This window comes from Trachinotus anak, unplaced genomic scaffold (genome assembly GCF_046630095.1).
Source record: "Trachinotus anak isolate AG129_WGS33_773 ecotype Australia unplaced genomic scaffold, CSIRO_AGI_Tana_v1 ptg000032l, whole genome shotgun sequence".
In the NCBI taxonomy this organism is placed as follows: domain Eukaryota; kingdom Metazoa; phylum Chordata; class Actinopteri; order Carangiformes; family Carangidae; genus Trachinotus; species Trachinotus anak.
The window spans coordinates 28,609,040-28,753,218 of record NW_027273883.1 but is presented as its reverse complement, the minus strand read 5'-3'; the positions used below and the strand labels follow the sequence as shown (position 1 = coordinate 28,753,218).

Below are 144,179 nucleotides of genomic sequence, written 5' to 3'. Positions count from 1 at the left end.
ACTCCAGCTCCCACACTAACCTCCAGATTAGCTGGTGGCGTTAGTGTGGTGATATTCCAGTCTACTGCAGTGGTGGTGGCAGTGCATGGGGTCACTGCATCCGGCCTCTGCAGCGAGGAAAAGCCACTAACCTCGGCTGCTGGAGCCCCTTGGCAGACCGCTGTGGTGCCAGCATGCATGGAAGTGAGCCAGGGAAGAGTGGCTGCAGAGGCCGATACCAACTGCGATGCCTGGGAGGAAAGCGATCTGGCCTCTAGGACGGCAAGACTGGAGGATCGTAGATGGGAAATCTGCTTGGCCTGGGCAGTAGCCACTGAAATGAAGCTTTCAATCAGCTCATCCTTTTTCTGGAGCTCTGACTTTAGGTGATGAAGATCGTCCTTTAACTGTGACTATATGTGTTTGCAGTCCATACATACAGCCATTTTAGCTGAGTTTTGTTCAGAGTAACTCATAACTGTAATATGGTGAAGTTTTCCGTAGCAGTACCCTCCACTCCAAAATACTGCCACTGCGGGTTTGTGGTGATGAAAATACTATCCAGTTAAAAGTGATAATTATGAGAGTCAAGATCTAATGTATAACATTAGAAAGTGGCTTAAAACTGGATAAAAGTCAATTCAAGATAATGTTTTCAGAGAATTTTGGAGAGACTACCTAGTGGGAACCTCCAACGCATGCGCGTACCTATTTTCGTACCAGGGCTGGCCGTTACTCTGACAGAGCAGTAATATCCAAACAAAGATGTCTATTAGCTAGTTGGGAAGATAACTCTTTAAAAATGTGTTTTGAAGTTGGATTTAAATACACCGCCAGCAGACTGAATACTTAACAGAGGACTGGTCTAAGACAAGGTACAAGCGCAGCTGAAGCTCAGTCACTGTGCTGGTGGTTGGTGCAAACAGTAACATAAATAGACTTAGGGTAAAATAAGAGTAGAATTTACAAGTTAAAAATTAAAATACGATTAAAATAAAATTAAGATAAAAAATATACAACAAAGATGTGGGATATTTGCAATAATGATATATAACCTGTATAGATATTAACTATAGGGGGGCAGGGGGGATCGGGGGGATCAGTGACAGTGGGGCTCTCTAGCCTTGTTGATAAGGCTGATAGCAGACGGGAAGAAGCTTCACCTTCTCAGCAGAGTGGAGCATACGCTACAGTCTGCTTTTGTCCTTCTCAGTGTCAGCAGCGTACCAGATGGTGATGGAGGAGGTGAGGATGGACTTGATGATGGAGGTGTAGAAGTTCACCATCATTGTCCTTGGCAGGTTGAACTTCTTCAGCTGCCTCAAGAAGCACATCCTCTGCTGGGCTTTCTTGATGAGGGAGCTGATGTTCAGCTCCCAATTGAGATCCTGTGTGATGGTGGTTCCCAAGAAGCGGAAATGCTCCATGGTGGCCACGGGGGAGTCGTGGGTGGGGCTGGGTTTTTCCTGAAGTCCACTATCATCTCCACTGTCTTCAGAGTGTTAAGCTCTAGGTTGTTCTGCCTGCACCAGGTCACCAGACGGTCAGTCTCCCACCTGTAGGCAGACTCATTGCAATCAGAGATGAGTCCAATGAGTGCTGCCTCCTGTCAGACAGGAAGTCGGTGATCCACCTGCAGGTGGAGTCAGGAACACTCAGCTGGGAGAGCTTGTCCTGCAGCAGAGCTGGGATGATGGTGTTGAAGGCAGAGCTGAAGTCCACAAACAGGATCCTGGCATAGGTCCCTGAGGAGTCTAGGTGCTGGAGGATGAAGTGGAGAGCCATGTTGACGGCGTCGTCTACAGACCTGTTGGCTCTGTAGGCGAACTGCAGGGGGTCCAGTGGGTCAGTGATGGATTTGAGATGGGACAGGACAAGGCGCTCAAATGATTTCATGACCACAGAGATCAGGGCAATGGGTCTGTAGTCATTTAGTCCTGTGGGCCTTGGTTTTTTGGGGACAGGGATGATGGCAGAGGATTTGAAGCAGGCTGGCACGTGGAAGGTCTCCAGTGAGGTGTTGAAGATGTCCGTGAACACCGGAGACAGCTGATCAGCACAGTGCTTCAGGGATGATGGAGAGACAGAGTCAGGACCGGCTGCTTTGAGGGGTTCTGCTTCTTAAAAAGCCTGTTGACATCTCTCTCCAGGATAGAGAGAGACATTCTTTGGTAGGGGAAGAGGAGGGGGGTGCTGATGTGGCTAGTTGTGGAGGTGCCAGGGCCCCTGCTGAAGTGGGGGAGGAGAAGATGGTGGTCTGGAGTTGGTGGCTGGACTCACGGGGGTTGGTGTCAGGCCTGTCCCATTGTCTTTCAAAGCGGCAGTAGAACTCATTCAGATCGTTGGCCAGGCGGAAGTCGTTAATGGAGTGGGGGGGTTTAGGTTTGTAGTTAGTGATCTGTCTGAGCCCTTTCCAGACAGAAGCAGAGTCGTTGACTGAGAACTGGAGCTGAAGTTTTTCAGAGTACAGTCATTTAGCTTCTCTCACTGCCTTGCTAAACCTGTACTTGGACTCTTTAAACCTGTCCATGTCCCCACTCCTGAAAGCTTCCTGCTTTTGCCTCCTGAGCTGACTAAGCTTAGCTGTGAACCAGGGTTTGTCATTGTTATAACTCACCTTGGTACATGATGGGATACAGCAGTCCTCACAGAAGCTGATGTATGATGTCACAGTCTCTGTGAACTCATCCAGACTGTTGGAAGCAGTCCTGAACACTTCCCAGTTAGTGCAGTCCAAACATGCCCGTAGATCCTCTATGGCTTCACTGCTCCACTGCTTCGATGTCCTCACAACAGGTTTACACAGTTTTAGTTTCTGCCTGTATGTGGGAATCAGGTGGACCATGACATGGTCAGAGTGGCCCAGTGCAGCCCGGGGGATGGCGTGATAAGCACCACTGATTGTGGTGTAACAGTGGTCCAGAGTGTTCCCCTCTCTGGTCAGGCAATTAACAAACTGTCTGTATTTGGGCAGTTCGTGGTTGAGGTTACCTTTGTTAAAGTCACCAAGGACAATAACTAAGGAGTCTGGGTTGGTCCGCTCCACACACAGTATCTGGTCGGCGAGTGCCCGCTGTGCCTCCTGCACATTGGCCTGTGGTGGGATGTAAACACTGACCAGAATGAATGAAGCGAACTCACGGGGGGAGTAGAAGGGCCTGCAGTTTATGATGAAAGTTTCCAGGTCAGGAGAACAGTGCTGCAGGATCACTGTCACGTCTTTGCACCAGCCGCTGTTAGCATAAAAACAGATTCCTCCACCTTTCGTTTTGCCGGACAGCTCTGTGTCGCGATCCGCTCTGAAGAGTTGGAAGCCGGCCAGCTCCGGTGCAGAGTCCGGAATCGATCCACACAGCCACGTCTCTGTGAAGCACAGGACGGAAGATGAAGAAAAATCTCTGTTCTTCTGCACCAGTAGCTGAAGTTCATCCAGTTTGTTGGGCAGTGAACGCACATTGGAGAGAAATATACCTGGGAGCGGTGTGCGAAGTCCACGCTGGCGGAGACGCACAAGCGCACCGGCACGTTTTCCTCTCCTCCGGCGTTTCACTGCGAGAGCAAAGGTCAGTGCACCTTTGACCAAAATGTCCAAAAATTCCACAGGTGAATCGAGAAAGGTGGGAAAAAAATCCACTGGAGTTGTTTCTCTGATGTTAATGAGCTCTTCTCTGGTGAAAGAGCTCCGGAAACCAAGGCAGAAAACTGAATTTACAAAGAAAATAAGGCAAAGAGTGTGCACCAACACACCGAGGCAGCCATCCACGGGATCCAAAGAAAAAGCCTAGGGAATCGCCTATACACTGCAACAGCGGTGGGGTGGTAAACCAGATGGGCATTTACCAAACAAACATTTAGTCCTCATTCTGAAAGACTTTTACCTTGTGAAAGTAAAACGTGTTGTTTGAAAGCACCTCCAGTAACGCATGTATGAGGCTTATCCAAGTTTGTTTTTGAACGTAGTGTGATCACCTGGTACTAGTGCACCAAGCAGCACTACATCTCTTGCAGAGTGAATGAGACAGTCTTCTCTGTAACTTACGTGCATTTTGTACCATGTGGACAAGAATGAGTTGCAGCCTCATTGCTGAATTTGTTTGTAAAAACAGAATTGCACAAAGCACAAAATTAATTGTAGAATTGTGAGCCGATGAGAAAACTGAAGTTTCCTGGGTCAGTCAGCTGTTTCTCTAGGAGGCAGCCTTGACCTTAGAGGATCATGTGTGGGCTGGAAGGGAGTGCGAACACCTCAGGTTTTTTCTTTTGTATAAGCATGCTCCTCTTCTTCCTTTGCCTCTGGTCTCAAAGGAGAGGTCAGGGTTATGGTCAGGGTCACCCTCCTTGATTTTTTTTCATACTTTGAAGCACGATGAAAGTGTCATCCCATCAAAGCACAGATTAACTACTCTATAGTGTGTGTGTGTGTGTGTGTGTGTGTGTGTGTGTGTGTGTGTGTGTGTGTGTGGTTTCTCCCATGCTCTGGCCTTGCCTCACTTTGCTTGGCACTCATGAATACACATAAGTAACGGTTCATATTTGAGAAGTCAGTAGTTCAAAACAGTAATCGTGTTTCTGAATTTGAACTCACTCCACCTCTCTTTGACAATTTCACCGATGTTGCCTCTTGTAGAGTGAGCTCGGTTGCAGTTACTTGCTGACATTCAACTGTGGAGCTTGGCCTCAGGGTGTCTTCATCAGACCTACAGGCTGCTGACATTCCATTTTAATCTTAAAGCAGTCATATACCTTTCACATACCTTTGAGGCCAAATTTTTCCTCTATCCATATCATTGGCAGAGCTTTAATATGATTACTACTATCAAACTTTTATTATTCTGTCTTTAACATGCAGAGTCAATTCTTTTCTTTTTTAAAAGTAATTCTTTATGAAACTTTACTGACTTAAATCTAATTTGAGGTTGGCCTTTCTCTTGAAATTGTGGACAACAAAACAGGTAAACCCTGATACAGGTTGGGAACTGGGAGGCGTGGAGGCCCGGGCAGTCAGGGGCTGAGGTGTTGGCAGGGCTCTAAACTGTGACCAAAATGGTAGGGTATGTGACAATATTTTTTTAGTGTGCAAAAAGTGCAGGTGCAGACAGGGAGATAGGCACTGAGCTAATTCAGATGCCATGGTTGCAGTACAAGGGCAATGCTATGTTGTGTGCATAATGTAAGCAATGTGGTCTGTCTATTGAAACTCTTAAATTGTACAATGACGGTGAAACACACAAAACCTGCCAGGACCGGTGCATCACCTGAAACACTGAGGCTCTACCTATAACACTTATAACACTACCTATAACATTGGTTACATTGGGCCAAGGCCAAAGTCTGAACATCAGAGCACAGTTTGTCTGCATTACAATAGTCCTTGTTCTCAGCTAATGTAGACAGATAGACAGATATACTTAATTAATCCCTAGGGGAAATTCAAAATAGCTCACAATTGTATTCAGTTAATATTTTAGTCCGTGACATGAGCCACTGCCTTTGGCTGAAATGAGCTTCCCGAGGAAAAAGAGCCGGCTCTGCCCCTTCTTGTAGATGGCATCTGTGCTCAGGGAGTAGTCCAGTTTATTGTCCAAGTGCACACCTAGGTATTTATAAGTGTACACCACCTCAATATCTCCCTCCAACATGGTGTGTTGATCTGTTCATCTGATAAATGATCTGTTTAAGTTATGATCATTAATTCCTGTATAACATTACAACTACAACAGCTAGTGGTGCTATGAGAACAGCTGCCACTAGAACCTGTGAGTAAAATAAACAGGTGAAATTCAATAGTTGTTGTGGGGTCATTTCATTAATCCAGAGAATTTATACTTTGTTACAGTTGCTGGACTTTGAATATGACCTTGGGAGTGTTGAGAATAACAAGCCTCAGATTCTACATTGTTTAACCAGGGTTAATCATCCAAAACATATTGTGTTGTGTTGTAAAACTATTTCATATAAATTGTTTGACCTTGATGATGGAATCATATTCTGACACCTACTACCATTTTAGGCTACATAATGTTTTCATAAATATGATTTCAAATATGAAACGGCCCTTCTAACTTCCTGTCCTGATCCACCCGGTATAAACTGTTCTTGGGGAATTCCTGGTTTTCATAGCACCTCAGTCTAACTGATCAAGACTACTGCAGGATGCTGTTTCTTGACTTGGTGAAGACGTTAGGTGGTGTAAAAATGCAGGAAATCTGATTTCAGTTGGCTCCCCCTCCTCACAAATCCCGATCTGCTTGAACTCCAAACAGAGGCTATAGTCCAAGCAAGCGGGACTGCAAGGGAGATGGGGAGTACTTAATGAAATACAAAATCCCCAGACAGGACTTTTTTCGTTATTTACAGATAAGACATTATATAGTACACAGCACGACCTTAGTTGGTAACCCTGACATATCTCCACTTGAGAAGGTGTTGTTTGGAACAGTTAGGAAGTTGACTATTAGTCTACTTTATGGAGCTATGTGTGCTGTTCCATCCATGGCTTTGCAAGAGCTCAGAGGAAAGTGGGAGAAAGACCTGTCTGTCACAATCAACGCTGCTGAGTGGGAAAATATATGGACCTATGCTAAATCAATCTCAGTTTGTAATCGTGTTAAATCAGTACAGCTTAAGATTTTGCATAGAATGCCTATATCCCCTAATCGCAGACATAAGTTCAACCCTAGTTTGTCTCCACTGTTTCTTAAATGTAAAACTGAAGTTGGCACTTTAACTCATTGTCTTTGGTCATGCCATAAACTGCAGAAATATTGGTCTAATGTCTTAACAGAAATTGAAAAGATACTGGGACTAAAGCTGGGGATGGACCCATTGTGTCTTATATTAGGCTTACCTGCTAAAGGTGTAAGGTTAACAAATCAAAGACTGTTCTGTATTCTTACATTCGCAGCTAGAAAGAATATTCTATTGCAGTGGATTAGTGATAAGGAAACCAAATGTTAAGGGATGGCACAAAGTGCTGTTTGATTTAGTGCCTTTGGAATACTTGACCTGCGCATTACATTCAAACTCAAGCCAATTTTATAGAGTTTGGGAACCTTATTTGAATTACTTAGAAGACAATGTATCTTCCATTCTGTTGCAGGGATTCCCTGGAAGGTCATAATAATGAGATCTCCTTTTATTTACTTGTTTATGTATTTATTTTTTTTATTATTATTTTTTTTAATTATTATTATTATTTTTTATTTTTTTTACTCACTTTATTAATATGGATACTGTTTGTGTGTAACTGAGTCACTGTTTGTTGCTTGAGCGTTGTTGTATTGAAGTTTTGTGTTTGCTTGTTTGTGTTGAAAAAGGAAAAATTAATAAACACATTTAAAAAAAAAAAAAACGGTTATAGAATGAGTTCACTGGCTCGCTCACGGTAGCGAGGCTGTGCAGTGACACCAAAGTGTACAGATGCTACAGCTTAGTTCTGGACACCTAAGATAACAAAAGAACAATAGCAAGTTCTACTTAAGTAGAGCAACATGGAATGTGCCGATACTAGCGGCTAATGTTCATTAAACAACAAAACAACAGTAAACCATAAGAACAACGAATAATGGTAATCACCAAACAAACAACAGCGGTCCTGATTCAATTTACATCAGAGAGTTCGATCACTGATAATAAATGGCACCTTAACTAATTCTCTGCCCAGATACAAGCCTCTTACTTTGAGTTGAGGTGTGGAGATCCGCCATTGCGGCTTCCATGCAGTCCTGAAAGCCGGTGGGGCCGTTATCTCGTTCTTCTTCGTTGGCTGTTCTTCGATGCAATGGAAGAAACAGCAGAGTCGATTTGGTGGAGGGAAAAATGTGGTCCGTTTCCTCCGATGGAAGATCCTTTGTCCTTCTGCAGGCAAGTTAAAGATCAGCGGACTTGAAGCGGCTGTCTCCTTTGGTTCTGGTACATTCAGCAAATGTATACAGTCTGTTGGCTTGTCCAGCAAGTTGAAGACTTGAGGCCTACGACAAAATGTCCAAACGTTTGTGGGGTGCTTCCTTTCAGCGATCAGAGTCACAGCTGGGGATCTCTGCTGAGAATGCCTGGCCTCGGCCAATGCCGGTGCTGAGTTTCCCATCAAACTCTGATTCACAAATAGATGTGAATTGTGGGGGTGGTCGTGGCTCCGTTGTTCAAACGGTCGACCAACTTTGGCTCAGGCTTTTGGAGGGACATGTAGTCTTCTCCATTGTTCTTTTCAGGATGCATGGTTTGAGACTCAGGCTTTTGGAGGGGCATGTAGGCCTCTCCTTTGTTCCTTTCAGGATGCATGGTTTGAGATTCCAACAAGACAATGAGGGTGAGAATAGCATCTGCTTTCAGCTTAGTCTTGGTCCTGACTAACTTGTCTGCCTCAAATTGTAACTGCAGAGTGTCTTGAGTTTACTTCTACGCAACATCTTTTTTTTGTTGTTAACCTTTTTAGTGATGGTAAGATTGCTTATGCTGACCTGAGCTAACCATTTTTTCCTCCTCCCCATGTCAGCTAGTAAACCATACAGTTGATCCTTTTTCTGACTGCCTGCAACATTGTAAATAAATGTATTCATTGTCCATTAATTACCAAAAACTCCTTAAAAATGTAAGTTTTCAAATTGCCCGCTTGCTATCTGTAGGTATGAATCATGCATTCTGATTGAGAATTTTGGACCTTCACTTCCGCAACTCTTGCTTTCCATGGCTCTGGGCCAGCCCAGTGTCATTTTAAAAGACGAACAAATGGGCTGCTGTGTGTTCTTTATAGGCCAGTTGCTGGCAATTTTGTTTTAATAAACCAAATGCCCTGTATGCCAGACTACCAGTTCTGCCCTTTTGGAGATACAGAGGTTAAGACATCCACAGGTTTCCTATGCATGGCAATGCTATTGGATCAACCAGGCAAGTAGGGAGGAAATGATAAGGGAGGGTAAGTGAGTGTATTAAAACATTGGTTTGGGCTCTCTTTTGACTGTGAACAGATGGAGTGGCAAGTGCTATTCAGACAAGCTGACACATTGTGAATATTCAGTAGGACTGACAATGCTGTGATGTGGCAAAGCCTATTTTTCTTGTTACCTTGTAAGGCTGTGACTCAACCTCACACCCTCCACCCCATTGGCCCTTTCTCTGAGGCCTGGATGGTATGGCTCTGAGTGAATTAATGAATGAAGGCAGCTCATGTAATGAGGATGCCAGAGCAAGTTAAGGCTCCAGCCCGATCCTGGTAAGTAGCAGTGAGAGCGGCAGTCTCACTTAGAGTGAGGGAGCTCAGGAGAGGGAGGGAGGAGAGTTTGCAAGGATAAAGGCTGATGCTTGCAAACGACGCATGTGTGCAAATTAAATTCCTAACAACAAAGGGTTCAGTGGAGCACAGAATATACACTCCTGATCAAAATCGTAAAACCCGTCAAAAAATTGCAAGAATTTGCATTTTGCACTATTGGAGTAGTCGAGTGGTTAGGACACGTACTATGTTGAGCATAGACGTTCTTGGCAGGCAGTCACTGGTTCGACTCCCGATCGGTCTGACTCTTTCCTGCATGTCATTACCCTCTCTCTACCCCCTTTCCTGTCAGTCTCCACTTGCCTATAATAAAGGCATAAAAAGCCCAAAAAAAAGTTCTAAGTAGCTTCACAATGCTAAAAGAAGAAATGGGAGCAAGAGACAAAAAAGTTTGAACAGGCAATTTATTGAAAACATCAATTATAATTACAATTACTCATGCTGACTGCAGCCCAATAACCATCAGACAGCATCTGCGAGGGGAGAACTTCAAAAACAAAAAACGTCTTCAAAGGCCACGTCTCCTTCAACGTCACAAAATTGCCTGTTTTGACTTTGCAAGGGAGCACCAAACATGGGACATTGAAAGGTGGAAGAAAGTTTTAATCTCTGACAAGAAAAAATGTCAAGAAAAACAGTCCTGATGGCTTCCAATGTTACTAGCATGACAAGGAGATCCCACCTGAGATGTTTTCTACGCAGCATCCCTCATGACTGAGGGCCCTCGTCTGTGTGGTAATGACTGGGTTTTTCAGTGCTGCAGTTGACAATGCCCGCCTGACAGAGGACTTCTTCCAGGAGAATAACGTCACTCTTTTTGACCATCCTGCATGTTCCCCTGATCTAAATCCGATTTAGAAATTTGGGGATGGATGGCAAGGGAAGTTTACAAAAATGGACATCAGTTCCAGACAGTGGATGCCCTTCGTGAAGCCATCTTCAACACTTGGAGCAACATTCCCACTTGCCTCCTGGAAACACTTGCATCAAGCATGCCTAAACGAATGCTTGAAGTTATCAACAAGAATGGTGGAGCTACTCATTACTGAGTCCTTTTTTGACACTTTGATTTCTGTTTTGAGGGGGTTTTCTGGTTTTTTTGAGCTATGGTCTTAAACTTTTGATCAGCTGATGAACAGTCTATTTCAGGTAAATTGTTGTTTTCAATAAATTACCTGCTCAAACTTTTTTGTCTCTTGCTCCCATTTCTTCTTTTAGCATTGTGAAGCTCCACTTAGAACCTTCTTAAGATCCAATAGTGCAAAATGCAAATTCTTTCAATTTTTTGACTGGTCTTAAGATTTTGATCAGGACTGTATCTATGTTCAGACCAGAGCTGAACACTTCATTCTGCTAGGACCTCTTGAAGTAATATGACTTTTAGAAAACTAGGTAATATGTATTGAGTTTGAGAGCTCATTTTCAAGGGAGTACATAATACACACTGAAAACTTTTTTAAAAAACATTGCAATATGCATAAGAACAGTAATCTACATTAGAATGTAACAAGTTACTATACACCAACCAAGATATTAATGAGGAACACTTGCATAATAATGCAATTATCCAATCAGCTAATTATGTGGCAGCAGTGTAATGCATAAAATTATGCAGATACAAATCAGGAGCTTAAGTTATTGTTCACACCAAACATCAGAAAGGGGAAAAATGTAATCTCTGAGATTTTGACAGTGGCATGATTGTTGGTGCCAGACAGAGATGGTTTGAGACATAGACTGTAAATAAAAATGGAACTAGACTCTGGGTCTGAAAAGTGAAGCCAATGCGGGAGTGCCTTGAACCTGAATTCTATCTAATGACAACTCCACTGGTTGCAAAAAGAAGTCCAATTGTATTGAACTCTATGGGGTAATGGCCCTACGTCTTACTTAATTTATTACTTCAGTAAAGGTTTTACTAAAGATTGTATGGCCTCAATCACTAGTTTAAAGTCTTTTTCAATATGACATGATGTTTATTTTTTAAATTATGCTTCCATGTGATTGACAGATTGTACCACACACAGTGACCTGCCTAACAATCAGGATGGAGTACAGAGCAGGTCGGATCCACCCCTCACTCCTCCTCAGCTCCACCCACTGATCCAAATATGGTTTCTTCTGGTTTCAAAAAACCAAGATGGTGACAGCCAAATTGCCAACTCGAGGCTTCAAAACGGCTCACAGAAAGGCTACTCAGATAACCACTCCTTATAAATGTTGGAAGCAGAAAAGCTTCTCAGAAAGCAACTGTTATCAGAAAATGAATGATTATGAGCTGACAGCAGTTCAGTGGATTTTACTGTCTCAGACTCTTTAACTTAACTTTACTTTTAGCCAGAACAAAACAATATTTCACAAGAAATAAAAACAGATATTACACGAAAGTTAGAAAAATAAAGATATTTTTGTTTGGCAACGATACTGTTGTATTAGGTCCTGTTGGCCTTGTTTCCTTGTGTTCTCCACTGTTTTCCCTTCCGTCTTGTGTGTGTTTGTCCTTAGTTTGTTTCCTGTGTCTGTTTGTGAATGTGTCTATGTAGCTCTGTGTCCTAGTTGTTACTGTTCCTGTCAATTCTCCTTTTGTGTCCCAGTTCCAGTCTTCAGTCCTGTTGCCAGCCACACTCAGCCCTGTTTTTGTCTGCTCCTTGAATCAACCAGAACCCTCACCCACTCTCAGATATTCTGGTGAACTGCCCTGCTCCAGCTCAGTCACCAGCTCCCACTCCTGCTGTTGCTTCAGTCCTGCCCCTCGTTTCCACCTACTCTACATGGACCCTGGTTCAACCCCTCTCATCCATCTGTTTCCAACCCAGAACCCCCATGAAAAACCTTTAAAATGTGGTTTTTATGAAGTATTTTTGTGAATTTCACCATCTCTGTGTCATCTGCTTTGTGGGTCCAATTACTGAACCAACCTGTCAGTTTTCCACTCTTATTGCTGCTTGCTCTGTCTCACCTTCTCACAGACAAACCCAGTTCCTGAACCAGCCTCGTACCTACCCCCTCCGCAGGACTCCTATACGCCACATACCCTGATTCCTTCTCTGGGGACCTGGTTAAACACCGGGGATTCCTTCTTCAATGTGACATGGTGTTTCAACAGCCACTCACTTTTGTTTCTGACCAGTCCAAGGTACAAATATGTTTCAGGTTTGCTTAAAGTGAGAGCATTCGCATGGGCTGGAGCCAATATACTCCCACAGACAGGCAACATTAAAGTTTTTGATCACCCTAATCATTCTGGTAAAGTTTGGCAGACTACTTGATGGATTTTTGGACATTAGCAGCAGATGCTAATTGGGACAGGGGAGAGTTACAGGGAGTTTTCATTAATAGATTGAATGAAAATTTAAAGGAAGAACTGGTACATGATACCTTACTTATCTCGTTGGATATTAGGCTTGACAACCGCCTTCGTGAGCATCGCCTGGAGAGGGCTACTCACACTCATTCTCCCTGACCTGCAAACCCTCCTCTGGACAGAAAGCTGGATAACCCCACTTCAACCATTAGATTCTCTGTTCATTCTCTGTTCAGACTAATGAACACAGGTGCGTGTCTGTATTGTGGTTAGCTCGGCCATTTGATTGCCTCTTGCTAGATTCGACCAAAAGACAAGGCTTATCAGTAGCCCTGGTGCCACTCTGCCTTCAACCCGCCTCTATAAGCTCTCTCTTTCCAAACTAGACCTCAGGAATGCTGATCACTTCGTCAGGATAAAGGAAATTGATCAGTGGAAGAAGGTTTTGACTATCTGGTCCTATATTCAAAATGGTCACACTAATGCTCCTGCTGTCTTCCAGGCCCTAGTGAACAATGTGCTACAGGATTTCCTGGAACGGTTCGTTTTTGTGCATTTGAATGACATTCTTCCAAGAACCTCTCTGACAATGTCTACCATGTTTGCCAGTAATGCTTTTAATTTAGAATTGGAGTTGCACTTGTCAAAGGGCATTACCCCTGATTGAAGAGGAAATAAGTTATCTATTAATAAATTAAATTAATCAGTTCAATATCAGAAGCAGTGATTTCTATATTTCATTGATCTCTGATCTCTACTTCAAAGAAACACACAGGACAATGACTGGGTTAAATTGTTTATTACTAATTACTAACTAATAACTAGCAGAGGTGAAATGCAATGAATGAGTGACATTAATGAGTAATAACCATGATAATGTAACTGCAGCAGATGACCCCTATTTCTATGAGCATAGCTGGTGTTGACAAGAGGAGTTGGGCGATGGGGGAAGAGAGTGAGCTTGGTGCAGCACATTTATTATTATTAATTATTATTAGTTACAGAGTATTTCTAATTAAAATTGTTAGCTAAATGTTTATTTTGACATCAACCCAGTCAGGAGCAGTGGATGGGGTTGTCTACTTTGAGTTGTGCTGTGCAGTAATCTTTGGCTGGGCCCAAGCAGCTGATGTTGCAGGTGGGAATCTTAACAGTGGACTCCGGGGTGATCTTCCCAGAGATGGTGTTTGTCATCCATAACATAGTACAGTCATCCACAGTATTAGGATCCAGCTGTTATATCCTGGTCATGTGTTATGGGGTAGGGGGTGGGGGCTTGACAGTCATTGCCTCCCATTACACTTTTACCTCTTTTTCTTTCAATCAAATTAGGTTATAACTTTGGTATAAATTTGAATTATTAAATTAAATTTTATGCACGGGTGTTACATATCCATCTTACACTATGGTCCATTCAACAAGTTGACAGCCTACTCTAAATTACACTACCATTAGAGGAATGGAGTATAGGATCAAGACTCATAACAGGCTAATAATAAACAGAGTACATTCACTAAACAGAAAAGTAACAATTTTTACAGTACTAATAAATGAATAAGAATAAAATAACAAATCTTAATAATAAAATAGTACACCAAAGGTTATTTAATTGTCTGATCCCAGGAGGATACAGGGTCAGGAGTGGTTCCTAGACAGCAGTATTGTCACACAGTGGATATTTACCTCAGAACACTTTCATCTCAGGTCGTCTTCAAGGTAGAAAAAATGGATTGTGGACTAAATACCATGAAATTATTTCCTTAATAATAATAAGTGGGTTACATAGTGATTATACATTTAATTCAGTTATATTTCAGTCATGCTTTGGAAAGTGTGGAATAGTGGTCCATATTGGAATGTGGAGTGATTCTGTGATTCTTCTTGAGACTTTAAGTGTGAGAGTCAAGTGTAGGGTTTGCTTTTTGATTATTTCTGAAATGTGCAAGTGAAATCCAAGTGAACCATCAACCACTACACCTATTTCCGTTTCCATCTTCAACTGAATAATTAACTATGTTATCAACTGATTTCCCAATGTGTAAATGTGGATCTAAGAGCAGACCACAGCAATCTCCCAGAACAAGATCCAGTACCATCACAATGGCAGACATCCAAGTGAGAGTGGCAGGCATGAAGAGCTGGACAGCACCAGGCCCTTACGTGATCCACGCCTACTGGCTAAAGAAACTAACTGCACTCCATGAACGCCTAGCAGCACAAATGAACCAGCTGCTGATAGATGGGACCCACCCAGAGTGGTTGACCCAAGGACGGACAGTCCTGATCATGAAGGATCCTCAGGAGGGAGCAATTCCATCCAACTACTGGCTAATAACCTGCCTCTGCACAACACAGAAGCTCCTGTCAGGCATCATAAGATGGGGAGGCACATGGCTCAACACATGAGCACAGCCCAAAAAGGATTTGGTAGTAATACCAGGGGAGCCAAGCATCAGCTACTCGTCAATAGAGCAGTCAGTTGAGACTGCAAGACTAGGCAGACCAACCTGTGCACCGCCTGGATTGACTACAAGAAAGCCTATGACTCAATGCCACACATATGCTGGAATGCTTGGAAATGTATAACATCAACAGGATAGTAAGAGCCTTAATCAAGAACTCAATTGGGCTATGGAAAACAACTCTAGAGGCTAACTCAAAGCCAATTGCACAAGTCACTATCAGGTGTGGCATATATCAAGGTGATGCGCAATCCTTGTTGCTGTTCTGCGTAGTCCTGAAACCCCTCAGCCAGATCATCACAAAGAGTGCCTATGGATACCAGTTTCGAAGTGGAACAACTGTCAGTCATCTCCTCTACATGGATGACATCGAACTGTATGCCAGGAATGAGCAAGACACTGATCCACATCACCAGGGTCTACAGCAGCAACATTGGAATGTCATTCGGACTAGATAAATATGGTCGGATGGTATCAAAGAGAGGGAAGATGGTCAGAACCGGGGGGGTGAACTATCAGAAGGCAACATTGCAGATGTTCAGGACAGCCACAAATGCCTTGGGGTCCCTCAGAACCATCATGAGGAGGCCACAAGGAAGTCAGCCACAGCTAAATACCTACACAGAGTAGTGCAGATCCTGAAAAGCCAGCTGAATGGGACGAACAAAATCCGAACCATCAATACATATGCCCTGCCAGTCATCAGATAATCTGCTGGTATAACAACCTGGCCAAAGGAGGAGATAGTGGCCACCAATATGAAGACGGTCAGGAAGCTCCTCACAATGTATGGTAGGTTTCACCCCACTCCAGCACCCTGAGACTGTACACTAAGCAGAACGAGGTAGGCCGAGGACTAGTGAGCGTAAGGACCACTGTCCAGGATGAAACAACTAAGATCCAGGAGTACATCAGAAAGATAACCCCCAAAGATGAACTGCTTAGTGAATACCTCTGGCAGCAGAAACCTGAGGATGAGGAGGATGAACCATCATGGAGGGACAAACCCCTACATAGCATGTACCACTGACAAATAGAAGAAGTGGCTGATATCAAGAAATCCTACCAGTGGCCGGAGAAAGCTGGGCTGAAAGACAGTACAGGCGCACTATCATGCTGGCAGCAACACGCACTCAGTACAAGATCAATAGAGGCCAGGGTCTACCACACCAGACAGGACCCCAAGTGCAGGCTGTGCACAAATGCCCCTGAGACAGTTCAGCACATAACAGCAGGGTGTATGATGCAGGCAGGAACAGCATACATGGAGCATCATAACCAAGTGGCTGGCACAGTGCACAGAAATATCTGCACTGAGTATGGACTGGAAGTCCCAGTGACAAAATGCAATCCCAAGCGACAGCAACATCAAAGAAGAAGGAACACAAGAAGTTTGAAAAAAAAAAAAATAAATAAATATATATATATATATATATATATGTATATATATATATATATATATAGGGCTGTTAATGTTAACGCTCATGATTAATCTGGAAACCTTAAATACATTTTTGCTGATGTGAGGACAGAGGCTAGTATTGCGACAGGATCAAGCTGTGTTAAACAAACTACATTGGCAGATTTCAGTCAGGGCAAGTCTGTCAACAAAGTGACAGTAGCTAAGCTAACCAAGCCAGCTAACAAGGCTGTTCAAGATGTTTTTCCTTTAATCAACACCTCTATATCAAGTCTGATTAACTTATCTTCATCAACAGGTTATGTCCTGCAGGCTTTTAAAGTTGCAGTAATTAAACCTCTACTCAAAAAGCCTACTCTTGATCCAGATGTTTTAGCCAATTATAGAACTATATCCAACCTCCCCTGTATTTCCAAAATCCTTGAGAGGGTTGTTTCAAACCAGATATGTGATTATTTGCACAGGAATGGTATGAAGATTTTCAGTCAGGTTTTAGAGTCCATCATAGCACAGAAAAAAATCTGGTTAAGGTTACCAATGATCTCCTCATAGCCTCAGACAATGGATTTGTCTCTATAATTGTCCTACTAGATCTTAGTGCCGCATTTGACACCATCGATCATAAGATTTTATTACAGAGACTAGAACATATGGTCGGCATTAAAGGAACCACACTAAGCTGGTTTAAGTCTTATTTGTCAGATAGATTCCAGTTTGTTCATGTTAATAATGATTCTTCTATCAACACTAAAGTCAGTCATGGAGTTCCACAAGGTTCTGTGCTAGGACCAGTACTTTTCACTCAATATATGTTTCCGCTAGAAAATATTATTAGGAAGCACCAGATAAATATCCATTGTTATGCAGATGACACCCAGCTGTACTTATCCATGAAGCCAGGTGAGACTAACCAGGTGGCCCAGTTTCAGGTGTGTCTTAAGGACATAAAAACCTGGATGACCAGTAATTTTTTACTTTTAAATTCAGACAAAATTGAAGTTATTGTAATTGGCCCAAAACACCTCAGAGATATACTATGTGATAATATACATGCTTCTGGATGACATCACCCTGGCCTCCAGTCCTACAGTCAGAAACCTTGGTGTCATTTTTGACCAGGACTTGTCCTTAACTTTACATATAAACAACTCTCTAGGACAGCCTTCTTCAACATTGCAAAAATCAGATCCATTCTGTGTCTAAAGGATGCTGAAAAACTAGTTCATGCATTTGTTACCTTAAGACTGGACTACTGTAATTCTTTATTGTCATTCAGTAAAAAGCCTCCAATTGATCCAAAATGCTGCAGCACGAGTAGTGACAGGAACTAGGACGCGAGATCACATCTCTCCTGTGTTAGCATCTCTGCATTGGCCCCCTGTAAAATCCAGGATAGAATTTAAAATCCTCCTCACCTACAAAGCTATAAATGGTCAGGCACCATCATACCTTAAAGAGCTTATAGATCCCTATTTTCCAAATAGGACACTTCACTCTCTAAACACAGGTCTACTTGTGGTCTCCAGAGTTTCTAAGAGCAGAATGGGGGGCAGAGCCTTCAGCTATCGGGCTCTTCTCCTGTGGAACCAGCTCTTTTTTTTCCTCTCCCATAGTTTGTGCTTCTCCTCTCTCTCCCTCTCTCTGTCCTCATTCTGCAGGTATCTCTGTTTCTGGAGCCGTGGGATCCAGATGTACCACTACTCATCTTTACTACTAACCACTGTTATCTGTCATTATTATTGATAACACCATTACCTATACAGCTGTTCCTGCCCTCTCTCTCTCTCTTTTCTCCTCTCTCATCCCCCCACCCCCTCTTTCTCCTCTTAAACCCAATCGGTCGAGGCAGACGGCCGCCCACCCTGAGCCCGGTTCTTTTGGAGATTTCTTCCTGTTAAAAGGGAGTTTTTCCTCCCCCCTGTCGCCAAGCGCTTGCTCTTTGTGGGAACTGTAAAGTGCCTTGAGATAATGTATATTATGATTTGAACTGAATTGAATTACTGGGACTTTTGCTTGGCAGGTTAAGATACACAGTTCTAATTCAGAAACCATTAAAACTAAGCCAAGCTGTTATAATAAAGTTAAAAAAAACACTCTAATTCCACTCTGAATGGACTTTTTTATTCCAACTCCACACATGTATTTGCTTAACCTATATGTTAAGATGTCTATCTGAAGTTATTACGATTTCTAATTTCATTTCATATACGGAAATATAACATAAAATTTTAATATACAGTTAATATACAGTATTTAAGCAAATAAACTTGCAAATGTAAATTAAATATATATTTTTAACATACATGCTTGGGAAATTATATACCCTACCCCTATAATTTATGTACATGTACAAATTCTACTATGGGTATTTCACACTTGTTATGAACTTATATCCAGAGGACATATATATGTGATTATAATATATCCCCTGACATATATGGCAGCATCAATTTTGATATAGTAATAAATGTAATATATGTAATAAATGACATATGTATGTCATATATATTACATTTCCATAAGGGCCACCATGTTTCCAGGAGGTTGAAATAGGACAGGATATAGGATAAAACAGGATAAAAAAAAAATATGACCGATGAGAACATTAAGGCTTTTACATTAACAAATTCCAGAACTGTTGTCAGTTTTCTGCTGGAAATGAGAACTATAGTGTTGGTGTTCATATGTAAAAAATGATCTGCCAGAAGTAGGAGGCCAAATAAACTGTGAGTGCCACAATGAGGAGTTGTTTGAATGGATCAAAATGATCACAAACCACCTCTGATTTTGTGTCATAACATGTGAGGTAAGTATGACGAATCTGAAAAAGAAGTGGATCTCATTTGTTGGGATCTCATGCAATGTGCTGAGACCAGAACAATAGAGGGGCCTGCATGTTTAACCCAGAAGCCTGAATTAATCATCAATCAAGAGCAGACCCTTTTCACAGAACCAACAATGCTGAATTAGCCGTGAACTTGTTTTTGGGTGTACTGTTGAATTTTCGTCCTAGAGTTGTCCACATACAGTTTAAATTCTGACCTTGCATCGTGTTTTCAGTTGGTGAAAATTAACCAGGATGGTGACCTCTGTTTACTCTAGAGGTGTTAATAATTGCTTGAATATAATGTTTAAAGCCCAATTAAAATGTGCATATAACTAATGTTAAGGTACCAACGTTATTTTTGTGTTTCTGGAACACGCGATTCAGTTGAAGTGTACTGCATTAGTGTATTGTTCTCATATTGTGCTCCATTAACGCACGTTAAAATGTCAATTTGGATGTTATGAAAGTTCGGGTTAACTTAACCTTAACGTAATTTAATGTGGTTAACGTGTAGACTGCAAATGATGCTGACTGGAACAACAGAAGCCAGTACTACATTTTCTGATCAGATCCTCAGTTCACAAACAGCAGATTGTAGCAATAGCATTCACTGGATCTGTCCTTTTTATTTGACCCGATATTCTTATTACTGGAAAATCAAATATGCTACCCGAGAGATTATGTCACCGTGAAGTCAAATGTTAATTGTGATGTGTTGTAATAAAGACTTTTATATAACATAACATAACTTTTATATAACATATGTCTTCATACTTAGGTCCCTGTATGTGTGTCTGTAATTGTCCTGTGTTATTACCGATATTTTTCTTTTTACCTCTGCAGAAGAAATTCTGTTTGCACAAAAAGCACAGTTAGAATCTCGATCTATCTTCTAATCTATTTAGAAGTTCTGTTCATTCACTCTGATCATCACAATATTAGTACATAACATGTAGCAGTTCATTCATTTAATACTGTAAGTGCACAGTAGTCCTCAACTGAAGTAGACATTTATGCAGTTATTCTCACAGCTGGTTTATGTATGTGATAAACTGTGATCCATCATGTCTGAACTAAAGTCTTTTACTGTAATTTGAAAGGTATCCACACTGAAAACTGAAGGACCACTGCCAACAAAAGGAGGACCTCATGTATGGAGCACAGTATTTGTTTCCATTCATCTGGTTGTGGAGAAAGGAGGCTGCATGGACAACATCCTTAGTTCTCAAATCGATGGTGACGATGATGCCAGAAAACTACTTCCAGTTCAGGTGCCTCTGATGGAAAGACAGACCAGTTCTGTTGAAGTTTGTTTAATTTTCTTTGTCCTTAGTGTTATTCTAGTCTTACTCTAGTCACCACTTTCACAAATGAAAGTATTTCCCAATTTGACATTTAAAGAATCTTCACTAGACAACAGCTGGCACTGTCCAACCAGAAGTGCAACCAGGAGCAAAATGCAACTCCTTCAGAAATGTTAGCCTTACAAAATCTTTGTACTTAAGATTTGACAGTGAGATTTCAGAACAGTCAAGTTAAGAAAGTAGTGAAGAAATTTATATTTTATGTCCTTTTATGGTTTTTCTTTGGTATAGTGAAGTACAGTTTATGTACATTAGTTTTACTCATATCTGCTGTTACTGTCATTGAAATGTGTTTAATGTGTTTTTCTAATTTGTGATTGTAGTTTTGTTTATGGAATTTTAAATAAACCTACACTGAGAGCAGTTCTATTAACTACAGAAGTATTGCCTGGGTTTTCCAGATTTACTATACACCTTGTGATGAATTTAAGAGTACAGTTTGGTGAATGAGTGTTCAGTGTCATTGAAATTGATCATTGATAGTACATAAGTAGTACCAAAGTACATAAAACACATGGAAAGCACAAACTAAAATGTCTGGCTTTTGATCCTTCATTGTCAATGTTCTAGGACAATTAACATTTGATCAATTTTTGTATCATATATGTTGTTTATTGAAGCTGACATAGAAACAGCCTTCTAATTACAAATTCTGGCAAAATCTCCATCAGTGCGTTGTTGTACAATCTGTGCATGTTGCTATTATCAAAATTTATACCAGATATAGTTCATACCATAAAACCATCAACAAACAAACAGACCAAGAGATTCATAAATACTCTATTGCACCTTTAAAAATCATCAATTTCAACAATATCATTAACCATCAACAACACTGGAAAAGTATGTAAAAAAAAATGTACTCAATTCAGAAACTTTTATAAAAAATAAAATACTTTTGTGGATCAAGGTAAAGGTGAACTGTATAAAGTTTGCATAATGAATTGTTCAATCGCTCATTTTTTGTAACAAGTAGTAGAGGTGTTAGATAGCTCTTCTGCTTCAGACCACCCCAGCCAAACCAATGGATGGAGACACCATCATCACCTTGGATGTTCCCCGTGGTATCTGTAGCTCCCTGGGCTCCACGCTGGACGTAGCTGTCCCCAGCAATCCAGACCTTGGCCAGATGGAAAGAAACATTGTAATAGTGAGATATGTATGATATTATAGCAGAATAAAGGTAATATAAGAAGCACTATTATCAGATGAACTCCGCACAGTTATCTGAAAATACAATACTCCCTCCAGCTAGTTGTAAATACTGTAAAACTGTTTTACAATAACTAATATAATAGAAACTAATACTGACTTCAGTGGCATTGAGTGGGTGTAGATGCAATAATCAATCCAACCAAACAGTGATGTTACATATTCTGAAAGAGAGAAAGAATAATTCCAACAGATGTTTTGACACCCATTTTTAACAATGAAATTAACAAAAAACTAAAAACACTGAACCACACTTAATATTAACATACACGTGACAATTGATTGCACAGAATAAACATTATTCTGTGGTGTAAATGAGCGCCACAAAAACAGCTTCTTCCCGTCTGCTATCAGCCTTATCAACAAGGCTAGAGAGCCCCACTGTCACTGAGCCCCCCGATCCCCAATTGCACCACCCACCAGCAGAAATTCCTTGTATGTGGAACATACTTGGTAATAAAACTGATTCTGATTCTGATTCTGATTCTGATTCTGATACCCACGAGGAACAGAGTCAGCATCCATGGCTCCTCCCCAGCTCTGCTGTTTTCCAGCACCTGCAGAAGATAGTGCTTGACAAGCAGCTCCTGAAGAAATTGGAGCAAACCACACTGCAAAACTGAGTCGCATACAACCCTGGCCCTGCACAAAGGCGTAAAAAAACCACACAAAGCACTGTCTGTTGCCAAACATTTGAGTAGATTTGCATCCTCACAGTCCCATAACTGAGGAAGAGCAGAAAGAACAACAATAAATACGTTAAAGTGACCAACTGATGAAATGATTCATACAGCGTTCCTATGCAAAATCCATTACCGTCCATGATCATATACCAGAAAGTTTTCAAATTCTTATTCTTATTCTTAAAATTATTAAATTAACAATTAAATTCTATTATTTTGTATTTCAGAACTATTTTCTCTTGCTTGACAACACGTAAAATGAACATTCTGACTTGATAAAGATCTAAGTAGGAATAAAAAGTGTCATCATTAAACTTTTGTGACTTTGATAAGTGTGCAGGCACCCTTTCTATGTTCTTTTCATACATTTAGTACAACCACGTTTCCACTGTTTTGTATTCATGCGGTCTCAAATTACTGAGTTCATAAACTAGTTGTTTGTTGCCACAAAAGTTATAACAATGTTCCCTTTTTATTTTATGTGTTTATATTTGTCATGTTTGTTGATGAGAGTGGAAAAGCATAAAAGTGATTAAGAGGCAGAATATCAAGTTAACATGACTTACTGCTTCATGATCTATTCTATATTACTTATATATTACAAAATGGTAAATCATTTCTTTCAGATTTCACAATACTTCTATGAAGTATTGATGAGCTCACTCAAAAGTTACTAAGGATGATCCCGGCTCAGTGTCTAAATATCCAACATCTTCATACTTCAACAAAGTATTGAGCAAAGGCTGTGAATACTTGTGTACATGTTATATTTTTGTTTTTTATTTTTTATAAATTTGCAAAAGTTCCAAGCAAACCTTTTTTGCTTTGTCATTATGGGGTATTGTGTGTAGAATTTTGAGGTAAAAAATGAATTAAATCCATTTTGGAATAAGGCTGTAACATAACAAAATGTGGAAAAAGTGAAGCGCTGTGAATAATTTCCGGATGCACTGTACATAAACCATTTATGGAAACAGTGTTTACACTGTATGTCATCATGTTCCTGTCTCATCCAACACCATATAGCGTGTATTTGTTTTATTTACCACGTATTCACCAGAGGCTACAGCTAGCTTGACTTACCTGCTATAAATTGGGCGCTCCAGTTTCAACCTGGATTACTCTCTGTGACAGCCACCTCCAACACAACCGATTCCTGGCATAATATGCTGAATGACCATGGGTGATCATGCAGTATGTGGTCCAGACCAGCTTCCTGACAGCAGAGTGATTCTGTCACAGTGGGTGCACAAAACACCAGGTGGTGTTGCCGACTCGCTCCTCACCCCGAACTCTGTGACCTCTTCCACCCTTACCGGTACTACTGCATCGTTCCCATGCCGTATTGGCACAAATGCGTAAGCAAATATCACTGACTCCACAGACCTTTGGAGTTCGTCCTGCTCAATTTTCACACTACAGTGTCTTCTACCAGGTTCAGTAATGTTTCACTGTCTTCACAGGCCAACTTCACCAGTAGGCAATGGCGTCATTCCAAAAGGAGACACGCTAGCTAAATAGCTAGGTAGAAATTACATAAATAAATTTATCATATCTGTGGTTTTAACAACTTTTGAAATTAATATTTTTGTCAAGCATAATTTGGCAGTACCAGTGCCAAAACATGCATGATTCATGTCTCCTATTGAAGTCGCCAATTAACCTAACATGCGTGTCTTTTGACTGTGGGAGGAACCAGAGTAACCAGATGGAAACCACACCGACATGGGGAGAACATGCAAACTGCAAACAGGTTTGGGGTTTGAATCCAGAACCTGCTTGCTGTGAGGTAACAGTGCTAACCACTGCACCACCATGCCATCTGTTAGAGAAAGTGAAATCTGGCAATTTGAAAAAACTTTGACACATCCTTAGTCTTTGCGGGGTTGAATGTTTTCAATTGTAACTGCGTGTGTGTATTGAATATTTATTGATATATATTGAACATTACAGTTTGTGAGCCAAAAAACATAGAGGGTTAAATCAAACCATATGAATTCAGGAATATGGTTTTTCAGTGTGTAATATTTCAGTGGTACTTAAAGTTTGATATGAGGTATTCAGTAGTGTTTATTCACATGCTGATAAGATAATATATGCTATTATGGTATCATCCATAGATGCTTTATTGTTTAATCAGTCACCTTTTAGAGGTTTTAACAGTATTCTAAAAGGTCTTCTGGCTTTGCAGAGGACCAATATTTCTGTTACAAGGCACCAGTTGAACTTCCAGTTGATGATGTTTTCTGGAGTCGTATCAATACTGGTCTGATACTGAACAGGGTGAGAAGCAACGCAGAGGTTACAGCCAGTAACCTCGCTGTCAGGACAGAACTGCTGCAGATGTTGCACTCACTGAACACTAGTTAGGGGCCATTTAGCAGCAGTTGACCTGCTGCTCTAAACTGGTGACCTGACACAGCACTCATGCTGTGGCCACATATGTCTATCCAGGCAAACACACGGCTGTGTGTGTGCACACACATACCAAAGACATGCACATCAGCTGCTTGTACCTTCTTCACTCTCTCTTTTTACATCCCTTCACAGTCATGAAACATGTTCTCACATACAGCTTGTTACCAAATCACCTGGTTTTGTAAAAATTTTATTGGATAAAATCTCAAAGCGCAACACTTATTTAAGATAAACTACATAATTTGACACTGAATTTACATAAGAATGTATTGATGGTCCTTTTTTAATAAACAATTGGTTTACGAAAGATTTTAGGTGACGCATTCAAGACAATACTGTTAGATAATGGGATTGTACATAGTAAATGTACTCCCTTTACAAACTGAAAGAAAGAAAACTAAGATAGCAGATACATTCATGACATGATCCTCATTACTTTAGAAATAAAACACATTTTCAGCATCTTTGTGTAGGCAAAATACAAATTAAAGAACATATTTAAAACAATTCCAGCTTTTCTTTTTGGCACTACAAGCCGAACATTTGTAGATACGTTATATAGTTCCTTTTAAAATGTACTAAACAGGGACAAATACAAACAGAAAGCTGTCACTTAAAAAAAATGCTATTCATTAAGTACAAATAAAGATGACAGCAAAATACTGACTTTAAATGACACAGAATTCACAATAAACAACATGACACATGCATTTAATAATACAGTGATGGGGGGGTGTGTTCAGGCAGCAACATAGACAAAAGGAAAACACCTTGGCCATTCAGTATCTCCACAATACCAATGTATTTATTCTACAGTTTATCCTCTGCAAACACACGCTCCACTACAGTTTGATAAGTTCTGTCTTAGATAAACTGAAGGTAAACTGATATTAAACTTATTTTTCCTAAGAAATCAATGAATATTTACCTTGGCATTCATTTTAATATGTCTACTCGTGGTCCAATTTGTAACTGCCCAAAAGAAAAAAATATCTGTATACTGGGCAGCATCACTGTATTTTGATTGGTGCAATATCTATGTAGATCGTCACAGGACTAAGAAGTATCCATCCTGTGTTAATTTGTTTTAATTGCGTGATATAACCCCGCAAATTCCACAGAAAAATAAAAACACTTGACCTTAAGTGTCTTCAATTCTTGCTATGGCCCTGAGAGGACACTAAAATAGTTTATATCACTTCAAGCCCAGCAGCCTAACAGTCAGTTTTGCCCTCACGGCATAACTGGTCTGGTCATTTGCAGTCATCACATCTGGACCCCTGAGAGAGACAGCTCATGCTGGATTAAAACCCTCTTCAATATACTGCAGGACAAACACAGCAGTGAGTATGCATAAGCTGCCACTGACTCAGCAGGAATGTCTTGAGCCCTGTTCAGACCTGGTATTAACAAGAGTCTTCAGTGATTTGATCACAAGTAGCCTGTTCAGAGTGCTATGGAGGGGTTGACTGAATCAATGCACTGCCAACAGCTATACAATGAAATAAGGGTTTATCCATTAGAAATAGTAAAATATTTTTGGTTCATTATGAAACTGTGGCGGGAATAGTTAGACTGTGGCAGGGGACATCAGTAGAGTAGGCGGTCCTTCAATGTGGCCCAGGATGCATTTGTGTTCACACTGCTAAGAGAATGTGGCCACATGTGGCCCAGACCACCTCCAAATGTGGTCTGAGTGATTGGATCTCAAATGCGTCCTGGGTGCGTTCACACTTGTGATTGGATCACTCAGGACGGATGTTAATACCAGGTCTGAACAGGGCCTCATTCCTGTTGAATGGGTGAACAAATGGTAATGTGTAGTGGGAATCGGTGGTTAAGTTATCAGGCTAGGCTAACTAGGCTGACTAGTTTTGAACCCTCTTAAATATTGAATATTTTTAAGGAAAAGGCAGGTTAAGTCACTAATGGTCAAAGGCTACTATGGGCCTGAGGCAAGTGAAGAAAAACTACTGGTGATCCAAATTCCTATTTTTTTTATGGCTTAAGTGCAGGTGAAAAAAGGTTTTGCCAGGATAATCTTTCAGAAGTTCCTTATTTTTTTCGTCTGGAAAACGGATGAAAAAAAGTTTTGCCAGGTGAAAAGGAAAAAAAAAAAAAGTTTTACAAGGATCATTTTGCAACGTTTTTCTGTCATCTGTGAAACTAGGATCATTTTCTAAGTAATTTTTTTATTTTATTCCGTGAAAACAGCTAAAAAAAGTTATAATTTCAGCCACTCTAAACAGGACTAAAAGCATTCATCTTTCCTTTCAAGTGGTTTTCAAGTTCTCCAGCATTTGAGAAATTTGTTTTATTTGGTTAAACAAGGACAAAGACCAATAACTGTTGAAATAGGGAGATGGACACAGAAAAGACTGAAAAAATAAATGAAAGTCTTAAAACATAAAATTGAGGGAAACACAAAATTATTCTACCAGTGTGCTTGTATGCGGGCCTGATGCGGGCCCACATCTGCACTGTGAACCATGTGATAAGAATATGAGTTTGAGTAATTGCATGTTTGAAACTGAACAATTCTGACTCAGCTGCCATATGGAAATCTCCTTAAATGGAATAAATATTTGACATTCAGTAAGCTTGCATGAATGTTTTTATTGTGATTATTAGCCTGTGTTTTAAGTTCATTTTATACTTTTTTTTTTTTTGCTTAAATAAGTGTATGCATGAAAATAGTCAAATTTAAGGATTTGCATAAATAACCAGATTCCAGTTTCAATTAAAAAAAAAAGAAGTTCTGGTACAGATATGAGTGGAGGCCCAGAACCTCCGTTAAGTCTGTTCTGTCTCTACTGCAGGTCATTAAAAAGAAACTGAATTTCCTTTTTGTCCAAAGCAGTGTCTGTGGAGGTGGAAATGTTCCATGACTCTGCAGACCTTCCCAGTAGCAGGAACTGATACGATGTTTAGGCCATAGTGTACCCATAGCTCCCACAATGCAGAGCTACCAACAGCCGGTCTCTCAGGATCTCCTGACTTGGGTATTCTGGTAGTTTCAGCATGTTGATACTGCAGATAGGAAAGGAAACAAAAGGGCAGACATGGTGAATACTGTGTACCATTATGATTATGATGACTCATATCTAGTCAATGGAGGAGTGCCAATATTATTTACCTGATGCACATTCTGCCATGCAGAGATCTTTCCCTGTTTTCAAAAAGTGCCATCATTGTACAAGAATGCCACTAACTCTTACCAACAAAACTGAAGAGACATACTGCCCTCTAGTGCTCAGTAATATTCAGCAACTGTCCCTCTGTTTTAGTTGTAGAGTCATGATTGTTGTGTCTACAAGTCTGTTTATCTTAAACAGTGTTGAGGGGAAAGAGCTTAGTTTCTTTTAGTAAGGAACAAGCCTATGGAGCACTGCTGAGCATCCTTGCCAGCACACTAGATGTATGGCACTGAGAAAGGGCTGTAAGACCATTTAAGTTTCATCTAACTGTGAGCAGTTTACGATCAAGTCAAGACCAAGTCCATTGCATCCAATAATCCAATAATCCATCCTGTATTACTGTTGTTCATAGTGAGAGTCAAGTGTGATAGATAATCACTCAGTATAGCCCTCTTGATTTAGAAGTTTAAAATGTGATAGAAAGGGGAAATACCTTGTATTGTAGTCTAATCAAATTCTGTATATGCATATGAACTGATCTAGCTGAGAGGGTGAAAGATACATTTTCCCTTAGGAGTACAAATTGAGGCGTTTACATGTAATCATGCCTAAATGTTGCATTTTTTGCTAAAATTGGGATCGCAACTCTGAACAAAAACATTTGAGGTAACTGTGCTAGATAATCATTCAGTATAGTCCTTTGGATTTAGAAGTTTAAAATGTGATAGAAAGGGGAAATTCCTCTCACTGTAGTCTAATCAAATAATGTGTATGCAGAACAGAATCAACTAATCTAACTCAGAGGGTGAAAATTTAATTTTCCTCCAGGAGTACAAATTGAGGCGTTTTATAGGTCAACTTGCCTTAATGTTGCATTATTTGCTAAAATTGGGATTGCAACTCTGAGCAAAAAATATTTCAGACAAAATATTCAACAATACAGATCCCATAGTTTCCTATAATTTCCCTGAACAAAATTGGTCAACTCGAAAAAGTCATCTGAACTTGGTTGAGGATAAAGACTATAATAAAGACTGTAACGAGACAAATTTCAACACACCCAAATAACCATAACAAGTCAAGTATAATAGAATAAACGTCAAAAAGAGGTTCTAGATCAAGACCAGGCTTGCATAATACAGTTTTGAGTAGAACTAAGTCAACAGAAAGAGACTGACAGAGAAATACAGTGATTACCAGGTACTAGAGGTAGGCAGTAGGTTGGAAGTGTATGGCACTGCAGCAATGGTGAACTTTTGTAAACCGCTGCCACCCATCAGGTAAGCAAAGCCACCATGAGGAACCCTGGAACTGATAGAGAGGGATACCTTATTACAATAGACATTCACACATTTTTGTTTTATTAACTATAGTGTAAATCCACCAAACAAACCTTCCAGTGACAAACTGAAGCAAAAGAACCCGTTCCTCCTGGGTCAGGCTCTTCACCACCGCCCAGAACCACTGCAAAACATGCAGACATTTTATATTCAGACTGATACATTTTAGAATTCAGTTTAAAAAATTAAGCAATGGTTTGTGGCTAGCTATGAATGTTGATGTCAAGTGGTAAAGGTCCAACGCGTGGGCACATCTGCCTCTCAAACTATATGCAGAAGTAAAGGCTGAGGTAGAAGAAAGCAGGCAGCCTTATGTCTTGCCTGCTGTCAGATGCTTGGAACATAGTTTGTACTGCAAATTTGAAATAGTTTAAAGTTTGATGACACATTGCATCCCTATGACATAAATAATTCTGTTCTTGTAGTGCAGAATTATCCAGGAAAGTATTAAAAACTATTCTTTATAGTCTGATATTTTAAGTTTTGTATCAATGATAATAATAATACTTATGCTTGTCATTGCTTCATAAATGTTACTTTCCTTGAATTCTAAACTAATCTATACATGAAATAAGGTAACCTGTGACTAAAGTTTGGACTACCTAACCGTTAAACATCCACATTACTAAAAACCAAAATGATTAAAGTGAAACATGATTGTCCAGTCTCTAAGAATTCAGTCCATGTCAGGCTGCTAGAATAAGAGCTCACCTGGATGACTGGCTCTTGAGGGTCATAGCCACTGGTGTACTCAGTGTTCCTTGACCAGTCCTGCACATCGATCTCTGGCATCCCTGACAGCAAGAGCTCCTGCGCGCGCGCGCGCGCGCACACACACACACACACACACACACACACACACACACACACACACACACACACACACACACACACACACACACACACACACACACACACACACACACACACACACACACACACACACACACAAGAAGAAAAACTATAAATTGAGAGAGACATGTAAAAGAGTAAAAAATAGATAATAAATTATCTATCCATCCAGCTGTACCGTGACCTTCAGCAAGTCTGAGGCCATGATTCTCTTCAATCCTAAAATAGTGGATTGTTTGTGTTAGGAGTGAACTGCTGCCTGAAGTAGGGCTGTAGGATATGATGATATGTCGTGTGAAAAATTACAAAATGGTTATCATTTCATATTATATTCTTTTACCACATACACAAGAATCATGTCAAACAGTATGGAGAGAGTTTATGGATAAGAACCACAAAAGTAGAGTCGAGTGGTCCAGGTCATGGTTATCCCTGACTACTGTAATGCCCTTCTGGCGGGTCTCCCTTTGTGCACAGTGAAACCTTGTCAAACGGTCCAGAATGCTGAAGCTTGTCTGGTATTTGATCAGCCCAAAAGGGCATATGTCACTCCACTACTCATCAACCCACACTGGCTATCCATGGCTGCCTGAGTCAAGTTCAAATCACTAACGATTGGCTTCAGAGTAACCTTTGGGTCTGCATCCAACTACTTGACCTCAATCATACAGCCTTATGCTTATGCTTCTTGGCCACTGTATTTCTCCAAGGAATGTTGTCTGGCCATGCCATCCCAGCACAAACTTATTAAATAGATGTAATACTTAGTACTTACGTCAAGGTTTCCTACTGCACTGATGCTTTAGTGATATTGTTCACTTGTAAGTCACTTTGGATAAAAAGCATCTGCAAATTGAGTAAATGCCATGTAATGATGCTCAAAAAACTCCAGACTCATACAATGCAAGAAGCTTATGCCCACAGCACACCATAAGTATCACAAAAATGGAGGGAGATAACAGCTGCATGTGGCTTGCATCTGCAAAGACGTGGTCCCAGTTTACACGGTCAAGACACAAGGGTTTAGTGAATTACACAATATAAATGTTACACAAGGTGTGGTCTTTGTGTAACAGACTATCCTGGAAAAAGTTTTAAGGACCAGTGAGTGAATGCTGAGTGTCGTTCCTTTTCAGCAGTAATTTGCTTTATCCACAGGTTCCTCAAGAGCATCATGCATCTTCCATAAAATGGTTACTACACTTGGGATAGACTCAGCTCCTTTTCTTTCACTGAAAGATGAAAAAATGTCATACTCTGAAACATAAGATGACTTTTACACCTGGTTAGAGTCTATTAAGTTTTGATAACAAATTAACACTTTCAAATACATACACAGATTGCATTGTTTATCTCATGCTTGGTTTTCTCAGCTTTATACTTAACATGGATCATCCCTTGAAGAGAAACAAGATGTACATATCTCAATTTACATACGAAAAAATACAAATGACCAGTTAAAATACGTATAAAGTTTGAATTCACACAATTCCCTTTTCTTGTGAGCAAGCTGATAACTACAGTCCTGTCCCCCTGACCTCTGTGGTAATCATTTGAGTGCCATATGCTGTCCCTCCTGAAAGCCATCACCAACCCACTCATGGACCCCTCAGAGTTTGCCTAGAGAGCCAACAGGTCTGTAGACGATCTGTCAACATGGCTCTCCACTTCATCCTCCAGCACTTGAACTCCTCAAGGACCTATGCCTTCAATACCATCATACCAGTTCTGCTGCAGGACAGGCTCTTCAAACTAAGTGTGGAGGCAGCCCCCCCCCCCCCGCACTATTGCAAATTCCTGTGTTCCTATTGCACATTGTACATATTTATATTATTTTAACATTTTTCCACATTTCTATTGTAAATATTAAACATTTCTATTTAAGCTACCTGCCTTGCAGTACTTGCTTTCTAGTTCTTTGTGTTCTTTCTAAACCTGATTCTGAGAACACTCAAGTCGAGTTGTCTCATTTATATCAAGACTGTCTGTCAAAAGTAGAGGAGGAAATCCACACAGTATTGCACTATGCTACAACAACAGATATGTGGACGAGCCCAACTACACACCCCTCTATGAGCCTGACAACACACTTCATCTGAGACTGGACTGTCGTCTGTGTTTACAGAGGGGCCACACAGGAGAAATAATAGCCATGACTAGACATGCTTACTGTGTTTTGGCCACTGTCTTCATCTACCCATTTGTAAGTGTCTAAAACAAAAATAAAATATATATTTCTGTAATAATAAACCTTATAGTAGGCCGCAAGGAAATCTGCAGAGAAAGCCACAAGGGGCTTTGGATCAAGAAGGCTGATCTGTGGGTGGTTGCCACTGGGATGCAAGTCAGGGCCAGATCAACCACAGTTGAGTTGCCTGGGCAAGAACAGCTGAGGACCCCAGGTCACATTAATGATGCATCCCAGTGAATCCATAGAATGTATCTTGCACATTGAGCTATGTTTTCATGTTATAGTTTGAACTTGAAAGTGTTTCATGTTTACATCTGGTATTTTATATACCAATATTTATGTAAGGCCTGTATTCAATTGTTCAATTTCTTTGCACATACAGTATTCTATGTTTGGTTTTAAAATTTGTAACCCTATTCACATTATAGAAATATATAATAGTGTTTTCTATACCATTTGTACAATTGATGTATTTATATTTTATATTTTGTTACATGCTTAATTGAACATTTTCACAAAGTTTTTAAATAAAAGAAGGAAAAGAAGTGAGTAATATGCCAAGTATATAATTCAAAATGTATTAAGAAATAGGCTATGTGGTCATTTTATTTATTTTGCCAAATTTACAATGTGCTACATCATGATATATATCATATATATCATATACTACGTCATGTACTATATGTCAGGCTGGGTATCTGTGTCTCAGGGACAGTGGTAAGCAGCACTGGGGGTCCACAGGTAAATGCTGCTTATATAGTCAAAGTGCTTTACAATGTAAACCACATTCACCTATTCACACACACATTCATACAGTGCTTACATCTACACATTGAGTGCTTCTACCATTCACACACACTCGTACACCGATGGAACAGCTATCAGAGGCAATTTGGGGTTCAGTGCCTTGCCCAAAGACACTTCGACACGTGGACTAGAGGAGCCAGGGATCGAACCATCGACTTTCTGATAAGAGAACTGTTCTGGCTCGGTTCTTGTTCACCCTGTGTACGGTGGACTTCAAATACAACTCTGAGTCTTGCCACATCCAGAAATACTTGGATGACACAACTATGGTGGTATGTCTCTGGAATGGGCAGGAAGGAGAGTTCAGGAATCTGATGATTGCCCTCAGTGAATGGAGTGACAACAACTGCCTCCTTCTGCACACCTCCAAGACAATGGAGATGGTCTTCGATTTTCGCAGGTTTAAGCCCACCTTTCAGCCAGTCAAAATCAGAGGTAAGGACTGTAGCGGGGGAGCTGTGGCTCAGGAGGCAGAGCGAGTCATCCACTAACCAGAAGGTCGATTCCCAGTTCCTCTAGTCTGGGTGTCCTTGGGCAAGACACTGAAACCCAAATTGCCTCTTATGGCTGTTCTATCAGGGTATGAGTGTGTGTGAATAGTAGAAGTGCTCTATGTGTAGATGTAAGTGCTGAATGACTGTGTGGGTGAATGTGACTTAACATGTAAAGTGCTTTAAGTGGTCAATAAGACTAGAAAAGCGCTATATAAGCAGTCTGTTTACCATTTTACATTGAGGTGGTGCACACTTACAAATACTTAGGTGTGCACCTTAACAGTAAACTGGACTGGTCCCTGAACATGGATGCTATCTACTGGGAGGGTTAGAGCTGGGTCTTTTTCCTGAGGAAACTTTGACGTCTGCAGTGAAATGCTGAACATGTTTTTCAGTCAATGGAAGTGAGTGTCTTTTTCTATGCTGAGGTCTGCTGGGGCAGCAGCATTTCAGATAAGAACACAAGGAGAACAGACAAGCTGGGTAAAAAGGCTGGGTCTGTGCTTGGCAGGAGTCTGGATTCACTCAGGACTGTTTTGAGAGAGACGCATGCACTGTACAATACCAACCACAACCTCCACAACATTCTTACAGGCCAGAGAAGCAGCTACAGCAGCAGCCAACATCTCATCTTGTTATGCTGTAGGTCTGAGTGGTTCAGGAAATCCTTTGTTCCCACTGTCATCAGATTGTTCAATACCTCAGCCAAAGGCAGTGGATCATGACATGGCCTTAAATCTTAACTACTATCTATACCATCGAGATATGTAATGACTTACATTGGGATATGACATTTCGGTCCTATCTCACAGCCCTAGCCTCAATTTAAGGAATTTAAGTATCTTTGCACCTTGTTTACCAGTGAATTGCAGAGAGGTGCAGCATCAGCAGTAATGCAATTATTGTATCAGACCGTTGATGAAGGAATTGAGTCGGAAGGCAGAGCTTTCAATTTACCAGTCAATCTACGTTCCGAACTTTACGTACGGTTATGAGATTTGGTTGGTGACCAAAAGATTGAGATCATGAAAACAAGTCAATTTCCTCTGTAAGATGGCTGGGCTCACCATTATAGATTTGGTAGGGAGTACAGCCATGCTCCTTACATGTTAAAAACATCCAGTTGAGGTAGTTTGGGAAGTTGATTATGATGCCCCCCGGCCGTTTTCCATTGGAGGAGGTAATGTGGATCAGTCACACTTAAGTACCGACCTCTTGAGCTGGGCATCAAATATGAATACTCGTTGGTACAGATAAAAATGTGTCTCTAATGAGGGGGCGCAGCTGAGCAGCAACATGTGAAGACGTGGTTTTGTGAGCTCTGCTTAGAACGAACATTTATTTAATATTCCTCCTTTCCTTCTCGTCCTTCCTGGTGCGAACGTGTCTCTTAAGTGCCAGATCCCTCAAATTAATCCTGTTTTTGAATTCAAAGCTGCTCAAAATGCCTAAATCTCAAAAGCCGAGGTCAGGGCCGGACGCCTCAGACTCGCTTGATGTGGATCCGGCCGTGGAAATGGGGTCAAGGTCAGATCTCAACGCAATCATGGCTGCCATAAAGCAATCGGAGCAGTGTGTGTTAACCAAGATCGACTCGTCTGTGATGGCGACTACAGGTAAACTGTACAAGAAAATAGACAACTTGGCGAGTGATCTAAAGACAGAAATCCTGAGTGTGCGTGCAGAGTTTATGAAGGTAATTGAAGAAGTGCAGAGGGAAAACGCCATGTTTGCAACTGGCATTGATGATCTTGAGGAGGAAGCTAATGGCCATGCTAACCGGGTTATAGCACTTGAAGCTAAAGTTAACACACTGTCCACACAAGTAACCCGGTTGGCAGATAAGACCAAAGATTTGGAGTCCCAACAGCGGTGAGATAACTGCAGACTAGTTGGAGTGGAAGAGGGATTTGGAAATATACGACCGGAGAGAGCCGTAGCTGAACTCTTGAGGGAGCACTATCCCTCGACTATATGCTGACGCACGATCGAGCACATAGGAGCCCGCAGCCGAGGCCAATGGATGGGGATGCTCCGAGGCCAATAATCGTCAAGTTCCACTACTTTCCAAAAAAAATGAATGTTCTTTGAAAGGCCACGGGTGCAGGTGCCATCACCCACAACGGCCAATGTTTCTTTATCTACCCAGATTACTTGGCCGCCGTCACAAAAAAGAGAGCAGTCTCCACCGAGGTGAGGCGATTACTTCGCTGGTGTCCGGGCGTGAAATACGGTCTCCTATACCCAGCCACACTGAAGATCACGGCCCCAGCTGGCGAGCAGGTATCTTTCGAAGATCCAATCAAGGCGAAGCACTACATCGAGACCAATCTGCGCCCACAGGAGACGGAGGGAGAGTGACATTCAATACGCGGGGCCATAACAGGTACCATATATGCTGCGTGTTAATATTGCAGTAGTTGGCGCATGCTGACTTACACTTTGACTGGTAAATGTTACTACACTGCAGTTGGATGGACTTTATGTTTGGACTATGGACAAGGCTAAGTGACATTTTTCAGCCGTCTTAGGAATATAAATGGGAAAAAAAAAGAAAAAAAATCTTTGGACTGAGGATCCATGATGAACAATTATGCACAATATGCAACAATACATGACTGATGGTGGTCATCAGAAGGTGCTTAGCGTGGCCTGGAGAATATCTTTCTTAAAACTGTTAATATTTTTCTTTGTTTTGCTTTTTCCCTGCCATTTTAGTATTTTAGTTAAGGCCAAAATGTGACACAATAACCTTGATAGTATTTCTTTTTTTTTTTTTTTTTTTTTTGAAGTTTTTGTTTAATTAGTCCCCTTATCACCACATTATTACTAATTTTATTTTATTTTACTCTTTTCTTGTGGTGATATCTTTCAACTGAATGTGATCAGAGATTTATCAGACTGTGACAGCACGCATGCAGCAATGATGATATTGAGAGGAAAGCCCCATTACATTTTGTTCTGCCTTTGCAGAGTTCATGTAAGAGTTAAAGTTAGTGTAGATGTGTTATATGCCTAGGAGAGTGAGGAGAGTTTTTAGGGCAGTTTCAGGTTTAAGGAAGACCAGCCCAGGAGTCCAGGATGGTAAGGGGTTTAGATATGTCTGTCTGTTTGTTTTTGTCAATTCTCTTTTGGGTTTATTTGTGGTTTATCGTTTGACTCAAACATGCACAGAAGTACTCGGATATAGCCAACATGCAGGACCAGATCATTACAAATTGTTGCATTATGATTCCGGATAATGTAAATAATCAACAAGGAGCAATTTCGTTCACTAGCTGGAACATCAAAGGGCTGAATAATTTGGTTAAACGAAGCAAAATATTTAGTCACCTGAAATCATTATAACCTGATTGCTACAGGAGACACATTTAAATATTAATTCCAAAAAAAGACTAAGTTGTAAGTGGATTGGTCAAATATATCATTCACGTTTTAACCACAAAGCCAGGGGAACAGCAATTCTAATTAGGAGGGGGATTCCATTTGAAGACTCACAGTATCAGATGCTAGCGGCAGATATATTGTTGTAGTGGGTAAGTTATTTAATACACCATTAATATTGGCTAACATTTATGGACCAAATTGGAACAATGCACAATTCTTTCTTAATTTTTTTTTTCCAACTCTCCCAGACTTTAATTCCTACAAACTGATACTAGGTGGGGACTTCAACTGCGTCCTTCATGCCCAGCTAGACAGGTCAAGGCTAAGGTCAAACAACACTCTCTCATCAGCTGTAGTGGCTATTAACTCCCTTCTTTCACTCTTATGGCCTATCAGACCCCTGGCGGATAAAAAAAATCCAACTATGAAGCAATTCTCCTTCTTTTCCCCAGTTCATCATAGTTACTCCAGGATCGATTATTATATTGTTGACAACCAGCTACTTCCCTTAATTTCCAGCAGTAAATATCACAGTATAGTGCTATCAGATCACAGCCCAGTGCAAATGGATCAAATTTTTCCAGCCAATGTAGCGCCCCAACGAACTTGGCGTCTAGACCCCCAATTACTTTTATGTAAACATTTTAGAACATTTCTCAACAATCAGATTTACTTCCGTCTGGAAATTAATGACACTCAGGATGTGTCAAGGGAAGTTTTGTGGTAGTCTATGAAAGCCTGCTTTAGGGGACAAGTTATCTCTTATGTGGCACACAAGAAAAATAAGCGTTCCAAACAACTTAAAGAGCTGGCTGGCAAAATTGCAGATATTGATAGATGCTATGCTCTTTCGCCTATGCCAGATCTTTTTAAGGAGAAATTGCTGTTGCAAAGTGAATTCAATACACTTATGACATGGAAAGCGGAAAAAAATATTTTAAAATCCAGACAGGTATATCATGAACATGGAGATAAAGCGGGGAGGCTCCTTGCACTTCAACTTAGACAGTAGTCAGCTGAACAAATGACCCGAGGAATTGCTACAGGTGCTGACTCGATATCACACAGCCCCCGAGTCACTAATGACCGATTTAAACAATACTATTCTACTCTATATCAATCGGAGGTAGATAATAGCCAGTCGGGGATCTACTTGTTCCTCGATTCTCTGGATATCCCAAGACTATCTCTGGATGCTCAGTCATTTCTAGAGCAACCATTGTCTCTTGAGGAAATAGCAAATGCCATCAAGTCATCTCGAACAGGAAGGGCGCCAGGTCTGGACGGATTCCCCATAGAGTTTCATAAGGAATTCTCTTCAAAACTCGCAACTGTCCTAAAATCAGTCTATGATGAATCATTGGCCAGTGGAAAATTACCACAAAAGCTTACACAGGCCACAAAAAAGATAAGGATCAGGAACAGTGTAGCTCATACAGGCTATTAAGTCTTCTGTGCTGTGACTATACAATTTTAACTAAAACCCTTGCACAGCAATTAGACCCTATTATTCTCACCATTATTAATGAGGACCAAACAGGCTTTATTCTCGGACAGCAATCATTTTTTAATGTGAGAAGGTTATTTAATGTGTTATTTTCCCCCCATTCATCAGTACAACCTGAAGTTATTCTAAGCCTTGACGCCGAAAAGGCGTTTGATAGAATCGAATGGACCTATCTTTTCACAGCTTTAGAAAAAATTTGGACTGGGGCCCATTTTCTGTAGGTGGATTAAAGTTCTTTATTCAATGCCTATGGCTGTGGTCAGGACAAATGGCCTGATTTCCTAATACTTTCCACTCCATAGAGATAGAAGGCAGGGTTGCTGTCTGTCTCCCTTCTTGTTCGACATTGCAATTGAACCACTGGCAATCGCTGTTAGATCAGATGGCAGAATTAAGAGTATATCCAAGGGCGAAACTAATCATAAAACTTTGCTTTACGCTGATGATTTGCTTTTGTAAATATCAGACCCAATAGAGAGCATGCCCCACCTTCTCCACCTGCTGCAAAAATTCAGTAGCATATCAGCATACAAAGTTAATTTATCAAAATGTTTATTATTTCCATTGAATAATCTGGCAAGACAGATCACTTATGAACATCTGCCTTTTAAAATTGAAAATGACAAATTTACTTATCTGGGAATAGAAATAGCAGGTTCAATTAAGGCTATTTTTCAATACAACTACAGGTCTATTTTAGACCGTACCAAAACTGATTTGGATAGATGGTCAAAACAGATAAATGCACTGAAGATGACTATAATGCCCAGGTTTCTTTATTTATTTCAGATGATTCCCATTTCTCTCCCAAAATCTTATTTTGCCCAGCTGGATCGCTTTATCTCTTCGTTCATATGGAATAAAAAACCTGCATGTATAAAGAAGGCAAGCCTGGAGAGAGTTAAATCAGAGGGTGGTTTGGGTTTACCTAACTTTTTATTTTATTATTGAGCAGCAAATATTGTTAAGCTGACATATTGGATCACCATGTTCGCAGATAGGGAAGGTCCAGTCTGGGCTGGTATGGAACTGAGAGCTACACCCCCAGTTTCATGATTTCAATCTTAACTGCCCTTCTCCCACTAAATATCAAAGTGCCTGAACTGAACTCAAATTTGGTGGTCCAAAATTCGAATAAGATTTGGGGCCAGTTCAGAAAACATTTTAATCTGACAAATATATGTAGCTTCTCTCCAATAATGTTTAATCATCTTTTTGCACCATCTCAAATAGATCAGGCATTTGCAGTTTGACATAGAAGTGGCTCGGTCTACTTTCAAGATATCTTTACCTATGATAGCTTTGCATCATTTAAATTTCTGTGTGGGATAAATATGACAAAACCTGGTCACAGTTCATAACTCATATCAGGAGCGTGCCTTTTGCCTGACACCTTGTCTTTATTTACCATTTTTTCTTTTATTCTTTCTCTTTGACTGCCGTCCTGGTCTTTTCAATGCAAGTTGCCAATTTAGCGCACAAGTCTGGGTATAAAGCTAGGACATGGCTGGATGGATGCCAACCAGGGACTTAGGGCTACACCTCTTAATATTGGTAGTCCACTGAGCCACTCTGGTTTCCCGACTGCTTGGGAACAGCAGGAAAGTGGAGGAATTTCACCTCTACTACAGCAAATTAACTACTTTCATTTATAAAACAGGCAGAGGAATAACTAAACATAAGACACACTGAGCAGAGAGAGCAGGAGAGTGGGAGGGAGAGAAATGGCATTGGTAACTGCTAAAGGAATTAGCAGAACTGAATAACATGTAAACAACAGAAACACCAGCAACTGGAAATGAGACAAGACATTTACTTCAGCACAGCAATAAAATACCTGTGAAGAAATAAAGGGTTTATTTCCACTGAAATGCTAGAGGGCTTTAAATTTGAGATGGTTACTGGAAGTGCAAGTTTGTAATACAGTAACTTTAACAGAGCAAATGGAAGCAACTGAAAACGAGGCTTCATACTAAAATACTGCTATGACCAATTATATACTGTATATCAAACAGTGGGAGTTAGAAATATAGACTTGACTCAAATAAAAGTCTGTTACGTTCTGGTGTTTAGGTAAACAAAGGCTGAACTATTGTGGATCCCAGACTGAGGTTTTGATTTGTGTGAGAGACAAATAATACCCTTTTTCCACTAAAATTAGTGGGTATAAACAGGTTTTTCAAACAATCTCCAAGACGTTAAAGCAGGAAAGAGGCGAAAATTAGTGGGTTCACCTGGGTTTTGTGTTTACATTAATGCCGATCGGAGACCATCAGCGCCAGAGCCGATAAATACCCATGTCTACTGCAGAGTCATTTGACCCGGCTGTGAATGCAGATTAAACGCTTTGGAAAAATGGCTTAAGAAAGATATTCTGTCTCCTCTAACTTTCTTTCTGAGTGATCATATAATTTATGTGTTTGGTGATTTTGTCAGACGACGTCATGGTTATGAAATCAGGATTTGACCATAGGCGGTCCAGCTATATACTAGGTTTTGGCTTAGTCTTGTTTCAAAGTGAAAACATGTTTTTAGAAATTAGAATATTCAAGTAGAATATACAGAGCCTCAATTCAGTCCTTTGTAGAAGGCCCTTTAGCAGTAATTACAGCCTCAAGTCATCATGAGTAAATGTATAACAGCTTTCCACACCTGGATTTGGGCAGGATATCCCAGTTTTTCCCATTCCTTGGAGGTCATGGCTTGGTTTTTGTCCTGATCTACAGTGTGACTTTTGGTACCTTGTATATACAGGTGCGTGCCTTTCTAAACTATGTCCAAATTATGTTTGTCTCCAAGCAAGTTCTAAAGCAAACAGGATGCACCTGACCACCAACTGGAGTGCCACTTTTGAAAATAAGAAATTTGACTTTTGGATTATTTTCATATTTAATGATTTTAATAAATTTGCAAAAAATTCTAAATGCACGTTTTCACTTTGTCATCATGGGTTATTGAGGGTCCACTGAGGGGCAAAAACAGTTTTATCCATTTAAAATTAAATCTACAACACAAAGTGCAAAACGTGAAAAAGTAAAATTTAAAAAAAGACCCCACCCCCCTGATGGATTTGAAGATGAGGCAGGAGCTTCAACCACACATGGCTAATAAATTCCTGCATCAGAGCCAAGCATTCTGATAGACACAGGGGAACAAATACAATACAAATTGTGAAAGATGATGGAAGAGAGAAGGAGAAGGAAAGGTAGCAAAAGACAGGAGGAGGTCAGAGGAGAATGACTAACCAATTCAAACTCATCAAAAAGCTGGATGAGTGAGGGGGGGATAAAAGTGTGGAATCCTTGTAGGAAGGCGTTTATCTGAGGCTGGATTGCTCGTGTCATCCTCAGCTCCGTCACCAGCTGCACATACTCGGCCTGAGAGAGGAAACAAACACACACACACACAACGAAAACTAGTTATAGTTCATTATTCTCTCTTCTCCTGTTGGACTGTTCTCTAATTTACCAGAAAGTGCTATCTGCAGTAACCCTGCAACACTGCAACTATGGATGAAGTGGAATGGTCATTAATGCCACCTTCAGTCACACAGCTTCAGCATGAAACCACAAAAATATTAAAAACTTAAAAAGTTTATAACTAAAATTGAATGTCAAATATGAAAGGTGCATGGTTCAAAAGCGTTGCACTTATCATGGGAGCGTTTTGGGTGTGACATGCAATAAACAAATCAGTCTGCCCTCTTGGCGATGTCCCTTTAAAAGGCAGGTGTGCTGGCACCTTTGCGGATTGCTATTACAATGCAGCAGTGATTCCCCAAGGAATTATATTCTATTTGTGGCGAACTGATTACATATTGCGACTGGCCAGTGAAGTCAATGCACTGTGCACAGCTTTGATCTGACAATAAGACAGAGGAAGGAGAGTCAACACTACCTGCTGCATGATGATGTGTAACAGGTCAAGCACATTATCAGCTGCTAAACAGGTTTTAAGGAAACTGTCTTGGTCGTTGTGTATCACTTTTGTCAGCTATGTCTCTAATTGAGTTGCAAGTACTTTAGGGCATACTTAAACATCCCCTTTCAAAAGAGACAGTGGTCTATAATTACCACACTGAGTCAAATCTTTATCTGGTTTGGGGAGTAACATAGTTACGGCTGTGTTGACACTAATGCACCCTCGTCAATAGCTGTGTTAATCATATCTAGCAGTGGTGGTCCCAGGTCATCTCAAAAAGCAAGGTACAGCTCTGGATGAATTCCAACCCACCCTGGGTCATGTGAGAGCCCACTTTAACTCTTCTAGAGCAATGGGGGAGTTGAGTTACTTCAAGTCACAGCAAACAAGGCTAATCTTGCAGAAAATGTGTGTATGTGCTTTAAACAAGTGAGATTTCAGACTTATAGTCATGGGGAAAAAAACAATTTGGACAAATACATTTTACTTTAGATAGCACTTTTCTGAACACAATTACAAAGTTCTTTACAATGAAACATTAAAAAAAGACTTGGTCAAAACCCTGTATATGACTGGACCGTGTATGGTCTTTGTAATTGAGTTGAAAACTGTGGAACTGCTGTAAACTGACATCAATGCATCATATTTGTGTTCACATTTCCAGTATTTTGAACACATAAACAACATAAACACACATTTACAAGACAATGGCTGTGCTGTGATTTTGGCTATGCTGACTTGTAAAATGATCACTCAGCGAGAAAGTTGTAATTGACGGAAGGATGGTCCTTTTCACATATATTCCTTTTTAAATTAACCAAGTCATTCTAAAGTGGACCTCTTTGTGTTTTGTTTTGTGTTGTGAGTTGATTTCAAAGAGTACTCAGTTCCAGGCTTGTTACTGATCTGGATATTTGCACTATGATTGATGACAGTATTGCAGTCTTATCATTTATGCATGTCTTGAAGGTAGTTATGAAGGTATTTTTATATTTGTTTCCAGGGTTGATTACACCAGGTATCAGTATCACCAGCGCAAAAATGTAAACTGTCATGTTCAGTCCAGTGTCCTAAGTTATGTTTGGTTACACATTTTTGTTGCTTTACTTCCTGTTTTATTCACCTCTCCTCTTGTTTTAGATCTCTAGAGTTGTGCACTTGAGAGCTCCTCTGTGTACCAGTTTTGCCAGAAACTGATGTTATGTCTTTGTATAAGGCGGCCTAAGAGAAGCATGTAGATGCCACTGTAAAGCAGTGCCATTTATAATTAAAAAGGTTCCAAGATGGTGCAATCCAATCTCGTGATCAACAGTAACAATGGTTGCACTTAGATTAAAGTGAACAAGAATGAACTGATGGCCATAATCAGCTGATAGCAGCAAATAATTCATGACCTTAAGATCAGTTTTTGCAAGGTTTTTTCTTAAAATAAGACTGAAATTTCCAAGAAATATTGTTTTGTTTTCATGAATAAGACATAGCAATTAGTCTGCCACCACATTTTCTGAAAATTAGCTAAAAATATATAAATGGGAGCTTAGAAAGTTTCCTAAAATTGGTCGAATCAGATGGATCAAGTGGAGGCCTTATTAAAAGTGAAGATGTACAACTTCATTGAGATGGTTTTTGGTACTTGAAACCACCAATATATGTTTTTATGGATATCAAAACTTCAAATAAAAACACTGAAAAAGAGTAAAAATTTGAGACCTTCAATGGCCCTCAAATGAAAAATTAGCCCCACCAGCTTGTTTTTGCTGAATTTCTTGAAATTAAAAAGTTATGTTGAAAACTAAACAACAGGTTTACAATTTGCACTGTGGTGACCTGATTACTGTCAAAATCCTTACATGCAGCAGATCAGTAAATAGATTCCCCCCTACCCTGAGCTTACTTGGAAACAGTGGCTTACTCACAGTCCAGACTGTTCTTCAGGCTCTGTGCCTCAGCACATTCAATTTGCAATAAAAAAGGTCTCATTAAAAGGTGTAGATTTATATCAACATTGGAAGAACTGTGTCATATTGCCCCTTTGGCACATAGTTCACAAATTGCAAGGGTTAAAAAATAATTAGGCACTTGACTACTAAATGTTTCTTGAGCAGCCATTTCTCATTTCAACATTAGTTCATGCACAAAAAAGCTCACATGTGGTTGAGAGGTGATTCAGAGTTGAGAGTTTCTGTCAATATGAGGAGTAAAGAGATGGCCATGCAAGTGAAGAAGACAATAATGAGACAAAAAATGCAAACCCCTGGTAAGCTTTAAAAGCAGAAAGGCCATATTGCAGTTCACAAAAACAAAAAGAGATCAGCAGTATTGTGTCACAAAATTCTATGGACTAATGGAAAAATTTAACCTCTATCAAAAATGATGGAGAGACAAAAGTGTGGAGAAGATAAAGAACAGTTTATGACCCCAAATATACCACCTCATCTGTCAAGCATGTAGTGGTTCTGTTATGGCTTAGTCATGTATAGCTGCCAATAGAACTGGCACACCGGCATTTATTGAGAATTTAACTGCTGATGGAAGCAACAGGGGGAATGCAGAGGCATATAGGAGCATTTTGTGCTCAGATTCAGCCAAATGCATCAAAACTCATTGGATGACATTTCTTCATTGAACAAAATAATGATCCCAATCAAATGGCCAAAGCAAGCAAAGAGCTTTCCAGGGTAAAGAAGAGGAAAATTCTAGACAAGCCAAATCAATCATCTGATATTTCAACTTTGAGTAGTGATACAAAACACTGCATCCTGACACATTGAAGGGACAGGCTGTTTAATGATAGCACAATATTTTCTTGCAGCACTTTAACTTTTACTGATAGTTAAACACTCTTTAGACTGCAAGAGCAGAAGTTACCAACCTAACCCTAACCCAATCTTTTTTTTATTTTTGTCTAAGACTGATAAACCGTGTAGTCATAATCAAAAAGCAATCTGAACTTAGTTTTTTATTATTTCAAATACCAACAAACAAAGCCCCAGTATAGGAAATGCTATTCTAATGCAAAAATTTAAAAAAGTTTGTCTCTATTTTACGTATAATTAGTTTCGAAATAGAAGAAGAACAAAAAACCCTTCATTAACTCAAACCTTTAACAAGAATAAGAAATACATTTAAAAAAAAACTATAACCACCTAGAACTAAGCTTTGTCCTTTCACCCAAATATTTTGCATTGTATTGACACTGTATGCTGGGTTTGCAGCGACTGACCTTGTTGCCCTGGGTGACCAGGATGCTGATCCCTCCGGGCTTGAGAGGCACTTCCTCCATTGCCCCAAACACATCTGTCTCTACAGAGAAAGTGAGCTCCAGACCCAGATCACTGATGTCGTTGTCCAGGATCCACTGCAGGTTCTTAGCATACTCTGGATCAATGGATGATACATCCTGGTAGTTCACTGGGATACCTGGAGAACATACAAAAATATTAATATAATATAGAACATCATGACCACTCGATCCAGGAGGTTGTATTATACTAAACCTGAAGGGAGTCAGATACATAATGCTCTATTTTTGGCTGGACCACAACAGCAGGGCCAGCACTTTAATGTGACTTACAAGTGAAGGACAATAGTAAAGTGATTATATTTCCACCACTGGTCAGCCAAGTGTCTTGTGACTGAGTTGAAGTTTCTGGTGCAAACAGGTTCCATTTGGGGGGTGTTTACAGCCTGCAGTGTTGTTAACTGAGCACATTGTCACTAGATTTAGAAACTTTTTTTTCCAAACAAACTGGGTAAAAACCTGGTATAGGACTGGACCATGTATGGATGTCGATCTTAGGCTCAGGGCTACATCGGTCTAGCGAGCTGCTCTGGTTTCCTAGCTGCTCGGGAACTACAAGGAGGAGGATGTCAGTGATTTTATCTGTATTTCTAGTATTTTCAGTGTTCTTTTCAGGTATTTTCCTTTATTTGGCCAGTAGAAACATGACAGGAGGTAAGGGGTAGAGAGAGAGAGGAGGAAGAACGACATGCAACAAATGCCATCTTGAACCAGGAACATTCTGACAGGCCACCACGAACGATTTAAATTCTGTTATGTTTTTTGCCTGTAAGTAAACAAGTTCTCAAGAGGGGGGCAAATACCTGTACCCGAAAGGACACTGAGAGTGTCAGTGTTCCACTGAAATAATAACCATGTTCATATGATATGCTGAGTCTTAGTAATGTAAAAAAAAATATTCTCTCACTTCCATTTTGGATAAATGTGAATATGAATTATTTTGGGGTTTTTTTCCACCGAGATTCTGAAATTTTGAGAAGCTGGTAATAAGATCTGAAACAATAGTATCTTCATGGGGTCAGTGAAAATATAAATCTAACTAGCAGTTTGTGTGTGCACTGTGCCCATATACTAACAAGAACCACCTGAATTACTGTTTTAAATGAAATGAATTAATTTGTGATGTGAAGTTATAAGCAGTGTGTACATGATGCATGTGTGCTACACTTTCCCTGGGTTAAGATGATTTTTATTGTAAACAGTATCAAGTAAAATGTTAAGGGTCAAAGATAGATGACCCCGTGTATTCTAAACCAACGCACTGGTCTGACCCTTATCAACACATGTGGCTGTGTTCTTTTACCCAGTATGTGTTTGTAGAAGGAGCGTGTAAAGTAGATGTTCACCAGCTGTCGGTGGTACAGAGCCAAACCCAGGATCTGACCTGCAAACCGGAAGTAGTTGAGATGGTCTGGGTTCACTGAGGAGTTACTGTTGGGCTGAAAAGTGGTACCTGTAGATCTCACACACACACACACACACACACACACACACACACACACACACACACACACACACAAAAACTACCCTTAATTCCACCTTCCAAAAGGTCTGCTTGTCACATTGAATGTTATTACAGTAATGAAAACATCATATACCATCAGCTGACTGAGTGAACAGAGCATAGTCTGGGTTGATGATTTCATTGGACAGGATGTCAAACCACTCCCGAACCACACCCTGACCCTGAAACACAACATAAACCACAAGATGACTCCATTTAGGATTAAATGAGATGTGGAACTGGAGTACTGCTGGTTCATCGGGTGACAGCCAGAAGGCCAACAGAAAAGGATTTTTATTACTGAGAACTCATGCAGTGTCATATGAATTTAGAAACCCACCATCCCCTCCTCCCCATGGAAGCGAACAGCAATACCCTGTTTGAGCTTCTCGTTGGTGGACTTGGAAACCATCTCACAGCTGCTTCTGAATATGGAGTCTGTTAGTGAAATAGAAAAATAGATAAAGTATAGTATATAACAAAACTTGAAGGGGAAGAAGATGGGGAGGGCAGATGAGAAATATAGTGGTCAGGGTTGCAGCTACATACTCTGTTCTCTCTTTTATACTGTAGAAAGAACATAATTTAGAAGCAGGAAATTTATTGTTACCTTACTTATTGGCAAAAATCCACACAATGTGGAACATGACATCTTACCACTTTATCACAAAATTTTGTACCAAGCAACATCTTTACTTTGGTTCCTAGTATTCACAACTACCACCCATGGTAGATGTTGTAGGAAAAATTTGATAGGATAAAGGATAAGGATAAGGAATAGAATTTAACACTTAAAATGCCTCAAGTTTCTTCATGATTACTATATTTCTTATACTAATCTTGAGTCTCAAGATTTCTGTATATACCTCCTGAACTTTGAATGTTGTTGATGATGAAGGTTCCTCTTGTCTTTCACTAATTACTGTGCCTGTTTTGTTAAAATGCACCGGCACCAATAACCACAGTTGTTACCAAACCAACCAGGAACCAACCCTAAAAAAAACTCTCTGTTTAGACAGATATTACCACTATCAAAGAGACATTTGGAATAACTCATTCATTTCAATTAGGCCACTACATTGACATAGTGGGGCTACCAAAAGTGCATCTTATACTATCTTATAGAGTTTTGGTGTCTGTTTTGGCATTATATGGTCTGACAACCAACCAAAGTACCAACAACTGGCACATATCAACCATTGGAAACTCATTCTATGTACATTTCCAAATAGGCCAGACAACATAACATTGGAGGATAAATTACATCTGAATAGATTTTGGTGTGATCTTCTCTTTATACACGAAGTGTATAGTGTGAGGACTGTTTGTACCTCTGTGAATGAGGAGGATGTCATTCTCGTTGACTGGACGATGAACCATGTCAGAGTCTGGCTGGCCAGCAAGCAGATGCTCATAGAACCACTCACAGCGATCCTTAAAGGGCTGAGAGGGAAAACAACACTTTATCCCACATTGCACAGCACATTTCTTAAATTAATTAATTATCACACAGACATTGGATTTTTCAGCTGACGTCGTGGAAAGCCTTCAGTGCTATACTCAGCTGTAATAAAATGAAGTCAAGGTCTATTTGCATAATATATGCTTTTGTTCACTCAACATTGGGGTAGAGTGAAGGATTTGCGTGAAAGAGGGAGAAAGGCGTTTGAAATCAAATTCACCGAGTTAAAGTCTGCAATTAAAACGTAACAAGGCTCAAACACTGCAGAGTGAATGATCATCACACCACTCAGAGCAGAGCAGTCTTATTAAAAACCTGCATACCTTTGTGGAATCACACACTGTAGCCAAAATTAAAAGAAGGACGGACAGACAGACAGTCAGTCAGTCAGTACTGGTTCTTGAATGAAACAGATCAATGGACTAAATTCATCTACAGTCCACTGAGAGTTAGACGAGCGACAGCCGCAGTGCAATTCATAAAATCATGCAGTTCAGGTGCTTCAGTTTATGTTCACATCAGACACCAGAAAGGGGAAAAATGTGAGCTCCATGGCTTTGGCTGTGGCGTGATCGTTTGAGCCAGACAAGCAAATTTCTTAAACTGCTGATCACCTGAGATTGTCTGCAGTCACTGGCGTTTACTCAGAATAGTGCCAAAAACAAAAAAATACCCACTGTGCAGAGGTTCAGTGGACAGTGGAATGTCTTGATGAGAGGAGGAGAATAACCAGACTGGTTTCAGCTGACAGCAAGGCTATGGTAATTCAGTACGGTAACATAACCACATTTTACAACTGTAGTGAGCAGAAAAGCTTCCTCAGAATGAGAAACACGCCTGACCTTGAGACTGATGGGCTACAACAGCAGAAGGTTCGATTCTTATTTAGCCAAAGGTTACAGGCTAGATACTGAACACCAAACCCAAAATTGGTATATGTCTGTGTGTGAGATATTAAAGCACTGTATGCATAGTAAAAGTGTTGTATGAATGTGTGAGTGAATGGGTGAATGTGGCTTTGAGCAGTTGATAAGACTAGAAAGACATTATGTAAGTGCAGTCGATTTACAAACCCACCTAAACTGGACAGTTCAAGACTGGAAAAATGTAGCCTGGTCTGATGAATCTCGATTTCTCAGAATTTGGCATCACCAGGAAATTCAGGAACCCAACTTGCCCTGTGTCTATAGTGCAGGCTGATGGCAGTGTAATGGTATGGATACTTGTTTCTTGGTATGCTTTGGGTCCCTTAATACCATCTATTCATTGCCAGTCTATTTGAATGTTGTTCCTGACCATGCACAATTCTTTATGGTGACTACATCCAGAATGATGGAACGTTACAAACTGGTTTTATAAACATGACAATGAGTTCAGTAAACTTCAGTTGCCTCCCTAGCAAATTTCTTAAACTGCTGATCTCCTACACCTTTGGGAGGTGGTAGAACTGGAGATTTACAGCATGAACGTGCAGCTGACAAATCTGCAGCAATGATGTAATGCAAAGGACCAGACTCTGAAAGGAACGTTTCCAGTATCTTGTGGAATCCATGCCATAAAGAACTGAGAGCGTTTTGAGAGCAAAAGGAAGGATTACCCAGTATAAATATGGTGTTCCAAATAAAATGTTCTGCGAATACATTTTCATACAAAGATAAGGGCTAAAACAAAAGTTACCAATGTAACTATGGTTCTGAATCCTGGATGACCACCAGAGACAATGCTTTAAGCACTGGCTCTTCTCATTACGTTCATAATACATTCTTGTACGTTACTACGTTCATCTTATTACATAGTGTTGTTGGTGGTGGTGGGTAGCCGGGGGCCCGTGGTTTCTGGGGCCATTTAGCGCTGGGCCCAACTTGGGGTTGGTGGTCGCAGGCTGGCTGGGGGGCTTTCTGCCCGCTGTCCTTCTACTTTCATTGAATTTCATCCTTCCTGACCGCCAGAGGCAAAGCTTTAAGCGCAGGATGACTAGTGCCAACAATGTCAAGAGGAATTCGAGTACATACCTCACAGAGTAGACACAGAGGAACTTGGAAAAAGCGCCACACCCAGAGGAGGTGGGGTGGCAACATTCACCCTGTAGAACTTAGAGAATGTGCTTGGTGATGCCCATGAGAACGCAGCACATATGGTCTCTAGGGGCACACCCCTCAAGGCCGCCTATGATGTGGAGACACTCCTGGTAGAGTGGCACTTGACTCTAGATGACAGGACCAGATTATTCACCTTATATGCATGAGCAATAACATTCACAATCCAGTGGAACAGGTGTTGTTTGGAAAGAGAACGACCTCACCTGGGGTCATCATTACAAACAAAGAGCTATTTGGATCACTGGACAGTTGCAGAACCGCAAAATAGGCTCTGAGGCCCGAACTAGATACAGCAACCTGGACCTCTCTCCATTACCCAATGGGGGATTAAACCGTGCCAAATGAATAAGATGGTTGAGGTTTAAACATGACAGCACCTTGGGGATAAACGCTGTATTTGGCCACAAAGTGACACCTGAGCTATTTGGGCTCCACCTCAGACATGACTCACTCACTAGTCCCGTTCTGCACAATTGTAACTACACCTTCACCTTTCCCAGTACTGCTACCATTCTTAATAGCTTACATACAAGGCTTCTTGCATTCAACTGTACTATAATTAAGACCATGATGAAGACCCACTCAATGGAAGTGAGTCTGAGCTAGAAATCCCTCCTTTTAACATTTCCTCCACCTCCTCCCATCATATACCACTGATTCCCAGATACTTTTCTGCTGCTTTAACTATGATTTTGATCTTTTCTGTTTTCTTATCTGTTTGTGCCAAACAGTGTATCACATTAACCATAAACAATATAAATTCATTTTCTCCTACAATCAGAGAGTCTTTTTTTACTACTGCTTCCCTAACACGAGGTCATTTTGTTATTCACTGAACTACCTATTTTATCAACAGATATGTTTGGCTGCACTTGTACCTTCTTAACTGCCTCAGCATATGTGAGCCCTTAAGAAGGTTTTACTTGCCACATCTCTGCAGCTCTCTTGTTGGCCCCACACCCTCAATAGGCAGAGCTACGCCCCCCTGAACAGTTGCAGCACTTCAGCTTAGCTCCTTCATCACACTTCCCACATTCATATTCACTGGCGCATCTCCCACACCTCTGCTTGCCTTTACAAACTGCTGCTACATGTCCGTATCTTTGGCATTTAAAACATCTCAGTGGCACGGGGATATAGAGCCTGACATCATAACTCATATAACCGCTATACACTTTAGATGGTAGTCGTTCCTCATTAAAGGCCAACAACACAGACAGACTGTCACATTTCTCGCCATCTTGAGTTGTTTTCAGGTGTTTTGCCTCGTTCACCTTTGCACCTTTCACATTTTCTTCGAGCGGACTCAAGGACATACTTAAGGGAATTCCCGCGATTATACCTCAAACCATCTTTTTGGCATTAACCAGAGCTGCTTGAACCTTTTTACCATCAATCTTATCCAGTCTCATAACTTTGTCTTGCTGCATACTATCCCTGCAAAGAATCAACAAAGCTCCATTATGTAGTACTCTTGCTCTCTTCACTTCACCTATCAGTTTATTTATTGTTTTAGTAAGATGGACAGGGTTCCATTCACCAAATGAAGCATCTTCCTTCACAAGTTTAATGATTACTTTGTAGTTCTCCTCTTCAGCTTTTGCACCTAACATATTTTGTATCGGTTCCTTCTGAAAATGAATTTCCATTTTGCCAATTACATTCTTTAGATTTTCGTTTAGCGTTTGTCCCCATCACTCTATTCCAACCTTCATATTCCCCGCACTTGCTTCCATCCCTAGCTCACTTCCTGATCAGTCACTATCCTCCGTCATCTCCAGTCCATTCACAGTCCGTTTGTGCTGAGCAGCCCCCTTCTGAACTAGCTCCCAGCACGCCACAGCTCCATTCTTCTGTCAAGGAACAGACTCCCTGATGACACCTGAAGATATAGTCTCTCTGTGGTCATCCAGGGTCACAGGTTACATTGTTGATATGAAATACTCAGCCTGCGCACATGTGGGACAGAAGATCCAGTGCTTAAAGCACCACCTCTAGCGGTCAGGAAGGATGAAAAAGAACTACATCTAAATCAGGTGTCAAAATCAACACTGATTATGATATATCAATTTTATGTACATAAATAAAATAAGCAAACGTTTCATTTGTTTTGTTAAGAATTGACTATAATCTGTACAAAGTACAGCTGAAAAATTTTACAGCTGCAAAAAATAACTTTTCAGATTTAGAGAGATGCATACTGCAACTAATACTTATTCTCATTTCTGATTAATTGGTCTACTATTTTTTCAATTTACTAAATAATTAATCTATAAAATGCAAGAACACTGTAATAAATTTCCAACAACTTCCTAGAGCCAAAGGAATATTTTGTCTTGTTGTCAGCAGCACTCCAAAATGTCAGTGTTTCCCCTAGGTTGAAATTCTCATCAGTTCACCCTTGAGTGCGAATGAAACCTCTGTGCCAAATTTGAATAAAATCCTGAGATATTGCATTCATAAGGCCATAACCGTGTTGTGTGAGGTCAACGCAACATTGACCTTTTACCACCAAAATGTAATCAGTTCATCCTTGAGTCCTGATTAATGTTTGTGCCAAATTTTAAGAAGTTCTGTCAAGGTGTTACTGAGATAACGCATTCACAAGAATGGGATGGATGGACGTACGACCTGAAAACATGATGCCTCCGGCCCTGGCTATTGCTGGCGTGGAGGTATAAAAATATCCCCAAATCATTTTCTGTTGATCATTACGCCTGTAATGACAAATTTTCACTTGTTATACTTTGTTTTACTATATTCGATCAGTAGATCACACTCTCAGTACCACAAAACAACCAAGATTGGTCAAAACCTGACCTCCTTTGTCAGGGGGTCTAAAATGACTTAAAGAGCACAACGCAGAATGCTCACTGAGATAAAAAAGAACCACAGAGTAACATCTAAAGGCTTTGTTTGCCAAAGAGCACCTGGACACTCTTCCATTCAGTATGTCTTACCTGGCCCTTAATAATATGCATGAAACGTGACATTAACTCAGGACACTCCAGGAGGAAGTGGAAGTGGTTAAAGATGATCTTTGGATTCCTGAAAAAGAAGATGTAGAGACATGAACAGAGAAAGCTGCTGATCAATACCCAGTCTCTAGGTACTATGTGAGGAGGTTGATGTATAGCAGAGAGCCACCATGACTCACCTGGTTACAAAACACTTCAGCACAGTGTCATGCTTGCAGACAAACTCGATAAAGCGAGGAGATGTCATTCTGGGTAGGGAAGAGAGTGAGGAGAAGTGTTAGGAAGATGGAGTGGGAAAATAAAAGAGACGGATAGCACCAACATCTCAACTACAGCCTCCGTTAGAGCATGTTTTTCTCTCTCAAACTCAAATTGATGTTGATAGAAAGTAGAGTGAAAAGAGCAACCACAACAATAACAGGTCTCAACTGGCTGTTAATTAAGAATCTTTAATTATCTAATTGCGTATAATGATGAACCTGTAGTAGGGTTTAAACAACGAGAGATAAGTCTGGGAGCAAAGCAAACAGGGTGTAAGATGAGACATGGCTGGTTACAGTGGGAGCTGTCTCATATTCTTGCAAACTAAGCACTGAGAGAGATAGAGTGATACCTTACATTATCCTGATTCAGGATCATTGCTACTGGTTCCTACTGGTTCTCTCAACAAAAAGCCAATGTCATTTTTACATTAACTTTTGGATTACTGCAGAAAATAAGCCCTGTGACTAAAAAAAGTTTGCTATACTTACATGTTTTGTTCAGTGACAAAGATGTAAGAAACGGGTAAATATTGAATGTTAGGCTATAAATGAACTACACCATGGTCGCATGGCTTCAGTGTCGCCACTACAAATCTTCAAACTTTTATTTGATTTTGCATGCTTATCTCTTCCACAAAAGCCTTTCCTCTTTAAAAGTCAGTAATAGTTTTCAAAGGCGCAAGTATAAACACACAAAGGCTATAATGGCAGACTGGTGTTTTGTGTTCAGTATTATGATATTTAATGCACCGCACAAAATCTGTAGTTTCATTTAGCTAATTCTTAGCAACCACCTTTTCTAAAATACGTAAAGGCTATACAAAAATCACAAGTGGGAGTTCTGCAGCACATGGTGTAGCTCACACAGAGCCCTGAACTCAACATCAAAGACTGAAGACACAGACAGTCTAAATCCACAGAAAAACTGTGGCAAGTTCTCCATGGTCTTTGGAACAACTTGCCACATACCTTGAAAAACCTTGTGAACAAGTTAATTTTTGTTTACTGCACTTTTTATGAAGTTAGTCTGATCAGTCAGTCTGATATGATACGAATGTGAGAGATAACATGATTACTACAGCAATGAGTCACACTTTACTGGTTGTCTGGGAGAAGAAATAACAGCTGATGCAGGAGTAGTCGAGGTAGTAGTAGTGGTAGTAGTAGTAGTAGTAGTAGTAACCAGCAAACCAGTGGTGGCTGTGGTAAACGTAATAGTACCAGCAGTAGCACAGCAGTAGTACAGTGGTTATAGGGACAGTGGTACTAATCTCAGTTGTAAAGCAGCAGTAATGGCAGTGATAGTTCCACCTGTTGTAGTTGTATTTGTAAATGTGGCTATAGCCATAGTAGTGTGTCAGAAGTAGTAAAGTAGTTGTAGCAATAATAGTACCAGTAGTAGTAGTACTGGTTTCAGCAGTGGTACAACAGGAGCAGTAGCATTACCAATGTCAGCAGGAGTACATCATTTGTAGTGGTGGCTCTGGTACTAGCAGTAGTGAGCCCCCCAAAATTAAAAATGTTATTTTAGGACTTTATTGTGGGAGGGCTGCCGGAGGTCTGTTTAGACCACATTATACTTAATGCTCTCTATATTAAATTATGCTTCTTTCGATATTGAAAAACATAACAGCTGAGAACAAACCCTTGTGGCATTTGACAGGAGCAGCACATATAGAAGGCCTGGATCACAGCACTGAGCCGACTGGCTGTCATGGAGATGACGTCCTCCCCGTCAGCACACACTTCTGTTTCCATGACAATCTGAGGGTCCAGCAAGGAGGGAAGCTTTGGTGTTGAGCCAGAGTGATCAACCGCCCTTTGTTTGAGAAGCAGAGAAGCTATCTCGCTGCTGGAGGAGGAGGAAGAGGGGTTCTTCCTGTTCCTATCCAGCTCTGTGGAGATGAGCACTAGCCACTCATCCAGGGAGTGCCATAGCAACTCCAATGGCTGCAAAGAGACAGACAAAAACAAAGAGATTCATGACAATATTACATGAAAGGAGTGACTTTGACCTTCACTGTTTGTGGGTTTTATAAAGCTTCATTAACATTATCTGGGATTTAATGAAGATTCATTTCAAAGAAATACAAAGCTCCTAAGAATGATCTCTGTCCAACTGAGTACAAGTCTCAATCTTTTAAACATTTCCTTACTTGTCTCTTGTGCTACCTATTAAAAGAATTTTTATATTTTATATATATTCATTTTGAGTCACGACATGTCTCTGGTTGTCCTAGATTAGTTTTGCCTCCATATCAATACAATGAAGGTGAATGGAATTTTGTTTGTACAGTTCATAACAGTAACAAAAAAAAAAAAAAGAACAACAATAACATCTGTTTCTAGAAACAGTGTCCTGGTTTCCCTGCATAATCCATATTCTCTGGTTAATTTAATCCGCAGAATGTGGAAACAGGTGTTTCAAATCCAAATAAAATCTGATGTGCAAAGGGTCCTGTGAGTCAGATGGTAAATTTTGAAAAAAACATGCTCAACACAATTAAATCACAGCAGGTTTATTTATTTAACACTGTTTCAATAACAATGACTTCTAAATCAAAATGTCAAGTCTTCAGTACACAGTTTGTAAGACTAATACTTCTGAACTTATAACAGCAGTATCCATGTATGAAGAGTCTAATTTTAAATCAGTGGTGTAGGAGTGTTTGCATGAGTGAAACATGTGAAGTGTTGGATGGTGAAAGGGAAAAAAGAAAACCAAAAACAAGAGTAAGGAGTATGGAGCACCAGGAGCAGTGTTTGTCCTTTCTCTCCCCAATGGCACAGGTAAGGCCTGGAATATACTTGCTGTTTGACCAAGCGATCGCGTTCGTAACGAGTGCGTTGTCAGTGAAAAGTTGCTTCAGCACGATGCTGCCACTATACGTGATGCTGGAGGTCTCCCCCTGGGGGCAGACCACAGAAATCGGACCCAGAGTCGTAAACAAGGACAATTTTGCACACTCATGTAAAAAAACAAAATGGGGACATGGGAAGAGGTCTGTATTTTGCTTTTGCTTCGATCATGGCAGAAAAAGAGACAGCTGCACCATTGTAGCCGCCAGTCTCCTTTCTCCACAAACAGATGAATAGAATCAAATGCACCACTCCATACATAAGGTCCTCCTCTGTTGGCACTGGTTATTCAGTTTTCAGTGTGGATAACTTCGTATTACACTAAAAGACAAACACTTTAGTTAAGACATGGTGAATCACTGTTAATCACACACATATAAACCAGCTGTCAGGATAGGTGCATGAATGTCTGCTTCAGTTGAGGACTGTTGTCTATGACCTCACAGTATCAAAAGACAAACCCCTACAAGACAATATTCTTCTATACACTGTGTATTGTACACGATACAATATGATACCAGAGAGAAGAGGAGACTGAGAATAAGTTAATGGAATAAAACTAAAATGTTTTATGCATGTAAGCTAATTCTGTATTCTATCACCGTGATACTAAGTTAGTTGTAAGACAATATTTTTATGTTCTACAACTGTCTGGTACATTGAATAAAATAATGTTCATGAAAATTTGAGTGCAGATCTTACATAGTGATGGTCTAACATAGAACCTGATTTTTCATGCAGGACATTTGGCTGCAGGACAACTGAAGTCTGTCAAAACACAGGTCAGAGCACAGGTCACAGTTATCTCATCTCCTGAAAAACATACAAAGGCTGGCTGAACATGTTGCAAAGTTTTATTCAAAGCCTGTTTTTGTCAGCTATAATGATACTATGTTGCTAAAATGTTGGTAAAATAAAAATGTGACATCATGATCAAAGACATCATGTAGGTTTAGTAGACTGATGATTTCATTAAATGTTGCTCTCCACATATTCAGATAAATTACTACAGAAAAGTTTCCCCTTGTTAGGTTTGTATATCAGTCACTTTCACCACTAAGTATTAGAACATTTATACAATTTACTGTGTAAATAGAGCATAAAAATGAATCTGCCTACCCTCTTATCTGTGAAGAACTGATCCTCATATAACTGCACAGACATCAGGTCTTACATGGGGTCAGTTCTCTCCTCACGTTCATCAACCATTGCTTCAGCCAATCTTTTTTTAGCAGATTGATGACTGAAAACATAAAAAAGCACATAAGCATGGATAAACAGTTAAACTATGTAAGAATTAGCAGACAATAAGCAGCAGGATCTGTTCACAAAACGTAGTAAACTTATTGCCTCATTGTATTCCTGTGCAGTCAGCATCATTTGATGTCTACACTACATATATACATAGAGTTATATACAACTTGTCTTCACATGTATGACTTCAGAGATACAGCAGGTATTCAGAGCTAACCAACAAAAATGTGAAAAGTTTAGATTACTGTTTTAAGTTTTGAAATTACCTGAACAATTTATTAAGTTACATTAATGCTGCACAGTTTACTAACAGAGTCTATTTAAACTGGCTTACATGTGTCAGAAACACAAAACAAACAACGTTAACTTTAAGTTTATTAAATGTATCTTTTTATAGGGTTTAAAACCCCACAATCAGTGGTTCACACAGGTTTCCAGCCGCGTGGGACCATGTACGGTTAGCATAGCTTACAAGTTATCAGCTAGCTAGCTTGGGTAGCAAAGCACGTCTGTGATTCATATAGTAACTGAGACTGTCTCCAATTCTCTGGTTAAAACACACAGTAAAAAAACACAGTTGTTAGAGAAGCATTATACACAATAAATCTGGAAAACATTCAGAAAATAAACATTTACTTACCGAAAAAACTGGATATCAGGATCCCTCCACTCTGTTAGTACCAAATAACGAGCCATAATTACGGTAAGATGAGAACTAATTATAACTAAATAACTACCAGCAAAACAGTGGAAAATTCCTCCTACAAATAATAAGAAAATAACTAATTTAACACAACTGAGTTAAAACAAGGCACATACAACTTGAGCTCTCCTCTGGTGACTTATTCTCAAGTGACCCCATGGCCAATTCAATTCAATTTTATTTGTATAGCGCCAAATCATAATAACATACATTATCTCAAGGCATTTTACGGGGTAAGGCCGAGTTAATTAGAGAACTATTTTCAGATGGACCACCAGAAAACTGATCAGGAGGAATATATTTTGCCAATGACGACACAGTTAGTTGTGGAAAAATTTATTGACTTAGTAGTTCATGAGAGAAGTTGACATTTTTTCAATGGGAGTCTTTTGGGGCCAGCCCCCAATGCACTTTAAGGCACTTCCGCATTGGCTTCGCTTTTGAGACCCAGTGCCTTCATCCATTTTTATATACAGTTTATGGTTTCGCACCACTGTCATCTACTGCATAAGTTGAGGTAGTTTTACTTGTCTTACTACTGGGAGATCCCACTGTGGTCAATTTGAAGAATGAAGTCTCTTCCAAGAAGACAGTACTTAAAAATCTGAGGCCCACTTCATTGCCAGGCATTCCATCTCGATGGCTGAGTACTGGGTCTTATGTGGCCACAGCCTACAGCTAACATAAGACACTGATTACTGGTCGTCTGCTTCACCTTGAAGAAGGAAAGCCCCAAGCCCCACTCCTGAGGTCACCATCTGAACAGTGAAGGGCCGATTGAAGTCTGGACTCTGCAACACTGGATCATTACAAATTACCTCTTTTAAGTCCATAAAAGCCTTTTCATGCCCCTCCTCCCAGGCAACTGGTTTGGTTAGATTTACGAGTCAAATGGGTTAAAGGAGCTGCTTGTGTAGCAAAATGTAGTACAAACCACCTATACTACCCTGCCAATCCAAGAAAGGATTTAAGCTGTGGCTTTGTGCAGGGACGAAGGCAGTTCTTCACTGCCTGGACTTTACTGTTAGAGTTAGGGTTGGAGTTAAGGCCCATATCTCCCCATGGCCCAGCAGGTAGCCCAAATACATGGCCTCCCATTGAGCAATAGCACACTTCTTGAGCTGAGCAGTGAAACCATCTTGGTGAAGACACTGTAGAATCTCTTTGAGATGCTGCAGATGATCCTCTCAGATCATTCTATAGGTGACAATGTCATCCAGATATGAAGCTAAAAAGGCCTCTGCACCTGGTCCATTAGTATTTGAAATGTGGCAGGTGCACCCTGTAAGCCAAACAGCATGACAGTGTATTGAAAAAATCCCTGGGGCGTTCTGCAAGTGGTATACTGCCTTGGCCTCAGGAGGTAAGGGCACCTGCCAATAACCCCTGCACAAGTCCAAAGTGCTGATGTACTGGGCCTTACCAATGTGTTCATTGAGGTCATCTAGTCTAGGGGTTGGATATGCATCAAAGTTTGACCGAGAGTTACATTTTCAAAAGTCAATACAGAGTCTGATTGAGCCATCCTTCTTCAAAACAAGAACTACTGGGCTGCTACACTCACTCTGCAACCTATCAACAACCTCCAGTAACTTCTTCACCTCCAGTTCCTCCTTCAAAGCAGGAAGAAGCATCTCTGGGACTCCTCTGGCGTACTGGTGTAGGATCCTGATGATGATGATGTTGTGTTCCACCAAACAGGTGTAACCTGGTTTGTCAAGAAACACATCTGAAGGAACAATGGTCAGTACCATCTCTGGGAACGTATGAGACAACTCTGATTTAATCTGAGTGTCCTCTGTAAATTGGGCAAAAAAACTGGTCAGTCTGATCCTTGTTCTTCTTTACAGAAGAAGGAGCTGCTGGCTGGCATGGTCTGCTTCAGAGTGCCACTCTCCTATGCTTAGGCATGTTTACCTCATATGTGGCATCACCCATCTTCCTCAAAATTTTACAGGGTCCTTGCCATCCAGCTAGCAACTTGTTTTTTGAAGTTGGTAGGAAAAGCAGAACCTCTTTTCCTGGTTAGAACACTCTCTCTTCTTCTTGCCATCTCATCATAACTTTTTTGTCTCACCTGTGCTTTCTCCACATTGTCATGCACCAATTTAGCCATTTTCTGCATCTTCTCCCTCATTTGCTGGACATACTGGAGGACAGGAACTGACATTTTTTTTAGACTAGTAAACAGTTTTTTAAAAACTTGCAAATAGCTCCTTTAATCCCATGGCACATCTCTGGAGAGACTGAAAGATGTCAGTTCACAGGCACTTACCATTCAATCTGACACAGCTTGAGATCTGCCAGGGAGAATGAGATAAACCAAATCATGCAAAACATGAAGAGACTTACCCAGGAAACTCAAACCTATATTTTCTGCCAAAGGGACTAAAAAATACTCAATTAAGGCTCTAAGTTCTTTTGTATCAGGATGCACCTGACCACAATTTGGAGAGGCACAGCAAAGGGTCTGATGCTTTCATAAATGAAAGATTTTGTTTTTTGATTTTTAATAAATTAGCTAAAATTCTAGAATCACATTTTGGCTTTGTCAGTATGGGTTATTTAATGCAGATGGGCAAAAATTTTAAACATGTAAAATTAAACCCACAACACAATCAAGAGTGCAAAAACTGAAAGGGTCTGCATACTTAATGAACTGTATAATAATTCCTGCACTTATTCATAGCCTCAGCAGCTCTGGAACTATTTTTAAGTTAGTTGAAACTGCTTCATTCAGTGCTTTTACCAAGTTTTAATCACCTGGTGCGTTTGTTCTGGAGAAGAGGATAGTAATGGTAAATGGAATACATTTAGATTTTTCAAGTCTTAACGACCACTCAAACCGCTTTACACTACGAGTCACACTCACCCATTCAAACAGTGCCTGCCATATTTTCAGCACATCTCTATCACACACAGACTTGGAAGAGCTGGGGATTGAACAACTGACCTTCTGATTAGTGGATGACCTGCTCAACCATTTTGGACTGCAGCAAGGACAAGAACTAGCTGACGTTAGTTCTTTTCTGTTTAGGTAAAGAACTTGTACATGTGCCCCTACACCAAACTCGCCAGGGCTGCATGGCAGAACAAGAACTGCTGATACCAGCTGCTGTTAGTGGGCTAGTTAGCAATCGAACTTTTGGAATTAAATATCTAAACTTAGGACTTTTTTATTACGTGAGTAAGATTGTCCATTATGTAAGATCATTAGACCGCCCACAGCTAATCCCTAGAGGCGTGTTTCTTAAACTTTTTCAGAACAAGGACCACTTAGTCAATAAAAATAAAACTCATGTACCATCTAACTCCTTAAACATCTCCAAAACCAATAGAGCCTACTGTCTCAGTGGCATCATTGCAAGCTTGCACAGAAAAATATCACCTGAGACAGGTGGGGCATTTTGATGTCATAGGACAGTGAAGACAGACAGGAAACACAGGAATAGAGCGTTGGGGAATGACAGCAGCAAAAAGGGCGGTTTATAAACCGTAGCTTTTTTTTTCTCAGCTAGCCCTTTGGGTGGCTCTGTACAATGGAAGCACACTGTCTTCACCAAGCTGCCATGATGCAGGGTGCATTCACAAGCACACAACTCTGTGGTGTGTTCAGTGTTTCAAAACATGACCAAGAACAAGAACCTTTGCCATTCTAACTTTATCTGTTCCCTGGACATAGCCCTAACTTAAGTTGCGACCTCTTGCAGCCCGTCAGCAAAAGGAAAATACAAGAATGTAGATTGTTCTATTTCTATTTAATATTTCCTGTTTTCCATTTGTTTTCTAAGACTAAAAAATTATTTTCCACTTTTTCTAGAACACGTGGAAAGCCTGTGTATAGACCTCCTACTGACCTTAAAGACCTGGCTGCGAGGTGTCTTGTTGCCATTGTAGCCCATGTCATTGCCGTTGTTGGGTGATGAAGGTCCCAGGCGGAAAACATGGCAGAACATACGAACAATTCTCAGCAGACTCTTCATTTGAGCTTCATAACTGCTGGACAGGCTGAGCAGGGACAGAGTGAAAAAAACAATCAATCAAATCAATTTGCAATAACTACTTAAAATTAAACATACATATATTAAACAGATAAGCCAACTGCAATGTAGGGAGACATGATATGGAAATGTTTTCTATTACATATTATCTCCTTTTAAGTTATTTTTGGGGCATTGTTTGCCTTTATTTGGGTAGCCATAGTGAGAGACATATAGGAAAGTCAGGGAGAGAGAGAGAGGATGACATGCAGTTAGGGCCATGGGTCAGACTCGAACCCAGGTTTCTGTGGTTAGGACTAAGCCTTAATGGTACACGCTTTTCTTCATTTTCTCCTAGTTTGTATATCCATTTGCATTACCTATGGATGTAAAAAAAATGCTTTTTGAAATAGAAAAAAAAAACTAGAATGGAAGTTTTGTTTACAAAAATGGATCTAAAAGTCACATATAACAACCTCAATATACATGAACATAAAACATATAGGAAAAAGGAAAAAAATCAAATAAAAATAAATAAAACATAAAATATGTACAATTATACCTGAGAAGTTTGTGCCCATTAGTGGTAGCCACTTCAGCAAGACTGGTCAAGATCCTCTGGTAATGACCATCACTCTGCTGAGAGACATGTTCCAGAACCTGCCTGAGCTAAACACACACACACACACACACACACACACACACACACACACTCAATAGAAGTGTATATGCAGGATTTATCAATGAATTTAGAGAACTAGGATTACTGCCTGGCAGTTGTATGCCTCCGCCACTCCAACTAGTTTCAGATTACATCCCTGTTTTTCTAGAGTTAAATAAAATATTAACCATTTGTGTAAAATTTTGTTTGAGAGTCCTTGAGTAATGGTTAAAAATTGTTTTGTGAGGTCACACATCAGTATGTCCTTAAGTCCAAGTGAACGTTTATACAAAATTTGAACAAATCCAAGAGAATATTTGTGCCAATTTTGAAAAATTCCCTTGAGAAATTCTCGAAATATTGTGTTCACAGGGCCCAAATCATGTTTTGTGATGTCACCATGACCTTGACCTTTGACCTTTGACTTTGAGCCACCAAGACCTACTCAGTTTGTCATCAAGGCCAGGTGAATGTTTTTACCAAATTTGAACGAATTCCCTGGCCAGAGGCAGAGGCATTTTGTTGAGTTCTGGTTCTGGCCAGAGGCATGGTATAACAACTGGTTATACCATGTTTTCTTTAATCTCATCATTCTGTGTCATCTGGATGAGGGTCTGGAACAGTCTGCCATGGTGCTGGATGAGGATCTCACAGGTTTCCCCATATCCACCCTAAAAACACACAGGAGGAACAGCAACCACAGGAGGTCAACATAAAACTGGACAACAAAACACAATGAGGAAAAACCATTAAATGCATGAAAGGTCATAACGTGGTGAAATGCTCACCTGCACACAGAGATCCAGAGGAGTGATTCCATTCTTATCAGCGAGGTATTTGGCACCTCGAGAGAGCAGGATCTGTGCTGTGTCTCTTTGGCCATGGCTACAGAAAAAAGGCAAGTTTCAATAAATAGTAGTAATGGAGTGTCAAATACTGGCACTCAGGTATGCAAAAGTCAATGTGGGCATTTTAGAATATTATAGCACATTTTAGTAATCTGACATGTGAATTAAGTAACAAGATAGCTCCTGTTTGTTAAGCCATTTTCAAAATTAAAAGGAAGCAGATCAGTACATCTCCACCCATGAATAATTAAGAGGAAGTAAGGTGAGACCAAAAATGAATCAACATTACAATGACATCACTGATGACAACACCTGCAAGCAAAATAAAGAGGCGTGGCTCCAGAGACATTTGGCCGGTTGATGTCAGCGCCACTGTCCAGAAGACACAACACCGTCTAAGTAGACACAAAACAATACATCACATACTGGGAAATGTTTCACTGCCATAATAAATAACAAGGAAAAAAACTAGTGTCAGCAGCAATCACCAACATTCAAGTACAACAATTCCAATGAAGTTTTTAAGATTTACCAAAATTATTTTGGTGTCTACATTCTACATTCAGGATAAAAGGTTATAAAATGAAGGATTTTTTTTTATGATAATACTGTACTAGTAATTGCTGAGATTTCAGAATTGCTAGACTAAAAGTAAGAGATAAAAATTCAAAAATAAGACACAAGTTGTAAAAAGTAGTAGTAGTAGTAGTAGTAGTAGTACGATTTGCATTCCCACTCAATACTTTTGCATTATACTGTATGTACCAGTAGCTACATCCAGTAGCTGTGAGCATACCAAAAGAGGGTGTATGTTGTGCTGTGGCTGGCAAATGCTATGGTCACCTTGGGTAAATTAACCTTAAGGCTGAATCATTATTAAACTGTTACATATGCTCTATTTCCTCAAATAAAACCGCAAGTCAGTTAAAAGATGGGTCTCCAATAATGTACAAGTTGGGGAAAAACATGGGTGGATGGTGCCTTTCTTGTAATCTGTATATCAGTTAAACATAATGTACATTTATACCACTCTGGTTAAATAAATTTAACAATATAAACATAATGTTTTCAACACTTGGTTGTTGTGAAGTATTTATCCATTAATTCTGATCTACTTTGCTTTGTCATCCTTTAATCCCATCAGGCTGGTGTTGGATATGGTACAGTGTTTCCCACAGACCAGGTAGCAATTTGTGGTGCTCCACTGACACCGTTGGGGGAATCAAGTGTCACAGTGTCGTGGCGGTCGGTGGAGTCAGTCATTGTATGCAGAGTGTATGCAGCGGGCGGCGTTCAACACTTTCTGAAGCTCCCATATGAAAAAAAACTGTATCTATTGTTCTTCAGAGTCACCTGCTGAGACCATTATAAAGCTACAGCATTTGGAATTATTCAGCTCAATCTTACTTCTTTAAAAGTAAGTTCTTTAAGAGAAGACAACTAAAAACATTTTTACCAGAGCCCTGCCTGGTTTCATTTCTCACCCCAACTAGTTTCAATCTTTAGATTCTGTGACAGGAATGATTTGCACAAAACAACTTCAGCTGGAGGTTTTTATTTCAAATAATTAACTTAAGACATACCTCCACCAATAACCTGTTCTAACTTTTTGGGTAAAATAAAATAATGTGACAATAAAATAATAACACAAATAAAATAAAGAAACTCCCTAAGGTACAAAGCCTGATTCAGATTCTTTTCATGTTCTTATACTGTAGCCTATTTGGTGCAAAGCTTGCATGCCCTATCAGAACACCTAGCCCTATCAGAACACCTAATTTTTCTTGGCTTCCTGAAAAAAAACTCAAGTGCTCTCTCATAAGGGACCTCCTTGGGTTCGGGCCCAAACAAAGTATAACTAACCTTTTGTAAACTCCAGGCCGTCACCGACCTTCTCTGTGCCAGTGCCAAAATAATCCACTGTGGCAGGTTTTCCTGTGATCGGTGCGTGCAGAGGAGGACTGTGCCAATCAGACAAGTGTGTGTGCATGCACCAGTGATGCGCTGGTTGATTTTCCCGCGCACCGCTGGCATATGCACGCTTGTCTGTGTGTGTGTGTCTGTGTGTGTCTGTGTGTGTCCGTGTGTGTCCGAGAATGACAGAGAAAGAGCGCTATGCGGAGATGAATGAAAGGAACGATATTACGTTGAGAGCATAGACTAGAGGGAAAACAATAACAAGGGGAAAAAAAACAAAAAACGGAATCATTCTGTGGCAGTTGGTCTCCATTCAATGGTCTATGTATGGGAAACACTGTGGTATAACTTCAAGAAGCAAGATATGCAAGAAATAGTTGTTTTCTGTCCACAGACACACTAGAGGGCTTTTAATTTGAAACACTTACAGATATGGCTCAGTTTGTATTAGCAGCATAATGCAGTACGGGGATAATTAGAAATAAAGGCCTGCCTCTAATAAAAGCCTGCCTAAAATAAAGGCCTGTTACCTTCTGCAGTTGTGGGAAACAAATGCTCCAGTCACTATTTGAGGAAATACTCTATGTATTTAGTATTGCAGGGCCTCTGCAAGTGCAGTGAAATGAACGGGATGTGGTCGCTAAGCATTGTGGAGAAGCCATTCCTGAACACACAATCTGTGTGTGTGACTAGCCAGCCAGTCACAATCACAGCTACAACTGTAGCCAAGTTGTGTTTTGTCTCCACAGCACCAGTGACAAGTACAAGCAGGGAATGTAAAAATATTGTGAGCTAACACAAAAGAAGTTAGGAAATACATTTCCCACAGAGACTTTGCGGCCTGTCAACTATTACTATTCGCACTGTTCCTAGAAGCCATGCTAATCTAACACTCAACTGGACTAACATGACTTGAACCAGGACTGATCAAGACAAAAACCAAAATCCATTGTCAAGCATTACCAAGCTTTGAGTCCCATGCTCTAATTAGCGTGGGTAACGTTACATATAATATCTTTTAATATATTATATATAATGTGCAATTTCTAATTGGCTCACAGTTTTGTGTCCATTCTGACAGGCTACATGTAGAGCTGTCTGTCCCATGGCATCCTCTACATCCACATTGGATACGTGCTGGACCAGATCATGAAGGAGCTCTGTCCGCCCGTTCACTGCCAGCCAGTGGATCTGCAGGTTCAAACGGACAGTCACTATACTGACTACAGGAGTTAATTAACCACCAGTCACTTAGATAATACTGCAATCATTTGATAAGTAATAAGGAATACAATGATTTTGAGACATTTAGTACAACATGAACCAGGATTATAGTCTACTCACAGCAGTCAGTCCCTCGTTGTTGCAGATGTTGACATCTGCATTATATTCCAATAGTTTGCCCATACACTTCTTCTGTCTGAGGGAACAGTGAAGGAAAGTGTTTAGTACCAGTATCATCACAGACCATGAAGACAATGAGTCTACACACATTTTGTTAGTCAACTCACTGAACTTTACACAGAGCAATACAGGCAAACCGCATGGCAGGTCGAAACTTTACAATCAGAGACCACAAAACGAATTGTAATGGAAGTTGGGAAGGGTGATTGAAAGTGCAGAGCAACACAGGACAACATCACGCAGGGCAGCACGACTTGTCTCTGTTTGCTGCGCTGAGACTCTCAGCTCAGGTGCTTTACTTTGCTAACTTGGCAAAACAGCAGTGTACAGCAAGAGAGACGCTCCATAGTGCACTGTGATTTTAAAGCTGAGCTATGAGCAGGATGCACAGTTTTATTTTCTTGTTGCATCATAGATGATTAACAAACATTTGTTGATTTTGGAAATCTTCCACAAAGATAGCAGCATTTTAGGTCAAAATGGATCTCATTACTCCTTTTTAATAGAGTTCAGTATCTTCCCCATGGACACTTCAACAGGAGGACTGAAGAAGCCGGGGATCGAACCACTGATCTGATTAGTGGATGACCTGCTCTACCTCCTGAGCTAAGGTCGCTCAATGTAATATGTATGTTACATGCCCCACCAGAGACAGTAAAGCACTGGACTATATCAACACAAAGGAGGCATACAACTCTTCATCTCTTCCTCCCTGGGAAGATCTGATCAAAACCTGGTGCACCTCCTCCCTGTGTATGAACCTCTTGTACACAGGCAGCCGGCAGTCACCTGCACAGTGAAAAGATGGTCCGATGAGGCTCAAGAGACTTAAAAGTACTGTTTTACTCTGTGTGTGGTCATCACAAAGTACTGTGTGGGAAGTTCTTTGTGATGACCACATCAACAGTCTGAAACACTGCAAATCAGACTACATCAGAATCAGAATCAGAATCAGAATCAGTTTTATTGCCAAGTATGTTTTCACATACAAGGAATTTTTTCTGGTGATTGGTGCAATTGATCAGCAACAGTGGGGCTCTCTAGCCTTGTTGATGAGGCTAATAGCAGATGGGAAGAAGCTATTTTTGTGGCGAGAGGTTTTGGTCCTGAAGGACCGCAGCCTCCTGCCAGAGGGGAGTGTCTCAAAGAGTTTGTGTCCAGGGTGGGAGGAGTCAGCTACAATCTTCCCTGCACGCCTCAGAGTCCTTGAGGCGTACAGGTCCTGGAGGGATGGAAGATTGCAGCCAATCACCTTCTCAGCAGAGTGGATGATACGCTGCAGTCTGTTATTGTCCCTCTCCGTGGCAGCAGCGTACCAGATGGTGATGGAGGAGGTGAGGATGGACTCAATGATGGAGGTGTAGAAGTTCACCATCATAGTCCTTGGCAGGTTGAACTTCTTCAATTGCCTCAGGAAATACATCCTCTGCTGAGCTTTTTTGATGAGGGAGCTGATGTTTAGCTCCCATTTGAGATCCTGTGTGATGGTGGTTCCCAAGAAGCGAAAATGCTCCACGGTAGCCACGGGGGAGTCACACAGGGTGATGGGGGTGGGTGGGGCTGGGCTCTTCCTGAAGTCCACTATCATTTCCACTGTCTTCAGAGCGTTTAGCTCTAGGTTGTTCTGCCTGCACCAGGTCACCAGACGCTCAGTCTCCCACCTGTAGGCAGACTCATCGCCATCAGAGATGAGTCCAATGAGAGTGGTGTCGTCTGCAAACTTCAGGAGCTTGACAGACTGATGGCTGGAGGTGCAGGTGTTGGTGTACAGGGAGAAGAGGAGAGGAGAAAGAACACAGCCTTGTGGGGTCCAGTGCTGATGGTCTGGGAGTCAGACACGTGCTTTCCTAGCTTCACGTGCTGCCTCCTGTCAGACAGGAAGTCGGTGATCCACCTGCAGGTGGAGTCAGGCACGCTCAGCTGGGAGAGCTTGTCCTGCAGCAGAGCCGGGATGATGGTGTTGAAGGCAGAGCTGAAGTCCACAAACAGGATCCTGGCATAGGTCCCTGAGGAGTCCAGGTGCTGGAGGATGAAGTGGAGAGCCATGTTGACGGCGTCGTCTACAGACCTGTTGGCTCTGTAGGCGAACTGCAGGGGGTCCAGGAGTGGGTCAGTGATGGATTTGAGATGGGACAGGACAAGGCGCTCAAATGATTTCATGACCACAGAGGTCAGGGCAATGGGTCTGTAGTCATTTAGTCCTGTGGGCCTTGGTTTTTTGGGGACAGGGATGATGGTGGAGGATTTGAAGCAGGCTGGCACGTGGCAGGTCTCCAGTGAGGTGTTGAAGATGTCTGTGAACACTGGAGACAGCTGATCAGCACAGTGCTTCAGGGATGATGGAGAGACAGAGTCAGGACCGGCTGCTTTGCGGGGGTTCTGCTTCTTAAAAAGCCTGTTGACATCTCTCTCCAGGATAGAGAGAGACGTTCCTTTGGTAGGGGAGGAGGGGGGTTCTGATGTAACATTAACTTCTGTTTGGAAAATGCGGTTTACGGTGCTTCTCAAACAATAAACCGTGGATTACTCCTGAAATCAAGGCTCTTCTCAAGCAGAAAAAGAGAGCCTTCAGGTTCAGGTCAGGTAACAAGGAGGAGCTGAAGGATGTACAGAGGGAGCTGAGGAGAACCATCAGGGAAGAACAGCAACAGGAGGAGGATGGAGAACCAGCTGCAGCAGAACAATGTCAGCAGTCTGGAGGGGTCACATCCTCACTTTTAAAATGGCGTTTTAAAACGAAAACGATCTCCGTCCAGACAAGCATTTTAGCTCCAAAGCAGAAACAATCTGTGTCCATACTAACTCGAATGAAAACGCATACATGTGTGCACATTCATGGACACTGGGCATGTACGAGCCAGTGTAAACAGGAAGCTGATTACAGTCTATTCTCAGGTGTGCTCACCTGATTAGTTGCAGAAAATATTACTAACGAGGAAAGCAAAGGCAGTTGTAGCATTAACATGAAAAATTTAACTGAACAACAGCTGCTTGTAAAGACAACGATGTAAATATAAAAACAGACAACTGTAAAGAAAGCACTAATTAATAAATACTGTGGTTAAAATAAATACTTCAGAAGTTAAAACCTGTTATAAACCATCATAGTAAATGTAAAAATATTAGAAAAAAATATTTTGGGTAAAAGAAATGTATCTTTCATACTTTTTAAGACTAACCAGTGTCTGCTCTAATATTTCTTAACATTGACCAATAAGCTTGTTTATCCTGCCTTGGTTCATCCCCGCTTGGTTGCGCTCTAAGGTGAAAGGGCATAGCGCCAGTCTCTGTTGTGACTCTGTCAAGGGTGAAACATGGTCGAATCCGCGCGGTAAGATAATTAGTCAATTCATGGAAATAACTCTTCCAAAACATAATTTCATGTCAGTAATACATACTTTATGTTAAAAACCTAAGGTTACAAAGCAGATAAAAGAATTGGACACTGTTGCAGCCGAGAATAGAGGCATGAAGCCATTTTTCTCTGTTGCTTCTCGGTGCCTTGCACTGGTGAGTTGTTCTGTAGTAGCCTATGGAAGGCCGCTAGCTGGGAAGCTAATGTCACGCTAGTCACTATGCTAACCTGTTGCATTGGAAAGTCCATTCACTTATGCTAATGGTGCTAGCTATGTGAAAACTGTCTCTTTTAACAGTTTGAAGTTAAATAATGCTTATGTTTTTTGTATTGGCATATTTACAAGACCATAGTATGGTTCATATTGGTATTTTGTTTATGTTTTATGTGCTGTAATGTGTGTTTTAATGCTGCTGGATGGCATTTAAGTTACTGTTAGTATGTTTCTTGGAGAAGTTGAGCTAATTGTCAATACTACAACATAGCCTGAAATTGACTGCCTACCATTGATGAGTTATTACAGTATGTTTTAACTTTTTGAAACAAATCAATTTAATTTAATAATGTGATTTGGTGAAATCGTGTATACTGGAATGCTTTATCCAAATAGTTGTGCAACAGAAGTAGAAGCAGAATATGAAGACAAGTATATAATTAAGCTTTATTTGATAGATGAGTAATATTTATGCGTTAAACTTGAAGCTTCAATGTAATTTTATATTAACGTTGTTTATAGGTCAGGTTTTTTGTTGAGATTGGATTCTAGCCTAGCCCTTTTGGACTGAACCTTATAGACCTCAAACTTGAAGTGCGGTTGGACCAACCTGCACCCTGACACACAATTCAGTGGACAGATTCCACCAATCTACCTGCTCAAAACATATCACCAGATTTGAACTGGAGAACAGAGAAAATTTAGAATTTTACAATCTCCAACACAAAACTTTGTTTAAATGCCAGTAATTTGTATTAATACTTAAACTTTTTACATGCTCAGCCAAACTCTCTCCTCTTCTCCACCCTGGGTCTTCCTGCTGCGCTCCTGTGTGAGTGTCGTGTGAGTGACAGCAAGGCTTCAGCGTTGATTGGCTATTACTTGTATGACATCTAGCCAATCAGAGATTGTTGTGGGCAGGACATTAAATGAAGCAGCGGCTTGAGAGCAAGCCACATTAGTGCACTTTTTAATTACTTAATAATATCGGTGATCTTTGAAATAAAATGCTGATACTGATAATCGGCAAAATGCCTAATATCTGCCCCCAATAATTGGCCAGGCGAATAATTGGTCAACCCCTAGTATGAACTCAAATGTGTCCTGGCCACATTGAAGGACTGTCTACTCTACTGACATCCTCTGCAACAGTCTAATGAGTTCCGACACTGTTTCATAAGAAGCTGAAAATATTTTACTATTTCTAATGGATAAAACCTATAGAGCTGTTGTTTCGCTCCACCTGTCATTACCGCTCACTCACGGAACCACCTCCAGATCAATGCTGGAAAAAACAGAGCTGTCTTCCTGTTGGAGGACATCTCCCACCCCTTGCAAGAGACTCCAACAGTACTGAGCAGCTCCTTCATTGTGCGAATGAGAGATACTGCAGGTCTATCCCTCCAGCTGCTGTCAGACTGTACAACAAACACTGCACTCAGTAGACAACACACATGACAAAGACTGACAGCTCACCATGCACAATAACTTCACACACCAACTGTGTATTATCCATTAACTGCTTAAATTGTTGTAGTATATTTTGTAAATATCCAATTGTACATATTACATTATTATCTATTATTTATCTTTTTTTTAAGTATTCTTATTATTTGCAGTTTTTTTCTCTTGCACTGTCTACTGCTGTAATACTGTGAATTTCCCCACTGTGGGACTAATAAAGGATTATTTTAAAGCAATTATTTCTCAAGAAAGCTTACGAAACAACTTTTCTCAAACTCATTTAAAACCACATCCTGTCATTATATAATCCCAAAGAGTCAACAGCAACATCTCAAGGCAGGTCTGAAAAGCAGAGACTGGAGTAAAGTCCTCACAACTGGGGACACAGTGAGTAGATGTGATCAATTTTTTTTTACAATTAATGATGTAGATGGCATCATTCACTAGAAGGGGGATTAAACATAAGAAAAGAAAAGGGGACACTCTACCTCAGTTGAATGATGAATGATTGCATGTTTTTAAAACTTATTTCGAAGCTATGCTGACTCTTTCTTCCCTGTGCACAGTGTAGCTGCCGTGTTTCTGGTTTAACAGCACCATGCTGGACAGGTAACAGGTCTGTCTACAGTGTCCGTGCTCTGAAATATTGTATAGCTGGTGTAACTGGAAAAACTAAATAAACACAATGCTTTTTGTTTTGGAATCAGTATTTTTATTTTATGTTTTTTTCTTTTTTAGTAGTGCTTGATATTAGCTTTACTAATAAATATTTGCTTGAGTATCTATCTATCTATTTATCTAGGCTAGTCCTGCGGATGTCAAGAATGCTCTCTAGGAAGTAAGCGTATTACTCCTTATTAAAGACTTCATGACCATAACCTCAGAAGATTCACCAGGAGATGAAAACTTCGTTTAAGCCTCAAAACCAGAAAGGTCAGGTTGCAGTTCATAAATGCATACAAAAAGCAACCATGGGAGCTCTGGAACAAAATTTTTTGGACTGATGAAACAAAAATCAACCTCTATCAAAATTACGGAAAGTGTGGAGAAAAAAAAGGAACAGCTCATCACCTAAAACAATCCATGTATCATTCGTTCATTCGTTTTTCAAAATAAAACCAAAAATAAGAAAACGAAAAAACAACGCTTTTTCTCTGTATTCGTTTCCCATACTAAAATGAAAAAGCGGATAACGACTCGTTTTTTCAGTTTTCGATTTTATGCTCAAATGAATAATGGAAAAAACGGATAACGAGCGTTTCCCGTTTCATCCAATTTTGATCTGAAGCAAGTTCAGTGAGCTGGAAATGACCGTGACCCGGAAGTGGCCGTCCCTGCCTTTACTGCGAGAGTCCGCAAAACAAACATAATGGCCGGCCCATAGACTGTAAATAAAAATACCATGGATGTATACATCCATGATAAAAATGGACGTCAACGCCGGCTCCGGAAAATGAAGCCAATGCGGAAGTGCCTTAAACCTGCATTCTATCCAATGACCATCAGGGAGCGACACCACTGGTTACAAAAAGAAGTCTGATTGTATGGAAGTCTATGAGAAAATGACCCTACTTCTCACTTGGTTTATGACCCCAGTAAACGTTTTCATAACGAGTTTATGGTCTCAATCGCTAGTTTCAAGTGTTCTTCAATACTTCATTTTTAAAATTATAGTCCCATTTAATTTAAAATAGACGATAAAGTAGGGTATGCATTGGGGCGTGGCTAACGTATGATTGACACATGTCACTTGTCAATCAAGAGCAGTCCCTTCTCACAGAACCAACGATGTTGAATTAGCCGTGAACTTGTTTTTGGGTGAAGTGTTTTCGTCCTGGAGTTTTCCACATCCAGTTACACAGACCTTCCATCGTGTTTTCAGTGCGTGAAAATTAGTTTTACCCTTTTGTTCACCTAAAATGTCGGCGTTGTTCAGCGTCTGGTTGAACCAAGAGACACTCTAAGGAATCGGCTGTTCAGATCATACGGTAAGTACATTTTATTTTTTAGCTTAAGCTTGTTTTCGCTAGCCAAAATTAGCATCCCAGTTTCCAATTGATATCGTAGTGTAGATAAATTACAAATACACCTTGCTAACCCAGCTGGCTAGCTAGCGCTAGCTGATTACCAAGCGTTTTCTATGCTAACAGGACCTGACTCCTCCGGGATGGTGACCTGTGTTTACTCTAGAGGTGTTAATACATGTTTGAATATAATGTTAAAAGCCCAACTAAAATGTGCATATAACTAATGTTAAGGTACCAACGTTATTATTGTGTTTCTGGAACACGGGATCCAGTCGAAGTGTACTGCGTTAGTGTGTTGGGCTCATATTGAGCTCCATTAATGCAAGTTCTTAAAATGTTAGTTTGGATGTTGTGAAAGTTCAGGTTAACTTAACCTTAACGTAATTTAAATGTGGTTAACATGTAGGCTGTAAGTGATGCTGACTGGAACAACAGAAGACAACACTACATTTCTGATCAGATCCTCAGTTCACAAGCGGCAGATAGTAACAATAGCATTTACTGGATCTGTCCTTTTTATTCGACCCAGATATTCTTATTACTGGACAATCAGATATGCTCATAATCTGAAGTATCCTACAGATTATGTCGCCGTGAAGTCAAGTGTTAACTGTGGTGTGTTGATGTGTTGTGCACAAAAGACATACATTAAAGTCTCTATGTAGAAGTTCTGTTCATTCACTCCCATCATCACAATACAGTTAGGAGTTATGTATAATACACAATGTAGAAAACAACATTAGTACATAACATGTAGCAGTTCATTCATTTGATGCTGTAAGTGCAAACACAATAGTCCTCAACTGAAGTAGACATTCATGCAGTTATCCTGACAGCTGGTTTATGTATGTGATTAACTGATCCATCATGTCTGAACTAGTCTTTTACTGTGATTTGAAAGGTATCTACACTGAAAACTGAAGGACCACTGCCAACAGAAGGAGGACCTCATGTATGGAGCACAGTATTTGTTTCCATTCATCTGGCTGTGGAGAAAGGAGGCTGCATGGACAACATCCTTAGTTCTCAAATGGATGGTGATGATGATGCTAGAAAACCACTTCCAGTTCAGGTGCCTCTGATGGAAAGCCAGACCAGTTCTGTAGAAATTTAATATTCTTTGTCCTTGGTGTTACTCTAGCCTTACTCTAGTCACCACTTTCACAAATGAAAGTATTTCCCAATTTGACATTTAAAGGATCTTCACTGGACAACAGCTGGCACTGTCAAACCAGAAGTGCAACCAGGAGCAGAATGTGACTCCTGTAACAGATGTGTGCTGCTGTCACCACTTCAGAAATATTAGCCTTCCAAAATCTTTGGTGTGTACTGCAGATTTGACAGTGAGATTTTAAAAGTCAGGTTAAGTAAGCAGTAAAGAAATTGATGTTTTATGTCCTTTTATGGTTTTTCTTTTGTATAGTGAAGTACAGCTTATGCACAGTAGTTTTACTCATATCTGCTGTTACTGTCATCGAAATGTGTTTAATGTGCTTTTCTAATTTGTGATTGTAGTTTTGTTTATGGAATCTTAAATAAACCTACTGTGATTAAAGAGTACTGAGAGCATTTCCTATGAACTACAGAAGTATTGCCTGGGTTTTCCAGATTTACCATACACCTTGTGATGTATTTAACAGTACAGTTTGGTGAATGAGTGTTCAGTGTCATTGAAGTTGATAATTCATAAAGTACATAAAGAACATAAAACACATGGAAAGCACAAACTAAAATATCTGGCTTTTGATCCTCCATTGTCAATGTTCTAGGATTGTCAAAATTTATACCATAAAACCATCAACAAACTTATACCAAGAGATTCATAAATACTTTTATTGCACCTTTTAAAAATCATCAATTTCAACAAAATCATTAACCATCGCCAATACTGGAAAAGTATGTAAAAAGTTTTTACTAAATTCAGTAACTTTTATAAAAAATAAAATACTTTTGTGGCTCAAGGTAAAGGTGAACTGTCACAAGTTTGCATAATAAATTGTTCAATCCCTCATCTTTAGCAACAAGTAGTAGAGGTGTTAGACAGCTTCCCCTTCAGACCTCCCCAGCCAAAATAATGGACGGAGACACCATCATCACCAAGGTTGATCCCCGTGGTCTCTGTAGCTCTTTGGGCTCCATGATGGACGTAGCTGTCCCCAATGATCCAGACCTTGGCCAGATGGAAAGAAACATTGTAATAGTGAGATATGTATGATATTCTAGCAGGAAAAAGGTAAAATAAGAAGCACTCTTATTAGATTATTATCTTATTAGAACTCTGCACAGTTATCTGAAAATACAGTACTCCCTCCAGCTAGTTGTAAAAACCACTGTACTGTTTTACAATATATAATATAATAGAAACTAATACTCACTTCAGTGGCATTGAGTGGGTGCAGATGCAATAATCAATCCGAGCAAACTGATACTTATTCTGAAAGAGAGAAAGAATAATTCCAACAGATGTTTTGACGCCCGTTTTTAACGATGAAATTAACGAAAAACTAAAAACAGTGAACCACACTTAATATCAACGCACAGTCACATGACAATCGATTGTACTGTGAGAATAAATATTAATTAATTGATGTGCTGGGTCTGGAGGTCTCCAGCACAGTTCACTGTAATTACGTTATCGTTTTGTAACTTAACGACACCGACAACATGAGTGATAACGATGACAGCCATCGTTATCACTCATGAAGTCAAGCAATAACCTTTGATTCACAGAACCAGTTTTAAAACACAACAGTAAAGTGTTTCACCATTTACAGTCTATGGTTTCACCACAAGATGTTATACTACTGCTACTCTACAGTTAGCTCACATAAGGTTAGCTTACTCTGTGTGTAAGCTAGCACACAGTAACTTCAGTTACAATAACATTTCATTATCTGTGTGTACATTACATTCCTGTGTGTAATATTTTCCACATGTGGTCATGCATGTAGTCAGCTATTAACAGTAAGTTATCACTTAGTACTAAAGTTTACCTTGACTTATGGAGAATGACTGATTTCGGATTCACACGGAGCAGCCTCTCACGGTCCGTCAGGTAGCCGGTGTAGGTGGGCGGCTCTCAGGTCAGCTCCACCCCTCACTCCTCCTCAGCTCCACCCTCTTCTCCAAATATGGTTTCTTCTGGTTTCAAAAAATCAAGATGGCGGCGGCCAAATTGCAAACTCAAGGCTTCAAAACATGGATGTATTATAAGAACTCTTATAATACATCCATGCTTCAAAACAGCAGTTCGCAAACCAATGGGTGATGTCACGGTGGGTTGCCACTTGGGCCAGACTTGAGGATCATTTAGATATGATTGGACAGCTTTTTGAAGATGGTAAAACGCATGCCGGCCACTTCCGGGTCACGGTCATTTCCGGCTCACTGAACTTGCTTCAGATCAAAATTGGATGAAACGGGAAACACTTGTTATCAGTTTTTTCCATTTTTCATTTGAGCATAAAATCGAAAACTGAAAAAACGAGTCATTATCCGTTTTTTCATTTTAGTATGGGAAACGAATACAGAGAAAAAGTGTTGTTTTTTCGTTTTCTTATTTTTGGTTTTATTTTGAAAAACGAATGAATGAATGATACACGGATTTAAAACCACAACCTCATCTGTCAAACATGGCAGTGGTTCTGTAATGGCTTGTGCATGTATGGCTGCCAATGGAACTGGCACACTGGTGTTTGTCATTTACAGAAGCAAAGGGGTGAATGCAGAGGTATACAGTAGGATGCAATGTAAGCTTTCCAATAAGTGTAATATAAGTCCCTCTCAAAACCAAATATGGACAGACATCAAACGTCTGAAAGTCAGGCCAAACCATTGCGTTTTAAACACAATCTCTGCTTCTGCTGGCAGGGAAGCTAGTTCTGAGAGCACTAGCAGCTGTCCTGCTGTTACAGCTATGACAAGAAGCTGACAGAATGTATATCCTGGAATGTCCAAAGGTGAACTCAGAGGACCAAGTGTTATAAGATAATAATTAATACTTTTTAATAATACTAATACTAATACTTGTCTGTAGTGTTTTAATACTAAAACCTTATTAAAAATGAACACAATGCCAACATGTAAAAAGATATTAAATGTATTATGATAGAAGTGAGGCTCATACCCATTCCTAGCAGCAAGGTGTAGAGGCGTACAGCCTGAGATGTCCTGGTAGTTTGGGTTGGCTCCCCTCTTTAGCAGCAGAACAAGACACTCCACTGATCCACAGCTGTACAGAGAGAACACAGAGCAACTTAGCTGTCCTGCATACTCCTCCTCTCAATAGGTCAGTGTTGTCAATGACAAAGAAACAGCGTTTTCATTTACTTTCTAACTTCCCTCCCTGAAGGTATATAGCACTGAAAAATTACATTCAAAGAATTCAACAATGACATCTCTTTCCAAAACAGTGTGCCTGCTACTATGGATAATCCATAGACCTCACATGAGACAGTATTAATTGGAACTACTAAGTTAATAGCTAACTACTAATTACTGAATGATGACCACGAGACAAGTCTGATGATATGAATAATTCAGTCAGCAGGTGTGTCCGTTTCCCAAATAAAACTTGATGAACCAAAAGGACACATGGATTTCAAAGTGTTCTGAAAGTATAGTTGTGTGTATAGTTGTGATGTGTGAAAGCATACACAAACATAACGGTATGTATTTATTATTTATTATTTTTACTTGTCCTCAGAAGGATAGGAATTTACCAAACTAGATTTTCGGTTCGTGCACTGATATTTCTGCTATCCAAACACTTGTCACTCACACACACACACACACACACACACACACACACACACACACACACACACAATCTTAGGCACCTGGAATTCTTTTCAGTTAACAGATACGCCTTGTCAACACTTAATTAGTAGAACGAGCATTACTAGCACAGCATTCTGCAGTAGCATGCCATCCAATCTGTGCTTAATGGGATCATCATTTGTTTAACTGGACATTCACCCAAAAGACACATCTAGGCTATGAAAGGACTATTTAATCAACAAGGCGAGTGAGCAATTGCTGCATCAGATGACCTGGCCTCCACAATCACCTGACCTAAACCCAATTGAGATTGTTTGGGATGAGTTGGACTGCAGAGTGAAAGAAAAGTAGCCAGTACAGTTCAACACATAAGGAAACTCCGTCAAGACTGCTGGAAAACCATTCCAATGACTACCTCACGAAGCTGGTTGACAAGACGCCAAGAGTGTGCAAAGCTGTCATCAAAGCAAAAGATGGCTACTTTGAGGAATCTGAAATCCAAAACATTTTCCTTTGTTAACAATTTTTTGTTTACCACATACAACCCTGTTTCCAAATAAGTTTGGACCCTGTAAAATGTAAATAAAAACAGAATGTGATGATGTGCAAATCATGTAAATCTATGTTTAAATAGAACAAAGACAACATATCAAATGTTGAAACTGATAGGATTTCAACTGCTCAAATGTTCGGGGTCTCCTTTGTCATATTTTTCATTTCACGATGCGCCAAATGTTTTCAATGGGTGACAGGCGTCTGCACTCTTCTACTACGGAGCCATGCTGTTGTAATATGCTCAGAATGCGGTTTGGCATTGTCTTGCTGAAATATGCAAGGCCTTCTCTGAAAAAGACATCTGGATATGTTGCTTGGAGCAACATATCCAGATGTCTCCCCATCTTCACGGCATAGGTTCTTCTTTTACCCAATCATCTTACTGAACTGTTGCCAATTAACCTTATTATTTGTGAGATATTCAAGTGTTTTTTTTTTTAGCACTATACAACTTTTCCAGTCTTTTGTACCCCTGTCCCAACTTTTTTTTTAAATCTTGCTGGCATCAAATTCAAATTGAGCATATATTTTTCATAAAACAATAACATTTCAGCATTTGATATGTTGTCTTTGTTCTATTTTCAATTAAATATGGGTTTACATGATTTGCACATCATCACATTGTGTTTTATTTACATTTTACACAGTGTCCCAACTTTGTTGGAAACGGGGTTGTAATTCCATATCTGTTATTTCATAGTTTTGATGCCTTCAGCACCATTCTACAATGTAGAAAATAAAAAATAAAGAAAAAACATCTAGTTAGAAGGTGTGCCCACTCTTGACTGGTAGTGTATGCAAAATGCCTCTGGGGGACAAACCATGTCATTGATATATTGTTTTTTAAATTAATTCATACCTAGGTTTCTTGTAATATCTTGTTACTTATCAACAACCTACACATCCATACTCTTTTATCTGCAATAAGCTAACGTTGGCCAGTCTAACTCTACTATGAACCCCTGCGTCATCACACACTGCAAAGGCACAAGGCTACACATCACAAAGTCATTTGCCACAGACATTTGCCTATGAGGGGCCATGAGGGATATTATCCAGAATTACCATGCATATACACTTATGAAACCATACTTATTCCCATACTCTACTGAAAACCTCACAGACATACAAGTGAAAAGGCTTTACACACACTATTCAAACACTCACACAAAACAACTGAAACATTATCCTCTCACACACAACTGAAAACCTCTGTTGCCTACTGTAAATATAATGAACCGATATGATAATGATCAATAAAATATAAATATCAATTTGGCAGATTGATTTGTCCACTATCTAGGACTAATGTATGGCTGAAAACTGATGAATATCAGAATCAAAGTTGCAGTGTCTGCTACAAGCAACAGCTACAATAAGTGAATATGAGCTTGATCATAGGAGAATATTAACTTATTTGGTGAAAGGGTAAACCATAACTCGGTAACATTTGGGGACCTCTGCTGGTCACTGTAGACAAAACTATTTGGGAAGAACCCACTGTGCATTTCCACATGTTTATTAATTAGGTTATTCATTAACGCTGCCCGTCCATCTCCTCCATCATCTGGTCGGATTGTGTGCGTGCACGCGCATCGGTTATATGCAAGGGATGCCGACATGAAACTATGGCTGGGCATATTAAATTTAACATTGTTTTAACACTAGAAAATAATAACATTAGTCAAATACATTTATGGGGAAACAAGCCAAATATATTTAACATGCTGGTCAGTCACCGAGATATTCGTCCATCGGCACATCCCTATAGGTGTTATATTTAGTATCTAATTTTAAAATTTCAGTCGCAGCTAACTGTTGACAGTTCTGACTACACCTGGCGACGGTCGTTCTTGTTCTGCTCTGCAGCCTCGGTGAGCTTGGTGTAGTGGTATATGTTCTCCACCAGGACAGAGCAGGAAACACTGTCATCAGCTGCAATCCAAGGTGGAGTTACAGTGCATTCATGGGACGAGAGGGCTGCAGGACGAGCCAGGCCTAACTGGTTAGCAGCGACAAAATTTTAGAAAATCAAAACACTTACATATAGTATTTCACTATATAAATAACAGCGCTGTCCAAACGAATACTCCTTATGAACTAAGCACAAAGTGTGACTGGTTCCGAAAGGACCCTCGAAGTGGTAGAAAAGTACAGATCACAAATACCAATCAGGACTTTCACAATAAAACCAGAGATTGCATTTTATAGTCATATCATCAGAATCGCATCATCAGAATGCCCACCCCTACATACTTTTGATAAAATATTTTTTGTGTCTTAATGCAAAGACATCAAGCAAAAATAGATCTTTATGTGTGTGTCTTTGCATAATTTTACACTTTATAGAATGGCCGTTTTATCCTGTGGCTTTTATTTTGAAATATGTACCTTTACATCCGTGTCACCAGACAATCTGTCTTTATTCTTCAATTCAACAGGGAAAAATTTAACAAGGGAATTTGCAAACACCAAAATTGGACCGTTTCTTCTTAATTCTCTTCGTTAATTTGAAATTGTTGTTTTTCGTTTTTTGATTGTGACAACAAACGCGAAAAACGGCTGTTTTTGGTTTAGAACGAGAAAAGGAGCTACCCGAATGTACACAGTATACCGTGCCACCTTCCGGTTCAAGTGAAACGCTTTCCGTGAGAGGGTTTCTGTAGTGTGTGTAGAAGCTCTCCACTTGTATGTCTGTGAGGTTTTCAGTATAGTATGTGAATGAGTATGGTTCTATATTTGTATATGCATGGTAATTCTACATAATGTCCCTCACGACCCCTTATATTTGTCTGCCAACTACTCCACACCTCTTTGTAGCAATTTGTGAAATATACTGGATGGGAGAGAGAGATCTGACAAAATTCAAGGGTGTGCTTACTCTAAAATAAGAAAAGAGTGAAAATATCTTACTTGGCAGCAATATGCAACAGACTTCTCTTCACTCGTCCAAAGGCGTAGTTCACATCAAACTTGGAGTTGAGCAGCAATTCTGACACTGACCTTTTAGACACAGGTACATTATTTCTTCTGAAGACAAAAACACAAATTCACCATACCTCTGCAGTGGTAACAGACATGAATGTGAACTAAAAAACACAATGAAACTTGGTACTACTGGCAAAGGCATGTAAACATGCAACAGAGCTTACCTGTGCTGGTCAGCCATGACCATTGGCATAAGTGTGTACACTGCGGTCTCATTATCTGTGGAGGGTAAAACAGAAGAGGAATAAGATAAGATAAGATCGCCTTTATTAGTCCCACAGTGGGGAAATTCACAGTGTTACAGCAGCAAACTGGCAGTGCAGAGAACAGGAAAGCTGCAGAAACTGCAATAACAAATATTTAGAACGATAAATAATAACAATATAATAATGTACTAAATATATAGATACAAAAAATTACATATTTACAACAACAGTACCTAATGCATGAGGTTGTTAAGGTGGTGAGTTGTCCGTTTCTGGTGTGTGTGTGGTTACCCTACTGAGCACAGTGTTTGTTGTAAAGTTTGACAGCAGCTGGAAGGAAAGACTTGCGGTATCTCTCCTTCACACACCGTGGGTGCAGCAGCCTGTCACTGAAGGAGCGGCTCAGTGCTGTCAGAGTGTCCTGCATGGGGTGGGAGGTGTTCTCCAACAGGGATGATAGCTTCGCCACCATTCTCCTGAGACTGAACAGGCTTTCTGATCAGCCTGTTCAGTCTCCCCCTGTCAGCAGTGGAGATGCTGCTGCCCCAGCAGACCACACCGTAAAAGATGGCTGATGCCACCACAGAGTCATAAAAGGTCTTCAGGAGTGCCCCCTGCACCCCAAAAGACCTCAGTTTCTGTAGTAGACTAGCTGTTGCTAGAGTCGTTGTAGCTGTTGCAGACTAGCCGCCGTTAGGTCGTCCATCTTCTTATCTTGATGTTACGTTCCCCATGATGATGGAGGGGAGAATTGGTTTGTACCGTCCCCTCCTGGCACGTCGCTCCCTCCTGGCACGACTTTCCCGTCTCTTCCTCCTCCTCAGGTCGCGGGGAATGTCGAGTCTCTCCTCGGATAACACCGCTGTGTCACGGAGTGCCATCAGCTGTTCTCTGGTGTAAACTATGGAGCCATGGCTACAGGCCAGGTCTCCGGACTTGAACGCGAACAGAGAAAAAGGAAACAGCAGAGCGGCCAGTACAAACACCGCAAGACTATGCGTGTCCATAGTGCACGAATAAAAGAAGCTGACCGTTGATCAAAAATACAATTAAAAGAAGAAAAGGGAAAAAAGGGATAAAAGCTCAACAATGAGCAGGAGTTGCCGTAACAGGCTGCCAGTGTGATGGGACAATCAGCAATTGAAATGATCAGTAGAGCTGACAAAAAAAAAATCTACAATAATTTTGATAATCAAGCATTTTTTCTTTTTTTTTTCTTTTTTTGTTCATTCCATCATCTCAAAAACTAGGATTTGATTATTTTCAGTGTTTCCATTATCTTAAGGTTGTGGACCTTTGATCAAACAAAACTGGACATTAAAAAACATCTCCTTGGGCTCTCAGAAATTATGATAGGCTTTTTCAAATTATTCTTTTTTTTCACTGGTTAAACAAAATAAAATAACTAAGAATTATTATAAAATAACGGACAAAATTCATCAATATTGACAATAATCATTAGATTAAGCCATAATTATCAATAATAAACAACTTTGAAGTACATAAGTGAAAAAAAAAACTTAAGTTTTTCTCTAAAACCACTAGAAAAAGCTACTGAGTGGACAAACTACAACTTCTACAGCTACAAATTCAAATTTTCATCCTGAACCTCCCTTTAGGTTTGGGGAATTGTGATGGGAATTCTTAAATATTTTCTGGCATTTAATGGAACAAATGAATCACTGAGAAAATAATCTGAAAATAAACCATTGATAATAATAATCATTAGTTGTAGCTATACTGTATTTTTTTCATATCTATCAAGACCTGTAATGGATGCAACAAATACATGTCCACCAAAATGTCCCAGACTCAAAAACATAATGTTTTATAGTTTCCTCATTTCATTCAGGACATTTACAGCATTTTCTAACAGTTGTTCTACATTAAAGACTCATGTTTAATGGCCTTGTAAAAAATTTACTCTTGAAATTTGCAACACAGAAATTTGAAGTATAACAGTAGAATCCTATTGAGCACAGCATTCCGACAGAAATCCCTAATATTATGTCTCGACAATTACATGTTTCAGAAAGCCTGGTTGAGGAAAACCTCTATACAGAGGCTGACCTAGAGGTGGAGCCTGAATGTGGCTTTCTCATCTGCAATTCGACGTAATTGAAGATACAGCAACCTTTTCTCAATCTGTGTTCTTCTCCGTACTGACTTGTGAAACATTATCAGTCACAGCCCAAGTACTGTTCCAGAACAAAGTCTGCATCTACCCGGTACAGATCAAATATCCGGAAGTGTTCTCACTTCGCCCCTTTAATTGAGGATACATCAGCCAAGTATCCCAGAAAGCATTTCGCACCTAATAGTGACAACACATAGTAACAACAGCAGAGATTTCTGAGCCAGGCTCAAAGCTGTCACAATTTTCTCCCCAGAACTGTCATTATATTTTGATATTTTTTCAGGCTAGAATGTGACCATCTAGATTCAGAATAGGTGGTCAGTTTATCCAAATAATGCCTGTTTGGAAATTTGGTCAAGTGTTTTCGGAGATGTGAGGACCATCCTGCCGGGTGAGATTGGCAGTCAATTCTGTTGCCATGGCGCCGCGGATGGCTGCCTCGGTGTGTTGGTGCGCATTTTTTTGCCTTATTTTCTTTATAAATCCAGTTTTCTGCTTTGGTTTCCGGAGCTCTTTCACCAGAGAAGAGCTCATTAATATCAGAGAAACAACTCCAGTGGATTTTTTTCCTACTTTTCTCGACTCATCTGTGGGATTATTGGACATTTTGGTCAGAGGTGCACTGACCGTTGCTCTCGCAGTGAAACGCCGGAGGAGAGGAAAACGTGCCGGTGCGCTTGCGCGTCTCCGCCGGCGCGCACTCCGCACACCTCTCCCAGGTATCTTTCTCTCCAACGTGCGTTCACTGCCCAACAAGCTGGATGAACTTCAGCTACTGGTGCAGAAGAACAGAGACTTTTCCTCATCTTCCGTCCTGTGCTTCACGGAGACGTGGCTGTGTGGATCGATTCCGAACTCTGCGCTGGAGCTGGCCGGCTTCCAGCTCTTCAGAGCGGATCGCGACACAGAGCTGTCCGGCAAAACCAAAGTTGGAGGAATCTGCTTTTATGCAAACAGTGGCTGGTGCAAAGACGTGACAGTGATCCTGCAGCACTGTTCTCCTGACCTGGAGACTTTCATCATAAACTGCAGGCCCTTCTACTCCCCCCGTGAGTTCACCTCAATCATCCTGGTCGGTGTTTACATCCCACCACAGGCCAACGTGCAGGAGGCACAGCGGGCGCTCGCCGACCAGATACTGTGTGTGGAGCAGACCTACCCGGACTCCGTAGTTATTGTCCTTGGTGACTTTAACAAAGGTGACCTCAGTCATGAACTGCCCAAATACAGACAGTTTGTTAATTGCCCGACCAGAGAGGGGAACACTCTGGACCACTGTTACACCACAATCAGTGGTGCTTATCACGCCGTCCCCCGGGCTGCACTGGGCCACTCTGACCATGTCATGGTCCACCTGATTCCCTGCACCTCCAGCCATCAGTCTGTCAAGCTCCTGAAGTTTGCAGACGACACCACTCTCATTGGACTCATCTCTGATGGCGATGAGTCTGCCTACAGGTGGGAGACTGAGCGTCTGGTGACCTGGTGCAGGCAGAACAACCTAGAGCTAAACGCTCTGAAGACAGTGGAAATGATAGTGGACTTCAGGAAGAGCCCAGCCCCACCCACCCCCATCACCCTGTGTGACTCCCCCGTGGCTACCGTGGAGCATTTTCGCTTCTTGGGAACCACCATCACACAGGATCTCAAATGGGAGCTAAACATCAGCTCCCTCATCAAAAAAGCTCAGCAGAGGATGTATTTCCTGAGGCAATTGAAGAAGTTCAACCTGCCAAGGACTATGATGGTGAACTTCTACACCTCCATCATTGAGTCCATCCTCACCTCCTCCATCACCATCTGGTACGCTGCTGCCACGGAGAGGGACAATAACAGACTGCAGCGTATCATCCACTCTGCTGAGAAGGTGATTGGCTGCAATCTGTGCAGGGAAGATTGTAGCTGACTCCTCCCACCCTGGACACAAACTCTTTGAGACACTCCCCTCTGGCAGGAGGCTGCGGTCCTTCAGGACCAAAACCTCTCGCCACAAAAATAGCTTCTTCCCATCTGCTATTAGCCTCATCAACAAGGCTAGAGAGCCCCACTGTTGCTGATCAATTGCACCAATCACCAGAAAAAATTCCTTGTATGTGAAAACATACTTGGCAATAAAACTGATTCTGATTCTGATTCTGATATCAGCAGCCCGCTGCCCAGCGTCTACGGTCACTGGCCAGTCAGTGTGCACCATAGCCGTGGTAGAAAAATGTTATCTCTGCAGCCCTTTGGCAATTTACTGGCAGCTCTGACATCTGCAGTGTTCCATTTTTCTCTCTGTTTGTGGAGATTTCAGTTTAGATTACTTTGTCATGTACTGTCAGGTACAGGTTTGTTGAAGTGTAACCTGTGCTGAGCTGAGCTGCTGATATTTGGAAGAATGCTACTTTTTCAATTGCAAATACCCCTGCCGTTCTCCAGAGTCTGGACTTATGAGATGAACTTGTGAAGTTCGAACCACCAAGTCTGAACTTGGCGTACTCTGTATTGAGAAACAGCAAGTGTAACAGCATATTAGTGACTGTTCCCAAAATGGTGTGTTTTTTCAAAGAGATGTTTATTTTTGAATCCAAATTCTTGCAAATTTTGCATAGTGCTACATAATAAGATATGTTTGGCAGTGGACCACAGCTCCAATAAAGCCTTTAGTGAGCAGTTGAGTCACTTCAAATGGATTTCCTCAAAACAACACAGTCATTCCATGTTGTCTGGTATACAGTGTTTATATTTAGTATGCTGTGCTCCACAGCAGAAATTTTTGTAGAAAAATTGGGGGTGCTACATTAATTTATGTTTCCAAGCGAGGGAAAGTCCCTGAAATTGTACATGTCTCACATGGAATGCACACAGATACACACAACAGGCTTTTCTTACAGCACACATTTTTTTCATGTTACAAGCACAGGTGTTAGTTATAAAATAAATAATGACTCTATTCCATGTAGATGCTTCAGTTTCAGGGTCCTGGTGTTGTGGGGTCACTGTCACACTATCATCATGGCTTACTGAGACACTTAAATAGAACAGAGCCATTGTTAATGTTATGAGTAACACCGCTCTCCTACTATGACAAGACAAAATTGTGCTGTAAAAAGACTACAAACAATATACAGTACATGTGGACACATATGTACACTCATGACCCTCACCCACTAATAACCAACTCCATTTTGAAGTTCTGTATCCTCTGTGTGTAATGGCTGTGTTGTTAAGGTCTAAGAAAATAACTCTGGAGATTATGTGTGATTGTAGATAAGTTTGTTGCTGCAGTTTGTCGTTAGACATAACACAGTGAAGAAAAAGGGGTATATCACAGTATTGGAGGGGTTCAATTATCACAGGGTTGACTTATGCATTTGTAAAGCAACAAGAGGAGGCGAGTGATCAAAAAGGATGTTCTGAGTTCTATTTTGTCATTACTCCTCCTTTTTTAAATTAACCTAAACAAACTGACCACAACTGTATTAAATTCAAAGAGGAATATTCATAGCAACCCTTTTTATGTTATGTAGTTTCCAAACTAATATTACACAGATTAACATGGATATGCGTATGTTTATATACATCTTTCATCCATTCAGTGGCACATTTGTTCCTACACACCAGATATCTCCAGTTCCTGGTATCCAATGAGTCATTATAAGATTACACTAAAAGACATGAGCTTGTCACATTTCAGACTAAAATATTAGCAAACACCTACAAGACATTGTTTAGGAATCCCCTTTCTTATCAGCAGTCCAGTTTTAGAATTCCATTGACACATTTATAATCATTTAAAAAATAGAGCCCCAGTTCCTACAGTAATGTCAGCCTCAATAAGAAACCATTGAAACACCTGTATGTTAGGCTGTCAAAGCTGACAGTCACATACTTAATAAAAACAAGGTGTATTATAACTAATTTAACAGACACGACTGTACTAGTCTGTAGAATAAAATCGCTGTGTGGCTGAAAGAGGCCGATGCAGTGTGCTATGTCTGTAACAGCACGCGAAGACTATTTTTAGGCTGCCAGCTCGCGGTTTTATAGCGTAAAGACTCTAAAACTGTTTCGTTACCTTCCGGGAGTTCCACTGTCCTGGCCCGGCGGAGGGAACGGGTCAGCCGGTTGAGCTGTACGTTGAGCTGCTCCATCGCCCGTTCCATCATAGGTGAATGATCCACGGCGATGAACCTAGGGAACAAAGGCTCACCCGTCGGGTTTATTTGTTCTTAATATGGTTGTGTTGTTCCTGGGCGTCGTCCATTGGCGCCGGCAGAAGGGGAACTCCCTCTCTCACGAACAGTGATTTACAATACACTAATGTTTTTTTACTGCCACACTGCTCTGCTCATTCACCTACAACGATCGTTACGACTTCCTGTTATGATGACGTTCACACCCTATGAAGTGTGGGTGATGTAGTTCTTCTTCTTCTTCTTTGTGCGTATTGGTGGACTGCAAACCAACTTTAAAGATGTGACCGAAAAGAAAGGAAGCTAGAGCGCTTTCTCAAAAAGCCTTTTACCTCGGTCACACTGGTTTCATCAACAACCGCCCTAATCCATTAAAACCGCACTGGTTACACTCACATGCCTGTAATTCAAATACTATTACAACAAAGCTGTAAAAAGAACAACAAAGTTGTCAATTAATAAAGACTATTAATGGACTACTTTGTTGTTCTTTTCATGTCTCTTTAAAGCTAAATGAAAAACGCCCTGTCCCTGTTACGATAAGAAGGGTTCTTCTTGCAGGAAGTTTAATCAGAGCATTTCATTAGGGGACACTTCCTTTGCAAAACTAGACACTACAGTATCCAAACACTACAACCCAAACACTCCCCGACTGAAAACGTCATGAGATCAAGGAAAATTTGTGAAAGGGAACTCAGGGACAAACCATATACTGTATGTTCCGCGGTGCGGAGAGAAAGGCTGCACTTACACTAAGGTTTTTTTGTTTGTTTGTTTTTTTTTACTTTATTTATAACACATACTCCTTTCCTAACATCAAAAACTAAGCAAACAGCATCGAAATGTTGAAATAAGACAATATGAAAGGAATACACACAAGAGAAAGTTGAGCCATTAAAATAGTAATAAAAAAAAAAAAGAAAAGAAACTGAGCAAGGGGTCATAATATTATATTCAGACATAACTATATCCTGTCGTGGGCACTTTTGACACTTTTATAGCCTACATTTGTTAAGCAGAGAAAATGGAAGGGAATTTTAGTGAACCAACATTTATGTGTGTAGTATATTGTTATGATGATGATATTGTTTACTAGAAATTCAGTGTGTCTGTTCTTTTTCACAAGTCTTAGATCATGTCACAAACATGACACAGATGCTCTATTGTTTGTTTCTTCATTGTAAATACACAAATATGCCACTGGACAATTTAAATTTCTCTATTGTCATCAAAAAAGTATTTTTTATCTTTACCTTTATGGTATGGGTCTGCCGTGGTGAAACTATAGTATTGCATTGCTTAAAATGTTGCTGCAGCAAGGAATTGTGGGACAGCATTTTCTCCTTTTCTTTCAATAAGGTCAGTGTTTCCTATACTAAAGGAGATGAGATGAAGAAGCAGTGAGGCTCACTTAGGGAATTTGAACATCTCTTACCATTGCTGCTGCTTAGGTCACTTCCAGGTCACTTCACTCAGATAAGAACAGAAAAAAGACTTTTCAACTGCAGCCATTATGTTCTCAGGTTGCCTATCCATTCGTCCATCCATCCAATTCTTATTATGCAATTCCTTTTCAAAAATGTATTGAAATAAAACCAAGACAACAATGCAAGAGAAGCAAAACTACATATAAATAAACCATTACTCTGAACCTGATTTATTTTCCTTTTTTTGAACAGCCTTTGCATCATCATCAGGTTTTTTGGGGTTTTTTTAAGAACTCCATGATGTTTCTGCCATACTCTTCAAGAAAAGCCTCAATCTGTCAGACAATTGGGACATCAGTCAGCAGTTCAACATGAGTTCACATGCTCCTTGGGAAAAACAAGGAAAGCACCACTTGCCAGACATCATTGTCCAATGGCTTGTGAATCTTTTCTCCAATCAAGACTGGTACTCTTAGACGACACCAGTTCTGCACCTTATGTCCACTTTAAGTTTCTCACTTCCAGGATTTACATAACTTAAGTTTGTTGTTAGCATTGCTGCCAAGGTAACAAAAAGTGATTTATACAGCTGTTTATCTCTGCATAACTGAACTCCTTTTGCTTTATGATAAGATGGCTGATACAACATTTTCAAACAGATCATGGCCTGAAGAAGGAGATAGGCCAGGTATGAAGTAGGAAAGATCATTGAGTATTGAATCAAATTTTATGCCTGCAGTTGATGTTTAGCCTATGGTAACCAACTGCCCCACATACCCACAGCTGTCCTGATTGAGGCTTTTGCCAAGGTAGAGGAAGTAAATATTTCACTATTACTAGTACTATTGCTAAAGTTCTCACTAAAACCACCATTATTGTGTGATTTCAGGTTGTCATCAACAATGGCACACAGTATGCCTCTATAGAAAGCCATTTGAGCATTTATTCCATATCCTTGATATCAGGCATCAATTTCCTTCAGCAGTTTCGTGTTTGTCAGCACTAGTTAGACATTTTGTCCAATTAGTTAACCAAAAACTCGTACTAGTGACTCATTTTCAGCAACTAGCTGCACTTTCGTTGAACTAGTTTCCAGGTGCTGCGCTATTAGCAGCAAAATCCAAACTAGTCAGTTTTTTTACAGACTACACTGCAAAATCGTGTTAAAATTAACTCTGACAGTGTTAGTTTTAACACTTTTAAAGTGTGTATATGTGTCCACTCTTTTAAGTGTTAAATTAACACTTTTGAAAGTGTAAAACACTCTCACAGTGTTAAACACCGTGTGGTGTGGAAAATTAACACTGGTTAACACTTTGTGGTGTTAAAAGTACTCTACACTGGTGTCAGTGTTAGAAAATCAACACTATTAGTGTTGATTTATTTTGACACCTGTAAGTGTTACAATAAAATCAACACTGATAGTGTTGATTTATAGTTGTGTTACACCCGTTGATGTTAAAACATAGTAGCATTAATGGGTGTAAAATTAACCTACCCCAAATATCTATTACAAAAAATACAAAACAACTCGCACAAAAATACTTTATATTGATATGGCAGGTACACTACAAATAAAGAGACTGCAAACAGTTGCACGGAGTTATACAAAACAAAAGTATGGGACAATGTACATTTCATCAGTGTCGTATGAAAACTGCCTATCATAAGGTCTGTAGTACACCAGATCCTCTACACAGATCAATGTGAAAACATCAGTTTCCTCCTCAATGCTATAAGCATTCAAGTGATCATCAAAATACATTGTTGAGACTTTACAAGTTAGAAGATAAGCACGGTCATCTCCAACAATTATATTGACAATCCTGTTGAACAAAGGCATCTCATTTTCAACACCAGAGCAGACATACATCCCAACCTGATACTCCGTGCCATAGTTTTTGACCCAGGAAGTTGTGGAAACATTACAAAACACATCAAAATTTTCATTCAGTGCCTCTCTACCCTCTAAGCTGCTGACCAAGACTTCAGTAATAGAGCCAAATTGTAATCTTTTAAAATAAAAATTTTCAAAATGAAAAGCCAACTGATTCTGATGCTTTTTACCAGTGTTTTAGTTATGTTTTTAAAGTTCTTTACAGACTTTTTGTAGAAGTTGTGCTTTCCTTCAAACCTCATGCACCACATGTGTATGAGTGCATTTTCCTGATGAAGCTTGGGTAATGAATCATTAGGTGGTGCTTTGGAATCAAATTTCACTCTGGAAAGACACTTTTAAAAAGCTTGTGATGATCAGAAATCAGGTGTTTCAAATAGCAAGTCATACCATAGGTTCAAAAGGTGAAAAAAACAATGTTTACAATTTGTATTAAGAGGAGGAGCAACTCCCAACAGCTGTCATTTGTGGACACTACATCTCCAAACATCAATGGGGTATTGCGCAAGAGGCACCAAGACAGAACACGATCTTTGCTATATATAGCTCATAATTCTCTCTGACAATGAACTCAATGATATGGAGTTTTTTTTATCATGTACTGAAACACAAGCTTTAATTCATACTGCACCACTCCTTCAAGTAGATCATGCATTATATCGACTGCATAGTTGTCTGAAGTATGGTACAGCTGGAGGGTATTGAGCAAACAGGTTCTTTTGACACCAAATGTTGAGGGCAAATCTGGATTTTGTTGAATGGCACTGCAGTGTGCTGAATGAAGGTCTTTCGAACGCAGAATTAAACCTGGATGATCTTCACTAAAAACAGATTGGAACTCTGTCTTTTCAGTCAAACAAAATCGACAACAATAATTTGCACTAAATGATTCAACAAAACCAAAAAGGCCATGTAAAGCTAAGCTGTCACACAGTAACTTGAAAAACTGAACCTTTAAAAGGCATGTCTGAAAAAGGCATCTGCATTCCTTCACTCTCTAAAATCTTTAAATCATCAACAAGAGGCTTGAGAATAGGATCAAATCCATATTTCTTTAAGTCCTCTAAGTCAAAGAGGGCTACAAGATGAATGTTCATCAACACAGAATTAAGCTGTGGTGGGAGGTTCCTCAAAATAAAATAAATGCATCCCAATTTGTGCACTCCCTTTTTGAGCCTAATGGATTGGCAGTTTCAAAATCATCATAATAGAGCTGAATCTGAAGAGCATGTTCATGTTGTGAAAATAAATTGTGATTCCTAAAGTAAGAACCATCATTTAATTCTCTGTAAAAACCCTCCTGGTGTGGTTTTGCTTTTTTGAAACTATTACAGAGTTCACTGTTCCTAAACATAGATGAAAGAGACCCCATGATGGGTACATACATGAACTTATCATTGACAGGAACTTGTTTGTATGTGCCTGTGGTTCTATCTCTGCGTACATCAAAGCGCACACCAAGAATATGCTCTACAGGTTCAACTATTTTCCATTTTTCCTCAAAATGCCTCATCCTTTTAGATTCTGTGTTAAGACATGAGAATGGGTTTTCAAGCTGATCAAAACAATCCTCAACATTCTCTAAGGTTTCTCTTGATGCACCAGATGACAAACATTCAAGAACAGCTTGTTTTGCATGAGCATGAATGTCATTCACCAGTTCCTCCATTAAACCAACTAAAGATTGCACAGTACTTTCAGGAACTCCTGAGGCTTGCACTTGAGCAATAACAGAGCTGCACATGTCAAGTATTTGCCTTTTTTCAATAGGAATGTGTGTAGTTACAGTCATGGGAGGATCCTCATTTACTGGCTGTGAAACAGAGGCTTCAACATTAGCTACAGGCTCAAAGTCAAAATTGCTGATGACATCTGAATCAACACAATGTCCATGTGGTTCGAGATAAGTGTCGCTTGTAACCAGAATATGTGCAAAAAACAAATGTACATTCAGGCTCTCCACAGTTCAAACGCAAAGACCTTCCTGGGTACAAACCATGCTGAAACTTTAAATGTCGGAATAGCACTGAACAACTTCTGTGGTGTACCTTGCAAATGAATGAATGAATGTGTAGAAGTTGAACAACGGCTCATCATAGGACACAGAAAATGCAAAATGTGACTTTAAGAGCTCATCAAAGGCAGCCACTCCAGTTTGCGTCATACAGGGGATCACCTTTGGGTCCAGGACGATGTAGTGATTCTGGATGCTGTTCTTTCTTTCTGTGACACACAACAGAAAGGGCTAAGCAGGACCAGTTTCCTTGAGGAAGGGAGAGGGAGAGGGAGAGGGAGAGGGAGAGGGAGAGAGAGAGAGAGGGAGAGAGAGAGAGAATATGGAATAAAACTTGGTGCTGAATGCCAGCACTGCACTAAAAATCTGCATCATGTTAGGCCCACTTGCCATTTTACAAAGAAGTAGTAACCCTTGAAAACCCTATATTGGTTCATGCCTAAAGTTAAATATTTAATGCAATTCTAAGAAGATGCCTTCATGAACTTCATCAGGTGGTCCACAGCATCTGATGTGCTAACTTTGGAGGACTTCCTGCCCCTGGATGTCGGAGGCAACAGGTGAAGAAGCAAAAGGATGGCAGCCACCTCACAGTCCCATGCTATTATTGCAAATCACATTTATTAAATCACAATGGATCAATCATTTTTCCTCCAAAATAGCCACCAGTTTCCATTTATTTCAGTATGGTATGAAAATTAAATTCCAGAGAAATGGCAATTTCTTGAAATAGGCAAGCCTTCAAATTGAATATGTAGTCAGAACATTGTTAACTTATATATTGAGTTTCAAGCCTCTGGAAGTTGATTTTCATATGATACTGAAATAAATGGAAACCAGCAGCTGCCTATAAGCTAGAAAATATAAAGTGTGACTTGGGAAATGGTTAGCAGTAATATTAAGTATAAATGATTTGTAACACTCGTATAGTCAACTGACATCACAGGAAATGTGGGGAATACAGTGAAAAAGCATGTGAAATGTGCTGTCTCCAATTTAAACTTACCACCATCATCAGTTAGCTGTAGGGCAGAAGAAAGTAGCTCATCCACCTGCGCACTTTGAGGTAGCTTTTGGCACTCTGCGATGATCCTTGGTTGGAATTTACCAGACACTTCCTCACCAAAGAGCATTGTGAAGTCTTGGTCAATCTTTAACACAAAACATAACATTGAAAAAAAACAACACATTAGAAAACAAAATGAAGAACTGAGAAGTTGTCAACAATTCAGTTGGTCTTACCAAGCCTGATGTATCCAGGAATCTTGGAAAAAGGTCTAGGACAGTGGAGGCTGTGGCTGGGTCTGGGTCTTGAACCACCTTCTGTCTGTACTGAAATGTTGCCTTCATATTGTCTTTGACAAGTTTCATGTCAGCTGAGTGCCTCATTACAGACATTGCTTCCTTGCATTCATCGCCTGACAACTGCTTGACATGTAAATGCATGTTGCGAGGAGTCTTAGGGCAATGTTGAAAGGTGGACTTGGATTTCTTGAACTCTTCAGAGTTGCGCTGGACAGTTTTCAACCTCCATGCTAGGTAACCAGAACCACTCTGGTGATCATAGAAATGTTCCTGTTGATTTAAAAAAAACAAAAGGAAAGAAGAAATTTGTCTATTACCTCAAAAAGCACAGATCCTGTAAAGATCTGCATCTTAATATCAACACTTACATAACCATTCTTTGAGTCCGGGTCCTTCAGGTTTGGGAACAAAGTTGTAATGCCAAGTGCATATGTAATGCGTACATTTACGGGAGGGATCCTCCTGAAAAGAGACAAACGCATCATGAGTGACATTTGACCCAAAAATGACAACATTTATATAGCCATGCCTAATCAACAGCATTATAATAACAAATTGCAAGCACATTTGGAATCAAAATTTTACATGAAGGAATGTAAGTAAAAATTTTCTTGAGGCACACTATACAATACTGTTTGAGTGATTAATCAAAAATTGTTGGTTTTGGTTAAAGTTACTTTTAATGTGACACGACACACTTCACCATGTTAACAATGACAGTTAAGATATTGATCTCATCAATTACATTCAAACATGAATAGTTGTAATAGCCTAAAAATTAGTGAAAATAAAAATTACTCACTTACCCATGACTCTCGACCATGTCTGCCACAAGCATATTCACCATCTTTCTTCTTGTACCATCATAAAGGCTTTTTGTTCGCTCATATTCTTTGAGTATGTAGTCACCACCTGGCTTTGAATACAGGGCTGCTTTGACAGTCTGAAACAAAAATTTAATAAAAAAAATCATGCAGAGCATCTTCATATTAGATAACATATATTCAGGCTGACAAATCTACTGTAGCTGCAGTACTGAAGTAACCATGGTGAAAACTTGTCACTAATTTAGGAATATCAGATATTGGCATGTCCATGTCTTTCTTCACTGGCTAGTTGCCCCCTTTGCTTAGCTCTGCATATTTTCATTATGAGATGTACTCTTGTTTTATGTCATTTTAAATTAAAAAGCATAACAAAAAAAGCAAAACATATTGAATATTGATACAAAATATCTGTTATCAGCTGCTTTAATTGAAACATATTACACTCCAGTTTAAAGGGCATTTCCAGTCATAATCAATGTTTGTCTGTGAAATCACGTTACCTATGATCAGTTCATCTCATACCATCCACACACCCAACTGCAGCATGTGGACGTGTGACTGAAAATGCCCTTTAAAGATAACTTACATCTCTTGCAATGTTGCTGTCAGTGGGTCCTACAATCAGCTGTTTTATCCAAGCTTTGGTAGACTCAAGTATTATTGTTGAGTCTGAACTTGATGATGATCCTTTGGATGCACGTGATGGTGACCACTCTGCTAAAGATGAGACATCTGAAGAAGACTCTTCAAAACTGTTGTCTAAAAATACACACAGCCTTGTGTTATAAAATTCTTTTTACAAAATTGATAACAGATACACTAGCTATAAATGATTACACTAAATTAATTCTGAGTGAAATACAAGGCTACAATTTCATACCTTTGCACTCTTCAGTAAAGGCCTTTAAAGACACCTGAGATGACTTCAAAAGTTCATCAAATACGTCTGAATCCACTTCCACTCCAGCGGAATCCTTCAGGATCAAGGAGGTAAAACCAGGCAGACTGAATTTTGCCATCACTAAAACAGAAAAGATAATTTCACTAACAGTTTTAACATACTATGAATTGAAGATATATACACACACAAACAGTGAGACCCTAAAAGCATGAATAAACATAATACTCACAGAAAGGTGAACAAAGTACTCTGATTTTGCAGTGCCACATTTATACTGACGCTGATAAAGGTGATTTAAATACCTGGTTACCTTATCCTCAAGGATCAATAAGTTTATGTCAATAAAATTATATTTTAACATGACATAATCTTTTTGTTTATTATATTCTGTATTGTTAAACTACATCTGTTCAGTAACCAAAACAAACAAATATGGTAATGGTTGTAAAAAGTACAATATTTGCATCTGACTTCTTGTGAAGAAAAAGAATAAAGTATCAAATAATGTTAATACTCAATTTAAATACACATAACTCAAAATGTTTCTTGAGTAAATTTACCTTCTTGTAAAAATTCCGCGTAATTGTAGACATCCTCGGTCTTTGGGACCCTGACCCATTTCTTCATTCCTCGATACTCCACAGGAACCAGCATTTCACCACCTTCAAAAAGGGAAGAATGGCATACATAATATATAATATCACACATATAAAAACCCAGAGGCAGCTGCAGTGTACCTAGAGTACATGAACGCACAGAATATTGAATAAAAACAGCGCGAATACTGTTTAAATGTAATGTAGTAGACATCTACTTGTCAGTAAAAACAGACCGCATTACAACTTCTACAAGTACAATTAAGTCGAATTACTTTAGGTACATGTAACAGACAACTCTGCACCTATGCAGACAGCGTTTCTAACCCGAGCAATGACCGCGAAAAAGAAGCGACCCCACAGTGTCTGGTCTGAAAGAGCCTGAAAACTATAACTAAACCTAAAATTTATCCATGAACTACTTCACTGTGGAAAAGTTACAGGGAGCTTTTTTTCCTTTTTACCCCCGACTGTTTTAATCCGAACACGCTTGTCTCCCCTCTCCTCTCCTGTGCTTGCCCTGTCGGCTTCAATGTGCTGGTCGGTTGTAGGCTTCAAAAGTCACCCAACAGTCAATTTATAGAAGATATGTGAACGGAAATCACGCTTATTAATACTGTAGCAGATTTAAACAAGCAGCATTCATTATATTCTCTCTGCCATTAGTGTGTAAAATTAACGTTAGCTTTTACCGAGTTCATGCTAGCAGTCGGCCAGTTTGACAAAACAGGGTGTAAAATTGCGTTAGACACTTTCAGACTATATATTGTCATTCATATGTAATGCAAATCACATAGTGATATTACACATGCTAATATTGTAATAAAACGTGATATTTAACCAAAAAAAACTTACCGCTGCAGACAAGATGGCGACTGTAGACTCCCAGAGAATTCTTCATAAGCAGAAATGAGGGGTGTGGTCAATTTAACACTCCAGGTGTTAAAGTTCATTAACAACGGAAATCAACACTAACACTCTGATGGATATAATACGCAAAGTGTTAGTTTTACTCAATTAAGTGTTAAAATAACACCGAATGCTGCTGATTTCAACTAACACTGAAAAAATAACACCGGTAACTTTGCTGTGTAGTAGCCCTCTGGACGAAACTACCAGTGATGTGTTGGTTGCGAATGAAACGGCTCTTAGAGCCGGCTCTTTGAAGTGAACGACGGGAGGGGCAGAGGGGGAGGGGCGGTAGTTACACTCGCAGCAGCGGTAGCACATGAACAGAGCAGGAGGGAGAGAGAGAAAGAGAGCCAGCGGCAACAAGAAGAGACAACATCGACACATTAGAAAGGTATAGTAAAGAAAATGAGTGACACCAGGAAAAGAAGCAAAATCTGGAACCATTTAAATTTTTATTGACAATACAAAGGCAGAGTGTAGAGTCTGCAAGAAAAGAATATCATATAGAGCCGGCTCCACAAACAACCTGCACAGGCACCTGAGAACTGTCCACCCATCAGTGCAATGGGAAGATAAAACACAGTCAGTTGAGTGTGATATTGATGAAGGTGCCAGTGTGTCTCGTGCAACTGTTGCTGCTGGTGCTGCTGCAGTATCTACAACATCATGCAGTATACCACCACAACCACCTAAACCTACAACCCAGAGCTCTATGAGACAGTTTTTGCAGAAGTCTGTTTTCCCAGCAAGACAGAACTCAATTGATGAAGAACTGGCAAAAATGATTGCACTTGATCTCCAACCATTTTCAGTTGTGGATGATAAAGGATTCAGGAAGTTTATTCATGCACTCAATCCAATGTATGCAATTCCAAGCAGGAAAACACTCTCCCAAAAAATCATCCCAGGCCTATATGACAGAGAACGTGCATCACTGCAAGAGAGGGTTAAAAAAGCCACAGCAGTCTGTCACTTCCTGGCGTCCGTCACTTCCGCCTCTCTGGTAGCAGGTGAACTGTTGGCTGCGGCTGCATTTCTCTCCACGTTGTCCCATCCAGTGCTAATTTTAGTTATATTGTGTTAGAGGCTCGCTTGGGTGTTGCTGCTGGCTGCATGCTGCTCACCGTTGCTCACGACTTCTTACCGCTCTGTACGTCGCTCGCTGCCGGTAGGTGAACTTTCTGTTTCACGTGTCTTCCCCTGTGGCGTTGCACCTGTAGCGACCTGTGTGTGTTTACAGGTCGCTCGTGTATAGCGCCGACCCTCCGCTCCGTGCCGTGTGGGCCGGGACTGCCTGACCGGGTAAGGATGTCCATGTAGCGGCTCAGCGCCGGCTAATCTACCGCTGAACCACTGCTGCTTTGTCTCGCTGGAGCTTCCTGGCGGTCAGACACCGCTTCCTGCAGACTGACTGCTTGCCTATTACTACTTTGCTGTTTGCCTGAGCTCCCACTGTCGCCACGGCCGACTCGGCCCCTGTTCGCCTTGCCTGGCTTTGACCGTTTGGTTGGCTGGGTGTCTGTGGTGCTGCCGGGGCGTACCTGTGGCTCGGCAACGCTGTCGCTTTTGTTCATCCAGCCACTTCTTAAAGTGTGTGTGTGTGTGTGTGTGTGTGTGTGTGTGTGTGTGTGTGTGTGTGTGTGTGTGTGCGCGCGCGCGTGCGCACAGTGTGGTAATTTACTTTACTTTTGTTTTCTGTCATCTTGTGTGTTTGTTTAATTGTTGGTTGTTGTATGTTCTTTATTAATTTTTTCTTTTCTTTTGTAACCCCTAGATTTGATTAGTTGATAGATTCTAAGCTTATTTGTGGTTATTTCTTTTGGGGTATTGTGGGTTGTAATTTGTGATCTTGTATAGTTTGAGTAAGCAAATTGGTTTGCTATTGTGTCTTATTATAGATTCTGTATATTTAAGTTCTTTATTCATTTCTTTTCTTTTTGTTATTAGTTAATTGTTTTTCTCCGTTCCTAAACTGTTTCTCTCTGGTCTCTCCCCCCTTCAGGTGCTGAGCCTACAGTGGTGGATTGGTGTCCAGTGGTGGTGCCCCTCTTTTGTGCTGTGTTTCCACTGGTTTGAGTTTTCACTTATTTTGTTGCACGTGTTTTGTTCCTGGTATCCCCTTTTTGTTGACCCATCCGTCACTGGTAGGCCTCAGCCCTGATTGGCCCCCTTTTTAACTTCCCCAGTGAATGATTTCATTTAAACCAGAGTTTTAAACCAATTGACTGTGACTAATAAAATCAGATTTTGTACTTTTGAACTGCCGTCTCTGCCTCGCTTTGTTAGCAGACCTGAGTGCCTCGTGAGTTAGTTCACTTAAGTCCCTGGGTGAAATTCCCAGGGTGGCGTTGTCTGGCAACCATTATTTAATTAACACTACTCTAACATTTAAACTAACTAATCCACTTCCTCGCGCTGCCACACATGGAGCATGAGAAGGACAGACTGGTGAGTAGAAATGTAACAAATTAGTCGTCGTGTCATTGCTACTTTTATTAAAATGTGTTTATGCTGACTCGTTTCGAAATTTGGAGACACATTAAACTTTATTGGCATTTCTAACATGTTTTCGTCGCAGTTTTTTGCTGGTAACGTTAAGTAGACATGCCTAGACTTGCAGGCCGATAGGGTTCATTTAATTTCTTTTTAAGACATCATGGGCTAACGTTAAACTAAACTCCTTTCTAAAATGTAGCTTTGAGCAGTTTGGGTTAAGTAGATAGTAATTATAACTGTTTTCAACTGTCCCGGTCGTGCCCCGGGTGTTTCAAAAAGCGTGCGCTATCTTTTCATCAACATTGCCGTTAAGCACGTGATAGTTGTAATAGAATAAGCATGAACTTTTATTAGTCTGTACTTGCTGTAGCGTTTTAAATATGGCCACACAAATGCTTATTATTAGCTTTCAACTGCACCTCCTCGAAATGTCTAAATTCATTTGACTTTGTCTCTTAATTTATAGTAATTATCACGATCTGGAGGGTCTTCAGTCAACATCTCAGCCTTTGGGTGAGTAAAGTTAGACTGAATAGTTGCCTTTTTAAGGTGTCATAATGCAAACGTAGCCATATAAAGTTATATATTAATGTATTCAAAAATGTCTATGATAAGGTCTCTTAAGATTATGATTCAGTTGTGAAGGAGTCCTGTATTCTGCCAACACTGGTAATGCTGTTCAGAGATATCAGAATCAGTTTTATTGCCAAGTATGTTTCCACATACAAGGAATTTGTTTTGGTGATTGGAGGTTCTTGTAAACAACAGGTTTACACAGTTTTAGTTTCTGCCTGTATGTGGGAATCAGGTGGACCATGACATGGTCAGAGTGGCCCAGTGCAGCCCGGGGGACGGCGTGATAAGCACCACTGATTGTGGTGTAACAGTGGTCCAGAGTGTTCCCCTCTCTGGTCGGGCAATTAACAAACTGTCTGTATTTGGGCAGTTCATGACTGAGGTCACCTTTGTTAAAGTCACCAAGGACAATAACTACGGAGTCCGGGTTGGTCCGCTCCACACACAGTATCTGCTGTGGCCTGTGGTGGGATGTAAACACCGACCAGGATGAATGAGGTGAACTCACGGGGGGAGTAGAAGGGCCTGCAGTTTATGATGAAAGTCTCCAGGTCAGGAGAACAGTGCTGCAGGATCACTGTCACGTCTTTGCACCAGCCACTGTTAGCATAAAAACAGATTCCTCCAACTTTCGTTTTGCCGGACAGCTCTGTGTCGCGATCCGCCCCGAAGAGCCGGAAGCCGGCCAGCTCCAGCGCAGAGTCCGGAACCGATCCACACAGCCACGTCTCCGCGAAGCACAGAATGGAACATGAAGAAAAGTCTCTGTTCTTCTGCACCAGCAGCTGAAGTCCATCCAGCCCGCCGGGCAGTGAACGCACCCCGGACAGAGACACCCGGGAGCGGTGCGCGAAGCCCGCGCCGGCGGAGACGCGCAAGCGCACCGGCACGCCCTCCTCTCTTCCGGCGCCCCACCGCGAGAGCAACGGTCAGCGCACCTCCGACCAAAATGTCCAACAACTCCACAGGAGAGTCGAGAAAGGTGGAAAAAATCTTCTGGAATTGTTTCTCAGATGTTAATGAGCTCTTCTCTGGTGAAAGAGCTCCGGAAACCAAGGCAGAAACTGAATTTATAAAGAAAATAAGGCAAAGTGCGCACCAACACACCGAGGCAGCCATCCGTGGCGATTACATTACTGTTACATTATTCAGTTTCATTATGAGAAATGTTAGGAAGTTTAAAGAAGATTAATAATGTTGTTTCAAAATAGGTTTTGAACAGTTAATTTAATTGAGCTGTAAATGTTGTTACTATTACTGGGCATTGACTAATTTTCTGATGTACAGTGCATAAGACTGCTGGACTCCTGTTTAGTAAAATCACACAGGCAAGAATCATTGGCAAAGTATATACAGGTACACCTGTTATATTTAATTACTATTCAGTAAAGCTTAAGAATGTATGCTCTAACATGGAAGCTGACATAACGGGATCATTCTGTGCTTTTCAGTGCGTTTGTTTAACAGGCTACAAACATACAGCAGTCATCATAAGAAGTGTGAGGAGCAGTATTTTAAGTTCCAGATCTGTCAGGCAGAAAGAGAACGTCTGCACACCCACCAGCTTCAGTTTGAAAAAGTATATTTTGGTCCACCACAGAACACTAAGTGTAGTAAAAGTTATGTTTGTTATTTAGACTATTAAAAGACAGGTATTTATCATTTAAATAAGCATAGAATGGATATCTAAGAAATGTCCTGTTGTCCCTCAGAGATGTGAGTTCATCCACTGATGTTTGATTTAAATCATATCTAAATTTTCACTATCACCGAGGTCAATGACCTCGTTAGAAGTATACATTGTACCATTTCATTCCGTTATTCAGTGTTGTTACAATCTGTTTAGCTGATAAAGCAAATCCTGCAGACAAAACCAGGAGGGACAACAGTGCTTGAAGAATATGAAGAAACTGGGATGCTGTGTGACAGTAGAAGAAGGCAGATGGTTAACATTCTTGCAGCACACATGGTTGAGACAGAAGGGTAAGTTAGGTTTAGGCATTTCACAGCTATTTAACCTCCTGTTGTTTTGTTTTCATTTTTACATCAATTCACATACTCAATGATTATTAAACTTTAGATAAGTAAATGGTTTGGGGCTAAACAAACCTAAGCAACCTAAAATGCAGACAACAAGAGGAAGTGGTCCAAGACAGGAGAGAGAGGTGCCTCAGATTGGTGGTCAGTTGGACGACGAACATTGTAAAGAAGTCTTATCTTTGATGAACCACACAAGTGATGGAAAAATCATCCTGCAGAAAATGAAGGAGACCTTTGAGTATAGACAGCGCCTCATCCACAATCCTGATGAATCACACACTGTACTCTCAGTGTTTCCAAGGCTCCTGGACACGAAAGGGCTGGTAATTATTGGCATGTTTTCAATTCATAGCTATAAGCTTAGCTTAGAAATGTAAATTTAACCAAAAATGTTCTTTCATTTCTCTGTTGCTGTAGATACATCAAGATTTCAGTCTCCTCTTTGGACCAGAAACATCTGCCAAACTTCTTGAGAAATGGCATACGCTCTATAAAAGCGAGGTGATCACCACGCCAGTGCTCCAGAGTTTGCTGAGGTCTGCCAGGAATCGGCACAATGATGATCGCCCAGGTATTCTATTAAAGGCTAAATGAAACGATTTCAATGAATTGTGTCATACGCAGTACTTAAAGGGATAGTTCAGATTATTTGATGTGGGGTTGTATTAGGTATTTATTGATACAGTAAATAGGGGTTGATGCAGCCCCAGCTTTGAGAAGCAGAGGAGTACCAGCACAGAATCATTTTTGCTGCTGACTCTGTCCATAGCAGTTCATTGCTTCCATGCTGTTACTCATCTCTGCTTCTCAATAGTAGGGGTGTGCCAACTTCCATCTACTGTAGTTAATACACTGACTCCCCAAGTCAACTAAGTCATACAACCTCATTTCAAATAATCTGAACTATCCCTTTAACAGATTCCTGGTCCTTTGGGCTCAGAAACCCTGAGATGGTCAGGGGCAGTTGGTTAAATGGCCTGGGAGTTAAGGTTAAAAAAAGGAAAGAAACTTGCGATCGAAATAAAACTCCAGGACTTTTTTTTTTTTTTTGCTCCTGCATATCCTACCACCTCAGCCTACTAAAAAGAAAACACAGAGCAGCTCAGGCCATGGACCATCTAGTTGTGTTTCACAAGGTATGTATCAGGCTACAGTATGCAATTTAATTGGGAAATGTGCCACAGGCAAAAAGACAGGATTACAATGTAACTTAATTATTTCCCCCACAGTCATGTAGGAACCTAGACGAACACATTGAGAACCAAGAGGGACATTACCAGCCATATCTTCTTGCATCTGGAACCTGCAAGCAGGCCATCAGCACTTACTACATTGTGATAGACAAGAAGCTCATCCCCTGCCAGGGAACCACATCATTAGCAGCTGTTGGCGAACTCTTTAAGGTGCACTTCGTTTTCAGAGTAAGTTATAATGCTGCTCTTAACAACATGTACACATTCCTCCAGACAACAGTCTATGGTGTGGATGTTGACACGACTAAAGAAAGTCCAAAGGTGAAGGAATTGAGAGCCAAGTTCATGAACAGGAGCTAAGAGCCAAGTTCTTATACAATGTATATGTGTACATCATTGGATGATGCACCTAGCACAATTATGCAGCATTTTATTTGCATAGGCTGTATTTTTAAAACATCTTATTCAAGAGCACCATAGATTATTCACCAATTTGTATCCTCAAAATAAGTTGATCCCAAAACACCACTTCATGATCCATTATCCTGAATGTATACGCCAAATTGGTCCTTTAGTACATGTTTGGAGTATGAGGTATGAGGCAAAACACAAATTCTTTAAGTCCAGCATAAAAAACTTCAAGAACATAACCAAGTCCCTTGCAAAGAAACACCAAATAGCTGTTGCCTATCATTGGGAATCATTGTCTGCCAAGGGTATTGAGTCTGGGCCTGTCAAATCGAAAATACTGACTGATGTTGAAAATGGTAATTTGATTTCAGAGCATTTTCAGATTGCTCTGTCAAGTGACATACATGAGACAACTTGGGTTAAACATAATGGTGTTGAATATCACACCGGTCTTGTTGTTTGCACTGATGTTGTTAATGATATGCCAGTGTTCATGAAGATTATTTGCATTTTTCTGAGAAATTAAGTCTTTTTTTTGGTATCAGAAATGGAGACTATATTTGTATTTGCATTTGTATTTGCATTTTCATGCTTTTCGTGTTGTTGACAACATGCATAATGTTTCAGTTGTTACACCTCATGATTTGAGACACTTTAAGCCCTTTGATGTCCAAATGTCTTATGGTTCAGACTCATTTTTGTATATTGTGCCAGACAGCTGCATTGTATAGGGCAAACTACAGAGCTACCTCATGTTTTGGGCACTATTGTACAAGGTCACTATACAGGGTTGTTTAAGTGTCATTTTCTTTCAAAATTCATTTGAAGCCCATGTTAAAGGAAAAATAAAATATTTTTCATTGCAGTACTTTTAAGAGTGATTATTGCACATTGGTAGACTGACAATAACAGATTATACATTATATCTGCTATTGTTAATCCCTGTGTACCATATACCCTGTGTCAGTAGCAAAGTAAACACTACTTAAGTGTACATTTAACACCACCAAGTGTTACCTGATTACTGGTGCAGTGTTGACCAGTTAACTCCATGAGTGTCTCTAATGGGTGAACGTTGAACACCAACTTGGTGTTCTTGTCATCCATTGCAGTGTTAATATTTTACACTATAAGAGTTTGTTGAGTAACGCTGCCATAGTGTTAATCATTTTAACTAATTCAAAAGTGTTAATTTAACACCTTACTAGTGGTTCCCATATAAACCCTGGGAAAGTGTTAATTTTAACTCTGAGGGTGTTAAATTTACAATTTCAAATTTGCTGTGTAGTAAAACTTAAAGTCTTACTAGTTAATTAGTAAGCTGTGAAAGCTCCTACATGTTAACTAGTAGCAGCTATTCACCTCACTAGTTTACTAGTAACCTACAATTTTTTTGCACTAGTTAACCAATGAGAGCCAAAATCCTCACAAGTGCCACTAGTGTAACTAGTGAGGATTTTACACCCTACTAACTAACTAGTTAAAGTATCTTTTGACATTATTAGATAGTGAGGCTCAAAATGTTTTACTAGTTAACTACTGAGGCCCAAAAGATCCACTAGTTACACTAGTAAGAGACATTTTGACTTAACTAGTCAACTAGTGAGGTCTAAAATGTTTACTACTTGAACTAGTGGAAGCTCAAATTCTCACTAGTCATCCTAGTTAAAGCCTTTCACTAGTTAACTAGTGAGTTGACTAGTTAACTAAACTAAAATGTTTACTAATTGAACTCATGAAAGCCAAAATATCCACTACTTACACTTGTTGCACAAATGCTAGGAGGCAGGAGAGGGTTATAAATTGAATCTTCCTATTGGTTTGCCAGCAAGAATTCCACCCAGGGGAACTAAACCCTTTAAAGCTGAGGAACTTTAAAGATTCTGTAAAGCAGAAAAATATATTAGTTCTGAGTTTGCCACACCACAGAAAAATGGCATATTAAACCCCCTGCCAAATTTGAATGCATAAAAATATTGCCAAATATATAAAATTAGGTTTCAAACCTGTGAGAAAATAACCAGTATTATCAACTCTGGAACGCTGGGGGCGTGTCCACTGGAGGCACTGAAACCACGTCCAATGTCAGGAGAGCTTCAGCATTGCTTAAAGGTCTAACAAATTTATGCTGAAAGGAAACATGACTGCGTCCAACAGCTGCATTGATTGTACACACACACACACACACACAGTGTTGTACATATTTCCACATTACAAATTGCTCTAAATTGTCCGATGCCCTGGACCTTATCTATTTCGATGCCGGCATCGGTAAGAGAACTAGCTTCTAAGCTATACACGGAGCTAACGGCCCGTTTTCCACCGGTCAAAAAACCTGCTACGAGCCGCTAACATCGGGCTTTTGTCGGCATGTCAGCAGTGATGAAGGATTTAATCGGCATTCACAGCCGGGTTAAATTAATTTGCAATAGACACGGGTATTTATTGGCTCCTGCTCCGATCGGCTCCGATCAGCATTGATGTAAACACAAAACGCGGGGGACCCCCCTAATTTTCGCCTCTTTTCCTGCTGTAACGTCTGTCAGAGTACACAGACACAGGCCTGTCACACCACTACACTGATCGTGGGGATGAAACAATGAGCTGCAGCTCTGAAAGTTTTAAAAACACACAATCATAGACCAAAACATCTCATACGGAGGCTCCAACACTTTGACAGTCTTTCACCAGTTTGCAGCGCGGCTAGCAGCTCACTCTTCCTCCACCGCTTCTGTGTGTGTGCTCTAAGTGCAGAGATGACATCGCTCCCTGCAGTTGTGTGTCCTGAGTCCGAACAGAAAGACAAACTCAACTGGCGGTGGAAAAGAAGTTGATCGGCTTTTAATAGCGGGTTTACCTTCATCTAAAAAACCTGCTAATTTTATCCTTCTCGTCATGAAAAGAAGGGAAACATCATGAGTGAATAACAATGATTATCAATTCATACATTATTCTGTAATTATTAATTACACCACGCCGTTAGTATTGCAGCCTCTAGGAAAGACACATTTTGGGAGGGAAGGCTTAGCTGACCAGCAATAACACTGAGCGGGAGAACCATGGTCTTATAATACATCCATGGGGAGAACCACTGATGCTTGTAGAGTCCATACTTTTATACCGTTACAGCTTTAGGGGCGGGATATGCTAAGCAGGGGTCCAAGTGCGTCACCAGTATGATGAAAAAAAAAAAGATGAAACAGTTTAACTGTATAACTGCACAATTCAGTGCCACACAGGTTTCACATGTTTCACATATTTTCAGGAATAGTTCTCCAATATATATGTTGATTTTAAAAACAAATCTGAATCTGCTTTACAGGATCTTTAAATTGAAATAAAATATACAATCAGAAAATGTTAAACCATACATAAGACTGGAAAATGAGTACATAAAAACACTCCCCATTAAATGGAACAACATCCAGATTAGACTTAACAACTAACACTAACGGTGTCCACTACCCACCGCTTTTGCCTCATAGTTGTGGCATGGCCTTTTACGTTGACTTCCTTCGACTGCGGCTGCTTCTTCAGGAGCTTCACACATTGTGAAGCTGATAGCAACTTCAGATGCTGCTGATAATGATAGAGAAGCACCTGTCCATGAAAGAATATGAACAAAACAGAAGCATATTAAATGTAACTGTTAATGCTCCCATCCCAACCTTTAAGTTTAATATGAACACATTTGTGAATGGTCAGTGATTACCAAGTTCTTCATTGCTCAACATGAACTGGAAGGTTCCAGGTGACTCCTTCACTATTTCTTCAAAAGCCTCTGCGTCAGCTTCTGTGGCAGACTGGTCATACACCTTCATATCTAGCTGTCTGCCTTCCGGTATGTTAAATTTTAGGCACACTGAAGTAAAAGGAAGGAAAGGGAAAATATATTATAAGATATTAAAAGATATTACAGAAACTGTTACAAAATCAAAAGGTCAGCAAAGTAGAGTAAGCCTCATGTCTTCACAAAATGCTGATGAGCTGAAGCTGAAGTCAACAGGTCATTCTCATCCATTTTAATGCACAGCAGAAACAATTATCAACTTAGGTAGTTCAATGATTTTATGATGAATTAGGTTTATTAATCAAGTGAAAAGTTATGATATTGTTTTATCCTGATGTACTAACCAACCTTCTTTCATGAAGGCATCAAATGTTAAGTCAGACAGCCTAACATACTTCTGCTCCCCACCAAATAAAACACACAGCAGCATATTCTGTTAAAATAAAAAAAGAGAAAAAAATAACAACTTAATGATTGATACAAAATTACTTTAACACACACGCTTCAATACAGTCGCTGCAAAACTATGACATGAACAATAAAATTATACTAAAATAACAAAGTATTGTGGCTCCTGTACATTTGCTATACTGCTAACAGGTCTATGTCAATAGTACGAGCAAACATAAACACACCCATACCACTGTGGGGTCCTATCAGCAATGTTATATATTAGCTTAGCTGCTAGCGGGGCATGGCTAATAACAACACCTACATATTAACACACACTCAACAAAGGGTAAACTGGCCAACTTCCCTTATTTACTGACCCTCTAAGTGATCTTTGTGACTGATTTACTGTTTGCTTACCTGCAATAAACACAGACATTGTGCAGCAAATTGTGAGTAACCTGCTTCATCTGCTTCATCAATACTACAAACAATTTACTATTTCCTGCTGACAGGTAGCGACCACAAACCACAAACTCCTTCTCGCGGTGAAACCCCGAAACTAATTCAACAGTTGACAATGCCTATGCATTTCACTTTGAGCCACAATAACTTTAAATAAATAAAGCATATAAACAAATTAAACAATTAACATTAGCATTAAATGCTAAATTGAATAATACACAAAGGGTTTCATACAATAAAATAAACAAATATGTAGGGGGGTTTCATTTTAAACCACTATTCTCCCATATAGCTCACTGTAACTTATATTAAACGTAAAATACACATTACTCACTAAATAAGGGGTCATCATGTTATATAGGTGCAGCTTAACTCAATGAGAAGATGTCGAACTTCTGAACTGTTAGCATGTAACTCGACAATATCATCGAACAGAAGGGTACATGTTGCCAATATGTCCTCAATCAACATCAATGAAACTATAAAACCGTGTTTAGTTGAAATATAGTTATTAAACGATGTTGCCAACATGGGAATATTAACGTTACTTACCCGAATGTGGCACCAACATCCATGGTGGCACCACACCGGAGAAAATACCATCTGCCAGCAGAGCTTCCAAGACCATGTACAGACCGGTACAGACTGGCGCATAATCATCACTCTGTAGAGTTGAATTTTTCACTGCATGTCTGCAGAATTTTACACTGACTTTTAACTCTTCTGTTCTCTCTATATAGTTGTAAATACTCTATCTGGGGTTAGTAGGTTGACTCTGAAATATTGACACTCCATTTTTTACTGTATAGGCATCAGACAAATAAGAGAAGTGAAAAGACTAAATAATAAAATACAAGTAAATTAGAGTGAAAAAATTGATAACAGGCTTTCAAGCCAAGTGGCAACCCACCATGACGTCACCCATTAGTTTGTGAACTGCCTTTGACGCCTTGAGTTTGCAATTTGGCCGTCGCCATCTTGATTTTTTGAAACCAGAAGAAATCATATTTGGAGAAGAGGGTGGAGATGAGGAGTGAGGGGTGGATCTCATCTAAGAGCCGAGGTGACTATGCATGCCCACCCACACCGGCTATCTGACGGACCATGCGAAGCTCCAAAAGTCAAGTTAAACTTCAGTACTAAGTGTAAACTAACCTTTAATAGCTAACTGCATGCATGTCCACATTTGGAAAATATTACACACACGAATGTAATGTACACACAGATAATGAAATGTTATTGTAACTGAAGTTACCATATGCTAGCTTACACACAGAGTAAGCTAACTGTATGTAAGCTAACTGTAGAGTAGCAGTAATATAACATCCTGCGGTAAAACCATAGACTATGAATGGTAAAACACTATACTGTTGTGTTTTAAATTGGTTCTGTGAATCAAAGGTTATTGCCTGACTTAATGAGTGGTAAGGATGACAACAGGTTGTCGGTGTCGTTAAGTTACAAAACTATAATGTTATTACAGTGAACTGTTGGTGTCTGTCGTCTGTGCTCGGGACCTCCAGACCCAGCAGATCAGCAGAAATGAGCTCATTTACGCCACAGATCAGTGTTATTGATTAATGTTTATTCTCGTAGTACAATAAATCGTCACGTGAGTGTACGTTAATATTAAGTGTGGTTCAGTGTTTTTAGTTTTTCGTCAATTTCATCATTAAAAACATCAATGTCAAAACATCTGTTGGAATTACTCTTTCTCTCTTTCAGAATAAGTAACATCACTGTTTGCTTGGATTGATTATGACATCTGCACCCACAAGTGAGTACTAGTTTCTATTATTTATTGTAAAACAGTTCAGCAGTTTTTACAACTAGCTGGAGGGAGTACTGTATTTTCAGATAACTGTGCAGAGTTAATCTAATAAGAGTGCTTCTTATTTTACCCTTTTCCTGCTAGAATATCATACATATCTCACTATTACAATGTTTCTTTCCATCCAGCCAAGGTCTGGATCATTGGGCACAGCTGCATCCAGTGTGGAGCCCAGAGAGCTACAGAGACCATGGGGGAGACCTTGGTGATGATGGTGTCTCCATCCATTGGTTTGGCTGGGGTGGTCTGAAGTGGAAGAGCTGTCTAACACCTCTACTACTTGTTACTAAAAATGAGGAATTGAACAATTGATTATGCAAACTTGTGAAATGATATTGTGGAAATTGATGATTTTTAAAGGTGCAATAAAAGTATTTATGAATTTCTTGGTCTAAATTTGTTGATGGTTTTATGGAGGATTTGCCAGAATGAAGAGAAGTTCATGCTATCAACATCTCCATTGCGAACATGAGAAAAATTGAAGATAGCATTGGCGCTGAGGTTATGCAGGATATAATTCAGTCTCACAGATCTCAGGTCTGTTATCCCTGTGCCCCCAGCTACCAATGCATTACATGCTGGATTTCATGCAGCCCATTGTTTACATTCACATTCTCTGATTAAGAAGAAAGAAATAAAAACGCCCTTTATCCCAAAGAGTGTGTCATGGTGTCTTTGGCCTGGATTCTTTACTTTTAAAAACAAGTGTGTAAGGAGCATGTTACTTCTGTAGCTGCTGCAGATGGAGCTGACCTGATCCAATACAGTTTTATAAACTGAGACTCATATAAATCTGAATCACATGATTAAGGACAGAGAAAGTTCTGATTCTTTTTTCAGTTTTTAGGCTTTGTCTCTAACCTTTAATTAGTGAGATATTGGATCATTTGAAAAATGATTGAAATGAAACAATGTGACGTTTAGAGGTAGGAAAAATGTGTTTGGTGGAACTGTTAATATCTCACAGACATCTGAACTGTGATTTGACTGCACACTGCTGTTTGTAATATGTTATAAAGAGAGGAAGTTTTGAAACCACTGGTTTTATCTTTAACAATATGTTGTACGTGTTGCATGTGTTGTTGGGCGAGTGAAGTATCATATAACGGAAATACTCAAGTAAAGAACAATAACCTAAAATTATACTTGAGTACAGTTCTTACAGTAAATGTATTTTTCACCACTGGGTAGAGAAAGGTGGTATGGCAAACCAGCAGTTCTTTGTACTTTCAAGCTTCATTACATGTTTAATTAGCCTATTATTGTTATTGTTGGAGCCAGACAGTGGGCAAGAGAACATACTATGTGCCATTTCCTAATAGTCTGTGGCACATAGATTGCAATATGCATCTTATTGGGTAATAACTGGTCAGCTCTTTCTTTGTATTTCTATGTACTGGTTGGAGTATTCAGGAGCCATATTGGATGAGTGGTGCAGACTCAAATTAACTGTGCATGTGACTCCAGGTTGTTTTTCCATGATATAACTTGTTCCAAATCAGACTGCTTCTTCATCCTCCTCTCATACCTCTCTAAAATCTTTTAATCCAAATTATTTATATTCGTTATCAATCTGATGTAAATATTTTCTATTATGATTTCCATGTAATGAAGTAATCTATTATTCTACTTTATTTTAGATGTTTTACAGGTGGGGGTTTGTGACACATGCTGGTATTGATGGGAACTCCAGACTCATAACTTACATTAACTGTAGCACAGACAACACAGCTTTGACAGTGCTGACTTGTTTTGTTCAAGCCACCTGTCTGCACGGGTTGCCCTCCAGAGTCCGATCGGAAGAACACTCTGGTTGCTCTTTTAATGAACCTTCTGCAGGGTCAAGGACATGCAAGGCACATTATAGGCCTGTCTCTACACAACCAAAGAACTGAATGTCTTAGGGGAGATGTTTTCACACAGGTTGTGCACTACTTCTACAGGCTCTTCTATTCATTTGAAGATGAACAAATATTGAACCCTGAAGTTAACACTCACAAAATGGGACTACATTAGTGTATCAACCAGAAATCCAAAAATGATTGGATTTATCCAGATGTGCTTGACACAACCACAAAATCACATTTGCTATCAACTGTACACCAACACAAATTTGGATGGAGGGCATGCTAGACAACAGTGAGCAGGAGTCAGCCGCTCTCAACAATGTCTTTGGAGATGACCCTTACAGCCAAGAAAATCTGGAAGCTGGATTAGCAAGACATGGCATACAGCTCACCCAGTTACAAGCAAACAGTGAAGACCTTGAACAAGCAGTGATTGTGTCACAACCACTCAGTAACCTGAGCTCTGAACAACAGCAGCATCTTCAAAATACAATGGATAGAACAAAAGACTTAAAGGACCAGTATCTGGTGTGTGCCAGAGAGATTCAAAACATTTTTCAAACAACGTGATATACTGGATATGTTAACAACAGTGCATTATTTGAAAGTGTAAACAGACACACACAAACCCTCAGACACTACTAGCGGAAAACCCCATTCTGTAAACATGGTTTCTTTGGTTCAGACAGTGCAAACTGATGTTCTCATGGTACTGCTTTTGTTAGCCTACTAGACTGGGCCTCAAACCTTTTCTCAAAGACTCTTTTGTGGCCTGGCATCTGGTGCAGTTCATCCTCCTGTGTGACACCTCTTGGCAGGTACAAGCACTTCATGCAGGTTGATACTTTATCTGCTCCAGTGATGAAAATTAGAGGGTCTTTCGGTCTTAGTTCAGTCATTTTGTCTGCCAGGAAAAAAATCAAACATTTACATTCATCTCTAAAATCATATGACCAACTCTTTAAGATCGGAACTGTATCTATTTCACACCAGCCATTTATCAAAGATCAAAAGTATGTAAACATGACTCTGTACTCTATTGAGACAAAATGTTTATTTGATGACATAAAAATTTGTATGTGGCTTTGTAATAGTTTTGATACAGAAGAGGGTTTTGACATCTTGAAAAAAAAAATTCTTTATTCATATTTTCACATGTGGCCCTGATCCTCCTCTGAACTTTGTCGACACGGTTGTAAGACATTTTGAATTTTCCCATATTTGTAAAACATCACACATAGAGTAATCGTCTTCTGTCACAGCATATTTAAAGTGAACATTTTGTTTGTGGAGTGAGTAACTTAATTATTCAGATATTTACATTTTTCCTGAAGGAATAAAAAGTATCTTCAATCATGTTTAGAACCATGTCCCAGCTGTGAAGAAGGCCTTGAAGGCTGCCTTTGACGTTGATGTTGGTGAACAAAGGCAGGAAGGCAATCCAGTTCTGCTTCTCCAGGTCCCACAGCTTCCAAAAAGCATTAATTCCATCTGTGAACTGGTGTATCATCCTGGCCATTCTGTAGACCAGCACAGATGAAACATGCACATCTCATTATCCAGAAGTTTGGATTCATTGATCATTTTTAAATTTAATAATTGTTTATCTAAAGACTAAATAACTGGATTACAAATTATAATCACCATGTAATAAATTACTATGACTGTATGAAATCACTAAATTATAGGTTTACAACAGTTTAATTTTCCACTATCGAGACATAAAGGGAAGAGAAACCCCAGACAAGTAGATCTGTCTCTACATTGACCAACAAGAAGCAAATGCTCTACTGATTCAACTGATCCTCAGCTGGCAGCTTCTCTTTCTGTCCTGGTAATTCTAACATGCTCATTATTGTTTCATTGATTTGATATTACACTGGTGAATAACAGTATCAACCTTTATCCAAACAAAAATACAGAAACATTTCTCAGTGATTCCAAACTTTGAAATGTTAGCATGTGAGAATGTTGAATCTAGCAGCATTTGTACAAAATATAACAATTCCCAAACACAGATTTAGTTTGATATATTCTATATTAACATTACAGTTTTCAAGCTAGTTTTAGTAATGTATCATACAGTAATGTTTTCATATTGATAGTGTTTTGTAGTAGTTACCACTGTAAATCTTATTCTCCAGTTGTGTATGTGTTTACCTGAGAAAGATGTAGTACTTCACGACATATGCATAGATTTTTGGTATGTCTTCAACTGTGGCACTAAATACACCTGGGAAACCACACTCAGCAATCCAGTCGTCCAAGTCTAGCTGGAGTGCATTCAGGTCCCCTGTGGTCCTGCACTGTAGGAGAGAGGTTTGAGTGAGAACAATGTCAATATAACTTTTTTTGTTTGTTTCAAATCACAATAAATATGAACATGATAATTATAAAGCACCCTTTTGACTTTGTCCTGTGCGTCTGGGTACCCCCATATCATCTGCTTTTACTACAAACTCAATGTGTGGTGTGTGGGTCCAACAGAAAGTGACTCTGGAAAGTGCTTTAATGGAACTCCCCAGGAGCTTTTTCCTCCTGACACAAATACCAGGCCATCAGACAGGTGATCTACTTGAAAAGTTCTCAAAATGATGATGGCAAGATCCATTTCTTCCTTAAGAGTAAAGTCAAATGTATGAAGTAAATCAAAAAGGGGCAAAAATTTTGGCAAAAAATAGTCTCCCAGGTTTTTGTAGGGAAAATAAATAAGTCCTACTGGTGGAGGACTGTCACTTTTCAAAGCAAGTGCAGTAATGTCATCATGTTCCTCATCCTTAGAATCCTCAATGACAAAGTCATCGACAGATGACCTAAAAAAGATTTAAGAACCATTTATTTTTTTGTGTCATTATTAAATATTCTGACCTCTCTGACCATCTCTGACCTCTTATGATGCAGGTTTTATTGAACAATACTGGTTTTGTACTGGGTTTACTCTGCTATATTCTGATAAAATTCTCTGTAAAAATACATGCAACAGATGAGTACTAACACTGTTAAAGTGTAAAAATCAGTGTCATGTTTCCTATTTGTGGGCCTATAAAATACCTGCTTTGTGGTTCCACATGTGTCCTTCTGTAAAAGACCTTGGAAGTACAAATGTTGCATGAAATAATAAATTCATCTATATTTTCAAAATAATACGTAACAGTACATATTCCAAAAACACTGAACTGTAATCATGTAAAGATTTACCTCTGTGACCTGGGAGACAGCAGGTGAGGCCGGAGGTCTAATGGGTGAGGGGGTTGGGGGTTGGGGAAGGACCTACATAAATGGCTGGTGGAGCAGAGGCTGAAGCTGCAGATCTGATGGCTGTCGATGAAACAGTGGATGTGGTGATGAGTTGTGTGGATGATGAAGTAGCAGGGAGAGACTGTGAAACTGTCTCAGGTCCAGCTGGTAGGGTATTAGTGTTTTCAGGTTCTGAGTTCTTGAAAGACAAAACAAAATGCCTGATTATTGACAGTTATCACTATGCTAATCTTCAAGAGGAGTGTTGACCCCAGACAACTAAAACCCACCTCCATGGCAGAGTAATATTAGTCTGGGGAATAATATAGCTTATGCCAACTGCTGTCCTCAGGTCCTTGAGTGTATTTGCCTGAATTTTGGTCAAAACCCTGGACTTATCAGCTCTGGCAAGATTAAATTCAATTACATTTAGGGTAACCGTGTGAAAGCTTTGGCAGATGTAATTGTTAAACTCTGGAAGAGTCCAAGAAAGTTGTACGTAATTTCTAGGTGACACTCCTCCTTGCAAGTCATGACTCGGGATGCCTGGAAATTATCAAAAACATTTTGTCACTGTCATATGAATACACTGACTCAATTATTAATTTAATCTTACTAGCTACTGATTTAGATTCAGAGCCCTATTTTGTGTGTATAGGCCACTAACAACATGCTTTACTGTATTGTTTATGTTTTCAGGCCATGATGTCAATATTTGTGTGATGTGCAAACAAACTACCTCATGATAAACACTGATTATTGGACTTTTAGGGTGTTTGCTTGACCAAAACCTGTCAGGACAATTCCTGCTCATGTGGAAAATAAAGGATTAGAATGAAATCACGGGACCCTGGGATTACCCTGCCCTGTTATGAATAAGACGCAGCAAATAAATGGCATTTAAAGACACCATGCTACAATCAATATTTAATGTATATAGGCTGATGTAAAATGAAGTAAATAGAAGTGCATTTTGATGCAGAGTTCTCTTGCTGCCAAAGGTAGAGGACAACAATTGTCTTTTACTGTTTACCACACCAACCATACAGATTTAAAGGTTTACTACAAATCAACAGTAATGTTGATAAGTGAGCATTGTCTGTATAATTAAATATAACTTCCAAGTTCATGCTCACATTAAAAACCAATACAGTAGGGATGCACCGAAATGAAAATTCTTGGCCGAAACCAAAAACGAAAAATGAGGAAACCAAGGCCGAAAACCGAAAACAGAAACACCGAAAGAAATGATTATGTCAATTATTAGAACCATAGCATTTTTGGCTACGATGTGTACTAACCTCACTAAAATCAAGGCATTGCAATAAATCAATTACAAAAGTATGAAAATATTTATTTAGCACTGACATTACAACAATGCACAATATAAATTAAAATTCAAAATAAAATGTTTAACTTGACCCTACTCATGTGTACATTACATAATAATGTACAGGCTTATAACTGACTGGCCTGCTGAAAGACTGTAAAAATTTAATATGTTCTCTCATAAAAACACAAAGTGCATAAGTCAAGTGCCTTTTAAATTTTCGCTGTCTCACTGAGCACAATAGGCCAGGAAAGCAAGTCTCTAATAACTGCTGAAATCTTGACAGACAACATGTGAAGCTGCTCAAACACAGTAATGATAAAGGTATCTTATTTATTATTTATTGATTTACATAGAATCAATGATACAATACTGCATAAAATAATTTCTTAACAAAACAATCCTGTATCAATAACGTCATGATAATATGTGGTTAGTATTCTTTCAGTAATGTTTATCTGTACCTATCCTGTGGACTGAGATTTCTGCTACTCTCAGCAGGCTACACAGCTAACAGCTACACCTAGCTAAATGTTCCGGCTTAGACATGAAGTGTTAACACACACATGGTGAATCAGAAAGCCACCGGTGAAATCTACAGTGGAACCGACGAATCTGGCATTAAACTCAGTAAACCCAAACTTTAATGCTAAAGCTCAATGAGAAAGGCCAGGTAAGCTTTACCTGTCATTCGACCTGCTCTTCTTTGCCTCCCAAATGTGTTTCTTCTGGCTCTCAGAATGTTGTCTTCATCTCTCTGCCATACCAGTTCCCAGCTTGCAACATCAAGCGCGTTCCACACGCGATTAATAAGAAAACCACTTTCTGTGGCAGCTTCATCTGAAGTCCGGCTCATGGCACCAGGAGCTGACAGCAAACACCACTAACGAAGTTTGCTGCCACCTCCTGGTTGTTCTGGACCATGTGATGCACTTAAAGCATGGCTGTATTATAAGACCTGGATGAGGGATCTAAAAATGGCGCCCATTCAGTTCAATACGAGTTGCTCGCCTGGTGCATACCATGGATGTATTATCAGACCTGGATGACGGATCTAAAAATGGCGTCCATTCAGTTCAATACGAGTTGCTCGCCTGGCGCATACGCCGAAAAAGTTTCTGGCTTCCGGGTTACTTCCGCGTTATGCGGCCCATAGAGACTGCGCAGTAGTGTCACTCCCATCGTGCCTTCGGGCAATGAGAACGAGCAAAAATGTTCTCGATCTGGCGCTGCGCGTTCACGAGTGCTCTGCTGGCGGACTGATGTTTAACAGACTGATACAGGACCGGCCCGGGGCTTTAAACACGGATTAAACCGGCAACAACATTCAGTCTGAAGCTTCAGAGCCGAAAGTCACATTGGAATCAACATTTTAAAAAATCATAACCAGGCAGAAATATTACATTTAAATTGTCTTTTAGGCATTTTTAAGATATTGATGCTGCATGTGACAGATAACTACAACTCATCAGATAAAGTTATTACGTTTACTTTCTGTCATTGAGAAGCAGATTTATACGGCATGCCTGCTTTAAAAAAAAACTGCAGGGCTGTAGTGAAGCTTTATGTCCCGTCATTGCTCTTTCTATTTTTCACTGTTCTGTTTCACAGATATTTGATTTGAAAATGAAAAATATATCAAAATGATTTTTTATAAAGATTTAATTTAAATGATGAATGCCACTGAACATTTAGCAAACTGTACACTGAGCACACACTGAGGACGTGGGGAGTTAGAGAGACGATGATGAGGACGTCCAGGACGGTTCTTCCCCTCAGGGACAGAGAGGGGCAGCGGGCTGCAGCGGCTCAGGCCACCGCTGCTGACCCAGAGGACGCTGCATCCAGGCCGGACTCAGTTATAGTTTAACCCGCTGACACAGTGAAGGTCATTAATCTATAAAATAATAAGGCGGTTGTTGTGAGCGGATGGCAGGCTGGTGACCTGCAGTCAGGATGAGACACTGCTGCTCACACATCACAGAAACTATCACACAGAATCTCAATGACTTAAATTAAAATACCTGAAGAAACTGTGACGGAGGAAGTTATGAAAAATCATATCGGCGTCTTAGTGAATCCAGTTACGCAGTTAAATCCAGCGAATATATCGATTAAAAACAATTACATTCCTGAAAAAAAGTGTAAAAAGTGACGAATAAATGCGACAAAAAAAAATCACAAAATGAATGAACTTGGTTTGTGTAGAAGAAAACTCTCCTTTGTGCCGTTGATTCACTTTTCACACTAACTTGTCAGTAACCTAGCAACCATGCTCGTTCCCGAGACACAGCACGACCGCGGATAGAGTGCACGTACACAGTGGTGACATCACTCAGAGAAAAAATACTTTTCTGGGCTTTTTTTTGAGCTTTGAAAAACTTTTACAAAGATTAAAACCACATGGATTAAAAATGTAGAATAGAAAGATTGATATTGCGCTGTGTGCACAGCTGGAGGTGTCCTGTTAAAAGTTTTACAGGCCTTTATTTTACTATTGCGCTCTATGGGAAAAATGCTTTTTGGGCCGCAGGGGGATTTTTCGCTGCAATACCACGAGTGGCCACTGGAAAAAATGGGCTGTAAGGCTGAGCGGTGGCGCCGTATCCAGGTCTTATCCATCCATGGTGCATACGCCGAAAAAGTTTCTGGCTTCCGGGTTACTTCCGCGTTACGCGGCCCATAGAGACTGCGCAGTAGTGTCACTCCCATCATCCCTTTGGGGAATGAGAACGAGCGAAAAACGTTCGCGATCTGGCGCTGCGCGTTCACGAGTGCTCTGCTAGCGGACTTGATGTTTAACAGACTAATACAGGCATAACTGGATTCACTAAGACGCCGATATCATTTTTCACAACTTCCTCCGTAACAGTTTTCTTCAGGTATTTTAATTTAAGAATCAGAATCAGAATCAGAATCAGTTTTATTGCCAAGTATGTTTTCACATACAAGGAATTTTTTCTGGTGATTGGTGCAATTGATCAGCAACAGTGGGGCTCTCTAGCCTTGTTGATGAGGCTAATAGCAGATGGGAAGAAGCTATTTTTGTGGCGAGAGGTTTTGGTCCTGAAGGACCGCAGCCTCCTGCCAGAGGGGAGTGTCTCAAAGAGTTTGTGTCCAGGGTGGGAGGAGTCAGCTACAATCTTCCCTGCACGCCTCAGAGTCCTTGAGGCGTACAGGTCCTGGAGGGACGGAAGATTGCAGCCAATCACCTTCTCAGCAGAGTGGATGATACGCTGCAGTCTGTTATTGTCCCTCTCCGTGGCAGCAGCGTACCAGATGGTGATGGAGGAGGTGAGGATGGACTCAATGATGGAGGTGTAGAAGTTCACCATCATAGTCCTTGGCAGGTTGAACTTCTTCAATTGCCTCAGGAAATACATCCTCTGCTGAGCTTTTTTGATGAGGGAGCTGATGTTTAGCTCCCATTTGAGATCCTGTGTGATGGTGGTTCCCAAGAAGCGAAAATGCTCCACGGTAGCCACGGGGGAGTCACACAGGGTGATGGGGGTGGGTGGGGCTGGGCTCTTCCTGAAGTCCACTATCATTTCCACTGTCTTCAGAGCGTTTAGCTCTAGGTTGTTCTGCCTGCACCAGGTCACCAGACGGTCAGTCTCCCACCTGTAGGCAGACTCATCGCCATCAGAGATGAGTCCAATGAGAGTGGTGTCGTCTGCAAACTTCAGGAGCTTGACAGACTGATGGCTGGAGGTGCAGGGAATCAGGTGGACCATGACATGGTCAGAGTGGCCCAGTGCAGCCCGGGGGACGGCGTGATAAGCACCACTGATTGTGGTGTAACAGTGGTCCAGAGTGTTCCCCTCTCTGGTCGGGCAATTAACAAACTGTCTGTATTTGGGCAGTTCATGACTGAGGTCACCTTTGTTAAAGTCACCAAGGACAATAACTACGGAGTCCGGGTTGGTCCGCTCCACACACAGTATCTGGTCGGCGAGCGCCCGCTGTGCCTCCTGCACGTTGGCCTGTGGTGGGATGTAAACACCGACCAGGATGATTGAGGTGAACTCACGGGGGGAGTAGAAGGGCCTGCAGTTTATGATGAAAGTCTCCAGGTCAGGAGAACAGTGCTGCAGGATCACTGTCACGTCTTTGCACCAGCCACTGTTTGCATAAAAGCAGATTCCTCCAACTTTGGTTTTGCCGGACAGCTCTGTGTCGCGATCCGCTCTGAAGAGCTGGAAGCCGGCCAGCTCCAGCGCAGAGTTCGGAATCGATCCACACAGCCACGTCTCCGTGAAGCACAGGACGGAAGATGAGGAAAAGTCTCTGTTCTTCTGCACCAGTAGCTGAAGTTCATCCAGTTTGTTGGGCAGTGAACGCACGTTGGAGAGAAAGATACCTGGGAGAGGTGTGCGGAGTGCGCGCCGGCGGAGACGCGCAAGCGCACCGGCACGTTTTCCTCTCCTCCGGCGTTTCACTGCGAGAGCAACGGTCAGTGCACCTCTGACCAAAATGTCCAATAATCCCACAGATGAGTCGAGAAAAGTAGGAAAAAAATCCACTGGAGTTGTTTCTCTGATATTAATGAGCTCTTCTCTGGTGAAAGAGCTCCGGAAACCAAAGCAGAAAACTGGATTTATAAAGAAAATAAGGCAAAAAAATGCGCACCAAAACACCGAGGCAGCCATCCGCGGCGCCATGGCAACAGAATAAAAGTCATTAAGTCATTGAGCTTCTATGTGATAGTTTCTGTGATCTGTGTGCCAGCAGTGTCTCATCCTGACTGCAGTACACCAGCCTGTCATCCACTCACCAGTGGCGCAAAAAGTGGGTATACACTATATGCGGCGCCCCTATGCGAAATGAAAAAGAAAAAAAAACCGCGCTCCAGCGCGTGCTCGAGGGGGCGCGCACTGGAACGTCTAGTGTGTGTGTGTGTGTGGGAGGGGGCGAGAGGAGGGGAGGAGAGGGAGCGGAGGGGCGCCTAACTAGTGACATGCCTCTCTGTTATTGATCATATCATTTACACATGCACAAACAGCTGTTAAATACAGAAAATGCCGACTCAAAATATTTTCCCCCATCGCTTGGGCGCCCCCTCAAGCGCGGCGCCCCTATGCGCCGCATATAGTGTATACCCACTTTTTGCGCCACTGGTGAGTGGATGACAGGCTGGTGAACTGCAGTCAGGATGAGACACTGCTGGCACACAGATCACAGAAACTATCACATAGAAGATCAATGACTTAAATTAAAATACCTGAAGAAAACTGTTACGGAGGAAGTTGTGAAAAATGATATCGGCGTCTTAGTGAATCCAGTTATGCGGCGAATATATCGATTAAAAAACAATTACATTCCTGAAAAAAAGTGTAAGAAGTGACGAATAAATGCGACAAAAAAATCACAAACTCAATGAACCTTGATGTGTGTAGAAGAAAACTCGCCTTTGTGCCGTTTATTCACTTTTAATACTAACTTGTTCTCATCCTGACGACGCTAGCAGTAACCTAGCAACCAGACACAGCACGACCGCGGATAGAGTGCACGTACAACGTGGTGACGTCACTCAGAGAAAAAATACTTTTCTGGGCTTTTTCTGAGCTTTGAAAAACTTTTACAAAGATTAAAACCCCATGGCTTAAAAATGTAGAATAGAAAGATTGATATTCGGCTGTGTGCACAGCTGGAGGTGTCCTGTTAAAAGTTTTACGGGCCTCTCTTTTACTATTGTGGTCTATGGGAAAAATGCTTTTTGGGCCGCAGGGGGATTTTTCGCTGCAATACCACGAGTGGCCACTGGAAGAAATTGGCTGAAAGGCTGAGCGGCGACGCCGTATCCAGGTCTTATAATACATCCATGACTTAAACCCACTGTAGTGCAGTATTTATGTGAAAGGTACTCTCTCTCTCATTAAATAAATTAAATTAAAATTCTGTAAATTCTGTTGCCATGGCGCCGCGGATGGCTGCCTCGGTGTTTTGGTGCGCATTTTTTTGCCTTATTTTCTTTATAAATCCAGTTTTCTGCTTTGGTTTCCGGAGCTCTTTCACCAGAGAAGAGCTCATTAATATCAGAGAAACAACTCCAGTGGATTTTTTTCCTACTTTTCTCGACTCATCTGTGGGATTATTGGACATTTTGGTCAGAGGTGCACTGACCGTTGCTCTCGCAGTGAAACGCCGGAGGAGAGGAAAACGTGCCGGTGCGCTTGCTCGTCTCCGCCGGCGCGCACTCCGCACACCTCTCCCAGGTATCTTTCTCTCCAACGTGCGTTCACTGCCCAACAAACTGGATGAACTTCAGCTACTGGTGCAGAAGAACAGAGACTTTTCCTCATCTTCCGTCCTGTGCTTCACGGAGACGTGGCTGTGTGGATCGATTCCGAACTCTGCGCTGGAGCTGGCCGGCTTCCAGCTCTTCAGAGCGGATCGCGACACAGAGCTGTCCGGCAAAACCAAAGGTGGAGGAATCTGCTTTTATGCAAACAGTGGCTGGTGCAAAGACGTGACAGTGATCCTGCAGCACTGTTCTCCTGACCTGGAGACTTTCATCATAAACTGCAGGCCCTTCTACTCCCCCCGTGAGTTCACCTCAATCATCCTGGTCGGTGTTTACATCCCACCACAGGCAAACGTGCAGGAGGCACAGCGGGCGCTCGCAGACCAGATACTGTGTGTGGAGCGGACCAACCCGGACTCCGTAGTTATTGTCCTTGGTGACTTTAACAAAGGTGACCTCAGTCAAGAACTGCCCAAATACAGACAGTTTGTTAATTGCCCGACCAGAGAGGGGAACACTCTGGACCACTGTTACACCACAATCAGTGGTGCTTATCACGCCGTCCCCCGGGCTGCACTGGGCCACTCTGACCATGTGATGGTCCACCTGATTCCCACATACAGGCAGAAACTAAAACTGTGTAAACCTGTTGCGAAGACATCAAAGCAGTGGAGCAGTGAAGCCATAGAGGATCTGCGGGCATGTTTGGACTGCACTGACTGGGAGGTGTTCAGGACTGCTTCCAACAGTCTGGATGAGTTCACAGAGGCTGTGACGTCATACATCAGCTTCTGTGAGGACTGCTGTATCCCATCACGCACCAGGGTGAGTTATAACAATGACAAACCCTGGTTCACAGCTAAGCTCAGTCAGCTCAGGAGGCAAAAGGAGGAAGCTTTCAGGAGTGGGGACAGGGACAAGTTTAAAGAGTCCAAGTACAGGTTTAGCAAAGCGGTGAGAGAAGCTAAACGACTGTACTCTGAGAAACTTCAGCTCCAGTTCTCAGCCAATGACTCTGCTTCTGTCTGGAAAGGGCTCAGACAGATCACTAACTACAAACCTAAACCCCCCCACTCCATTAATGACTTCCGTCTGGCCAACGATCTGAATGAGTTCTACTGCCGCTTTGAAAGACAGTGGGACAAGCCTGACACTAACTTCCACATCAGAACCCCCCTCCTCCTCCCCTACCAAAGGAACGTCTCTCTCTATTCTGGAGAGAGATGTCAACAGGCTTTTTAAGAAGCAGAACCCCCGCAAAGCAGCCGGTCCTGACTCTGTCTCTCCATCATCCCTGAAGCACTGAGCTGTCTCCAGTGTTCACGGACATCTTCAACACCTCACTGGAGACCTGCCACGTGCCAGCCTGCTTAAAATCCTCCACCATCATCCCTGTCCCCAAAAAACCAAGGCCCACAGGACTAAATGACTACAGACCCATTGCCCTGACCTCTGTGGTCATGAAATCATTTGAGCGCCTTGTCCTGTCCCATCTCAAATCCATCACTGACCCACTCCTGGACCCCCTGCAGTTCGCCTACAGAGCCAACAGGTCTGTAGACGACGCCGTCAACATGGCTCTCCACTTCATCCTCCAGCACCTGGACTCCTCAGGGACCTATGCCAGGATCCTGTTTGTGGACTTCAGCTCTGCCTTCAACACCATCATCCCGGCTCTGCTGCAGGACAAGCTCTCCCAGCTGAGCGTGCCTGACTCCACCTGCAGGTGGATCACCGACTTCCTGTCTGACAGGAGGCAGCACGTGAAGCTAGGAAAGCACGTGTCTGACTCCCAGACCATCAGCACTGGATCCCCGCAAGGCTGCGTTCTTTCTCCTCTGCTCTTCTCCCTGTACACCAACACCTGCACCTCCAGCCATCAGTCTGTCAAGCTCCTGAAGTTTGCAGACGACACCACTCTCATTGGACTCATCTCTGATGGCGATGAGTCTGCCTACAGATGGGAGACTGAGCGTCTGGTGACCTGGTGCAGGCAGAACAACCTAGAGCTAAACGCTCTGAAGACAGTGGAAATGATAGTGGACTTCAGGAAGAGCCCAGCCCCACCCACCCCCATCTCCCTGTGTGACTCCGTGGCTACCGTGGAGCATTTTCGCTTCTTGGGAACCACCATCACAGAGGATCTCAAATGGGAGCTAAACATCAGCTCCCTCATCAAAAAAGCTCAGCAGAGGATGTATTTCCTGAGGCAATTGAAGAAGTTCAACCTGCCAAGGACTATGATGGTGAACTTCTACACCTCCATCATTGAGTCCATCCTCACCTCCTCCATCACCATCTGGTACGCTGCTGCCACGGAGAGGGACAATAACAGACTGCAGCGTATCATCCACTCTGCTGAGAAGGTGATTGGCTGCAATCTTCCGTCCCTCCAGGACCTGTACGCCTCAAGGACTCTGAGGCGTGCAGGGAAGATTGTAGCTGACTCCTCCCACCCTGGACACAAACTCTTTGAGACACTCCCCTCTGGCAGGAGGCTGCGGTCCTTCAGGACCAAGACCTCTCGCCACAAAAATAGCTTCTTCCCATCTGCTATTAGCCTCATCAACAAGGCTAGAGAGCCCCACTGTTGCTGATCAATTCAGAATCAGAATCAGAATCAGTTTTCAGATTGGTGATTGGTGCAATTGCACCAATCACCAGAAAAAATTCCTTGTATGTGAAAACATACTTGGCAATAAAACTGATTCTGATTCTGATTCTGATTCTGATTAATATATCACATTGTGGTAATAGGCTAAATTGATTTACCAGTATGTCAGTATTAGTTATTGTTATATTTTTCATTCTTTTATTTCCTACATATGCTGATATAATTTATATTTTGTATTTAATATTACAAGAATATAAAATCTAATAATAGTAATAAAATAATATTTGTAAAAATGAAAGATTTTTACATATAATACATAAAAAGATTCCGTTACGTTCCCTTTAGTTTTCATCTGTACATTGCGTCTTTGTACATTTAATCTACCAAAACATTCAATTAATTGCATTTCATAATAAAACAAAATAAAACTAGTTCACACATCTCCTGCATTAACTGCTGCTAAAAGTCGTAGTATCCAGAACTGGCACTTTAGGGCTTTCCAGCACTTTAAACATTGACCAATCAAAATCCTTGACCTGTCTACTTCATTTGTTTGCTCACTAGTTACACTAGTAGATGATGATTTGACCTTACTAGTTAACTTACTAGTTTTGAACTAGGTTCAAAAGGCGCCACTAATCAACTAGTAAGGGCCAGAATGTCCACTAGTCATACTAGTGTGGCTTGTTTTGGCCTAACTAGTGAATTAGTGACGATCAAAATGTTACTAGTGTAACTAGTAAGAGCCAAAAAGCCAACTTGTTACACTAGTTTGGGTCTTTTTGGACTACTAGTTAGCTAGTTACACATATTCACGTACTAGCTAACTAGTTAGGTCCAAAAAGATTCACTAGTCAACTAGTGACATTGTTCTTTTACCTCACTAGCAGCAACTGCCATACATGTTAACTAGTATGTCTTCACACTCTGCCTTTTCATTTATTTATTGCATGGTCAGATTACTTTTGTAGACCTGTAACACAATGATGCACACACTCTCACACACAAAACACGTTCCTAATGTACTTGTTTATTTTATTTAATAAATTATACATGTGTGTTCTATATATAGAGACAGAATCTGTCTTCCTGCTTTATGGTGAGAAATATAAGGACCTGGGACCTGCAGCACTTAATCTGTAATCTGGACTCCCTTATTCGGATGGATCCATATCACAGTACAGTCGTAAATACTGCACCACGGTGGCTTTAAGCGCATCACACGGTGCAGAACAACCAGCAGGTGGCAGCAGACTTCGCAGTAACGTTAGCGGTGGTTGCTGTCAGCTCCTGGCGCCATGAGCCGGACTTCAGATGAAGCTGCCACAGAAAGTGGTTTTGATAATGTTATTAGTCGCGTGTGGAACGCGCTCGATGTTGCAAGGCGGGAACTGTCATCGCAGAGAGATGAAAACAACATCCTGAGAGCCACAAGAAACACGTTTCGGAGGCGAAGAAGAGCAGGTCGAATGACAGGTAAGGGTCACCTGGCCTTCCTCATCGAGCTTCAGCATTAAAGTTTGGGTTTACTGAGTTAATGCCAGATTCGTCGGTTCCACTGTAGATTTCACCGGTGGCTTTCTGATTCACCATGTGTGTGTTATCACTTCATATCTAAGCCAGAACACTTAGCTAGGTGTAGCTGTTAGCTGTAGCTGTTAGCTGTGTAGCCTGCTGAGAGTAGCAGAAATCTCAGTCCACAGGATAGGTACAGATAAACATTACTGGAAGAATGCTAACCAGATATTATCATGACATTATTTATACAGGATTGTTTGGTTAAGAAATGATTTTATGCAGTAATATATGAGTGATTCTAAGTTTTGGGTTAGCTCCCCTCAGATAATGAATATGATACCTTTATCATTACTGTGTTTGAGCAGCTTCACATGTTGTCTGTCAAGATTTCAGCAGTTATTAAAGACAGATACTCCACTATTGTCTGTGCTGCGCCTTCCTGGCCAAACTGTGCTCAGTGAAGAGACAGTGAAGTTAAAAGTCCTAACTGGGCTACTGCCACAGCTGTATTTCAGTAAATTATGGGCCACATTATATTTTTGCATAGAAACACAAGAACCTGAAAACAGGACAGCTGGTGTTTGGAGAGTGAGGCTCTTCCTGTTGCCAAATGCGGATCAAGTTGTCCTTCCACCACATGCAGAATGCTGTAAACTAACCAGGATAGGCTTAGGTAATGTACACATTGTACTGGTTTTTAATGTGACCATGAACTTTCATTTTATTTTATTTATTCATCCAGACAATGCTCACTCATCAACATTACTGTTGATTTGGAGCTTTATTTAAATCTGTATGGTTGGTGTGGTAAACAGTTAAAGACAATCGTTGTCCTCCACTTTTGGCAGCAAGACAAATCTGCATCAAAATGCACTTATATTTACTTCATTTTACATCAGCCTACACACATTAAATATTGATTGCAGCGTGGTGTCTTTAAATGCCGTTTATTTGCTGCGTCTTATTCATGACAGGGCAGGAATTGTCCTGACAGGTTTTGGTCAAGCAAACACCCTAAAAGTCCAATAATCAGTGTTTGCCATGAGGTAGCTTGTTTGCACATTACACAAATATCGACATCATGGCCTGAAAACATAACCAATACAGTAGAGCATGTTGTTACTGGCCTATACAGACGCAATGAGGCTTTGAATCTAAATCAGTAGCTAGTAAGATGAAATAAATAATTAAGTTAGTATATTGATATGACAGTGACAAAATGTTTTTGTTTATTTTCCAGGCATCCCGAGTCATGATTTGCAAGGAGCAGTGTCACCTAGAAGTTATGCACAACTTTCTTGGACTCTTCCAGAGTTCAACAATCAAAATCAAAGCTTTCCCACAGTTAGCCTAAATGTGATTGGATTTAATCTTGCCAGAGCTGATAAGTCCAGGGTTCTGACCAAAATTCAGGCAAATACACCCAAGGACCTGAGGACAGCAGTTGGCAGAAGCAGGGTCTATATTATTCCCCAGACTAATATTACACTGCCATTAGAGGTGAGTTTTAGTTGTTTGGGGTCAAGACTCCTCTTGAAGATTAGCATAGTGATAACTGTCAATAATCAGGCATTTTGTTTTGTCTTTCAAGATCTCAGAACCTGAGAACACTCATACCCTACCAGAACCATCTCCACCAAATGGACCTGAGACAGTTTCACAGTCTCTCCCTGCTACTTCATCATCCACACAAGTCATCACCACATCCACTGCTTCATCGACAGCCGTCAGATCTGCAGCTTCAGCCTCTGCTCCACCAGCCATTTATGTAGGTCCTTCCCCAACCCCCTCACCATCACCCATTAGACCTCCGGCCTCACCTGCTGTCTCCCAGGTCACCCCCCCTGCTCATCCAGTCACCCGCCCCGTGCCTACAGTCACACCCACTGCTGCTACAGTACCTGCCAGTATGAATGTGCCGTTGGCCACATCTAACAGTAATTCTCAAGTAGGTTCCCAGTCCCCTTCCCTTGATGCCATGTCCCTCTCCTCAACGATGGACATGGATGGAAGCTCACCAAGGACAGACTTGAACCTGTCACTTATGAGTTATTGTTAAAAAATGCTACAATTTGCATGCACTTTTGATAGTTCATACTGAAGCTGAAGTAAAGAGTAATGTTAATGTTAAATAATCCTGGTTAAAAAGTCATCCTTTCAATTTTCGAAGATAATCTCATTAAGACAGACTGAAATGTAACTCTGGTCAATCAACAGGAGGCAAGTTTGGATCCTGCACAGTGGCTGAATGCTGGGACCCCAGAGGTAAATCTTTACATGATTACAGTTCAGTGTTTTTGGAATATGTACTCTTGAGTATTATTTTGAAAATATAGATACATTTATTATTTCATGCAACATTTGTACTTTCAAGGTCTTTTACAGATGGACACGTGTGGAACCACAAAGCAGGTATTTTATACGCTCACAAATAGGAACCATGTATGACACTGATTTTTACACTTGAACTGTTAGTACTCATCTGTTACATGTATTTTTACAGAGAATCATATCAGAATATAGCAGAGTAAACCCACTACAACACCAGTATTGTTCAATAAAACCTGCATCAAAAGAGTTTGAATGAGTTTCTGAGAGGCTGGAATATTTAATAATGACACAAAAAATAAATGGTTCTTAAATCTTTTTTAGGTCATCTGTCAATGACTTTGTCATTGATGATTCTGAGGATGAGGAACATGATGACATTACTGCACTTGCTTTGGAAAGTGACAGTCCTCCACCGGTGGAAATTATTTATTTTCACTACAAAAACCTGGGAGACTATTTTTTGTCAAAAATGTTGCTAATTGTGCGTTTCTCAAAATGAGAAAATATATATATATATATATATATATATATATATATGTTGTCACTATTTTTAGAGGGATGTAAGACCAGCAGCCCCACAAGGTGGCTGACTCTTTTTGATTTACTTCATAAATTTGACTTTACTCTTTAGGAAGAAATGGATCTTGCCATCATTTTGGGAACTTTTCAAGAAGATCACCTGTCTGATGGCATGGTATCCACGATTTGTGTCAGGAGGAAAAAGCTCCTTGAGAGTGCCATTAAAGCACTTTCCAGAGTCACTTTCTCTTGGACCCACACACCACACATTGAGTTTGTAGGAGAAGAAGCAGATGATATGGGGGGACCACAACGAGAGTTTTTCAGGTCTGAATACCTCAAGTAATTTGTTGAAAGTTTTATAACAAACGCGTTCATGTTTTCAGATGAATTTCACAGTACTAATCATTTTTGCATTTCTGTTTCCTTTGGATTTATTTCAGACTCCTGATGATAGAGGTGCAGACCTCTCTTTGCATCTTTGAGGGAAAGGCTGGCCAGGTCTTTCTTAGTTACAACCAAGCAGCATTAGACCAGCGTAAATATTTCAAGGGCGGCAACCTCATCGCTTGGTCCGTTGCACACGGAGGTCCATGTATCAGAGCCCTGGATCCCAGCCTCTTCCAGCTAATGTGTGGCCAGGAGCCTCAACTGGAGCAGTTTGACTGGCATGTGCTGCCTGACCCAGACGTACAGAACAAAGTCAAAAGGGTGCTTTATAATTATCATGTTCATATTTATTGTGATTAGAAACAAACAAAAAAGTTATAGCGACATTTTTCTCACTCACACCTCTTTCTAAGATCCTACAGTGCAGGACCACAGGGGACCTGACTGCACTCCAGCGACTGGATTGCTGAGTGTGGTGTCCCAGGTGTATTTAGTGCCACAGTTGAAGACATACCAAAAATCTATGCATATGTGGTGAAGCACTACATCTTTCTCAGGTAAACACATACACAACTGGAATAAGATTTACAGTGGTAACTACTACAAAACACTATCAATATGAAAACATTACTGTATGATACATTACTAAAACATCACTAGCTTGAAAACTGTAATGTTCATATAGAATATATCAAACTGAACCTATGTTTGGGAATTGTTATATTTTGTACAAATACTTTTAGATTCAGTTTTCTCACATGCTAACAATTCAAAGTTTGGAGTGACTGAGAAATGTTTCTGTATTTTTGTTGGGATAAAGGTTGATACTGTTATTCACCAGTGTAACACCAAATCAATGAAACAATAATGAGCATGTTAGAATTACCAGGACAGAAAAGGAAGCTGCCAGCTGAGGATCAGTTGAATCAGTAGAGCATTTGTTTCTTGTTACAAAGTACAGACAGATCTACTTGTCTGGGGTTCCTCTTCCCTTTCTGTCCCAATAGTGGAAAATCAAACTGTTGTAAACATATAATTTAGAGCCAGTGATTTCATACAGTCATAGTAACTTATTACATGGTGATTATAATTTGTAATTCAGTTATTTAGTCTTTACATAAACAAGTAATTAAATTTAGATCAATGAATCTAAACTTCTTCTTGATAATGAGATGTACATGTTTCATCTGTGCTGGTCTACAGGACGGCCAGGATGATACACCAGTTCACAGATGGAATGAATGCTTTTGGGAAACTGTGGGACCTGGTGAAGCAGAACTGGATTGCCTTCCTGCCTTTGTTCACCAACATGCATGAACCTCTGTCAAAGGCAGCCTTCAAGGCCCTCTTCACTTACAGTTACAGCCGCAGAGGAACCAACCACCGCGAGGCAGAGGAGGACACCATCTACAGCTGGGAGATGGTTCTAAACATGATTGAAGGTACATTTTATGCCTTCAGGAAAAATTAAAATGTCTGAATAATTAAGTTACTCATTCCACAAACAAAATGTTCACTTTAAATATGCCGTGACAGAAGACGATTACTCAATGTGTGATGTTTTACCAATATGGGAAAATTCAAAATATCTTACACCAGTGTGGTCAAAGTACAGAGGAGGATCAGGGCCACATGTGAAAATATGAATAAAGAAATATTTTTTTTATTCCACATGTTGCCCTAACCCTCTTCTGTATCAAAGCTATTACAAAGCCACATCCACATTTTTATGTTATCAAATAAACATTTTGTCTCAATAGAGTACAGAGTCATGTTGACATACTTTTGATCTTTGATAAATGGCTGGTGTGAAATAGATACAGCCCCGATCTTAAAGAGCTGGTCATTTGATTTTAGAAATGAATGTAAATGTTACTTTTATTTTTTTTCTGGCAGACAAAGTGACTGAACTAAGATTCGAAGACCTTCTGATATTCATCACTGGAGCAGATGAAGATCCTGCCCTGGGCTTTGCCAGAAAGCCAAGCATCGACTTCTATGAACAGGAAGCAGGCCAGCGCCGTTTGCCTTATGCATCGACCTGCACGATGTGCTTGTACCTGCCAAGAGGCATCACGCAGGAGGATGAACTGCACCAGATGCTTTACCAGGCCACAAAAGAGTCTTTGGGCTTTGGTTTCTGGTTTAAGTCCCAGTCAAGTAGGCTAACGGAAGCAGTGCCATGAGAACATCAGCTTGCAATGTCTGAACCAAAGAAACCATGTTGACAGAATGCGGTTTCCCCCTAGTGCTGCCTGAAGATTTGTGTGTGTCTGTTTACACTTTCCAATAATGCACTGTTGTTAACATATCCAGTATATCACGTTGTTTGAAAAATGTTTTGAATCTCTCTGGCACACACCAGATACCGGTCCTTTAAGTCTGTTGTTCCATCCATTGCATTTTGAAGATGCTGCTGTTGTTCAGAGCTCAGGTTACTGAGTGGTTGTGACACAATCACTGCTCGTTCGAGGTCTTCACTGTTTGCTTGTAACTGGGTGAGCTGTATGCCATGTCTCGCTAATCCAGCTTCCAGATTTTCTTGGCTGTAAGGGTCATCTCCAAAGACATTGTTGAGAGCGGCTGACTCCTGCTCATTGTTGTCTAGCATGCCCGCCATCCAAATTTGTGTTGGTGCACGGTTGTTAGCCGATCTGATTTTATGTTTGTTCCAAGCACATCTGAATAAATCCAGTCGTTTTTGGATTTCTGGTTTATACACTATTTGTAGTGCCATTTTGTGAGTGTTATCTTCAGGGTTCAATATTTGTTCATCTTCAAATGAATAGAAGAGCCTGTAGAAGTAGTGCACATCCTGTGTGAAAACATCTCTCCAAAGACGTTCAATTCTTTGGTTGTGTACAGACAGGCCTGTAATGTGCCTTGCATGTCCTTGACCCTGCAGAAGGTTCATTAAAAGAGCAACCAGAGTGTTCTCCCCTCCGTGGTCCGATCGGACTCTGGAGGGCAACCCGTGCAGACAGGTGGCTTGAACAAAATAAGTCAGCACTGTCAAAGCTGTGTTGTCTGTGCTACAGTTAATGTAAGTTATGAGTCTGGAGTTCCCATCAATACCAGCATGTGTCACAAACCCCCACCTGTAAAACATGTCAAATAAAGTAGAATAATAGATTACTTCATTACATGGAAATCATAATAGAAAAGCCTAATACATTTCCATCAGATTCATAATTAACAAATAATAATTTGGATAAAAACATTTTAGAGAGGTGTGAGAGGAGGATGAAGAAGCAGTCTGATTTAGAATAAATTATATCATGGGAAAACAACCTGGAGTCCAACACACGCACAGTTCATTTGAGTCTGCACCACTCATCCAATATGGCCCCCTAATACTCCCGCCAGTACATAGAAATACAAAGAAAGCTGACCCTGATTACCGAATAAGGTGCATATTGCCATCTATGTGCCACAGGCTATTAGGAAATGGCACATAGTATGTTCTCCTGGCCACTGTCTGGCTCCATCTCTGGGCCGCAGAAGCTGGATCTATGCGGTTCAGGGTCTCTCGAACTCTTCTAGGCACTACAATCCCATTGGCATGCAGATACGCCCTCATCATCTTGAAGGGAGTTCATAATTCAAGACAATTACAATGAAGTTTGTCATAAATGGATATACATAAACCCACAAGGGAATATTTTTGTAGCATGCTTACTTCTGACCCTGATCTTGGAAATTGGTTGTGGAGTCTCCTGACATGCTCCTCTAGGTTAGCATCACAAATGGGAGTGAATCTTTTCCTTGCCGAAATCTGAAAAGACTTCATTTTTTTATGCAGGTATGAGGAGGAACAGCCCAGCATCCTTGCCATGGCTCTCACCGTGAAGCCTTGAGTGAGGAGCAGCTCTATTTGCTCCCTTGTGATGTCAAGTGCAGGTCTCCCTCGTCTTCCTAAAGTATGGAAATAAAATAATTAAGGAACATTATTGCATGAACAATAACAATAATAGGCTAATTAAACATTTAATGAAGCCTGTACGTACAAAGAAAACTGCTGGTTTGCCATACGACCTTTCTCTACCCAGTGAAAAGTACATTTACTGTAAGAACTGTACTTGAGTACAATTTTAGGTTATTGTTCTTTACTTGAGTATTATATATTTCACTCGCCGAGCTACACATGCAGCACGTATAACATATTGTTAAAGATGAAACCAGAGGTTTCAAAACTTTCTGTCTTTATAACATATTTCAAAACAGCAGTGTGCAGTCAGGTCACAGTTCAGATGTCTGTGAGATATTAACAGTTCCACCAAACACATTTTTCCTACCTCTAAACATTGTTTCACTTCAGTAATTTTTCGAATGATCCAATATCTCATTAATTAAAAGTTAGAGACAAAGTATAAAAACTGAAAAAAGAATCAGAACTTCCTCTGCCCTTAATCATGTGATTCAGATTGATCCGTGTCTCAGTTTATAAAACTGTATTGGATCAGACCCGCTCCATCTGCAGCAGCTACAGAAGTAACATGCTGCTTACACACTTGTTTTTAAAACTAAAGAATCCGGGCCAAAACACCACGATGCACTCTTTTGGAGAAAGGATGTTTTTATCTCTTTCTTCTAAATCAGAGAAGTCCACCTGACGAACACTGAAATAATATGATTGTCCAACTTACCTGAATGTAAACGATGGGGTGCATGAAATCCAGCACGTAACACATTGGCAGCTGGGGGCGCAGTGATAACAGACCTGAGATCTGTGAGACTCTGAATTATATCCCGCATAGCCTCAGCGCTAATGCTATCTTCAACTCTTCTCATGTTAGCAATGGAGATGTCGATAACATGAACTTCAGATCCTTGCAGATCCTTGATTATATGCTCGTTCAATAGCAGTACATCGTCTCCTGATACGTCTCAGCACGGCATCCGCCATGTTTGCGTTTGATCCTCTGTAAATTACTTGAGAAAACAACTGAGCAGATAATTGGTCAAAACCTCATCCAGCTATTTTAAAAGTCACCCTCTTTGTACACCCCTGCTCCCACCTCCTTATTAAGGTTTTGTGCAACTAGTGAACTAGTTAGGCTATTTTGTTGTCTACTAGTGCTACTTGTAGCTCTAGCAGACAACAATAGACCTTAACTATTGTTACTAGTGGATATATTGTCTGAACTAGTTCACCAGTAAGGTCAAAAACACCCTCACTAGTATAACTAGTGACACAAACTAGTCACTAGTTACACTAGTAAGGACAAAAATAGCCTCACAAGTGTAACTAGTGAGCATTTTGGACTCTTCTAGTTAACTAGTAAGCATTTTGAGCCACACCAGTTTGCTAGTAGAGTCTAAATAGTCCTTAGCTAGTTAACTTGTGAAGATTTTTGCTTTAACTAGTTAACATGTAAGCTGCAGTATGTAGCCACTAGTTTACTAGTTGCGGTTCCTCAGGGCAACATGTTAACTAGTATGAAACATGCAAATGAAGTGGGCGGGATAATGACAAAATCCTGAGTCCTGATTTGTTAACATTTTTTATTTTGAACTGGAGAGCCAATAGGAAGCTTGAATTAATGTATCTGCCCACCTCCTCATTAGCATTTGGTGTGACAAGTGTGACTAGTGCACATTTTGGCTTTCACTAGTACCACTAGTAACACCTTTCGCCTCACTAGTTAACTAGTAGAGTCAAAAGACATTTCAACTAATGTGACTAGTGAACATTTTCACTTTCACTAGTTCAACTAGTACATTTTTGTAGCCTCACTAGTTAACTAGTAAAGTCCAAAGACACTCCAACTGGTCAACTAGTGAGCACAGTAGTTCACCTAGTGGACACTGTAAGTCTTACTAGTCAACTAGTAAGACCAAAAAAGGTTTTAACTAGTTTAACCAGTTTAACTGGTGAAGGATTTTGGTGAAATTAATACATATTATAAAAGAACACTAGCCATGAGAAATAAAAATAACAAAAGTTATTTCCTAACACTTCTTCTCTTACAATAACACTTCAAATTTCTCATCTTTAAAGGGAGAAGTTCCCCTGGGTGGAATTCTTGCTGGAGAACCAATAGGAAGGTTCCATTCATAACCCTTTCCTGCCTCCAAATTAGCATTTAGTGCAACTAGTGTGACTAGTGAGCATTTTGGCTGTCACTAGTTCAACCAGTAAACATTTTTAGCATCACTAGTTAACTAGTGAGGTCAAAAGGCTTTAACTAGTGTGACTAGTGAGGATTTGAGTTTCCACTAGCTCAACTAGTAAACATTTTACACCTCACTAGTTGACTAGTTACGTCAAAATGTCTCATACTAGTGTCACTAGTGGAATCTTTGGGCCTCACTAGTTAACTAGTAATGTCAAAAGATACCCAAACTAGTTAACTAGTAAGGTGTAAAAATCCTCACTAGTGACACTAGTGAGGATTTTGGCTCTCACTTGTTAACTAGTGCCAAAAAATTGTAGGTTACTAGTAAACTAGTGAGGGGAATAGCTGCTACTAGTTTACATGTCGGAGCTTTTGCAGCTTACTAGTTAACTAGTAAGACTTTGAGTGTTACTAGTTTGGTCCAGAAGGCCACTAGTCTGTAAAAAAGCTGACTAGTTTGGATTTTGCTGCTACTAGTGCAGCTCCTGGCATCACTAGTAAGGAATGTAGTGGAACTAGTTCGACAAAAGTACCACTAGTTGCTGCAAAGGCGTCACTAGTAGGAGTTTTTGGTCAACTAGTGTGACAAAATGTCTAACTAGTGTGGCCAAATGTCCTACTAGTGCTGACAAAGGCCGAACTAGTGAAGGAAACTGATGCCTGATATCAAGGATATGGAATAAATGCTCAAATGGCTTTCCATAGTGATGTGATAAAATTTCACTAGTTAACATGTATGGCAGTTGCTGCACTTCACTAGGTAACTAGTGACATGCACATGTTAACTAGTAAGCAGCTTTGTCGAACTAGTAAGATGAAAATGTCAACTAGTGTGGCGAACATGTTAACTAGCGCAACAAAAAGTCCAACATGTTAAACAAATGTCTCACTAGTTGTGCACAGTTGCTCGCTAGTGCTGAGCAAGGCTTTTTTAGTTCAAGGAAATGCTTTACATGTGAAAAAAATGTCCAACATGTTTGGTCAAAGTCTTGTTCAGTACAGTCTCACTAGTAACATAAAACGCTGTCCACTAGTTAACTAGTGAGATAGAAGATAAATCTCACTAGTTAACTAGTGAATCCTTTGGGGCCTAACTAGTTAACTAGTAAGATAATATGTGTAACTAGTTAACTAGTAATTTTTTTTTTTAAAGACCCAGACAAGTGTAACTAGCTGGTATTTTGGCTCTTACTAGTTACACTAGTAACATTTTGATCTTCACTAGTTCACTAGTTAGGTATGACTAGTGGACATTGTGGCTCCTATTAGTTGATTAGTGGCGCTTTTCGAACCTCACTAGTTAACTACGTCAAATCATCATCTACTAGTGTAACTAGTGAACATTTTGGACTCTTCTAGTTAACTAGTAAGCATTTTGAGCCAAACTATTTTGCTAGTAGAGTCTAAATAGTCCTTAGCTAGTTAACTTGTGAAGATTTTTGCTTTGACTAGTTAACTTGTAAGCTGCAGCATGCAGCCACTAGTTTACTAGTTGCGGTTCCTCAGGGCAACATGTTAACTAGTGGTAAACATGCAAATGGAGTGGGTGGGATAATGACAATATCCTGAGTCCTAATTCGTTGACATTTCTAATTTTGAATTGGAGAGCCGATAGGAAGCCTCAATTCCCGTTTCTGCACGCCTCCTCATTAGCGTTTGGTGTAACTCGTGTGACTAGTGCACATTTTGGCTTTCACTAGTACAACTAGTAACATGTTTTGCCTCACTAGTTAACAAGTAAAGTCAAAAGACACTTCAACTAGTGTGACTAGTGAGCATTTTGGCTGTCACTAGTTCAACCAGTAAACATTTTTAGCATCACTAGTTAACTAGTGAGGTCAAAAGGCTTTAACTAGTGTGACTAGTGAGGATTTGAGTTTCCACTAGGTCAACTAGTAAACATTTTAACACTAGTGAAGTCAAAATGGGCCACTAGTCTGTAAAAAAGCTGACTAGTTTGGATTTTGCTGCAACTAGCGCAGCTCCTGGCCTCACTAATTACTAAAGTAAGGTCTTGACCTTACCCTGTAAAGTGCCTTGAGATAATGTATATTATGATTTGGCGCTATACAAATAAAATTGAATTGAATTGAATTGAACTAATAAGGAGTGTGGTGGAACTAGTTCAACAAAAGTGTCACTAGATGCTGCAAAGGAGTCACTAATACAAGTTTTTGGTCAACTAGTTGGACAAAATGTCTAACTAGTGTGACCACCAAACTGCTGAAGGAACTGATGCCTGATATCAAGGATATGGAATAAATGTTCAAATGGCTTTCCATATGTCTCTGTACACCTGTCCATCAAACATGACCAAACCATTTTCTTCTAGATCTTTCAGACCTTTTATAAGAGAGCTAAAGACTTGGTCATGGCCAAAGTATCTGTAATCCTGCTCCCGACATAACAAAAGCGGTTGCATGTGATCCATACTTGTGTGGTGCCACATCTGCTAGTGATTCCTCTTGCCTGACCCCAGTTGCTTGGCAACTTCAAAAGCGTCCTGAAACAATGCATTTTCTGCAAAACTGCTGTGTGTCCTTTGTTCGAGATTGGGAAAATACCAGCTGCATATGGGCATACCCTTGTTGCCTGACTGATTCACACTGAAAGAATGACCTGAATGTCTCTGTAATGAGTACATACTTGGCAAAGCATTCCCAGAAGCCCTCTTTTATCTGACCATTCTCTGTTAACATTTGAGTTTTCAGTCATGGACTACACAGCATCTGGGGAAAAAATCTATTACAGCAGGTGTCTCTCTGACAATACCATTAGCAAATTTAAAGAAAGGATCCCATCAGTACTTAGCCCACTGCCATGTATCAATGCAGTAGGGAACAGCTCTCTTAACTTCACATCAACACAGGTTGATGATCTTGTTGACAGGACTGTAGCCTCACTGCGTGCAACTCTAGACACTGTGGCCCCTCTGAGGAAGAAGGTGGTGAGTCAGAGAAGGCTAGCTCCATGGTACAACTCAGAAACACGAGCTTTAAAGCAAAATTCAAGGAAACTAGAAAGAAGGTGGCGTTCTACTAACCTGGATGAATCTCTAAAGGCTTGGAGAGACAGCCTATTGGCGTATAAAAAAAGCCTCCGTAAAGCCAGAACATCCTATTATTCATCATTGATAGAAGAAAACAAGAACAATCCCAGGTTTCTGTTCAGCACTGTAGCCAGGCTGACAGACAGCCACAGCTCTGTTGACCCATCTATACCTTTAGCCCTCAGCTGTAATGACTTTATGAGCTTCTTTACAGATAAAATTGTCTCCATTAGAGAAAAAATTCACCATCTCCTCCCCACAGCTGGCTCAGATGTACTGTCCAGTTCAGCAGCCTCAGAGTCGACTGTAACTGGCTTATATTTTGACTGTACATCTCCCTGAGCTCACTTCAACAGTTTCGTCATCTAAACCATCGACTTGTCTTCTTGACCCCGTTCCAACAAGGTTGTTCAAAGAAGTTTTTCCTTTCCACCTCTATATTAAGTCTGATTAACTTATCTTTATCAACTGGTTATGTACCGCAGGCTTTTAAAGTTGCAGTAATTAAACCTCTACTAAAAAAGCCTACTCTTGATCCTGATGTTTTAGCCAATTATAGACCTATATCCAACCTCCCCTTTATTTCCAAAATCCTTGAGAAGGTTGTTGCAAACCAGTTATGTGATTATTTGCACAGGAATGGTTTGTTTGAAGATTTTCAGTCAGGTTTTAGAGTCCATCATAGCACAGAAACAGCTCTGGTTAAGGTTACCAATGATCTCCTCATAGCTTCAGACAATGGACTTGTCTCTGTACTTGTCCTACTAGATCTTAGTGCCGCATTTGACACCATCGATCATAAGATTTTATTACAGAGACTAGAACATATGGTCGGCATCAAAGGAACCACACTAAGCTGGTTTAAGTCATATCTGTCAGATAGACTCCAGTTTGTTCATGTTAATAATGACTCTTCTATCAACACTAAAGTCAGTCATGGAGTTCCACAAGGTTCGGTGCTAGGACCAATGCTCTTCAGTCTATATATGCTCCCTCTGGGAAACATTATTAGGAGGCACCAGATGAATTTCCATTGTTACGCAGATGACACCCAGCTGTACTTATCCATGAAGCCAGGTGAGACTAACCAGGTAGCCAAGCTTCAGGTCTGTCTTAAGGACATAAAAATCTGGATGACCAGTAATTTCTTACTCTTAAATTCAGACAAAACTGAAGTTATTGTAATTGGCCCAAAACACCTCAGAGATACACTATGTGATAATATATTGACTCTGGATGACATCACCTTGGCCTCCAGTGCTACAGTCAGAAACCTTGGTGTCATTTTTGACCAGGACTTGTCCTTTACTTCACATATAAAGCAAGTCTCTAGGACAGCCTTCTTCCACCTGCACAATATTGCTAAAATCAGACCCATTCTATGTCTAAAGGATGCTGAAAAACTAGTTCATGCATTTGTTACCTCAAGACTGGACTACTGTAACTCTTTATTGTCAGGATGTCCCAAAAATTCAGTAAAAAGCCTCCAATTGATCCAGAATGCGGCAGCATGAGTACTGACAGGAACTAGGAAACGGGATCACATCTCTCCTGTGTTAGCCTCTCTGCATTGGCTCCCTGTAAAATCCAGAATCTAATTTAAAATCCTCCTCCTCACCTACAAAGCCATTAATGGTCAGGCACCATCGTACCTTGGAGAGCTTATAGTTCCCTATTTTCCCAATAGGACACTTCGCTCTCTAAATGCAGGTCAACTTGTGGTTCCCAGAGTTTGTAAGAGTAGAATGGGGGGCAGAGCCTTCAGCTATCAGGCTCCTCTCCTGTGGAACCAGCTCCCAGTGTGGGTTCGGGAGGCAGACACCCTCTCTACCTTAAAGATCAGGCTTAAAACTGTCCTGTTTAGTAAAGCTTATAGTTAGGGCTGGCTCAGGTATGTCCTGACCCATCCCTTAGCTATGCTGCTATAGAGCTAGACTGCTGGGGGATTCCCATGATTCACTGGGCGCTCTCTCTCTATTTCTGTCTCTCTCCCCCTCTCTCTCTCGATGACTTCATGCCATTAACTTTGTATTTTTTCTCTCCCGTAGTTTGTGCTTCTCCTCTCTCTCCCTCTCTCTGTCCACATTCTGCAGGTATCTCTGCCTCTGGAGCAGCAGGATCCAGATCCACCACTACTCATCTTTACTGTTAACCACTGTTACCTGTCATTATTATTGATAACACCATTACCGACACAG

The 144,179-nt window shown here is 40.5% G+C and overlaps 5 protein-coding genes and 2 long non-coding RNA genes across 25 annotated transcripts; 2 read left to right on the top strand and 5 right to left on the bottom strand.

Moving 5' to 3' along the window:
- Positions 1–26,393: 26,393 nt before the first annotated feature.
- hace1 (HECT domain and ankyrin repeat containing E3 ubiquitin protein ligase 1) lies at positions 26,394–90,101 on the bottom strand. Of its 7 annotated transcripts, none has more exons than XM_071468528.1 (24): positions 89,595–90,101; positions 83,356–83,410; positions 83,117–83,233; positions 78,996–79,100; positions 67,750–67,825; positions 67,465–67,596; positions 64,801–64,883; positions 64,429–64,525; positions 64,210–64,311; positions 63,542–63,648; positions 62,857–63,007; positions 55,829–56,133; positions 54,100–54,168; positions 53,903–53,990; positions 48,713–48,824; positions 47,722–47,819; positions 47,476–47,563; positions 47,262–47,330; positions 45,800–45,996; positions 41,901–42,032; positions 30,129–30,227; positions 29,471–29,541; positions 29,275–29,388; positions 26,394–27,970 (listed from the first exon to the last, which is right to left on the bottom strand). In XM_071468528.1, exons 1-24 carry the CDS (start codon positions 89,683–89,685, stop codon positions 27,868–27,870), a joined length of 2,661 nt encoding a protein of 886 aa, XP_071324629.1. In that variant the 5' UTR covers positions 89,686–90,101; the 3' UTR covers positions 26,394–27,867. The 7 variants fall into 7 exon arrangements, with proteins under 7 accessions (XP_071324629.1, XP_071324627.1, XP_071324628.1 ...); XM_071468526.1 differs by having other exon boundaries at positions 47,181–47,330; positions 89,595–90,098; XM_071468527.1 differs by having other exon boundaries at positions 47,181–47,330; positions 83,117–83,206; positions 89,595–90,097.
- On the bottom strand, positions 76,828–78,941 carry LOC139612692 (uncharacterized). Its single transcript, XR_011686624.1, has 3 exons — positions 77,863–78,941; positions 77,245–77,303; positions 76,828–77,039 (listed from the first exon to the last, which is right to left on the bottom strand). It is a non-coding gene; the product is annotated as an uncharacterized lncRNA (long non-coding RNA).
- A 4,800-nt stretch (positions 90,102–94,901) lies between the features above and the next one.
- LOC139613730 (uncharacterized) lies at positions 94,902–96,434 on the bottom strand. The gene is made up of 3 exons (XR_011686814.1): positions 96,293–96,434; positions 96,057–96,201; positions 94,902–95,299 (listed from the first exon to the last, which is right to left on the bottom strand). It is a non-coding gene; the product is annotated as an uncharacterized lncRNA (long non-coding RNA).
- Positions 96,435–96,438: 4 nt separating this feature from the next.
- Positions 96,439–99,819, bottom strand: LOC139612859 (uncharacterized). The gene is made up of 8 exons (XM_071468947.1): positions 99,535–99,819; positions 98,644–98,745; positions 98,063–98,203; positions 97,769–97,941; positions 97,162–97,298; positions 96,724–96,817; positions 96,485–96,625; positions 96,439–96,450 (listed from the first exon to the last, which is right to left on the bottom strand). Exons 1-8 carry the CDS (start codon positions 99,578–99,580, stop codon positions 96,439–96,441), a joined length of 846 nt encoding a protein of 281 aa, XP_071325048.1. The 5' UTR covers positions 99,581–99,819.
- A 223-nt stretch (positions 99,820–100,042) lies between these two features.
- LOC139613727 (uncharacterized) lies at positions 100,043–107,172 on the top strand. Of its 9 annotated transcripts, none has more exons than XM_071470564.1 (11): positions 100,619–100,759; positions 100,832–100,893; positions 101,594–102,039; positions 102,554–102,600; positions 103,951–104,019; positions 104,115–104,242; positions 104,510–104,646; positions 104,922–105,026; positions 105,121–105,274; positions 105,779–105,839; positions 105,933–107,172. In XM_071470564.1, exons 3-8 carry the CDS (start codon positions 102,023–102,025, stop codon positions 104,926–104,928), a joined length of 405 nt encoding a protein of 134 aa, XP_071326665.1. In that variant the 5' UTR covers positions 100,619–100,759; positions 100,832–100,893; positions 101,594–102,022; the 3' UTR covers positions 104,929–105,026; positions 105,121–105,274; positions 105,779–105,839; positions 105,933–107,172. The 9 variants fall into 9 exon arrangements, with proteins under 9 accessions (XP_071326663.1, XP_071326662.1, XP_071326660.1 ...); XM_071470563.1 differs by having other exon boundaries at positions 104,793–105,026; XM_071470565.1 differs by having other exon boundaries at positions 104,744–105,026.
- Positions 107,173–112,516: 5,344 nt separating this feature from the next.
- LOC139613725 (uncharacterized) lies at positions 112,517–123,858 on the bottom strand. Of its 3 annotated transcripts, none has more exons than XM_071470553.1 (6): positions 120,239–123,858; positions 119,882–120,155; positions 117,829–118,066; positions 116,791–116,936; positions 115,952–116,150; positions 112,517–115,534 (listed from the first exon to the last, which is right to left on the bottom strand). In XM_071470553.1, the coding sequence occupies exon 1, from the start codon at positions 123,856–123,858 to the stop codon at positions 122,179–122,181; it is 1,680 nt and encodes a 559-aa protein (XP_071326654.1). In that variant the 3' UTR covers positions 112,517–115,534; positions 115,952–116,150; positions 116,791–116,936; positions 117,829–118,066; positions 119,882–120,155; positions 120,239–122,178. The 3 variants fall into 3 exon arrangements, with proteins under 3 accessions (XP_071326654.1, XP_071326652.1, XP_071326651.1); XM_071470551.1 differs by lacking the exon at positions 112,517–115,534 and having other exon boundaries at positions 115,666–116,150; positions 120,239–121,094; positions 121,222–123,858; XM_071470550.1 differs by lacking the exon at positions 112,517–115,534 and having other exon boundaries at positions 115,666–116,150.
- A 4,457-nt stretch (positions 123,859–128,315) lies between these two features.
- Positions 128,316–138,811, top strand: LOC139613726 (uncharacterized). Of its 3 annotated transcripts, none has more exons than XM_071470556.1 (12): positions 128,317–129,531; positions 130,121–130,246; positions 130,814–131,073; positions 131,165–131,341; positions 131,791–131,838; positions 131,948–131,985; positions 132,226–132,319; positions 132,536–132,750; positions 132,867–133,134; positions 133,227–133,370; positions 134,017–134,255; positions 134,710–138,811. In XM_071470556.1, exons 1-10 carry the CDS (start codon positions 129,354–129,356, stop codon positions 133,281–133,283), a joined length of 1,461 nt encoding a protein of 486 aa, XP_071326657.1. In that variant the 5' UTR covers positions 128,317–129,353; the 3' UTR covers positions 133,284–133,370; positions 134,017–134,255; positions 134,710–138,811. The 3 variants fall into 3 exon arrangements, with proteins under 3 accessions (XP_071326656.1, XP_071326657.1, XP_071326655.1); XM_071470554.1 differs by having other exon boundaries at positions 131,165–131,521; XM_071470555.1 differs by lacking the exon at positions 130,121–130,246 and having other exon boundaries at positions 128,316–129,531; positions 131,165–131,521.
- The last annotated feature ends 5,368 nt before the right edge of the window (positions 138,812–144,179 follow it).

Coding starts and splice junctions, on each gene's coding strand:
- hace1 (XM_071468526.1), bottom strand. CDS start 89,685: ATGATGGAACGGGCGATGGAGCAGCTCAACGTACAGCTCAACCGGCTG. Junction 47,820..48,712: donor CATCCTCCTCATTCACAGAG/GTACAAACAGTC, acceptor TTTCACTAACAG/ACTCCATATTCAGAAGCAGC. Junction 29,542..30,128: donor CTCAAGAGCCAGTCATCCAG/GTGAGCTCTTAT, acceptor CATGTTTTGCAG/TGGTTCTGGGCGGTGGTGAA.
- LOC139612859 (XM_071468947.1), bottom strand. CDS start 99,580: ATGAAGAATTCTCTGGGAGTCTACAGTCGCCATCTTGTCTGCAGCG. Junction 97,299..97,768: donor ACAGCAACATTGCAAGAGAT/GTAAGTTATCTT, acceptor TTTTTGTTTCAG/ACTGTCAAAGCAGCCCTGTA. Junction 96,626..96,723: donor CGGACTCAAAGAATGGTTAT/GTAAGTGTTGAT, acceptor TTAAATCAACAG/GAACATTTCTATGATCACCA.
- LOC139613727 (XM_071470561.1), top strand. CDS start 104,787: ATGCAGACAACAAGAGGAAGTGGTCCAAGACAGGAGAGAGAGGTGCCT. Junction 105,027..105,120: donor TCCTGGACACGAAAGGGCTG/GTAATTATTGGC, acceptor CTGTTGCTGTAG/ATACATCAAGATTTCAGTCT. Junction 105,275..105,621: donor GCACAATGATGATCGCCCAG/GTATTCTATTAA, acceptor TCCCTTTAACAG/ATTCCTGGTCCTTTGGGCTC.
- LOC139613725 (XM_071470553.1), bottom strand. CDS start 123,858: ATGGCGCCGCGGATGGCTGCCTCGGTGTTTTGGTGCGCATTTTTTTGC.
- LOC139613726 (XM_071470554.1), top strand. CDS start 129,354: ATGAGCCGGACTTCAGATGAAGCTGCCACAGAAAGTGGTTTTGATAAT. Junction 131,074..131,164: donor ATATTACACTGCCATTAGAG/GTGAGTTTTAGT, acceptor TTGTCTTTCAAG/ATCTCAGAACCTGAGAACAC. Junction 131,986..132,225: donor CGTGTGGAACCACAAAGCAG/GTATTTTATACG, acceptor AATCTTTTTTAG/GTCATCTGTCAATGACTTTG.